Source organism: Agelaius tricolor, unplaced genomic scaffold (assembly GCF_023055355.1).
Source record: "Agelaius tricolor isolate 1412-34295 unplaced genomic scaffold, bAgeTri1.0.p SCAF_54, whole genome shotgun sequence".
Taxonomy (NCBI): Eukaryota; Metazoa; Chordata; class Aves; order Passeriformes; family Icteridae; genus Agelaius; species Agelaius tricolor.
In genome coordinates, this window is record NW_027269314.1 from 2,054,329 (window position 1) to 2,193,478 (window position 139,150).

Sequence of the window (139,150 nt, forward strand, 5' to 3'; positions counted from 1 at the left end):
TGGCTCAGCTCCAGTGCAGCAGAAAGGACCCAAAGGCAGAAAGGCAGGGACTTCTCCTTGCCAGGCAATTCAGGCATTCCAGGTCCTTCCAGACCTGGGCTTTGTTCTGCTATAGAAAAGCCCAAATTTGGGTCACAGGGAGCTTCAAAAACCCCAGCAGGGTGGATGACAAACAGCTCAGCTGAGGGAAGGCACAGAGACCTGCTGACAGAGGTGCTGAAAGGTGCCACACACCCACAGCACCCGGGCCAGCAGAGCTGATTGCCACAGGCACATCCTGGGGGATCCCATGGCCAAAAATGGCAAAGGCACCTGGGGGGACAGAGCTCCTGCAGTTCCTGCTGTGCCTGAGCCCAGCAGTGACGTGGTGCTGGAGCTGTGCCGAGCCAGAGCCGTGACTCAGAGCTGGCCCTGCAGTCTCTGCCAGGGATCTCAGGTGGGGCTGGCACATCCTGGGCACCTCGGGGAATGGGAACCCACAGGGAAAGGGCAACGGGGGCAAGGAGGGCTGAGAAGGACATGGGGGTGGAAGGGCAGCTCCTCACATCAAGCATGGTCTGGGAGAGGGGAGGGTGTCAGCCCAGGCGGGTGGGGATGGGCAGGGGAGCGAGCAGGGGCAGTGCTGGGGACACCAGGGGGGTCTGAGGTCCTGCAGAGCTGCAGCTCTCATTGGCTCCCCTGGCACCTCCCAGGGCTCTCAGGAACAGACTCCACAAAAATCTTCCCATGCTTGGGACATTCACAACATTTGGGTTGTAAAATTAGAGAAATTATATTATATTATATTATATTATATTATATTATATTATATTATATTATATTATATTATATTATATTGGGTTATAAAATTATAGAAAATCCTCAGCTGGGAGGGACCCACAGGGATCATCCAGTGCCACCCCTGCCCTGCCCAGACACCCCAACAATCCCACCCTGGGCATCCCTGGAGCCTGTCCCAATGCTCCTGGAGCTCTGGCAGCCTCGGGGCTGTGCCCATTCCCTGGGCAGTGCCAGCACCCTCTGGGGATGAACCTTTCCCGAGATCCAACCTAAACCTGCCCTGGAACAGCTCCAGCATTCCCTGTCCCCACTGAGGTGTCCTCAGCCATCCCTCACAGGGGCTCCTTCTGGACTCCTACTCATCCTCATGGCCCCGTGGCTGAAGCTGCCCAAGGCTCCCAGGAATTTATTCCTGTCAGATGTGGAGTGTGAGCAGCTGAGGGATGGATGTGCAGCCACCTGAGCCTGGCTGCCCAGGGAGCTGAGCTCAGGGACCCTGAGACAGCCCAGGGGATGGGGATGGATGGATGATGGACGGATGGGGGATGGATGGATGATGGAGGGATGGATGGATGGATGATGGATGGATGGATGGATGATGGATGGATGATGGATGGATGGAGGATGGATGGATGGATGATGGATGGATGGATGGATGGATGATGGATGACAGATGGATGGATGGATGGATGGATGGATGGACCCTGAGGCAGCCCAGATGAGGATGGATGATGTCTGACACCTGCCAGGTGTTGTTCACACCCCCACACTCAGAAGGACCTCCCAGACACAAGTGCCCACCTCAGGTTGCTGCTGACAGCTCTGCCAGGGTGTGGGAAGTGCCAGCCTGGGACAGAAACAGGCAGGAGGGCAATGAAATGCACTTTTGGAACCAATCCCCATTTTAGATTGGTTTCTGTATCAAAGGGAGAGCACAGAAAGGTTGGGGCAGCACAGCCAAGGTGACTCAGCAGGGAATGGGCTGAGGTGGGGATGGACAGAGATGGGACCTGGGCCTGGCTTTGGGGGTGCAAATCTGGGCCCGGCTTTGGGGGTGCAAATCTGGGCCCGGCTTTGGGGGTGAAGATCTTGGCCTGGCTTTAGGGGTGTAGATCTGGGCCTGGCTTTGGGGCTGCAGATCTGGGCCTGGCTTTGGGGATGCAGATCTGAGCCTGGGTTAAGGGGTGTAGATCTGGGCCTGGCTTTAGGGCTGCAGATCTGAGCCTGGCTTTAGGGGTGCAAACCAGGAGCTGCCCTGTGCATCACTGTGTGACCCCTCCCAGCTGGGGCTGCATTTTGTCTTTGCAGCTGGACCTGGAAAAGGACCTGGAAGGACTCCCTGAGGGCATTTGGCTCAGCAGCAGCACCTGCAGAGGACAATGAAAATTCGATTTTAAATCAGAAGATGAAGTTCTGTGCTGATGCACATGGGCTCTGTCTGTGTCCCACATGAGCCTGATTTGCTCAGGTGGGGTAAAAGGAGCCCAGCAAAGGGAAGCACCCAGTATAGCCAGTCCAGAGCCCAGTGACCATCCCAGCAGGGACCACAGCTGTGCCCGGGGTACCCAGGGCCAAGGATCACCCCAGGACTGCTGGATCTGATTCCTGCAGGGGGATCCCAAACCCTCCCTCCTGCTGGATCTGATTCCTGAATCCCAAACACTCTCTCCTGCTGGATCTGATTCCTGCAGGGGGATCCCAAACCCTCCCTCCTGCTGGATCTGATTCCTGGATCCCAAACCCTCTCTCCTGCTGGATCTGATTCCTGGATCCCAAACCCTTTCTCCTGCTGGATCTGATTCCTGCAGGAGAATCCCAAACCCTCTCTCCTGCTGGATCTGATTCCTGGATCCCAAACCCTCTCTCCTGCTGGATCTGATTCCTGGATCCCAAACCCTCTCTCCTGCTGGATCTGATTCCTGCAGGAGAATCCCAAACCCTCTCTCCTGCTGGATCTGATTCCTGCAGGGGGATCCCAAACCCTCCCTCCTGCTGGATCTGATTCCTGGATCCCAAACCCTCCCTCCTGCTGGACCTCATTCCTGGATCCCAAACCCCTCTCCAGGTCCCTGCCAGGGGGCCAGGGGCTGCCCTGCTCACAACAATCTGCATTTCACCTGCAGCCAGCCCTGGCAGCCTCCCTGCCTGTGCAGTGCAGTGGTGGTGGCAGGGAGAGGGGATGTGAATTCCCACCTGCCTCACACGGCTGCTTTGGGCTCTAATTGATACAAACCACTCCAAAAGCACACACAGGAGCTGTTGTGTAAGCAGGAGTTGTTATTGTTAAAAAAAACATTACGAGTGAGTTATTGGTCTGACAGATGGAATTATCAGGGAATTATATTTTTATCAATCATCTCACATTTCCTTTCCTCTCATCTTTCTTTTCTCACCCTCGAGCTTGAGGCTGGCAGCCCAGCACGGAGTGCCAGGAGTGTTCATCACCCCTCAGTGGCACAGGTGAGTAACTGAGCTCTTCCACAGAGCCTGGGGTGGAGAACTCTGGGATCATCCGGGGTGTGAGATGGGCAGGAATGGCTCAGAACACGATGGCTGGGCCTGGCATGGACAGGAACGGTCCAGAACATGATGGCTGAGCCTGGCATGGACAGGAACGGTCCAGAACACGATGGCTGAGCCTGGCATGGACAGGAACGGTCCAGAACACGATGGAGGGTTCAGAACACGATGGCTGAGCCTGGCATGGACAGGAATTGCTCAGAACACGATGGCTGAGCCTGGCATGGGCAGGAACGGTTCAGAACACGATGGCTGAGCCTGGCATGGACAGGAATTGCTCAGAACACGATGGCTGAGCCTGGCATGGGCAGGAGGGGCTCAGAACATGATGGCTGAGCCTGGCATGGGCAGGAAGGGCAGGAAGGGTTCAGAACACGATGGCTGAGCCTGGCATGGGCAGGAAGGGCTCAGAACATGATGGCTGAGCCTGGCATGGGCAGGAATGGTCCAGAACACGATGGCTGAGCCTGGCATGGGCAGGAGGGGCTCAGAACACGATGGCTGAGCCTGGCATGGGCAGGAGGGGCTCAGAACACGATGGCTGAGCCTGGAGATCGCTGCCCCCTGCCCTGCTGGCTCTGGGCTGGGCAGAGCTCCAGGGAGCTGGGGCTGTGAGGAGGAACCTGCCATGGGAGCATTCCCCATTAGGAATTCCATCATTACAGCAGGGAACTGCTGTGCTGGAGGAGGATGAGGATGGTTTCTATCTATCTTCTGGAGATGTTGGGGGGTCACTGGAGCTGCTGAGGGGTGCTGCTGGGTGCTGCCCTGGGGGCAGGAGCAGCACAGCTCAGGCTCCCTGCTCTGGGCTCTGAGCTCCAGGAGAGCCCTGCAGTGCCCAGGGGGCTCTGCAAGGAGAGCTGGGGTGGGATTTGTGAGGGTGAACTGCCAGAGGGCAGGGATATGGGATATTGGGAATTGGGAATTGTTCCCTGGCAGGGTGCAAGGCCCTGGCACAGGTGCCCAGAGCAGCTGGGGCTGTCCCTGGATCCCTGGCAGTGCCCAAGGCCAGGCTGGACACTGGGGCTGGAGCACCTGGGACAGTGGGAGGTGTCCCTGCCATGGCAGGGGTGGCACTGGGGGGCTCTGAGGTCCCTCCCAGCCAGGCCATTCCCTGATGCAATGAGCAGGGAGAGCTCCCAGTGGCTCCCACAGTGGAACTGCAGAGGAAGCTGCTCCCTGAGGGCTGGTTGGTGGTGAAGCCAAGCTCCCCAGGACTCTTGAAGAGCCAAAGCCCCTGCAGAGGTGGCTGTCCCCATGCCAGAACTGCTCCCTGTCCCAGGCTTTGGTGGATAACTGGATAACAAACCCTCCTCCTCCCCTTGGACAGTGCTCAGCACTCTGCTGCTGGCTGGGACTTTTACAGCCACAAGACATAAATATTGATTTTATTATTATTTTTATTATTTTATTATCCAAATTTATTGGATTTCTCTGGAGTTAATCTGTATCCAAAATGTGAAACATTTCTGGAATACCTATCCCATAAATATGGAATCCTGGAATGGTTTGGGCTGGGAAGGACCTCAGAGCTCCCCCAGTGCCACCCCTGCCATGGCAGGGACACCTTGCACTGTCCCAGGTGCTCCCAGTGTCCAGCCTGGCCCTGGGCACTGCCAGGGATGCAGGGGCAGCCCCAGCTGCTCTGGGCACCTGTGCCAGGGCTTTGCACCCTCACAGGAGGAATTCCTTCCCAATATCCCATCTAAACCTTACCTCTTTCAGTTTAAAGTCATTACCCCTTCAATAAGGAATAAAATAAATAGTCCATGTAGAAAACATCTCCCAGTTCTAACCTCTGTGCAAGGAAATGCCATTTCCTTCCTTCCTGCACTGGGAATGACCAAATGGGACAAGTGGTTCCTCTGAATCCCTTCTGGAACTCTGCTGCTCTCCCAGCATTGCCCCCTGCCCAGGCACCCAGCTGTGGAACCCTTCACACATTTGTTATTGGCTCCACGTTTGCTTTAATTGCTCTGTTAATTGATGATGCAGTCACAGACTGAAATAGATAACCTGCTTGGCAGCCTGGGCTCCTAAAATAAGCAACTTCATTAATATGATTAGGAGCAAAATCTTTTACTGCTTCAGGTACTCAGTACTAAATTGAAGAATGAGCATTGAATAGTTCCTCAGGCAGGTCTCATTTTTACAAAGTATAAAAATTCAGTTAATTTTAAAGGTTTCTGTCCCAAAATAGTCCTGTACTGTACTTTAATAGTAAAGCAATAAAAAGCCTTTCCTTGAAGAAAGAAAGAAAGAAACACAATGTAAAATATTACAAGTTCCCAGATACCCAGGGCATGACTAATACTGGGATGAGGATTTTCTGACTGGTCAGAAAGCAAGGAATGATGAGAGGATGCTCATGCAATTAACACAGGGCGATGGTTTGTGATTTGTGGGATTTTAGTTACCAGGCTAAATTTAAACCCTTAATTTACCTAAATTGAAATTGCTCAGTCTGGTTACAGCCTTTTCTCAGCCAAGTCTGAAAATGAGCTCCAGTTGCATGTTATTGCTCTTACTTTGGAGGTTTATAATTATAACTTCAGCAGTTTCAGCATGATCAGATGCTTAAAGCTGAGGCAGTCACTCGTTACCCTGGGGAGGATTTGGGGAGCTCAGGTCCTGGACTAATTCAGGGCTTCTCTTTTCTCATGCAGGCCCCCAGTGGTGCGGATTCTATGAAAGGAACTCTTATTTCTGTAGCAATGCTATAAAATAAAGGTTTATTTCCTGGATTTCCTCATGAAGGTGCCTGTTAGCTCCTGGCCAGGCCAGGCTGCAGCTCTGCCTGCTCAGAGCCAGAACCAAAAGCAGAGTTTGTGTCTGAGAGAGGTCTGAGGAGCAGAGCAAAAAGCACAGTTTGTGTCTGAGGTCCAGGAGCAGAACCAAAAGCACAGTTTGTGTCTGAGGTCCAGGAGCAGAACCAAAAGCACAGTTTGTGTCTGAGAGAGGTCCAGGAGCAGAACCAAAAGCACAGTTTGTGTCTGAGAGAGGTCCAGGAGCAGAGCAGATGGGGCTGGACAGATGGAGCAGGAGGGGCCAGCGAGGGCAGCAGCTCTGCTCCCCAGGGCTCCTGCAGGAATGGCAGCACAGCAGGGACAGGGGAGGGCAGGAGGGGCTGGAGCAGCTCCGAGGAATGGGGGGAGCAGAGCTGAGCTGGGGCAGCGGGGAAGGGCTGGTGGCAGGGACCCCAGGGACCCTTGCAGCGCTCTGCCAGCCTGCCACCATGCCAGGCTGCTCCAGCTCAGTGTCCAACCCGGCCCTGGGCACTGCCAGGGATCCAGGGCAGCCCCAGCAAATCTGGGAATTCCAGCCCAGGCAGGAATTCCTTGCCAAGATCCCAGCCCAATCTCCCCTTTCCCAGTGGGAGCCATTCCCTGGCTCCTGTCCCTGCAGGCCTTGTCCCCAGCCCCTCTGCAGCTCTCCTGGAGCCCCTGCAGGCCCTGCCAGGGGCTCTGAGCTCTGCCTGGAGCCTTCCCTTCTCCAGGGCAACATTCCCAGCTCTGCCAGCCTGGCTCCAGAGCAGAGGGGCTCCAGCCCTGCAGCAGCTCCGGGGACTCCTCTGGGCTCTCTCCAGCAGCTCCACGTCCTCCTGCTGTTGGCCCCAGGGCTGGGGCAGCTCTGCAGGTGGGCTCTCACCTCAGCGAGGGGCACAGGGACACAATTCCCACCTTGCCTTTGGGACCTGCCCAGGCCTGAGCAGGGGCTCTGGGTCCCAGCACACACAGCCAGGGCAGGTCCAGTTCTCTTCCAGCTCATGGAGGGGAGAGGAAATCCTCCAAACCCACACTGAAGGCGTCTGCCCTAAGGAGGCACTTGAGAAAAAGGAAGATTCCAGAGAAGGACAAGGCTTCAAGGTCAGTGTGACCCCTGGAATTGACCCAGGGAAGGTGAGGACGAAGCACTGGTTTTGGGATTTAACTTTTTAACCTTTTATCCATTTAACTTTCACGAGGGACTCTGGAATGAGCATCCCTTATCTCTTGGAAGGGATGGGCACTGGAAGAATCCTGCACAGGCTTGGCCTGTCCATCCTTGGAGGTATTGAGACCTTCATGGACACAGTCCTGAGCAGCCTGGTGCAGGTGGATCTGCTAAGGCCTGGCACTCCTCAGTGTGGGGCAGCAATGGTTCTGTGTGCTCAGGGCCCCTGGAGGGGATGGGGCAGGAATGAGGGGGTCAGGTGGGGGTCAGGGTGGAGGGCTTTGGTCGTGAGGGAACCCAAGTGTGACTGTGAGGAGAAATTCTCAGTCCTGGATGGGGTGTGGGGCAGGGCAGGGAAGGGCAGGGGCGAAAGGGAGAGCCAAGGAGACAGTGTGAGTGCCTGAGGGAAGGGTGGGAGCACCAGGAAACTGCATCAGGAGGAGAGGAGGGGAGCCAGGGGAGCTCCAGAGGCAGGGAAGGGTCACCACACACACTGTCCACACATCCTTGGGAGCTGTAGGCAAGATCCTGGCCTTGGCAGGAAGCAGAGCAAAGAAAGGGACCCCAAGGAGTGAGCAGTGCCTCAGGCAGGTAGCAGAGCTTGGAAGTGAGTGGATCCCTCAAAAGAATGCATGGATGATGGATGAAGTCACCCTTCCCCTTCATTGAGATCCATCTGCCCAAAGATAGACTTGCCTTGCACAGACACCTCCATTCCAGCAAGTCACGTTGGGCTCCCTTTGAAGTCAACAGAGAAGAACAGCAAATTTGAGGACATGCTTCATCTCCTCCCAAAATAGAGACTAAAACAGATTAGCTGACTCATGCCCTAAAAGACTCTGATTTTCCCCCACAGATTACAGAGAGAGCTCACACAGCTGGGCTCAGATTAGTCTGTGCTGAGGGAGCTGAACTTTCCACAACTCTGTGCTCCAGCCCAGCCATGGTCTCTGCATGGGACATGGAGCAGAATTCCAGGGGTGGGCTGGGACACTGGACAAGGACAGGGAGTCACAGGGAGAGGGGACATGGCTGAGCACAGAGCCACGCTGGCCATGGGGCCCTCATGGACAGGGAGGACAGGGAGCAGCCTGGGATCTGCCAGGGGTCTCAGGGCACAGCCCAAGGTGTGCTCTGCAGCTCTGGCCCCTGAGTGCCACCAGGGCAGGGCACAGGTGGGACAGGCAGCCTGCCAGGCTGTGAGTGAGGAAAATGAACACTTGGCAGTGTTTCAGGCACTAAACAATAAATGAGATAGAAAACAGGTATAAAAGAGCTAGAAAACAGGTACAAACCAGATGTAAAAGAGATATAAAATAGGCATAGAAGAGCTATAAAAGAGATAGAAAACAGGTGCCATGGCTTGCCCAGGCCCAGCCCAGAGCCCTGATGCTGCTGCAGGCTGGATCAGGGAGGTCAGAGTGAGGACCTGGGCAGTCCTGGCACATCTGAATTTGAAGTGCCTAACATGCTCCAGTACAGTCAAAGAATCATGGAATGATTTGGGTTGGAAGAGACTTCAAACACCATCCAGAGCCACCCCTGCCATGGCAGGGACACCTCCCAGGCTGCTGCAAGCTCCGTCCAGCCTGGCCTTGGGCACTGCCAGGATGCAGGGGCAGCCCCAGCTGCTCTGGGCACCTGTGCCAGGGCCTCACACCCTGCCAGGGGCTGTGGCTGTGGCAGCTGGGGCAGCACAGGGAGCAGGGGCTGATGGAGCACAAATGATTCCACTGCTGGAGCAGCAGCAGCTGATGGGGTGGCACAGACAGAAAATGTTCTGCAGGAGCTGCACTGCACCTGAGGGTGAGCGCAAATCTCCAGTTCCCAGCACTGCCATTTTTCATCTCCATGAAATTCAGTTATTTTCTTGTTTAAACTTAGCACAGAACTCAGGGAACGCAGCGTTTCAGCTTGACAAGTGGTTTATTCAGGAGCTGATTTACCAATTCAAAGGCTACTCCCTACAGACTCCTACCAGGAATGTTCACTCGTAAACCTCTGATTTAATTAAAGACTTAGACCTTCAAACATTATCGCAGCTGGAAAATCCATAATTAGCTGTACATTTTTTGAAGGAACTTTCCCCTGATTTGCCTGAAAACCTGGGGAAGGGCTCCATATATCCATCATAATTCCCACCACTTCCAGCTCAGGCATTAGAGACGCTGTGTGGGCAGATTTAATGGGTTCCTTCTCACTTCCTGGGGAGGAGAGGGGTTGCATAAGATGTGAGTCAAGACATCCATCCTGAAGCTGTGCCCGTGGCACTGGCAGGGCTGGATATCAGGCCAGGACAGTTCAGAGCAGCTCCCAGCCCACGCTGGCTCACTGGAGGAGCTCCAGTGCTCCTCTTTAGTCTGGAACTGGGGCTCAGCAGTACCCAGGAAGGCTCTGGAGCTCCTTCTCCCATCCCAGCTGACACTTCCACAGCCCAGACTGCACCTGGAGCCTGCTGGCCCTCAGGGTGAAGCTTCACTGGGGATGTGAAGCTGTTCCTGCTCCCTCTCTTAGGCTCTGCTTATCCCCAGCCTCTCAGAGTGAAGCTTCATTTGGGATGTGCCCTCCTGCCCCCTCTCTCAGGCTCCTGTTTATCCCCAGCTGCCTCAGGGTGAAGATTCATTGGGGATGTGCCCTCCTGCCCCCTCTCTCAGGCTCCTGTTTATCCCCAGCCTCTCAGAGTGAAGATTCATTGGGGATGTGCCCTCCTGCTCCCTCTCTTAGGCTCCTGTTTATCCCCAGTCCCCTCAGGGTGAAGATTCACTGGGGATGTGCCCTCCTGCTCCCTCTCTTAGGCTCTGCTCATCCCAGCCTCTCCTGGAGGGTGTTTTCCCCCCAGGTCCAGCCCCATCACTGCACAAGGAATGAAATTTTAAACAATTCAGGCACCATTCACAGGAAGGAATCCCGAGTTTTCTCTAGATCCAGGTTCCCAAGAGCTGGGTGTAGTTACCCTCATTTTGGGCATCTCACCAGGGTATCTAAAGCAGGTGGGGGATTTTCCTGGGCACCCTCTGGGCTCACTGGAAGGAGCTGTGTCCCCTCACAGGCTGCACCTTCCTGTGTCACTTTCCCCATGGCACAGGGTGCCCAGAGCAGCTGTGGCTGCCCTGGATCCCTGGCAGTGCCCAAGGCCAGGCTAGAGAGGGCTTGGAGCAGCCTGGGACAGTCGGGAGGTGTCCCTGCCACGGCAGGGGTGGCACTGGGTGGTTTTTAAGGAGTTTTCCACCCCAAACCTTTCCATGATCCTATCCCCTGCTATGGACACAGCTGCCATTGCCCCTTCAATACCCCAGTGTGAGCCTTGCTGGAGGGCTGCTGAGCCCAGGCCCCTCAGATCAGTCTATCCCATTAATCTGTTTTCTTGGTTTAATCCTGATTTGCTCTTTTCAGCTCAGAAACCTCAGCTAAGCCCAGATCCCATTTATCCCTCAATCTGATTGAGCTGGAATCTGCCAATAAACCCTGCAGCCTCTGGATTGCAGTGATCAGGGCACTTTGCTGGTGCTGATGCAGGCAGCCAGGAGCAGGATCAGCTCCCAGCCTGGCTGGAATGCTCTCCCAGCCGGGGATGCCCTGTGCTGCAGTGTCCCACTGCTCCCAGCATGGAGCACAGCCCCCATTCCTGTGTCCTCCCCATTCCTGTGTGCCCCCATTCCTGTGTCCCCCATTCCTGTGTCCCCCATTCCTGTGTCCCCCATTCCTGTGTCCCACTGCTCCCAGCATGGAGCACAACCCCCATTCCTGTGTCCCCCCATTCCTGTGTCCTCCCCATTCTTGTGTCCCCCCATTCCTGTGTCACACTGCTCCCAGCACGGGGCACAGCCCCCATTCCTGTGTCCCCCATTCCCAGCACAAAGCACAGCTCCCCATTCCTGTGTGCTCCCATTCCTGTGTCCCACTGCTCCCAGCACAGAGCACAGCCCCCATTCCTGTGTGCCCCCATTCCTGTGTGCCCCCATTCCTGTGTCCTCCCCATTCCTGTGTGCCCCCATTCCTGTGTGCCCCCATTCCTGTGTGCCCCCATTCCTGTGTCCTCCCCATTCCTGTGTCCCCCATTCCTGTGTGCCCCCATTCCTGTGTGCCCCCATTCCTGTGTCCTCCCCATTCCTGTCTCCCCCATTCCTGTGTGCCCCCATTCCTGTGTGCCCCCATTCCTGTGTCCTCCCCATTCCTGTGTCCTCCCCATTCCTGTGTCCCCCATTCCTGTGTGCCCCCATTCCTGTGTCACACTGCTCCCAGCATGGAGCACAACCCCCACTCCTGTGTCCCCCATTCCTGTGTGCCCCCATTCCTGTGTCCTCCCCATTCCTGTGTCCTCCCCATTCCTGTGTGCCCCCATTCCTGTGTGCCCCCATTCCTGTGTCCTCCCCATTCCTGTGTCCCCCATTCCTGTGTGCCCCCATTCCTGTGTCACACTGCTCCCAGCACGGGGCACAATCCCCATTCCTGTGTCCCCCATTCCCAGCACAAAGCACAGCTCCCCATTCCTGTGTGCTCCCATTCCTGTGTCCCACTGCTCCCAGCACAGAGCACAGCCCCCATTCCTGTGTCCCCCCATTCCTGTGTCCCACCATTCCCAGCACAGCCCCCCATTCCTGTGTTCCCCATTCCCAGCACAGCTCTCCATTCACGTTTCCCACTATTCCCAGCACAGAGCACAGCCCCCATTCCTGTGTCCCCCATTCCTGTGTCCCCCATTCCCAGCACAGCTCTCCATTCATGTTTCCCACCATTCCCAGCACAGAGCACAGCCCCCATTCATGCTTCCATTCCCTTTTTCTCCCTGTTTCTCCCCGAGCCTGCGCTGTGCTCAGGAGCTCAGCCTGTCATCAGCCTCCTCTCTGATTCCTGGTTTCGTGTCCTGCAGCCCCAGCCTGAGCTGCTTCCCTGGCACAGATCACAGCCAGCCCAGCTCCTCCTGCTGCTGGGAACTCCCCTGGCCTTGCTGACTGAATCACCTGCCCATCACTCTGCCATGCCAGCTGGCTCCTGCTGCCCACCCTTCTGACACACCTGATCTTCCCTCCCTTGCCTCCTCCTCTCCATTTTTAACGGGAGCTGATGTAGAGATCACCTGGACCTCTGCCATGGAACCATCTCCATTTTTGCAATCACAAAGCAGGGAAAGGGCTCAGTCAGGTGTCAGTGTTCCTAAGGTACCTGATACTGAAGTACACAGGCACTAAAGCAGCTGAGATTTGTTTTCCAGAGCAGCTGAGGAATCCTGTTGATCAGATCCCAGTAATGATGAGCTTCCAACCACCTTGGAGCACAGAAATCCTCACGTTGAAAACTTGGCAATTAACGTGTCACTGGCACCAGCCAGAGCCTGATGTTCAAACATTCCTCTTCTCCAAGGTATCTGAAGTCACGATTGTATTTTATATTCTCCCCTGCAATTAGCACATTAATCAATCCCTGTATTTTAATATATTACATGTCACCTTTAAAACCCCTGAGGCTGACAGAGTTTTGAGGGAAGGCAGGTTCTTCTCTCTCCAAGAATCTCCCCCAGCAATGGCCTTTCTAAAAATTCCTCTGCCATTTTCATTTCAAGTGACATTTCACTGGAAAGGATTGGAGCAGATTCCATCTGAGCCTGAGTAAGTCTCTGGATATTGTTAGTCAATTAATAAAAATGTGAATAGCTTCCTGTGTGATGTGCGAGCGATAACCACTCAGCCAAGCCTTCCTCCTCCCCTCCCTGCCTGTGAATCGCTCTGCTAAAAATAAAGGCAGTGACAGAATTTGGGGCTGGCGTGACGAGAGGAGCCCTCCAGAAGCGGCAGGTTCCTCGCAGGTGCCTCTCGGAGCTGTTCTCAGCACCACAGCGCGCTCGGCTGCCGGCCCTGGCCGCGCTGCAGCGAGGGGGAGCCGGCCCTGGAGCCGAGCCGGGCTCCTCGGGCTGCCAGGGGGATGAAGGGAGGAATCGCTGCCCCTTCCAGCGGGGTTTGCTGCGTGGCTGCTGCCTCTGCTCCCCCAGGTAGGCAGCCCACGGCTGCTGTTCCCTGCTCCGAGGGGATGGTTTAGGGATGTGCACAAACGAGCACTGGGACGGGCTGAGCCCAGCACGTTTAACTGCGTTTGCAGCAGGAGATGGCTCTGAATGTCAGGCTGCATTTTCTTGTCAGCATCTTAATTCTTTTAAGGAATGTTTGCCTAGCTGCATTTGAGCATTCACATTTATCTGGTGCTGAAAAACAACCTCCCAAGTCACTGCAGAGCCAGTGCAGACGCTGCCTTTTGGGAGATGTTCTGCTGGAGACCGGGCAGAGAGCTGCTCCCAGCAGAATAAAGAACTCAGGAGAAGGAAATGCTCTGGGAGCATCTCAGTCTTCCAGTCCTGCAGCTTCCCTGCTCGTGGAGGGTGCAGTTATTTATTGGCTGGGCACAGAGCTGTGCACAGCTGGCTCCACTGCTGATACCTTTAACTGCTGGGATGGGGACACAGGGACTGAGGGGCTGCCACTGACACCTGCACGGCCCGGGGCTCCTGTCCCTGCTCTGCAGCTCCAGGGGAGCCAAAAGCCATGGGAAATAACTCCTGCTTTTAATGGGAAATTCCTCCTGCACCCTTGCTGGCCCCAGCTGAAACACGGAGTGTTAACCAGTGCCCGGATGCCTCAGGGAGAGCTTATCACAGAGTCAGGGAGTCATGGCATGGGCAGGGATGGAAGGGATGGAAAACCAGCCAGCCTCAACCCCCTTGTCATGGGCTGGGATGGAAGGGACCCTAAAAACCATCCAGCCCCAACACCCTTGTCATGGGCTGGGATGGAAGGGACCCTAAAAACCATCCAGCCCCAACACCCTTGTCATGGGCTGGGATGGAAGGGACCCTAAAAACCATCCAGCCCCAACCTTCTTGTCATGGGCAGGGATGGAAAGGATGGAAAACCAGCCAGCCCCAACCCCCTTGTCATGGGCAGGGATGGAAGGGACCCTAAAAACCATCCAGCCCCAACCTTCTTGTCATGGGCAGGGATGGAAAGGATGGAAAACCAGCCAGCCCCAACCCCCTTGTCATGGGCAGGGATGGAAGGGACCCTAAAAACCATCCAGCCCCAACCCCCTTGTCATGGACAGGGACATCTCCCACTGGATCAGGGGGTGGCTGTGTCAGGGGAAGGCAGAGCTCCTCCCTCTCTCCCGCAGGGCACCTGGAGGGAAGCCATGCAGGATGGCAGGGAATGGGAAGTATGGAGGATTTGATGGATCAGGAAGCCATGGAGGATGACAGGGAATGCAAGCCATGCAGGATGGCAGGGAATGGGAAGCTATGGAGGATTTAATGGATCAGGAAGTGATACAGGATTTCAGGGATCAGGAAACCATGGAGGATTTCAGGGATTAGGAAGTATGGAGGATTTCAGGGATCAGGGAGCCATGAAGGATGGCAGTGATCAGGGAGCCAAGGAGGATTTCATGGATGAGGGAGCCATGGAGGATTTCATGGATGAGGGAGCCATGGAGGATTTCATGGATCAGGGAGCCATGAAGGATGGCAGTGATCAGGGAGCCATGGAGGATTTCATGGATGAGGGAGCCATGGAGGACTGACACGCAGATCTAAAGGTGTCCATGGACAGGTCCATCTCATGTTCTCACCCTGCCCAGACTTTGAGTCTGTCCTTTCAACCCAGCTGGGGAATGGTTCCTGACAGACCACCAGAGACCCCCAGTCCTGCTGGAGAGCTTGGGAGCGAGTTGAATGGAATTCCCATGTAGGACAATCCTGCTCACACAGGACTGCCTCAGAATGCCTGATTTCAGTGGGATCCACCACCGAGGGGCTCCGGGAGAGCTGGAGAGGGACTGGGACAAGGGACAGGACACAGGGAATGGCTTCCATTGCCAGAGGGCAGAGTTCGGACAAGGGGACAAACACCAGGAAGGTTTTATTCACAGGAGAGGTGACCGGACATTGGCAGGGCTGCCGGGGGAAGCCTGAAGGTGTCCCGGGAAGGGCTGGAGGTGGCACTCGGAGCTCTGGGTTGGAGACAAGGGGACATCGGGCACAGCTGGGACTGGATGGTCTGGGAGCGATGCTGTGATCCTGTTGGACCGGACATTACGGGGGAGCTTTCCTGGTACACGTTACCGGCGGCGGCTACCCCCGGATCCCTGGCAGTGACCCGGCCGGGCTGGGCGGAGCTCCCCGGGCAGCGGAAGGTGTCGGTTCCGCTGGCAGCTCGGTCCTGTCCGGCCCGGCCCAGCCCAGCCCGCTCCGGCCTCACGGTCCCTCACGGTCCCTCACGGTCCCCTACGGTCCCCCACGGTCCCTCACTGCCAGCCCCGGCCCCGCCCCCGCCTCTATCCGGGCACTTCCGCTGCCCGCCAAAACCCCCGCGCGCGCGCGCTCCCGCAGCCCCGCCCCGCCGCTGCCCGCGCACCAATCACCGCGCGGGAAGCGGAGCTCGCGGCCCGGCCCCGCCCCCGTCGCTGACCAATGGCGGCGCGGGGAGGGGGCGGTCCCGGCGCGTGCGCTCGCGGGGCGGGTGCGAGTCCCTGACGACCGGGCGGGACACGGGGACAGCCGGACACACGGACACGGCCCGCCGCCATGGAGCACGGGCAGCAGCAGCAGGAGGAGGAGGAGGAGGAGCAGGAGGAGGAGCAGCAGCAGCAGCAGGTGAGCACGGGGTCGGGCGGGCGGGAGCAGCCGCTCACCGACCGGAGCGGTTGTGTGCGAGTCTGTGTGTCCCTATGTGTGTCCGTGTGTCCCCGTGTCTGTGTGTGTCCCTGTATCCGTGTGTGTGTATGTGTGTCCGTGTGTCCCCGTGTCCGTGCGCCACGCTGGCTCCTCACGCTGCTGGGGCTGGGGCAGCCGGCCGGTGTCACCTCTTGCCCCGTGAAAGGGCTCTTAAGGGGTCACCCCGCCGGAAAGGGGGACCCGGCTGGCCCGAGCCCCTTCCCGGCTCCCAGCAGGGCCCGAGCCCGGCCTGGTCCCCCGGTGTCCCTCGGTGCCCCGGTGCCCCCGGTCCCTCTCTGCCCCTCGGTGTCCCCGGTCCTTCGATGTCCCCGGTCCCCCGGTGTCCCTCTCTGCCCCTCGGTGCCCCTGGTCCCTCTCTGCCCCTCGGTGCCCTGCTCTCTCCCGGGATAAGGGTCCCACCGGCTCCGGAGCGCCCTGCTCTCCCAGGAGAAGGCTGTGTGCTCTGTCATTGTGCTGATTACAGGCTGATAAAGGTGCGTTGTTCCCCTCGGGGCTGGTTCTGCCCCGGGGACAGGTGAGTGCGGCTGCCGAGCCGTTACCTGCAGGGCACTCAGGGACAGGGGCTGAGCCCAGCAATCACAGCATGGTTTGGGTGGAAGGGACCTTCAAACCCACCCAGTGCCACCCTGCCATGGCACGGACACCTCCCCCTGCCCCAGGCTGCTCCAGGTCCCCTCTGACCTGGCCTGGGGCACTGCCAGGGGTGCAGGGGCAGCCACAGCTGTGCCAGGGCCTCCCCACCTGATGGGGAAGGATTTAGTCCCAAAATCTCATCTAAATGCCTCAGCTTTTAATTTAAAGCACTTCCCTCTTGTCCTTCCAGTATCTGCCAGTATAAAAAGTTGTTCCTCTTTTTTAAAAGCCACCTTTAGGTACTGGGAGGTGCTGGAGGACTCCCTGGAGCCTCCTTTTCTCCATGGAGGGCTCACACAGCTCTGTGCACTCAGCTGTGCTCACATCCCTGCTGCAGGCTGGGAAGGGATCCCTGCGAGTGCTGTCCCATCAGGGCCATGCAGGAACCAGTGTCCTGCTGAGCTGGCACTCTGTAAGAGCGTGGGGCAGGAACTTGTGTGGTTCTGGCACTTGGTGGTGACTGCCCCCTGTTCTCAGAGGGAAAATTCCAAGGTGTGACAGCTCCAGAGCCAGGAAGGGGCTCAGAGAGAGGTGCAGCAGCCACGTGGAAACCTGAGGCAGATGCCTTGGCAACTTCTGGAAACATTCCCTGGAGGAAGGACAGGCTGGTGCAGGTTCAGTCTCACCAGGAGAAATAACAAAGGTGGAGCAAAGGATGGGAACAGCCATGGCAGTCACTGGGACATGCTGAAGGCCAGGAGAAATAACAAAGGTGGAACAAAGGATGGGAACAGCCATGGGAGTCACTGGGACATCCTAAAGGCCAGGAGAAATAACAGAAGCTGTAGCAAAGGATGGGAACAGCCATGGGAGTCACTGGGACACCCTAAAGGCCAGGAGAAATAACAAAGCTGGCACAAAGGATGGGAACAGCCATGGGAGTCACTGGGACATCCTAAAGGCCAGGAGAAATAACAGAAGCTGTAGCAAAGGATGGGAACAGCCATGGGAGTCACTGGGACATGCTAAAGGCAAGGCTGACTGATGGGCATGGCACTCAGTGGAGGTTTAATGCAGTTTCCATCAGCCCTGCAGCAGCAGCAGGAGCTTCCCTGGGTGCTCTCAGGAGGGACAGCAGGGCTGGGTGCTGCACTTTGTTCTCCTGTGCATGTAAACAGCAATGCCATTCCTGGGAGTGCAGTTCAGGCAGTTCCCAGCCAGCTGGGTTCCAGGCTGTGCTGTTGGGGAGCAGTGAATTCCCCTCCTTTTCTGGTGTCAGCTGGTTCTGCTGAGCCCAGGGCAGTGTGTCTGCTGCATTTTGGGTGCTGCTGTTCCCTGGTGGCCATTGCTCCCTGTGTGTTTGTGTTGCCCTGGTGTGAGTGCTGCTCTGACAACCCCAGTGAGCCCTGGCAGTCCCAGCTGGAGCTGAGCCCTGCTGCCCTGACACCTCTGCTGTGTCCTTCTGCTCCCTCTGGGGTGATTTCAGCTCACTGCAGAGAATCACCTCTGGGATTTGGGAGCTTCAGGCTGCAGTTTCCCAGGGGTATTCACCTGTGCTGCTGTGCCCTGCTCACCTGTCCTGGCCTCTGGGCCACTGTGTCACACCTTGTGGCAGAATCCAGCACAGATCTGCAGTGGACTGGGGTTCAAACTGGCTTTAAAAACTTCTGCTCAACACTTCTTGAAGTTTCTGCTCACTGGGGAGAGGCTGGGAGTGATGTCCCAGTTTGTGGCAATTTAAAGGCGTTCTGGGCTTTAGAGTGTAACAGGGGGAGGAATTCTGTAACCCACAGAATGAGGCTTCCTACTGTTTGGAGTTCCTCAGGGAACCATTCCCTCCTTGGCCTCACCTGGACCCTCTCCTGTTTGGGGTTCTTAGAGAACCATTCCCTCCTTGGCCTTACCTGGACCCTCTCCTATTTGGGGCTCTGAGGGAACCATTCCCTGCTTGGCCCCAGCTGAGGGAACCATTCCCTCCTTGGCCTCACCTGGATCCTCTCCTGTTTGGGTCTCTCTGGAGGGAACCATTCCCTGCTTGGCCCTGGATGCCCTCCTGTTGGGGCTGCCAGCACAAGGGACAGGCCAGCAGGGTGGCCTGAGCCTGGGGAGCCCTGGGGCAGGCAGGGCTGGGCACACAGGGCAGGAGGCTGGGCTGGGAGGAGGAGGAGACAGTCAGTGGTGCTTCCCTGCCACAGCAGGGCTTGGAGAAGGCAGAGGAGGGGTCCTGGAGGTGCTCAGGGGTGGGACCTGCAGACTGAAGGTCTGTAATCCCAAGGGGCAGAGCAGCTGGATCCATCCCTGGTGCTCCCAGCTGGATCCATCCCTGGTGCTCCCAGCTGGATCCATCTCTGGTGCTCCAGCTGGATCCATCTCTGGTGTTCCCAGCTGGATCCATCCCTGGTGCTCCAGGCAGATCCCTGATTCCCAGCTGGATCCCTGGTGTTCCAGGTGGATCAGTCCCTGGTTCCCTGTTGGATCCCTGGTATTTCCAGGTGGATCCCTGGTTCCCAGGTGGATCAATCCCTGGTGTTCCAGCTGGATTCCTGCTTTCCCAGGTGGATCCATCCCTGGTGTTCCAGCTAGATCCCTTGTTCTCCAGCTGGATCTCTGGTTCCCAGGTGGCTCTCTGGTGTTCCAGGCAGATCCCTGGTTCTGCAGACAGATCCCTGGTGTTCCCAGGTGGATCAGTCCCTGGTTCTGCAGACGGATCCCTGGTGTTCCCAGGTGGATCAGTCCCTGGTGTTCCCAGGTGGGTCAGTCCCTGGTGTTCCCAGGTGGATCAATCCCTGGTTCCCAGGTGGATCAGTCTCTGGTGTTTCCAGATGAGTCAGTCCCTGGTTCCCAGGTGGATCAGTCCCTGGTGTTCCCAGGTGGATCAGTCCCTGGTTCCCAGGTGGATCAGTCCCTGGTTCCCAGGTGGATCAGTCCCTGGTGTTCTCAGGTGGATCAGTCCCTGGTGTTCTCAGGTGGATCAGTCCCTGTTTCTGCAGACAGATCCCTGGTGTTCCCAGGTGGATCAGTCCCTGGTTCCCAGGTGGATCAGTCCCTGGTGTTCCCAGGTGGATCAGTCCCTGGTGTTCCCAGGTGGATCAGTCCCTGGTTCCCAGGTGGATCAGTCCCTGGTGCTCCAGGTGAGTTCCTGTTTGTCCCTGTCCCTGCCCTGCAGCGGTGGCTGCTGACTCCCAGTGGCCCTGAGCTCTCACTGCACTGGGGGCCGGGGCAGAGCCAGGCCAGGCAGGGAAGCTCCATTCAGCCCTGATCTGTGCATTATTAACTCTGCCCCTCAAACTGCTGGACCTGTGCCTCGTTCTCAGCCAGGACTGGGGTGCCAGCAGTGCCTCCAGACCCAAGCCCTCCATCCCTCCTGCCACCCAGGCACCTCCACCAGGGATGGGTGAATTCTGATCTGCTTTTTGTTGTGCAGCCATCCTTGGGCTTCCCGAGGCCTACAGGAGAGCCCCAGCCCTGCAGCTTGCCCAGAGTAAATTGCTGCCATGTTCAGCCTGAGCATGAGCAATGCAGAGTGCAGAGCAGAGTGCTGGGGTGTCCCTCCTGTGTCCCTCCCGTGTGACAGTCACCAGGGCAGGAGGGAGCAGCCTCAGGGAGCTGTGGGCTGGGTGTTGGGGAGGATCCCTGCCCAGAAAGGGTGCTGGGGCTGGGCTCAGTCCCTGCAGTGTTGCAGGCTCGTGTGGGGCTGGCAGGGCTGGGCTGGGGCTGCTCTCAGGTGTTGGCAGAAACCAGGGTGTGTTTGTGATGGCCTGGCAGATCAGCTGGCTGCCATCAGCTGTCTGGGGAGATCTCTTTCCCTTTCTCCCTGGGTTTTTACTGCATCAGGTATCTGGGGAGATCTCTTTCCCTTCTCTCCCTGGGTTTTTACTTCTCCCATATTCTGTTGTGGGATATTCTCAGTGGTCTGTGGGGCAGAATAACACAAGGAGAGCTAACCTGGATGTTGAAGGTACTTCAAAACCCAGTAATGTTCATATTTCTGCCCATGAACTGCAGCATGGGTTCAGAGCTGCTTCTCCAACTCTCCAATTCATGGTGCTGTGTGCTGTGGGGGTGGCTGTAATTCAGCTTTATTTCTGTCTTCACCCCTCTTTATGTATTTAGCAGCAATGTATTGAATTTCAGGAAGAAAAACGTTGTTAAATTTCCTTCATTTGATTTAAATGATGTGGGAGCCCTCAGAGATGATTACACCCATTTAGTAAATCCTTCCTCCTGCCTGCAGCTGCCTGGTTCTGTGCCCTGGTACAGCCAGTGCTAATGTGGGGCAATGTCTCACCCGGGTGATCTCCTCAGGGGTGCTCTCTGGAGCAGGGATTAAACTGGAATAGTGCAGCAGAGTGTGCTGCTGCCCCTGCATTGCTGCCCCTGCATTGCTGCCCCTGCATTGCTGCCCCTGCATTGCTCCCCTGCATTGCTGCCCTGCTCAGGAGGGGCCATTCCTGGGGGGTTTATCCAGGGAGCTGCCCCTGGGCCTTGGGGAGGCACAGCTCAGCCTGGAGAACCCCCGGGTGAGAGGTGGCCAGGAGGGGATGGGCTTTGCTGGAGGGTCTGCTGGAGTCCCCATCCCTGGAGGTGCCCAGGGAAGGGCTGGAGGTGGCACCCAGAGCTCTGGGCTGGGGACAAGGGGGATTGGGCACAGGAGAGCTTCTCCAGCCTCAGGGACCCCGGGGTGCCATGGTGCTCTGACTCAGTGGCTGGGTGCTGATCCAGAGCACTCCCTGGATTCACATGGGTGGGAAAGGGAGGGCTGGTGCCCAGGAGGGACTGGCTGCTGTGCAGGTGCTGATCCAGAGCACTCCCTGGATTCACATGGGCTGGAAAGGGAGGGCTGGTGCCCAGGAGGGACTGGCTGCTGTGCAGGTGCTGATCCAGAGCACTCCCTGGATTCACATGGGCTGGAAAGGGAGGGCTGGTGCCCAGGAGGGACTGGCTGCTGTGCAGGTGCTGATCCAGAGCACTCCCTGGATTCACATGGGCTGGAAAGGGAGGGCTGGTGCCCAGGAGGGACTGGCTGCTGTGCACACAGTGGTGATGCTGCTCAGGGTTTGGGGGCCGAGGTGGGCAAGGAGCCTGCCTGCTCCAGGGCACTCTGGCACTCTGCATGGGCTGTAGGAACACCCCAAGCATGAGGGGCTGCAGCCCAACCTCTGCTGCTGGGGACGGCCTGAGCACTTTGTGTGTTTCATATATTTCATGTATTTGATAGATTTCATATATTATTTCTTGTATTTCATTGCCCATGAGGCAACTGAGCACACACTGCAGTGCAAAGCAATAATCTGTGTTTTTATCCCTTTTAGCCAATTGCCAGCACTTCCCCTGCCCTGCTTGGAGGGAGGAGCTGCAGCAGCAGAACCCCGGAGTGCTGGAGCACTGGGGTGTCCCTGGGAGCACTGGGGTGTCCCTGGGAGCACTGGGGTGTCCCTGGACCAGCCATCCCTGGGATCAGCCATCCCTGGGGTGTCCCTGGGGTGTCCCTGGACCAGCCATCCCTCAGGAAAGGGGTGCTGCTCAGAGTGTATGCTGAGCTGCTCTGGCCTGGGCTGAGGGTTAATTAGGTGATTGCAATTAACAGGAGGTGCTGTGTGTGTGGAGTGCAGCCCTTGCACTGTGCTGCAGTGCCAGGGGATGTGCTGGATGTGCTGCCAAGTGTGGGATTGCTCTGAGAATTCCCTCAGCTCTCAGTGTCCAAAGGCTGAGCCTTACCAGCCTGGTCTGAATCAAAATCTGGATTTCCAGCTCGTGCAAAAGCTCTGGCTCACACAGCAGGGCTGTGGGAAGGAGCTGTAAGCCCTGAGGGTGTCCCCAGAGGCAGAGCAGCTCCTCAGGGCAGTGCTGGGAGACTCCCAGGACTCCCCTGGTCCTGCCACAACCCAGGCTGAGGGTTTATGTAGGAGCCCTTCAGAATCAGTGCTGGCTTCTCTCAGTTCTCACAGGGAGGATGATGATGATGATGATGATGATGATGATGAGGAGCAGTGTTTCTCCCCCCAGGAGCCCTGGTTCTGGCTGGCAGCAGAGCTGGGCAGCAGCTGCTCCTGGGACACCAAGCTGGGCCAGAGCTGTGCCAGGAGGGACCTGTTGGAGCTGCCCACGCTGGAGGAAGGGCTGCTGCCCTCAGCAGAAGCTTCTGGAGCTGCAGGCCCTGCCTCACCCCTGGGTATGTCCAAAGGGATTGCTGCACAATGGGTATTTTACTGCTCACTCAGTCCCAGCCTGCATTTGACCTTACCTCAGTGGGAAGTGAGGTTTACAAAGTGTGTTTGGGGGGATTTTGTTGCCAAAGCCCCCCTGAAGATGAGGTGCAGGGTTTGTGTGCCTTCCCTGGATCTCCTAACATGAACAGGTTCCTTTTGTGCCAGGTAAAGCTTTGCTGTGCTTCCCTGTGGAATTCAGGGTGAGCCTGAGTGCAGCTGCCACCCCTGGCAGTGTCCAGGGCCAGTGCAAGGTGGCCATGGCAGGGACAGGAATGGAATATCTGTGACATAGCTGTAAAATCCCCTCCACCCAAGCCAGTCCATGGTCCCAGTCCTCATTGCTGCCCTCGGGTTTGGGTGCAGTTCCTGTTGCTGCTGCTGAGATTGGCAGTGCTGCACTCCACTCCAGCCAAGGTCTCTGCTCCTTCTCATCCCTGCAGGTCAGTCACAGATGGCCTGAGAAACTCCAGCATTTAATATTTCACCTTTGTGCTTCCCTGCTTCCATTCATTTCCAGAGTACCCTGGTCAAACCCAGCCTCCAGTGCAGTTTCTCAGCCCAGGGGCTCATTTTGCAGGATCCCTCTGCAGAGCAGGAGTCCCCTGGCCATGAGGACGTTCCCTTTGTGACTGCCCTTGCCAAGGGGTGCCTGAGTTGGTGAATGGAGGTGCCTGTCCCTGCACCAGTGGTGCTTCTTCACCAACAAACACAATTACTGAGAGGCAGAAAACAGAATTGTGGTATTTTAAAATAACCCTTCTGTGCTTACAGTTGAGTGCACGTTGAGCTGTGCAGTTTGAGCTGTGCAGGTTGAGTTGTGCAGGTTGAGCTGTTTGAGTTCTGCAGTTTGAGCTGTTGAGTTGTGCAGTTTGAGCTGTGCAGGTTGAGCTGTTTGAGCTGTTTGAGTTGTGCAGTTTGAGCTGTGCAGTTTGAGCTGTTGAGCTGTGCAGTTTGAGTTCTGCAGTTTGAGCTGTTTGAGCTGTTGAGCTGTGCAGTTTGCCATTCCCTGTGCCAGCCTGCCTTGCCTGTGTGCAGCTGCTTTTTGGGGTTTGTTTGGGAGTTAAACACCACTCAGGGCATGGAGTTAAAACTGCCTTGGGGACTTCCTCGCAGCAGCTCTTGAGGGGTTGATGAGTTTGACTTTTATTCTTTAATGCAAAGCTCTTGGTGGTTTCCATGAGTTTTTGAGATGATTTTGCTCCATCCTTGGTGAAGGAGCCTGCAGGAGGAGCAGGAACATCTTGGGTGGATTCTGGTTCATCCCAAACCCTCTGAGGCCCAGTCCCTGCCACCGTGGCTGTCACCCTGGGTGTCACTGTGGGTGTCACCCTGGTGGGTGTCACCCTGGTGGCTGTCCCTGTCCCTGCCCCATGAGGGTTTTTCTCCTCATGGAATGAAAGCCATCCTGGGCTGCCTCAAGCTGAGTCTGCAGGCAGTGTGGTGGTTACAAGCTGTGTGTGCATCACTGGGAGTTGGTGCAGAGGGAATCAATCCCATTTTGGTAGCAAAGTGAGGTTCAGGACAGAGCTCAAAGTGGGAGGACGTGGAGGGCTGGCCATGCCTTGTCCCTGCCCACGCTCTGGGCAGGATTCCTGTGGTTCAGGTGTTTTACAGCCCTTTTCCTCATGTTGTTATTTGCAGAACTGGAAGCCATTTAATCAAGGAGAACTTCTTGATATTTGTCCAGCTCTGTGTTTGCAGTGCAGCTGGAATTAAGGAGCAGGCAGAAGGCCCTGCAATGTGCTGAAAGCTGTGAGGAGCCTCTGTGTGCTGTTTGATCTGCTGCTCCCTGGAGATGGGCTGCAGGCTTTGGGTGTGCTCTGCATTCCCAGGTACAGGGCAGAGCTGAGAGGCAAGGGAGCTGCAATCCTCACTGATTCCTTCTTCTCCTCCTCACAAAGTGCTTGGCTTCCGTGTCAGGAGGGGAGGAGTGACAGTGACAGTTGTACTGAAGTGCTCCTGCTGCTCTGGGGAACAGCTTGACAGAGCCCAGGCTTTGTTTTTGTTTTGCCTTCCCTTTTTATCCCCCAAATGGCAGCTTGACTGTGGCATTCAGGCTTGTCAGCAGGCTGGGAGAGTGAGTCCAGGCCCGGCTCTGCCTGCTGGCTGAGCTGCACTCAGGAGCCTTTTGGCCTTCAGAGTGGCAGCAGGAGAAATCCCAGATTGACAGCAGGAGCTGAGGGAGAGCAGCACGGACGTCACTGCCTGCTCCCAGCCCAGGCTGCTGCTCCAGGCCTGGCCCTGCCTGAGCACAGCCCCAGGAGCTGTCCTGGGCATCCCAAATGTGCCCCAGGACCTGTCCTGGGCATCCCAAATGTGCCCCAGGAGCTGTCCTGGGCATCCCAAATGTGCCCCTGGGATCCCCCTGAGCATCCCAAATGTGCCCCAGGATCCCTCCTGGGCATCCCAAATGTGCCCCAGGAGCTGTCCTGAGCATCCCAAATGTGCCTCAGGATCCCTGAGCATCCCAAATGTGCCCCAGGAACTGTCCTGGGCATCCCAAATGTGCCTGCCCCAGGAGCTGTCCTGAGCATCCCAAATGTGTCTGCCCCAGGAGCTGTCCTGGGCATCCCAAATGGGCCCCTGGGATCCCCCTGAGCATCCCAAATGTGCCCCAGGAGCTGTCCTGGGCATCCCAAATGGGCCCCTGGGATCCCCCTGAGCATCCCAAATGTGCCCCAGGATCCCTGAGTATCCCAAACGTGCCCCAGGAGCTGTCCTGGGCATCCCAAATGTGCCCCAGATCTATCCTGAGCATCCCAAATGTGCCCCAGGAACTGTTCTGGGCATCCCAAATGTGCCCCAGGAACTGTCCTGGGCATCCCAAATGTGCCCCAGGATCCCTGAGCATCCCAAATGTGCCCCAGATCTATCCTGAGCATCCCAAATGTGCCCCAGATCTATCCTGAGCATCCCAAATGTACCACAAGATCCCTGAACATCCCAAATGTGCCCCAGGATCCATCCTGAACATCCCAAAGGTGCCCCAGATCTATCCTGAGCATCCCAAACCTCCCCTCCCTCCCCTGCCTCTGCTGAAGGTCTGTGCCCTGAGGTTTTTGTTGCTTGGCAAACGCTGCCTGGTCCTTGAGCTTCTCTGGAGGGATTTGGGGTTTCTGGAGTTCCCTGGGAATGTTCAGTCACTTTCTCAGCTCTTGGAGCTTCTCAAAACAAATGTGGAGTGGCACTTAGGTGTTTGTTGGTATAATAGAGCCTGAAAGCACTCATTTATCAGCCAAATGTTGTGATTTATGGGGTGTGTGTATGTGTCTGTATATGCACATTTACTTTATTAATCTGTGTACACAAAAGATTAGCAACATCTGCTTTTGACAGCTTTGTTTCCCAATTATTTTCTGCTCCCTCCCTTAGTCCTCTTTGTTTCTTCATTTCCAAAGCACATCCAGATTTATTTTTTTTTGTGTGTGGAAAAACGTTTTCTTTAATCACTCCTGCTTTTGAATTTAGCTTGAGAATACATTTTCATTCAAAGTGGAGAAGTTCAGCTGAAATCAGAAAAGCTTGTTTTCCTCCTCACTTGCATGACTAAAAATAAGGTGCCAGTTCTGCCACATGAAGTGTGTCATGATGGGAGCTGACAAGTCTGATTTGGTAACTGCAATTAATATTATTTGTTCACTAATGCCTTGTTAAACAGAAAACAAGATTTGGGAGGGGGAAAAGTCCATCTAACAGAGCTGAGAGAGTTCAGATTCCAACTTGCTTAATGTTTCTTAAAAAACCCTGGTTTGCATGCTGAATGCAATTCTGTATGCAAATTAATCTGCTCAGTATTCCCAAGTGCCACAGTGAAATATTCCTGAAGTGAGCTGTGCTGAGTGGGCCAAACGCCCTGGAAATGCTGTGTGCTCCCAGTTCATTGCTGGAGTTGGGAATGTGAATCAGGCTGGGTCAGTGCCAGCCCTGAACACACCCTCTGTTCTCTGGCTGTTTGGGGCAATGTCAGGGACATCCCAGGGGATCAGCTCAGTCCCCTGTTCCTGGTCTTAAATCAGGATTCAGAGTGATTGAATCCTGTCACTGTCTCAACCCCATCAGTGCGCCAATCTCTTGATCCTGCCACTGTCCCAATCCCCCAGTCCCCTCACTGCCCCAGTCCCATCCCTGCCTCAATCCCAATGCCATCCCTGCCACAATGCCATCCCTGCCACAATCCCAGTCCCCTCACTGCCCCAATCCCATCCCTGCCTCAATCCCAATGCCATCCCTGCCACAATGCCATCCCTGCCCCAATCCCATCCCTGCCTCAATCCCAATGCCATCCCTGCCCCAATCCCATCCCTGCCTCAATCCCAATGCCATCCCTGCCACAATGCCATCCCTGCCCCAATCCTAATCCCCTCACTGCCCCAGTCCCATCCCTGCCTCAATCCCAATCCCCTCACTGCCTCAATCCCAATCCCATCCCAGCCCCAATCCCATCCCTGCCTCAATCCAATCCCCTCACTGCCTCAATCCCAATCCCATCCCAGCCCCAATCCCATCCCTGCCCCAATCCCCCAATCCCAGTCCCTCCCTGCCCCAATCCTAATCCCCTCACTGCCCCAATCCCATCCCTGCCTCAATCCCAATCCCCTCACTGCCTCAATCCCAATCCCATCCCAGCCCCAATCCCATCCCTGCCTCAATCCAATCCCCTCACTGCCCCAATCCTATCCCTGCCCCAATCCCCCAATCCCAGTCCCATCCCTGCCCCAGTCCCATCCCTGCCCCAGTCCCATCCCTGCCCCAGTCCCATCCCTGCCCCAATCCCAACCCAGCCCCAATCCCATCCCAGCCCCTCCCTGCCCCAGTCCCAGTCCCATCCCAGTCCCAGTCCCATCCCTGCCCCAGTCCCAGTCCCATCCCAGTCCCAGTCCCATCCCTGCCCCAGTCCCATCCCTGCCCCAGTCCCATCCCTGCCCCAGTCCCATCCCTGCCCCAATCCCTCCCTGCCCCAATCCCTCCCTGCCCCAATCCCTCCCTGCCCCAATCCCATCCCAGCCCCAATCCCATCCCAGCCCCTCCCTGCCCCAGTCCCAGTCCCATCCCAGTCCCATCCCTGCCCCAGTCCCATCCCTGCCCCAGTCCCATCCCTGCCCCAGTCCCTCCCTGCCCCAGTCCCACTGTTCCCCCCAGGGGCTGCCCCATCTACCCTGCTTTGGGGTGAGCTGTTGGTGGAGCAGAGCCCTGAGGAGCTGCTGTGTTCCAAACGAGCTTTGAGGAACATTTGGAGGAGCTGGGGCTGTTCATCCTGGAGCAGTGGAGGCTCAGGGGTGCCCTTATTGCTCTCTACACCTTCCTGGAGGGAGGCTGCAGACAGGTGGGGTTGGTCTCTGGCAGAGCCAGAGGACACAGCCTCAAGCTGTGTCAGGGAAGGTGTAGGTTGGATATTAGGAACAAATTTTTCACCAAAAGAACAACAAAGTACTGGGATGCTCTTCCCAGGGAGGTGGTGGAATCACCATCTCTGGATGTGTTTAAAAAAGGCTGGCCATGGCATTTGGTGCTGTAGTCTGGTTGAGGTGTTAGGGCATGCATTGGACTCCATGATCTTAGAGGTCTCTTCAGCCTCATCATTCTGTGATTCTGTGGTTCCTTGGTCCTGCATTCCCTCCTTGGCTCTGCTCCCTCTGTGCTGCCCTTTGCTCCTGTCCTTGTTCACACCTGCACGTGTGTCAGAATTCATTTTGCCATCCAGCTCTGAACTGGGCCCTCTGGAGCTCCTCCTGCTGTCACACTGCTCAGGAATAGCTGCTTACACCTGGATTTTTAAGCTACATCTCATTGCCTTTCTCCAAGCTTCCAAAAAAGCATTTTAATCATATTTGGTATTGCAAATTCAGTTATTCTAGCTGGGTAATTATCCTCTCACTACCTAGAGTTCTAAAGTAATTTAAAAAAAGTTAATTGGAAGCAGTAAATTAAAAATTAATGAGCAAGGCTGCCTTGTGGTTGGCTGCCCCTGGTCAGGTGATGCAGTGTGGGTGGAGATGCCTCAGGCTGGAGCTGGTGGAATGAAACCTGGAGTTTTTGGTGTGTAATGATCATTTTTCTGATTTGATTGTGCTCCTCTAAGTGCTGCAGACTGTGGCTTGTCTGAGTGGTTGGAAACTAATGAGCCTAAATTAAATAAATGGCATTTCTGGGTTAGGAAGTCACTCCCTTGACCACAAATAGCTCTTTCCCTTTCAAAATAAAACCCTGTTTAGAATACTGGGAGCATTGTTTTGCACCCCTCAGACGTGTCTGTAGTTATTTACACTTCTCAGACACCAACTCAGAGTTAAGAAAAGGAGAACCCCCCCAAACATACAGTTACATCTAAACCCCACAGATAATTTCATATATATTAGAGTTGTTTTATTCTCGTGCTATGAACAATTTCCATTTGTTTTTGTAAGGGAGGGGGCTCCAGGGGTCTGGATGGGATCTTTGGGGATGTGAGGCTGAGATATTTGGGATTGTGCAGCTGGGATCTTTGGGGATGGGGGGCTGGGGATGGGGGGCTGGGGTCCTTGAGGATGTGAGGCTGAGATATTTGGGAATGTGCAGCTGGGATCTTTGGGGATGTGGGGCTGGGATCTTTGGGGATATGGGGCTGGGATCTTTGGGGATGTGCAGCTGGGACCTTTGGGATTGTGGGGCTGGGGTCCTTGGGGATATGGGGCTGGGATCTTTGGGGATGTGCAGCTGGGATCACTGAGGATGGGGGGCTGGGGTCCTTGAGGATGTGAGGCTGAGATATTTGGGAATGTGCAGCTGGGATCTTTGGGGATGTGGGGCTGGGATCTTTGGGTATCTTTGGGAATGTGCAGCTGGGATCTTTGGGGATGTGAGGCTGGGATCTTTGGGTATCTTTGGGATTGTGAGGCTGGGATCTTTGGGTATCTTTGGGTATGTGAGGCTGGGATCTTTGGGATTGTGAGACTGGGATCTTTGGGTATCTTTGGGACTGTGAGGCTGGGATCTTTGGGATTGTGAGACTGGGATCTTTGGGTATCTTTGGGATGGTGAGGCTGGGATCTTTGGGTATCTTTGGGACTGTGAGGCTGGGATCTTTGGGGATGTGAGGCAGGGATCTTTGGGTATCTTTGGGAATGTGCAGCTGGGATCTTTAGGGATCTTTGGGTATCTTTGGGGATGTGAGGCTGGGATCTTTGGGTATCTTTGGGTATCTTTGGGACTGTGAGGCTGGGATCTTTGGGTATCTTTGGGTATCTTTGGGACTGTGAGGCTGGGATCTTTAGGGATCTTTGGGTATCTTTGGGACTGTGAAGCTGATATCTTTAGGGATCTTTGGGTATCTTTGGGAATGTGCAGCTGGGATCTTTAGGGATCTTTGGGTATCTTTGGGGATGTGAGGCTGGGATCTTTGGGTATCTTTGGGTATCTTTGGGACTGTGAGGCTGGGATCTTTGGGTATCTTTGGGTATCTTTGGGACTGTGAGGCTGGGATCTTTAGGGATCTTTGGGTATCTTTGGGACTGTGAGGCTGGGATCTTTGGGTATCTTTGGGACTGTGAAGTTGATATCTTTAGGGATCTTTGGGTATCTTTGGGACTGTGAGGCCTGCTGCCAGCTCTCAGTGCCCCGTTGGTGTTTTCTCTCCCCCAGATGTCCAGGAGAGCAGATTCTCCCCCTGCCTGCCTCTGCTGCTGAGCCCAGCCCGGGCTGAGACGTTCCTGCAGGGATCCCAGATGGATTTCCTGCCCCTCAGGTGGGATGGGGCTCCTGGGGCTGGTTCTGCACTGGGTAATGGGCAATGGCAGGTTCTGGGCTCAGAAATGAGGGTTTGGGGCTGTGTGGGGAGGAGGCACCTCTGGGTTCTGCCTTCAGGAGCGTTTGAGCAAGGGAGAAGCAGGATCAGGCTCCTGAGCTTGGCATGCTGAGGTACCTGGGGGAAATGGGAAAATGAGGAACTCCACCCTCTTCAACATCTCTGGAGCCTTCTTAGCCTCTGGAATAAACTTCATGAAATTTTGGAACCTAAAGATCAGGTTTCTGTGTTTATAGGAGTAAAACATACATGGACAGTGTTGTGTTTCATAAATGCTGGAGCCAAATGCGTAATTTACAGTACAAATTTGGGGTTAAATGCATAAAGGAAGAGCTGTTTCAGTAAAAGGCTTTGTCACCTTCATTCTGAGGTGCTCTGCTTCATGGAATAATATTTATTAGGCTCTGATGGTATGTTTAATATAAAGGAACTATTAATTAAGCAATCCCCAATATAAGTATTAGAACTTTATAGGAATTTTTTGCTTATCTGAGACCTGGCTGCTTCTATGTTCTTTAAAAAAATAATTGATATCATGAACTGAAGTAGGTGATTTATATTAAAAAATCACAGGCAAGCTGAGATGTAAGTACATGTTGCATATTTTACTTAGCTAATTTTATTTATTTATGTAACTAATAATAGCCTGTCAGTAAGAAATGTTTCAGTCCTAAACAGGTGGAACAATATTGCCATACTAAGTAAAAATTGATGTTATTATTGTATTACTTTTGAGCCTTTGTTTTATAGATTTTTGATATTTCTTTGCATTCCTTTGGGTTTTGCCCCTTTAGGGGTTGCATTTATGGGTATTTGTGTGAATATTGCTAACCTCCAGTTGTCACTGAAGTTCTTTTGCCTCTGATTTAAACCAGAAAAGTCGAAATAAAAGAAATGCTCAGGAGTTCCCTTTCCTTGCAGAGGAGTCCCGGATGTTTCTGGAGCATCCCTGGAGCGTTCAGAGCCTGCCCCCGTCCATGGCAGTGCATCCCTGAGGGGCCCAGCCCTGCCCAGTCCACCCCAGCGCCCCCAGCCCGTGGCACAGGAGGATCCTGGAGCTGCTCCCCAGCCTGGGGAGCCCCTGGGCAGCCAGGGGGACAGTGGGGACAGTGGCAGTGAGCAGGAGGCACCAGCCCCAGCGTGGGGCAGGGGGCATCCAGCACAGCCAGCTCCAGAGCAGGGGCTGGGACAGGGGCTGGGGCAGCCCTGGGGCACAGCTGCGAGGGATGGACACCCCTGTGCTCACTCCTGTGGTCACTCCTCCCAGGACAGTGATGGCCCAGCTGCTGGCTCTGAGCTCTCAGAGGGGAACAAGGAGTCCCCAGGGCAGGAGGAATCCTCCTCCTCCTCAGGAAACTCCTCCTACACAACTGCACTGACCAAATTCTCCGAGAAAAGTGAGAGGGGTGTGCAGCAGGCAAAGGTGAAAGTGGCTGGGAGTGGAGCAGGAGCCCTGGAGAAGCTGGAGAAGGGAAGGAAGGCGCCTGGGCTTGCTTTGTCACATAACTCCTGTGATGGCCTGAGACAAGGCGGTGCCAGGAACTCGTCTGCTGAAGATGCTCTTTGTGCAGCAGCTGCTGGGGCAGGCAGAGGGAGGCTGCAGGAGCCTGGGGTGCAGCCCAGGGGCTCCCAGGGGCTGGGGCCCGTGGCTGCTCCTGAGGAGCTGCAGGCAGCTCTCCTGGGCCAGCAGCAGCCAGCAGGGAGGCTGGGGACAGAGGGGCTGCTCCCTGCTGGGACACCCAGCCTGCTCCAGCCCCAGGATGCTGCCCCCTGCCCTGGGCATTCCCCAGAGCCTGCAGGCAGCAGGGATGAGCTCACTGCCTCTGACTGCTCCATACAGAGGGGACACAAAGCCACTGAGATCTCCCCTTCCTTCAGCCTGGGCGGGGAGGGCTCCTTCTCCCTGCTCCTGCCTCATCCCAACTTCCAGTCCACTCCAGGGCTGTTCCTCAAGACAGCTGGGAAGGCAGAAGGGCCTGGTGGAGGCCTGGTGATGCTCTCAGAGCTTCAGGCCTCTCCTTGCTGTCCCAGTGAAGAAGCCCCAGGGATGTCCCCTGTCCCTGGGGAGCAGCCCCCTCCCCAGAGTGCTGTGGCAGAGCCCTGTGGGCGTTGGGAGTCCCTGCAGCTGGAATCTTCCTGCCCTGGCAGGATCCAGTCCTTCCCCTCGCTGGGGTTTCTGGAGAAGGTGGGAGCCTGGCACCTGCAGGGTCCTGCTGCCAGCAGCTCCCGTGTGCCAGGTGCATCTCCCCCTGCAGGGAAAGGCTCCAGTGCACCTCCCAGGCCTTCAGGCTGTGCTTCAGCAGCGCAGAAAAGCCTGAGGGACCCCGAGGGCAGTGCTGCTCGTGCCTGCAGGGGCACAGGCTCTCTGGGAAGTGTGCATTGCCCCCCCTGTGACCTGCTGCCTGCCCTCCCTCTGAGCAGGTCCCAGTCTGACAGCACCATGAACCTCTCCAGCAGGAGCCCAGCAGCAAAGGGGCAGCAGAGGCCTGCTCTGGGGGGCTCTGACAGCCCCAGCCCACGCAAGGTGCTGCCTGGATCCCCTGCTGGAGATGTGCAGAGCAGCACCAGGCGAAGCTCAGCCCCAGATGTGTTTGTGTCCAGTGCTGCTCAGCTCCTTCCGAAGGATGGGAGCTCCCCAGCTGAGGAGTGCCAGGACTGTGAGGAGAAGGGAAATCAGTCCCTCAGCCTCAGTATTCTCAGTGGTCACAGCATCATGGACAGCTTTGGAGCCATCCCCTTGGAGAGTCTGAATTTTCCTGTCGGTCCTGAGGAGCCTCGGGGGGCCCTGGTGGAGCCCAGGCCCTGCCCCAGTGCAGGAGGGAACAGCCCCACTCCCCCTGGAGCAGCCCTGGAGACTCCCAAGAAAGAAGAGTTGAATATTGAAGAAAGGATCCCGGTAAGTTTGGTCCTAATTCAAACTCTGCTTCCAGTTTTCCATTTTTTCCCTAGGTTAACCATTTCTTTTCCCAGAGTTATCATTTTTTTCAGTTATATGTTTTTTTTCAGAGCTTTCCGTTTGTTTTTCACTTTTCCATTCCCCTCACTGCTGTTTTAGGAGAGGATCTAATCACTACCATGATTTTACATGGTTTTGCACAGGGCTGTGCCACAGTAAATTTCATCCATGATATTGGTTCAGCTTGTCTTAAATAGAGGTGGAAAATAACTTTTAGTAATATTTAACATAGACAAAGACAGGGTTGGATATGGGAAAGGCCTCTTGTCTTTCTCGGGGTAGGTGAGTGTCAGGGTGTGGGAAATGGATTTGTAGAGAATTCTCAAAGTGTGCAAACCTTGAGACAAGAAATGCTGTTTTAGAAATGCCATGTAATGGACAGACATTGCTGAGAGAGAAATGGAACCAGAAACAAATTTTAAAGGATGGCTTTGCAAATAAGCCTGGACACTTTGGAGAAACAGAACTGTGAAAGGTGCATTGTAGTGGGACCCACGAGGGGTAATTTTGAATGATTGTCTTTAAGACATGTACAGCATGGTGTGCCTAAAGCTGATAGACCAAGAAACACTTAAAGTGCATGGTAATTATGAAATAGTTAACTTCTAATTGTGATGGCGTGAATTATAACATCTGTATTGTCTCACCCTTCTGGTGAGACTGAAACTGGAATAAAAGTTTTTAAAGCACCTCCCAGTTACCCCATCACTGGTCAGAAAAGGCTTAATCCCACACCAGGGGAGCAGGAGGAGAGACAAGGGGAGTTGGTGGCTCTCTCAAAGATCAGGCTCTCCTTGTCCAAATGGGAGCTTCAGGCTCAGGTGCTCAGTGAGGAGAGCTGCAGGAGCAGCAAACCCAACCTGACTCCTTGGAAATGAAATTTCCTTTTTCCTGTGATTTTCTCCCTCTGTTTTTTCACTGTGTTCCAGTTTCTGAGGCCTCAGTTCTGAATTCTTGATGTGTTCCTCACCTTCAGAGCCTCTTCATGCCTTCCCTCCTTTCTGTCCTGGGTGGCTGATCCAGGTTTTTCCTGATGGGGCTGGAACCAGGGGAGAGCCCTGTGCAGCACCTTCAGGGCACTAATAGCTGGGAGTGGTGGAGCAAATGAGATGCAGATTTATGGTAATGACAAACATGTAATTATCCTCTGAGTAAGAGGCTGCTCCTCTCACAAGATGACTCCATAATCACCAGGTCTTTGGGAATGTGCTCTGGAAGCTCTTCTCACTCTGTTGTCTCTGCAAACCCGTGGTGAAACAAATATAAATATTGGAGGGAGGGTGTTTGAAATGAAATTCATGAGACAGAGAGATGACTTCTGTTCCTGGCTATAATTACACACTCTCCAGCCTGGTTCTGGGGAATGCTGCTCCCATAAATCCCTGGAAGGTAAAGGAGATCAGGTCACTTATCTGGCTGTTCATGTAGAAGTTTATGATAAATTCATAGGAAATGGAGCTGGCTGTGATGTGTAAGGTAATTTATTTCATTTTCCTGGCTAGTTAAGGACATAGTGTGGATGAGTTGAAATTAATTTGCCCTACAGGTGATGAAGCCAAGGAAAGTTTTGGCTGGTTTTTTTCCTGCATATAACATCTGTGTGTGAACCAGCTCTGACAAAAGTGCTCCCAACTATTTGCCTGGAAGGTTTGACCAAACTTGTCCTAAAAAATGAGAGCTTCCCTGCTGCTGCCTGGAATTCCTGAGCCTGCCAGTGTTTCCTGAGCAGCAGCTGAGTGGGGAGGGAGAAGGCTTTGAACCCAAACCTTTGTGTTTTTAGCTCAAACCTTTGTGTTTGTGTGGAGATGGAGTTTCCAGCAGCGAGACGGGAGCTCAGGCTGCCCTGGGCAATGCAGTGCCCACTCCTGCAGTGCCCAGTTTGCCAGGAGAGCTCAGGATCCATCCCTGTCCTGGGTGCTGATTGTTCCTGATCCCCCCTGTCCTGAGTGCTGATTGTTCCTGATCCCTCAGTGCTGATTGTTCCTGATCCACCCTGTTCTGAGTGCTGATTGTTCCTGATCCCTCAGTGCTGATTGTTCCTGATCCATCCCTGCCCTCAGTGCTGATTGTTCCTGATCCCTCAGTGCTGATTGTTCCTGATCCCTCAGTGCTGATTGTTCCTGATCCACCCTGTTCTGAGTGCTGATTGTTCCTGATCCCTCAGTGCTGATTGTTCCTGATCCATCCCTGCCCTCAGTGCTGATTGTTCCTGATCCCTCAGTGCTGATTGTTCCTGATCCATCCCTGCCCTCAGTGCTGATTGTTCCTGATCCCTCAGTGCTGATTGTTCCTGATCCACCCTGTTCTGAGTGCTGATTGTTCCTGATCCATCCCTGTCCTGAGTGCTGATTGTTCCTGATCCATCCCTGCCCTCAGTGCTGATTGTTCCTGATCCCTCAGTGCTGATTGTTCCTGATCCCTCCTGCCCCGAGTGCTGATTGTTCCTGATCCCTCAGTGCTGATCATTCCTGATCCCTCCTGCCCCGAGTGCTGATTGTTCCTGATCCCTCAGTGCTGATTGTTCCTGATCCATCCCTGCCCTCAGTGCTGATTGTTCCTGATCCATCCCTGCCCTCAGTGCTGATTGTTCCTGATCCCTCAGTGCTGATCATTCCTGATCCCTCAGTGCTGATGGTCCCTGTTTCCCTCCCAGGTGTACCTGCGGAACCTGGGCATCGAGCAGTCCCCTGGCACCATCCTGGCCCCGTTCGTGCCCCGCGGGCCCCTCCGGGAGCTGGAGTTCTCCCCCTGGGGGCTCAGGAGCCTGCAGCCCCCCCTGGACATGGCCCCCCTGGACAGGGTCCCCCCACAGGCTCAGGGTATGGGGGCTCTGGGGGATGGGAGGGTTTGGGGTTTCTTTGCTTGGGGTAGGTTATTATTAATAACTAATTATAATTATTCGATATATTATATTATATTATATTATATTATATTATATTATATTATATTATATTAATTATATGTTGTATATTATTATTATATAACTAGAATTGTTATATATATTATAACTAATTCTAATTAGTTAATAACTAATAATTATTGGGTTAGGTTATTATTAATAACAAATTATAATTTTTATTTGTTATTTAATAATATATTTAATAATATTTTATTTATTCGTTATATAATATTATTATTATCAATATATGTTATATTAAATTATATTATTATTGTATTATATTATTATAGAATTAATATTATTAATAATATGAATTTTTATTATATGACTATATTTTATTATATAACTATAAGTGTTATGTATTGTATAACAAATTATAATTTTAGTTAGTTAATAACTATTTGTTAGTTATTATTGGTTAGGTATTATTAATAACTAATTGTTTTTGTTTTGTAACCTGGACTTTTAAATTTAATTACATAATATTACTTAAACTTATGAAGAAGGTGAAGAAGGATTAGTTACTGTTTTACATATATAAAACTTTTGTTTTATATATGACTAAATGCTATATAATACTGTATACTAAATACTGAATAATACTATAATTACTATAAATTACTAAAACTTTCCTATCTATTTTTATATTTTACACAAAACTTTAAATTCTAAGTTTTCTACTTTGTGACGATACATACATTTATTTAAGCTATACCCTCATGATCTGAGTTTTATCATGCAATTTTGGAAGCTTTCTCTATGGTCTCAGGCCAAGTGTAGTGTTTTCCTGAGCATCAGTGCTTTCTAGACCCGAAAAGTGTGAAACCCTCAGTACCCAGGGTTCCAGCAGGAGGCACAGACCCCATTCCCCTGGTGTTCAGGGGGTTCCTGGCACTCCATCTTTTGCCATGCCAGCAGATTTGGGCACTGGGGAGTGTTCAAACCTCTGCAAAGCTGGCCCCTGTTCAGAAGTGTGGCTGTGGGGCAGCTGCCAGGCACACAGGGCCTTTATTCCCTTTATTTCTCTTTTTCCAAGAGTCCTGCAGAAGGAAATGGTTTGTATCTTGAGACTGAAGGACTGGGAGCAGACCTTTCCTTCTTGGGAGAGGAATAATTACTGGTTTCTTTTGCATTTTGGCATTTCTTGGTGTGTTCAGTGTGGTGAAATGCTGTCAGTGTTTTTGTAACTGACCAGATCTGTTCCTAAATCCATCCACCCATTATCATTATCATCATTCTCCAAATTAGTGTGGTTTTGTAACACCCAGCCCTGCCAGAGCTCCAGGAGGGTTTGGACACTGCTCCCAGGTGCACAGGGTGGGATTGTGCAGGGCCAGGGGCAGGATGGGTGATCCTATCCAACTCTAGAGATTCTATAATTCTCTGATAAGTTTATATTTTGTTTGATATTTATCTGAAGTACTCCTGAGATTTTTTTCAGGAGACAATTCTCATGTAAATCTTGATTCAAGTCTCATCCTAAGGACAGCACCTGAAATATTTTCCAGTATTTGAGTTCTTCCCTTGCTTTGTGTGCCCTGTAGCACAGGAAGGGATGTTTGCTGTGTCCTGGAGCCTCCAGACCCTCATTTGTGCCCTGTTCCTTTGCAGGTGCATTGCTGCCAGCCTTCGAGGCCAGCTTTGGCTCGGATGTGTCCCCTCTGAGCGTGTCCCTCTCCGTGGGCTCGGAGCAGGAGCAGGAGCTGCTGTCCCCCCGGGAGCTCGGTGCCAGCTCCCCCGCGCTCTCTGGGGGCTCCCCAGCCAGCCAGGGCACTGTGCCAGGCCCCCAGCTGCAGGGGGGTGCCCCGGGTGGCACAGAGGGCTCCCCTGGACGTGCTGGGGCACAGCAGGACCTGCCCAGCTGCTCCTCGGGCCGGGGTCCCCAGGCTGGGGGGAGAAGGGCTCAGAGTGCCCTTGCTGACCCCGAGTCCAGGAGCTCAGCCAGCAGCCAGCAGGGATGGGCTCTGGGGGCTTTGTCTGGGCTTGGGAATGACATGGAATTGGACAGGGCATCCTCGAGCTCCGGGGTGGGAAGTGAGAGCAGCCAGGGCCAGGAAAGGGAATCCCTGATGGGCCCTGGGGCCCTGCAGGAGCTCCGGGAGCTGCTGGCACAGGCAGAGGGTCTCACTGCCAGCTGGAGCCGTGCTGCTGGCCCCACAGCCTCCTGCAGGCAGCCTGGGGAGGCTCCCCCGGGGCTGGGTGGGAGGGACAGGGGTCCCAAGGGTGCCAGGTTAGGCCAGGACTGGATCCCAAAGCTGCAGGAGACACTGTCGTGGGATAAGGCCGTGCCCCCGAGGGGTGTGCGGGCACAGGAGCTGGGCATGCACCCTCTGGATTCTGCCAGCTGCCAGCTGGCATGGGGACACCCTCTGGCTGTCAGCTCCCAGCACAGGGAAGGGCTGAGGGCAATGGCCCAGGAGCCAAGGGCAGGGAAATCCACGGGGAGGTGGGAGCCAGAAGGGAGCAGCAGTGTGGGCAGGAGCCAGGCTGCCCATGTGGGGCTGGCACGGAGCACTGCCAGCAGCCTCCTGGGCACTGGCACAGCCCCACAGCCGGGCCATGCTCCCTCCCTGGAGCCCCTGGCAGTGCCCCTGCAGGCTGCCCGTGTGGGGCTGGCACAGAGCACTGGCACAGCCCCACAGCCGGGCCATGCTCCCTCCCTGGAGCCCCTGGGCAGTGCCCCCGCTGGCCTGGGCGGCTCCCTGGGCTCCTGGGGCCAGGCTGGCAGGGCAGCAGGGACACAGGGCAGCCAGGACAGCAGCAGTGGGGATTCCCTCAGTGCCCGGGTCAGGAGCCTCCTGGGCAGGGCTGGGCAGTCCCGGCAGCGGGGCAGTGCCCCGGGGGCGGTGCAGGGCGGCCTGCCCGGGGCTGGAGCTGCCCGGAGCCTTCCCGAGGCCGCCCTGAGCCCGGCGGGCAGCAGCAGCAGCAGCAGCGGTGACTCGCTGGCCGCCCGTGTCCGCAGCCTCCTGGGCAGCGCCGCCCCCGGGATCTCGGCCAGCCGCGTCCTGAGGAGCGCCGAGGAGCACGAGAGGAGGATCCGAGGTGAGCACACCTCGGGGGGTTTGGTGTGTCAGGGGTGGGTTTGTGTCAGGGGCTGTGGCAGTGACTGAGGAGCACGAGAGGAGGATCCCAGGTGAGGAAGGCTCTCGGTGGCTTTGGCTGTGTCAGGGCTGTGGCAGTGATGGGGTGAGGCTGCTCCTGCATGAAGGGTGTGGCATTCACGAGCCCTCTGAACAGAGAGAAGCTGTGAGACAAGCAGAGAAGAAGGAAAACACAGTTCTTATCTCGCTTGCTGTGCCTGTGTTCATAAAGCAGAATGCAATGTGGAGATGGTTTACCCAAAGTGAGGATGTTTTGCTCCCTTGGCCTGTCAGGGCCAGGTGTGTGTGGGACTGGCACAGGACAGTCACAGGAGAATCAGAGATGAGTGCAGGGTGAGCAGTTGTGAGCAACAGTGAGTGCAGGGCAGACTCAGTTTAGATACAATGTACATAGGATAGTATTATAAAGTAATTAATTAGCCCTCTGATGATGGAGTCAGATGCATCATTCTCTCACCTTTGATTTACAATAGAAGGAGATTATTGTGCAGTGCACTGAGACCCTTTAACGGGACAGGGTTCAGTGGGGACATTTCCCAGTGATCTCCTGACTGCAGCAGGGTCTGGTGCAGTGCCTGTGGGGCAGCTTGGGGGATGTTCCTTGGGGAGATGTTCTTTGGCAATGTTCAGGCTCTGCCTCTCCCTTCCAGAGGTGACAGCTCCAGGAATTCAGGTGCCACTGGATTTTCTTGGTATTTTCTTGTTTGCCACGGGAAGTGTGTGAAGTCTGTGGGCAGGGAAAGGAGCAGGACACTGGGGAATCTTCTGTGCTGTGATAAAACTGGGTAGAATTGGGCTTTTCCAGTTTGAAAACCTTCTTTTCCTGCCACCACTGTAAGGAATTATTTTGTCCACACAGGTATTAAGTCAGGAATGTCAGAAAGGATTGTGTGAGTGAGCTCTGACTTGTGTCTGAGACTGTGAGGATGACAGAACCAGGGGAGAGTCTTGGATGCATCTCCCCAAATAAATGATCCAAGGAGCCATTTGCCATTGTGTTCCTGGTCACTCCAGGAGTTCTGGAGTTTGATGTGGTCTTTGTTCTCTCAGCTGGGCTAATCAGAAATGCACAGCTTTGACTTGAAGTTAAAAACTGTTCTCATACACGAAGCAGGAAAGGAAAGCTCTCCTGCTTTGTGTTTTTGGCAGCCTGGGTGAAGATGAAGCTGGCCAGCCAGTCCCAGGAGGGTGGGCCAGACTGGGATGAAGAGCCCCAGCTCAGGATGGAGGCAATCAAGGCAGAGCTGCTCCCAAGGACCAGGGAACCTGCACCAGCCAAGGTACAAACCAGCTCAGCTCGGGGGAAACGCTGCTGCGCCTGCTCTTGGGGGATTTTAGGGCTTTTTTATGGTTTTCCCAGGCAGTTTGGGGTGGTTTGGCCATGGGGGTGACACTCAGCTGCAGATGTCCCTGATGAGGTAGGTGTAAAAAACAGAGGTGTGGGGGGACAGTTGGTGTTGCTGTGGGACAGTGCCCAAATTCCTGGGTTGGCTGGAGGAATTCTTAGCACAGAATGTTTGTGGAGGTGCTGATGGTGCCTGGGAAACTCCTCCTGGTGTGCAGGGAGCACCCTCAGCACTGGGAGAGTCTGGGAAGGGAAAGGGAAAAGGGAAAAGGGAAGGGGAAAGGGAAAGGGGAGAGGGGAAAGGGAAAGGGAAAGGGAAAGGAAAGGGAAAGGGAAAGGAAAGGGAAAGGGAAAGGGAAGGGCTGCTCCAGGCTCCTGCAGGTGAGGATGCCAGGGGAAGCCAGGGAGTGCTGGTCACAGGATGCTCTCCAGAGAGCTGGGAAGTGTCTGTGGGAGCCTGGGGGTGTCTCTGCTGTGTCAGGGGGGCTGGGGAGGTTCAGGCTCTGCAGCTCTGTTTGTCTGGGAGAACGAGCCCTGGAGCTGCCATGGTTGGTGCATCTCCTGTGGAGTGTTTCTAGTTCATTATAAAATGCATGTCTGGGCTGGAATTGGTCTGAGCAAGAGTGTGTTACCTCTGTTTTCACTCTAAATGCCGTTTCTGGCACTGCTCTGGTCTCCAGGGTGATTAGGGCAAGGTTTCTAGGGACTGGTGTTTCAGACAAGGGCCCTGAGCTTTAGGAAGATCTTCCTCTTTATTTTTCCCTTGATTTTCCCCTGTTTTCTCCTGCAGCCTGCCTGCCTCCCAGGAAAAGCAGCAGGGGTTGGTTTGTTTGTTTTAATTAAAAGCCCTGCATTAGCAGGAGTGACAGTCAGTGCTTTAGGAGTACTCTGTGTTCAGAGCTTCTCTGGATCAGCAGTGCTGGGAGGAGACACAGCAGCTCCCAAAAGCCACCAGGCCAAACTTCCCAGGCATTCCCAGACTGGTGGAATCTCTGGGCAGCTGGGGGAAAAGAAAGTGACTATTTTATTAATAATTATTATATAAATAAATTATAAATATACAATAATATCTTTTAAATAATATGTAAAATTTATATATTATATAAAAATATATAATATATTTATATAATATTATATATAATAGTATTATAAATATAATTTAATATTTTAGAAATTCAAATTTCTTAAAATTCAGATTTTTAAAAAAACAGAAATAAACCACAAATACAAAACCAGAGGCATCAAAGCTTTTTCCCCCCAGCTTTTAGATTTTAGTTGGTCACAGCTTTGTTCCTGGAAGGAGCTCTGTGCAGTGTGGAGCCAAGGATTTCACCTTTCTGTGACTCAGTGTCAGCTGGGGCTTGTTTTCTCCCCATTTAGAGTAAGAAGAAATTCACCATAATTTTGCAAACCAAGCTCCAAGAAATTGCTTTAGTTCAACCACAGCACCTCGTGCTTTGATCTCAAATACTTTGGCACTGCAGTGTTTTTAATTTGAGATAAAAAAGGTTTGAATTTGCAGAGTGAAGGTCACAGGGTTTTTTTATTGTACTTAAGATAAATGTACTTTTCCCTCCAAGACAAACACTGTCACTGAAAAATACAGATTGTTCAAAACTATTGCACTGAAAAAAGCCACAACCAGGCAAAATATTTTCCTGTAAATTTAATGGGAACAGTTGTGTACAGTAGGGGGGGAAGTTTTAGAGCCAAAGTGCCTTGCGTGGACTTAAAAAGAATGGAACAAAGATTAGGAAAAGACATTTTTCCTTCTCCTAAACCTTTAAGGCTGAGAAACACAAACTGTTCCTACAGCTCGAGCAAACAAACTCCTACAGCAGGGTCTGGAGCAGTGCCTGTGGGGCAGGCTGGGGGATGTTCCTTGGGGATGTTCCTTGGGGATGTTCCTTGGGGGGGGGGTGTTGTTCTTTGGGGGGGGATGTTCCTTGGGGATGTTCTTTGGGGGGAGATGTTCTTTGGGGGGAGATGTTCTTTGGGGGGATGTTCTTTGGGGGGGATGTTCTTTGGGGGGAGATGTTCTTTGGGGGGATGTTCTTTGGGGGGGATGTTCTTTGGGGGGAGATGTTCTTTGGGGGGAGATGTTCTTTGGGGGGATGTTCCTTGGGGATGTTCTTGGGGGGGGGGAATGTTCTTTGGGGGGAGATGTTCTTTGGGGGGATGTTCTTTGGGGATGTTCTTTGGGGGGAAATGTTCTTTGGGGGGAGATGTTCTTTGGGGGGATGTTCTTTGGGGATGTTCTTTGGGGGGAAATGTTCTTTGGGGGGAGATGTTCTTTGGGGGGATGTTCCTTGGGGATGTTCTTTGGGGGGGGGATGTTCTTTGGGGGGAAATGTTCTTTGGGGGGAAATGTTCTTTGGGGATGTTCTTTGGGGGGAAATGTTCTTTGGGGGGAGATGTTCTTTGGGGGGATGTTCTTTGGGGGGGATGTTCTTTGGGGGGAGATGTTCTTTGGGGGGAGATGTTCTTTGGGGGGATGTTCTTTGGGGATGTTCTTTGGGGGGAAATGTTCTTTGGGGGGAGATGTTCTTTGGGGGGATGTTCCTTGGGGATGTTCTTTGGGGGGGGGATGTTCTTTGGGGGGAAATGTTCTTTGGGGATGTTCTTTGGGGGGAAATGTTCTTTGGGGGGAGATGTTCTTTGGGGGGATGTTCTTTGGGGATGTTCTTTGGGGGGATGTTCTTTGGGGGATGTTCTTTGGGGGGATGGTTTTGGGGGGATGTTCTTTGGGGGGATGTTCTTTGGGGGATGTTCCTTGGGGGATGTGCCTCGGGGGGGGATGTTCCTGGGGGATGTTCTGGTGTGTGTGTGTGTGTGTGTGTGTTTTCCTTGGGGGGGATGTTCTTTGGGGGGATGTTCTTTGGGGATGTTCTTTGGGGGGATGTTCTTTGGGGGATGTTCTTTGGGGGATGTTCTTTGGGGGGATGGTTTTGGGGGGATGTTCTTTGGGGGGATGTTCTTTGGGGGATGTTCTTTGGGGGATGTTCTTTGGGGGGATGTTCTTTGGGGGATGTTCTTTGGGGGATGTTCCTGGGGGATGTTCCGGGGTGTGTGTGTGTGTGTGTGTTTTCCTTGGGGGGGATGTTCTTTGGGGGGATGTTCTTTGGGGGGATGTTCTTTGGGGGGGATGTTCTTTGGGGGATGTTCTTTGGGAATGTTCAGGCTCTGCCTCTCGCTTGCAGAGGCCACAGCTCCAGGAATTCAGGTGCCACTGGATTTTCTTGTCCTTTTCTTGTTTGCCATGGGAAGTGTGTTAAGTCTGTGGGCAGAGGAAGGAGCAGGACACTGGGGAAGTTCTCTGGGATGTTTTACTTGGGAAGATTTTCCATCTTTCCTGTGGGTTTCCCACGTCTGCCTGAGCAGAGGGTACAGGAGGGGCCTGGGCTGGGCACAGCAAGGGACTGCAAACCCAGCTCGAGTGCTCTGGAGGGCTCAAACCCCCTGGAATATTCAACATGGATAGGCTGGCAGAGCTGGGAATGTTGCCCTGGAGAAGGGAAGGCTCCAGGCAGAGCTCAGAGCCCCTGGCAGGGCCTGCAGGGGCTCCAGGAGAGCTGCAGAGGGGCTGGGGACAAGGCCTGCAGGGACAGGAGCCAGGGAATGGCTCCCACTGGGAAAGGGGAGATTGGGCTGGGATCTTGGCAAGCAATTCCTGCCTGGGCTGGAATTCCCAGAGCAGCTGGGGCTGCCCCTGGATCCCTGGCAGTGCCCAAGGCCAGGTTGGACACTGGGGCTGGAGCACCTGGGACAGTGGGAGGTGTCCTGCCCGTGGCAGGTTTGGAGCTGCTGTTGGATGTAAACACAATTCCAGCACCTCCAGCCTCAGGATTTTCCTCCTAATTTGAGGAGCTGACCCCCCCTGTATTTCAGGGTGCCAGTGCCCCCTGTTCCCTGCCCTGTGAGTTCCTTCCCCCTTGGTGCAGTGTTTTCCTCCACTCCCTGCTGTACTTTTCCACTCCTTGAGCTTTCTCACTTCTCCAGGAAGTTCACGGAGTTGTAGCTCTAAATTTGCTCTGCAGGCTCCTGTGGATCATATGGCACAGGGAGCTTTTTTGGAAGGATGACACATAACAGGCACAATAAAACATGTGAAAGGCTTGGGAAGATGAGTTTATCACAACTTCTGTGCCTGCTCTCGCGGGTGGGAGTTGCTCTGGATTACCTCAGGCCGTTGAACTGGCACGTGGTGCAGGGAGGAGAAGGTTTGGGATCATCCCTGTGCTGGCTCAGCTCTGCTCCCTGTCCCTGGGCCCTTCCACAGGCCCTCCTGGCTGCAGGAAAGGCCAAATAATCCCATTTGTTGCCTTAAAACCCATAAAGGAATAGAAAAGTGGGATGGTGATCCAGGCCCTGCTGGAGTAGTTGCTGCTGTCAGGACAGCTGGGATGGAGAAAGGCTGGGAAAGCTCTTGTGAAATACTTGTTTATATGTTTGGTTTACACCAAAAATGTTTCCCACTGCTTTTTGTTGCCAAATTCCCAGTGGTTGATGGGGATATAATCACCCAGGGACCCGTGGTTGCTTCATGACTGGAATACATTCTGCTGCTTCCACAGTTGGCCCAATCAGTAGGAAAAAGTAAATATAACCTAGATTTTTGTGTCTTTTTTCTCTAATTCAGCTTATCTGGCCCATCTCCATGGCAGCACATTTATCTCAGATTTACTCTCTTCAGTGGAAGTGTTGGAATTTTGGGTTACACTTGAATGAATAAATTTATGTTGGTGGTTGGAATCATGGAATCATTCAGGCTGGAAAAAACCTCCAGGATCATTGAGTCCAACCAGCAACCAGCACCACCATGCTCAGCACCAGAGTGTCCTCACGTGCCTCATCCTCACATTTCTGTGCAATTCCAGGGGTGGTGACACCACCAGGTCCCTGTTCCAATGCCTGCTAACCCTTTCCAGGCAGAGATTTTTCCTTTCTAAACGTCCTCTGGTGCAGCCTGAGGCTGCTTCAGGGGTTCTGTGCACAGGAGGGTGGTGGCCTGGACCCCACACCCACGGGATCCCCATGGAACTGTGTCTGTGCCCTGTCCCTTGCCAGCATTCCCCAGCCCTGACCCTGCCCCAAACTGGGACAAGAACTGAAGGGCAGAATGGATTCATCACATTTTTGAAAAGAACCACATCATCACAGCTTTTAATTAACTAATATTAATTTTATACATTTAGTTCTATGATGCTGCTGATAAAGGAATGTCTTCAAAACAAATTACTCTTTCATAAATCTGTTAAATTTGTTTTTAAATGGTAGAGGCCATTGGTTGTGTGTGGTATGAGCCAGTAACAGTGCTGATATTTAAACCATTAACTTAGACTTTCCAAAATTGATGGAAGAATAATTGAGACCCTTTAGGAACCCTTTAAGGAAGAGCTGTACTCCCTACAAATTCTAATGGGGCAAACACATCAGAAATTAATTTTGCCATTAATGGAATGGTGACTTGGCACTGAGAAAGGGTAAAGTTTAATTAGTTCCTTGCCAGCTGGGCTCCCTGCTTTCCTGGTGACAAACTCTTGGCTGGTCACAGCTCTCATTTTTGGCTTTTCCCACCCAGGTTTGGCCAGGTGGGGTGTTTTCCACATGACCTCTGAACTGTGCTCTGGTTTTCAGGATCCCTGGCTCTGCGGTTTGGAAGCAGCTTCCGAGTACCTGAGGAAGCAGGGGCAGGACCTGCAGGGTGTGCAGGCTCCCAGGTGTCCCAGGGACAGGCTTGGACAGCTCTCCAGGACTCGGGGGCTCCTCCAGCCCAGCTCCCCAGCAGCAGCAGCACCATTCCCTGGAGCTGATCCTTGGGATTCCTCCCTGCTGAAGCGCATGCACCTGAAACCTTGGGCTGCTGCTGAGCCACAGGATGTGCAGCTGAAACCCTGGAACACTGCTGAGCTGCAGGAGATGCACCTGAAGCCCTGCAATGCTGCTGAGCTGCAGGATGTGCAGCTGAAACCCTGGAACACTGCTGAGCCACAGGATGTGCAGCTGAAGCCCTGGAACACTGCTGAGCCACAGGAGATGCAGCTGAAACCTTTGGGTGCTGCTGAGCTGCAGGATGTGCACCTGAAGCAGTGCAGTGCTGCTGATCTGCGGGACATGCAGCTGAAGCCCTGCAGTACTGCTGAGCCACAGGATGTGCAGCTGAAACCTTTGGGTGCTGCTGAGCCACAGGAGATGCAGCTGAAGCCCTGGAACACTGCTGAGCCACAGGAGATGCAGCTGAAGCCCTGGAACACTGCTGAGGCACAGGATGTGCAGCTGAAGCCCTGCAATGCTGCTGAGCCACAGGATGTGCAGCTGAAACCTTTGGGTGCTGCTGACCTGCAGGATGTGCAGCGGAAGCCCTGCAATGCTGCACAGGAGATGCCCCTGAAGCCCTGCAGTGCTGCTGAACCACAGGATGTGCAGCTGAAACCCTGGAACACTGCTGAGCCACAGGAGATGCCCCTAAAGCCCTGCAATGCTGCTGAGGCACAGGAGATGCCCCTGAAGCCCTGCAGTGCTGCTGAACTGCAGGAGATGCCCCTGAAGCCCTGCAATGCTGCTGAGCCACAGGAGATGCCCCTGAAGCTGTGGAACACTGCTGAACTACAGGAGATGCCCCTGAAGCCCTGCAGTGCTGCTGAACCACAGGAGATGCCCCTGAAGCCCTGCAGTGCTGCTGAACTGCAGGAGATGCCCCTGAAGCCCTGCAGTGCTGCTGAGCCACAGGAGATGCCCCTGAAGCTATGGAACACTGCTGAACTACAGGAGATGCCCCTGAAGCCCTGCAGGGCTGCTGAGCCACAAGTGCACACCCAGCAGGCAGCCATGGTGCACCCCAGTGCCAGGGCAGAGCCCCGTGCCCCTCTGGCACAGGACCCCCGTGCAGGGAGCCCTGCAGCTGCCCCCCCTGCCCCTGGAGAGCTGTCCCTGCCAGCCCTGGAGCTGGGCAGGCCGAGCTCCTCCCTCAGCCTGTGCTCCCAGAGCCTGGCACACAGCCCCAGCCTGGCCAGCAGGGAGCAGGGGCTGGGCACAGAGCCCTGGCACAGAGCTGGCGGGCAGGGCTGTGCCCCCTGCCCCGCGCTGGCTGGCACTGGGGGTGCTGCCCCTGCTGCCAGGGCTGCAGCTCTGCAGGAAGCAGCCCAGCAGCCCGGCAGCATCCAGGCTGGGAAGGGACAGAGCCTGAGTGCCAGACAGCCCCAGCTCCTGCCTGCAGCTGTGGGGCACAGACACGGAGCCAGGGAGCTCAGCCAGGAAAGGAAGGCGTCCATTGAACCCTCCCCTCTGAGCCCGTCCCAGCAGGAGGAGATCCCACCTGGCCACACCCAGCTCCGGGAGAGCCCGGGAGCAGCTGCACAAAGGGCTTTGCTGAAGGGCCCCAGTGAGGTGTTGGCACAGGGGAGGAAAAGCCCCGATGAACCACCTGTCCTTCCAGAAGAGGCTGTGAGGGAGCAGATGGGTCCTGCTCACCCTTCTCCTTCAGATGAGGCTTTGTCCACCATTCCAGAAGAGGCAGTGAGGGAGCAGATGGGTCCTGCTCACCCTTCACCTGCAGATGAGGCTTTGTCCACCATGCCAGAAGAGGCTGTGAGGGAGCAGATGGGTCCTGCTCACCCTTCTCCTGCAGATGAGGCTTTGTCCACCATTCCAGAAGAGGCTGTGAGGGAGCAGATGGGTCCTGCTCACCCTTCACCTGCAGATGAGGCTTTGTCCCCCACGCCTGAGGCTCCCTCATCACCGGTGAGGAGATTCCTGAGCTGTGTGCACATCACCCTCTCCTCCAGGGTCAGTCACCCCAGTGCCAGCAGTGCTGGGAGCGGGATCAAGGTGTGGGACAAACCTCCAGAGAAGGCTCAGACTTTTCAAGCAGCTCCAGCAGCTTCAGTGGGAGGTGTTCCTAAATCCCCTCCTGCTGAGGGCATTCCCAGCTCAGCTGAGCCTGTGGCCCCAGCAGATCCCAGCCGGGTGCCCTCCCCCAGGCAGGAGCTGCAGGGCAGGGCCAGAGCCCAGCTCACACGGGGCATCCCCAGCTCTGCCCCTCCTGCAGCACCTGGCAGGAGGACTTGTGATGCTGCCACCCAGATCACCACGGAAAGTCCTAGCAAAGCCACGCTCTCAGCAGAAATCTGTGTTGATCCCCAGGAGGGGGCAAGTGCTGCCCTGCAGCCGCCGCTCCCCAGCGCCCCTGGAGCTCCTGGGACTGCAGCTCCACCCCACAAGGAGATTCCCCCCTTCCCAAGGCAGCCTGGTGAGCAAATCCCTGTCTTACAGGTGTCTGTGCCCTCGAGTCTGCACAAGGTCAGGCTACTGATCGATGTGAAAGCCCAAAACCAAACACAGCTCTTCTGTGGAAATGACATCCCTGAGATAATTGGGATATTTGAAGTTGCTCATATGGGGGGGAAACCCAACCCTTAAACTTGGGTTTTTCAGCCCCGTCAGGAGGGGTTTGTGTGGAAACAGTTGGGATTCAGTTCAGGTTTCTCTAGAACTGAATCCTTAGTGTCCAGCTGTGGTTGGAGAATATTTTCTGGTGTTTGTGTGTAGATGGTTTGATTTGGTTCACTTGGAGTTCAGTGAGAGCTGGATCTGATTACTGATTTACTCTCTATTTAAGATAGCACCAAAAAAAATCAGAGGGGAATGTGCACATTGCTGCTTTTAATAGAATAAAACAGCAAAGTGCAGGGTTTGGGGTATCTGTCAGCAGGGGCATGTGGATGTTCACAGGGTTCCCCACCCCAGTGGTGTTTGGTACTGGGGCTCTGTTGTTGCTTTTATTGACTTGAGGGACACATCCCTGCTCCTTTAAAGTGATTCCCTCAAGCTGGGATCAGCTGGGAGCTCTGTGGGTACAGGAGGTGTTTCTGTAAGTCACCGTTTGCCACCCTGATCACAATTTTAATATTGAATAGGAGAAACTGGTTTTCCAGGTAAGGGATGGGAACCTTCTACCTGTGGGTGGGGATTAAAAAAATCCAATTAATTTAATGTAGCTAATGAAGTAGCAATCCCTGTTGCTGAAGAACAGGGTGTTCCTCAGGCTTTAGCAGCAGGAGCACCCTGAGCAGCCTGCCCAGGCCCTGCCCTGCTGCATGAGGGGTTTCCAGCCTGGCTCCTGCTCACTGTTTGCCTTGTCCCCCCAGCCCAGCCCCTGCTGCTGCCCTACAAGCCCTCAGGAAGCTCTGGCATGTATTATGTGCCTTTCCAGAAAGCAGGAGCCAGCGTGGAGCCCGAGGCCAGCACAGCCAGCTGCCACTCAGGTACTGCACCCCTGCCCAGGCTGGGTGGGTGTTCTGGGCTGAATTACTGTGAGCCACGTGGGCAGCTCCTGCCCAGGCTCTGCTCTCCTTTCTGGGCTGGGAGGGGGCTCTTGCTCCACTCTGGCAGTGAAAAGGAGCAGGACTCAGTGTTTGCAGCCTGAGCATCCCTTGCTTTCCTCTGGGAATCACTGCTCGCTTGGGATCTTTGCAGGTCTCTGCCACTTCTCCTGCAAAGAATGGACCACTGGGTTTATTACAGGTTATCACAGGTTTTTATTACAGGTTATCACAGGTTTTATTTGCAGGTTGGTTTCACTCAGAGCTTTTTAACATCCAGAGTTTGGTCTGTAGACAAGACCCACGTTAGAGATGTCCAGTTCCTGAATTCCAGCTGTTGGACCAGGCTGATCCAACACTGCCAGAAGTGCCCGGATCAGTCACTGCAGCCACAAATTGTGTTGGCCATGGTTTAGGTGTCCCTGCTCTTGACCTTTTTCAAGTTTATCTGGGGAATCATGTCCAAAATGAGAGAAACAAATGTGATGCAAATCTGTTGTTTTGCACAAATGATGATGCCATATATAAAAATTCACTATGCAAATGAAGCAGCACAAGGTTCTAGGAAAATGTACAGCAGGATGGAAAAATACATTTTGTTTTTCCCAGTCCCTGCTGCACCCAGGGCTCAGCTCAGGGGGAGCAGCTGAGGGAACTGAGTGCAGGAAATCCATGGGCTGTAACCAGGTGGGGTTGGCAGGGATGAGAAATTGGTGGGGACAGTTCTAGGCTTCTAACCCTGAGACAGGGGTAGGATCAGGGAGTCATGGAATGGTTGGGTTGGAAGGACTCTAAAGATCATCCCATTCCTCCCTGCCATGGCAGGGACACCTCCCACCGTGCCAGGCTGCTCCAAACCCCATCCAGCCTGGCCTGGGGCACTGCCAGGGCTCCTGCTTGCTGGTTCATTGTGGCATTTGTGTCTGCTGCCCCTGGCTGCTGTTGCACTCACGCTGCTCTCCCTGCAGGCTCCGAGGATGCTCCTGCCCCAGGGATCCTGGCCCGAGTGCTGGCTCTGGGGGCTGAGCCCCCTGCAGCCAGGGCAGCTGCCCAGCACACAGGGACAGCCCATGGTCACTGGCCTAAGCTGGCCTGGGCTGAGGAGCTCAGCACACCGCTGGGACAGTCTTCAGGTAATTAGAATGTGGGTTGAATTTTGTAATTGCTTCTGTGTGTTCATACATGTGGAGGAAGTCAGAGCAAAAGATTTGACATTTCGGGGTCCTGGTGACACTGCTGGGTCTGCCAGAAAATGCTGGATTTGACTCTGTTTCCTCTTCCTGTCTTTCTGCTTCTCCCTGACTGATAAAATCCAGGTTTCCCTGGCAGGCTCTGAACTCTGCATCCCTGGAGTGTCCCAGGCCAGTCTGCACAGGGCTGGGAGCACCCTGGGACAGTGGGAGGTGTCCCTGCCGTGGCAAGGGTGGCACTGGGGGGCATTTCAGATCCCTCCACAGGAAGGGACACACTCCATTCCAGGATTCCATGGGAAACTTGGCCATCAGTATTTTTGGTATTCCTGTGTCTCCAGGGATTGTCAGGAATTCCCTGTGGCTGCAGCCAGCTGGGATTCCCTGAGCAGGGAGCTCCTTCTGCCCCTGCACTGGGCACACCTCGAGTGCTGTGCCCAGCCCTGGCCCCTCAGGTTGGGAAGGATTTTGGGATGTTTGAGCCCATCCAGAGGGGGCTGGAGAGGGGCTGGGAACACAAACCCTGAGAGGAACCCCTGAGGGAGCTGGGGGTGCTCAGCCTGCAGAAAAGGAGACTCAGGGGTGCCCCCATCACTCTGCAGCTCCTGAAAGGTGCCTGTGCTCAGCTGGGGCTGGGCTCTGTCTGCAGGAACTGACACAACCAGAGGGCACAGCCTCGAGCTGTGCCAAGGGAAATCCAGGTTGGATAGCAGGAAAAGGTTTTTACAGAAATGGTGAGAAAGTTCTGGAATGGCTGCCCAGGGAGGTGGTGGAGTCCCCATCCCTGGGTGTGTTTGACAGCCCTGGATGTGGCACTGGGGGCCAGGGTTTGGCTGAGGGGTTGGGGCTGGGTTGGACTCCGTGGTCTTGAAGGTCTCTCCCAACCTGGTGATTCTGTGAGTTCTGTGAGCTGGGCTGGGGCTGTCCCTGCCCAGGGACACTCTGCTGTCCTGTGATGTCACACCAGGTTCCTCTGTGCCCTGCGTGTCCTGGAGCTGCAGCTCAGTGTGCTGCTGTCCCTGTCCTTGTCCTGTCCCTGCCCTGTCCCTGTCCCTGTCCTGTCCCATCCCTGCCCTATCCCTGTCCCTGCCCTGTCCCTGTCCCTGCCTGCCTGGAGCTGCCCCAGAGGAAGCTCAGGTTTGCCCTGTCCCTGTCCCTGTCCCTGTCCCTGGCTGGAGCTGCCCCAGAGGAAGCTCAGGTTTGCCCTGTCGCTGTCCCTGTCCCTGGCTGGGCTGCCCCAGAGGAGGCTCAGGGTTTGCCCTGTCCCTGGCTGGAGGGGCTGCCCCAGAGGAAGCTCAGGTCTGCCCTCCAGGCTCTGTTTGCTGAGGATGCTGCCCCAGGCGGGTCAGGCTGAGCCCAGCCCTGGGTGCCTGGCTGGCTCTGGTGGCAGCAGCTGAGATGATCCTCGTGGACACTTTGCACAGCACAAACTCTGCCTGTGAGTGCCTCATGCTGGGTTTTGCACACAGGTGGCTGCAGCCAGGCCACTCCTGGGTGGCTGCATCTCTGCTGTCCTGATGGTTCCTGTCCTGATGTGTTGATAGGGTTTCCATCTGATTACTTTCATTTTTCGCTTGAGGTTGGGTTCTATTCTTTGAAGCTTTTCCTCTCAGAATGGAGAGATTTTGATGTTTCCAGAAGACAATTTTGATTTGCACAGGAAAATTTCAATGATTATGTAAGGCTGCCACATCAATAACCTGGATAAAAATGAGAGGGGAACAAAAGTGTTAATATAAAATTATCTCCTAACATTTTTTATTGCTATAATGGTCTAAAGGCCCAGGTAAGAAAAGAACTGTAAGGAGAAAGAATATTTTGTGAAGGCAGCCAGTGCAGCTGGAACTTTAAAGAATCTTTCAGAAGAAAGGCTTGCATGTCTTAAATCTTCCCTGACTTCTTCAACCATATTTTTAGATGATCTAATAAAAGATTACCTCTACCCACAGAGCTTGTCTAGAGCTTAAAATTATGCAAGTTATGTATTTTTTTTTTAAAAAAAGTTTCTATACAAACTTATTTTTATTTTTTGCCTGTTTACATTCCTTCCATTTCTTGGTAACTTTCTAAAAAGCCAGGAATAGCAAAGTTCTGCCTGGCATTCCCAAGCCTGATCTCATTTGTCAGGAGGATGTGGAGGAAGCCTCTTACACAAGTTTATAAACATTGCCCTTGTATGGGAAGAAAAATTCCTGCACTTCCAGAGTTAGTGAGGCTGGGCCTGGCTGCAGCATCTGTGATCTCTGTGTTCCACCACAGCCCCTGTGCTGGGAAGGGAGGAGATCCAAGCACCCAGTCCTTTCTACAAAAAACACAAGGCACATTTTAAACCTGGACAGGTTTTACATTATATTAAAAATCACTTTGAAGCTGTTTTTGAGAGCGGTCCTGGCTCGTGCTGTGTGTGTTTCATGGATGGCCAGGGCGTCCCCATCCCTGGCAGGGGCCAGGCTGGGTGGGAATGGGGGCACCCTGGGGTGGTGGGAGCTGTCCTTGCCCGTTGCACTGGATGGGCCTTGGGGTCCCTTCCATGACCAATAAAGGCTCAGTTCAGGGTTGGTCAGGTAGAACTAGATTCCCCCCACAGATCCACTTGGATATAAGATTCTCTTGGATTCCATGTTGCAAAAGATAGAAAACATTTGTTTGTGTGATTTTAATAATGCTCAAACCTGATCTCCAAGTTCGCCGCGTTTGGGAACGAGCTTGGTCATCCTGCTTTTAATCCTTTGTGGTGTTTTGGGAGTTTTAGGATAAAAATCCTCCACTTTGGGCAGAGCAGTGAACCATTCATGTGTTTTGTGTCTTGCAGAGCTGCCAGGCGGTTCTCAGCGCGCAGAACCCTCCCGTGGTGTCCCTGAGCCCTGTGCCATGCCCACCGGGCAGAGCTGCAGCCAGCATCCCCGGGAGCCCTGCAGGGCCAGGGCTGGGGCTGGACACGCCGCCCAGGGCACAGCAGGGCAGTTCTTTGCCCTCCCTGCAGAGCCTGATGACAGCAGGAGCGAGGAGCTGAGTGCCAGGGCATCCTTGGGGCGCGGGGCAGCTGGCACGGGGCCGCACCAGGGAGCTGCTGGCACCCGGCCTGCCCCACGGGGCCGGGCCGCTCACCTGCAGGACAGCGTGGGGAAGGCACCACGGCACAGGGGCCCTGCCCTGGGGCAGAGGGGCGGCCTGGACGAGCTGTGGCTGAGCTTCCTGGAGCGCCAGGGCAGGCAGCAGCAGCAGCTCAGCAGGGACGGAGAGCTGAGCCTCGTGCAGCGCCTGGATCGGCTGGCCAGGCTCCTGCAGAACCCCATCAGGCACACCCTGGCTCCCACAGCTGCTGGGGACAAGGTTCCTGAGCAGGAAATGCGGGGAGGGGAACAGCCACAAGCTGGGCTGGCAGGAAAAGCCAGGTCTGGGAGCAGCACGGAGCCAAAGGGAGCACGAGTGGGACAGAGGCCACGTGTGAGCCATGGCAGCAGCAGCAGCCCAGGGGAGCTCAGGCCGGGGCAGAAGGTGATCCAGCACCTGGGCAGGATCCTGGAGGAGCAGCAGCACCTGGGCAGGATCCTGGAGGAGCAGCAGCACCTGGGCATCCCCAGTGACAGCTCCTCAGAGAGCAGGCTGAGCAGAGAGCCCAGCAGCTGCAGCACCTGCAGCACCTCGGCGTGGGACACGGGCACAGGCCTGGACACCTCCCCTGCCTCTGGGGACAGCAGCTCCCTGTCCCTGTCCACCATCGACACGGCCAGGCTGCTCCGCGCCTTTGGGCAGCACAGGCTGGCCCCAAGCACCAACACTCCGAGCCCAGCCCCAGAGCTGTCCCCAGAGCTGTCCCCAGAGCTGTCCCCGAGGCTGGCCCGGCTCTACCGTGCCATCAGCCAGCAGAAGAGGCGCTCTGAGAAGTGGCAGGAGCAGAGTGGAGGAGCTGGGGCTGCAGGATGTCCCCAGGGAGCTGCTCAGAGCCTCGGGAAGGGACAGCAGAGCCAGGTAAGAGCTCCCTGAGCCCAGCCCTGCCCCATCCCTATGGGAACCCCCACTGCTGCCAGCTCTGTGAGCTGGGAACCTCTGGGAATCTCTGAGAGTCACTGGGAACCTCTGGGAATCACTGAGAACCTCTGGGAATCACTGAGAGTCACTGGGAATCTCTGAGAGTCACTGGGAATCTCTGGGAATCACTGGGGATCTCTGAGAATCACTGAGAACCTCTGGGAATCACTGAGAACCTCTGGGAATCACTGAGAGTCACTGGGAATCTCTGAGAGTCACTGGGAACCTCTGGGAATATCTGAGAATCACTGGGAACCACTGAGAATCTCTGGGAATCACTGGGTATCTCTGAGAATCACTGAGAACCTCTGGGAATCACTGAGAGTTACTGGGAATCACTGGGGATCTCTGAGAGTCTCTGAGAGTCACTGGGAATCTCTGAGAATCACTGGGAGTCTCTGGGAATCATTGAGAATCACTGAGAGTCACTGGGAATCTCTGAGAATCATTGGGAATCACTGGGAATCAATCACTGGGAATCAGTCACTGGGAATCACTGGTTTGCAGGGGAAGCTTCTGCCTTCCACGGGGGCAGACCCATCCGAGGTCTGCAGGAGCCAGGGCAGCAGCTCAGGCTGGCACCCAGCACCTGGCTGTGCCCTCCTTGTGTCCATTCCCTTGGGAATGGATCCATGCAGAGCCAGGGCAGCAGCTCAGGCTGGCACCCAGCACCTGGCTGTGCCCTCCTTGTGTCCATTCCCTTGGGAATGGATCCATGCAGAGCCAGGGCAGCAGCTCAGGCTGGCACCCAGCACCTGGCTGTGCCCTCCTTGTGTCCATTCCCTTGGGAATGGATCCATGCAGAGCCAGGGCAGCAGCTCAGGCTGGCACCCAGCACCTGGCTGTGCCCTCCTTGTGTCCATTCCCTTGGGAGCAGACCCTGCTGTCCCAGTCCTTGGGTACCTGCAGGCTCAGTGAGGTTGTAAATCTGATGGAAATTCCAGCCAGGACATCCCTGGGCAAGGATCCATACAATTATTGGAGTTTCCCTGCTGATGGGCTTGTAAAAATGTGTAAATTGTTTTGTCTGGCTGGTTGTGAGGTTTTTTCTTTAAAGAGCTGAGAATTCCAGGTGAGAGCTCTGCAGTGCAGCTGTTTGAAAGGGGAGGGAATAATTCCTTCAGGTGAATTTGGCTGTTGCCCTTGGCAGGAGAAATGGAAATGTTCTTAACTGGGACTCAGCCTGGATTTGGTGATTTTAGTAAGGAATTACAGAGTTCAGGGGTTCTGTAATCCACAGGAATGCTGAAAAGTACAGAACGAATGAGGAATATTGAATTACTTCTTTCATTTTTTTGTATTTCCAGATGAAAGTGGAACTGGTGTCATTACTACCAGATTTAATTTAAATTACTATTTTATTTTATAGAAACAACTCCAAGTCTGGTTGTAAAATAAGCCAGTGAATTATGAAATAATGAAAAATAATGCCAATAACGAAATTAATCTGGGGAAGAAACAATATTTTTGAAGGTGAAGAATGGTTTAAAAATATTTTAGTTAATATTTTTATTAATAATATTTATTATTTATTTATTTATTTATTTAATAAATATATTAAAAATTATTTAATATTTTTATTCATAACATTTATTTGAAGGTAAAATAAAACTGTTCTGAACTATGCAATGTTAGGACTATAAGCAGAACACCAGCATTAGGATCCAACATTTCTGGCACAGTTGTAGAATTCAGAAGATGATTTTATTCCATGTTCCATTCACAAGATGACTTTTTCAGGGTCCATTGAACCTTAAACCCAAATCTGATTTTTTAACCTGTTAAATCACCTGTGAGATGACAAATGGAATTAATGCTATGGGGAATAAACCCTTTAAAGGCTCATTGAATGCCCATGGCTTTAGAAACTCACATTTTTTATCTGCTGATGAAATATTCTTTTTAAAAAATCCATCTGAAGACACACATGTCCCCCCTCAAATAAGGAGTGAGAGAAGATGGATGGCAAAACAGCAAATTTAATTTAAAATTCCAATTTTGGTCACTTCTGGGCTGTTTAGCTGACAAGAAGTCAAGATTTATTTGTATTTTTAGTGCAAATGTCTGGTTCTGAGCAGGAGCCCAGCTCCCAGAGAGATCCCTGCCCCAGTCCCTGGGGGAATGCTGCATCTGGAGCTCAGCTTTGGGAGCCCACTGTCAGCCCTGCTCCACAAAAGCTGCCTCCAGCCTTCTGCATGTGCAGCTCCAGAGCATATTCCCATGATATGCATATTCCCAGGATATCCCCATGCCAGCAGGAGTGTTCTGGCACTGCCCAGGCTGGGGGGCTGCTGCTGGGCAGGGCAAGGGCAGATTTGGGGTTTTTCTCCCTGCTTTGACACGTTTTTGCCAAGCACATAATTCAGAGTCACACGTTCACAATTCAAATGTTCACATGCTCTGTTATCTGAAAGGGAATCCATATCCATGCATGTGTGCACTGCCTCTCCTGGAGCTGGGATAGTTACAGGAAATTAAAGAAAAGCAGGTTTATGAGAGCCAAAATGGCCTCCTTCTAGCACTGAGGTTTTGTTTGGGGTGATAGAGCTCCAGTAAAAGGGAATAAAGGGGCCTCTGCATTTCCATGGCCTCCTTCTAGCATTGAGGTTTTGTTTGGGGTGATAGAGCTCCAGTGAAAGGGAATAAAGAGGCCTCTGCCTTTCCATGACCTCCTCCTAGTATTGAGGTTTTGTTTGGGGTGATAGAGCTCCAGTGAAAGGGAGTAAGGGGGCTGCTCTTGGGGGTTGCTCACAGGACACTCACAGTTAATTTCCAGGTTCCTGACTGCAGTTCTGTAATTAGAGCTGGAGCTCAGGGAAGCTGTGAGCACTGTCAGGGTGTGCTGGGAGCCTGGAGGTGCTGTCAGGTCATTCACTGGTGATAACAAAACCCCCAGAGCCAAGGCTTGGGACAGCCTTCCTGCTTTGAATGGCTTTATTAACTGAAATCCATGTGTGATGTGCCAGCTGTGTCCAGCCCTGCAGCTTTCACACCTGGCTTGGTGTCAATGAAGGTGTGACACTGCCCTCAGCCCTCAGCCCTGCTCCTTCCATGTCCCTCCTGTTTCTTGCATTTGTGGAGTTGAATTTCTCCCACCTGCAGGACTCTGTGCTGAGGGTCACAGGGTGAGGGAGCTTCCCCTGCTTTAAGAGGGTTTTGCCTGCCCACCCTGGCAGGGAACAATTCCCAGTTCCCAGGATCCCATCCATGCCTGCCCTCTGGCGCTGGGAGCCATTCCCTGGGTGCTGTCCCTCCCTCCTTGTCCCCAGCCCCTCTGAGCTCTCCCTTCAGCTGAACAGCCCCAGGTGGGTTGGAGGATGCCCAGTGCTGTCCTGACTGATGCCAGCAAGCTCTTGCCACAGAAATAATGTGCTTTTGTAATGTAGCTAATGTGCTTTTCAATAATGTACCAAACTGGGCTGCTGGAAGTGCATGGGGTGGGGCCAGGGCTGGGTTTTGTGAGGGCAGGGGGACGGATCAGCCTGGGCTCAGCATTAACAGCAACAGAACCCAGGTACACTGAGGGAAAAGCAATGGCTCCTTTCTGTTTAAATCCTGTTTGCTGGCTCTGGTTGGAATTTCAGGAATTCCTGTTCCCTTGCCTGTTTTTGCAGAGCACCATGCCCTTCTCAGACTCCACCTGTGCCAGCAGCAGCTCCTGGGGACCCAGCTGTGCCCTGAGCCACAAGAGACGGGCACGGATGCTGAACAAAGGGATCCAGGCAGGTGAGGCCCTGAATCCCACCCCTCCCTGGGCTCCTCCTGCCTCTCCTGCTTTGGAACCTGTCCTCCACAGTCTGGGGGTTCTGGGCATGGGTCTGTGCAGGCAGCACCCTCCAAATTCACTCCAGCTGCTGTCAGGGAAGGGTGATGTGTTCAGTGAACGTGAGCTGTTTAATTGCCATTTTTGGGCTGCTTTAAAAACCAGTTTTCTCACTTGTAAGTTTCTTAACCTCACCTTCTGCTCCGTTTCAATGGCAAAGGTGAGCTGCCTTTTTTATCTATTGTTTTTTCCCCAAGACATCTGTTCCTCCCAGAATGGGTTTTGTAGGCTTATGCTATTTCAGAAGGCAACTGCAGTGTTCCGTGTTCTTCCTGGGAATATTTTGGGTGTTAGATTCTATTTCAGTCCCGAGCTGCTCCTGGCCTGGTGCAGTTCTGCAGTTGGGTTTTTTCTGGTGGCAATTAGCAGTTTCTTCATTGCTTTCATTTCCACGCCAACTCCCCATCATCACATTGAGTAATGGCCCTCGTTTATTCATCAGATACAGCAATTATTTATTTATTCCTGCTTGTGTGCAAGCAGATTGAATCAGGGAAGGATTTTCATAGGGCAGAGTTAATTCCAGTTGAATTCCCACCCCCAGATAAATGTATATTTCGCTTGGGGTATTTGGTTTTAGTTTCCCTCAGATTATCATGCAGTAACAATCCTGAGCCACTGGAAACTCTCCTTGGTTTGGGGAAGTGTAAAATAGAAATGTGAAAGGTTTGGACTGTTGGAGGTGGGTGAAGGATGTGGTGATTCTTCACTCCTGGCTGGAGTGGGGTCATTCCCTGCCCTGGCACACGGGTCTGAGGTGTCCCTGCTTGGTTTCCATTCCAGGGGACCTGGAGATCGTCAGCAGCGCCACCAAGAGGAACACCCGGGACGTTGGGGTGACCTTCCCCACGCCCAGGAGCAGCCAGCAGCTGTGGGAGCCCCCGGGGCAGGGCCAGGGCCCAGCCTGGCAGCAGCAGCCGGGCAGGATCCTGACAGACACACGGAGCAGGAGGAGCAGGCTGCGCCTCCAGCAAGGTCAGCACCTGGGGCAGGGCTGGGGACAGCTGGGGCAGGGCTGGGGACACCTGGGACAGGGCCAGATACACCTGGGACAGGGCTGGGGACAGCCAGGGCAGGGCCAGGGCACAGCCAGGCAGGATCCTGACAGACACACGGAGCAGGAGGAGCAGGCTGCGCCTCCAGCAAGGTCAGCACCTGGGACAGGGCTGGGGACAGCTGGGGCAGGGCTGGGGACACCTGGGACAGGGCCAGATACACCTGGGACAGGGCTGGGGACAGCCAGGGCAGGGCCAGGGCACAGCCAGGCAGGATCCTGACAGACACACGGAGCAGGAGGAGCAGGCTGCGCCTCCAGCAAGGTCAGCACCTGGGACAGGGCTGGGGACAGCTGGGACAGGGCTGGGGACAGCTGGGACAGGGCTGGGGACAGCCGGGGCAGGGCTGGGGACAGCCTGGGCAGGGCTGGGGACACCTGGGACAGGGCCAGATACACCTGGGACAGGGCTGGGGACAGCTGGGACAGGACTGGGGACAGCTGGGACAGGGCTGGGGACAGCCGGGGCAGGGCTGGGGACAGCCTGGGCAGGGCTGGGGACACCTGGGACAGGGCCAGATACACCTGGGACAGGGCTGGGGACAGCTGGGACAGGGCTGGGGACACCTGGGACAGGGCCAGATACACCTGGGACAGGGCTGGGGACACCTGGGACAGGGCTGGGGACACCTGGGACAGGGCCAGATACACCTGGGACAGGGCTGGGGACACCTGGGGCAGGGCTGGGGACAGCCTGGGCAGGGCTGGGACAGGGCTGGGCACAGCCTGGGCAGGGCCAGGGCACAGCCAGGCAGGATCCTGACAGACACACGGAGCAGGAGGAGCAGGCTGCGCCTCCAGCAAGGTCAGCACCTGGGACAGGGCTGGGGACAGCTGGGACAGGGCTGGGGACACCTGGGACAGGGCCAGATACACCTGGGACAGGGCTGGGGACACCGAGGACCAGGCTGGGGACACCTGGACAAGCCTGGGGACAGCCAGGGCAGGGCTGGGGACAGCCAGGGCAGGGCTGGGGACAGCCAGGGCTGTGTCACAGCCTGTGGTGGTGGTGGTGGTGCACACACCCTGCCCCTGAGCATCCTGTGCCAAGGGGCAGGAGCCACAAGAGCACAGCACCCACACTGATCCATGGACAGACAGCTCTTCAACTAATTACAGTGGAAAAGTGCTGTGTTTATTACAGCACTGGTACAAGCTGAATCATTTCTAAAGGTTTGTGTGCTCTTGAGAGTCTAAACTTCCTTTTTGTCCCTTGACCTGTTGCTATGCATTAAGTTTTGCAATAGGTTTGTGCATATTTATTTATCACAATTAGTTCTGATCAGTAGAGAGCTCTCTGGTTGTCCATCCATCTCCTGCAGCTTTAGTTTTGGTTTGCATCTTATTTTAAGGTCTAAGAGGCCCCTCTTATTTTCTTCTAGCTTGGAAGTTCACATTCTTTTCACCTTGTTTGAGGCAGCTTTGTGAGCTGCAGGCTGTTGCAAGCACAGGTTTTTTACAAGCACAGCAAATGGATAAACTCTACAGACTAAGCAGTTCAAAGCAGCACACTTCACCTGAATCTGGAATGGGTTTCTAACCTCAGTTCATTCCTAACCTCACATCTCAACACACACACAGCAGCTCGGGGGTGAAGGCACAGGGGGGTCCAGCATGGAGTTCCAATGTGCTTCATTTCAGACAATGCTGAAGGCAGCCAGGGGCCAGAGACAAACACAAAGGAGGCTCCAGTGTATAAATACAGGAGGAGGGAATCGGGGATCCAGAGGTCTGAGGGCTCAGGGGTGGCACACGGGGAAGGGACTGACAGTGCTGCAGCATGGCAGGGTGGTAGAAATGCTGCAGCCTTCCTCCAGGTGTCTCCTTCAGAAGCTGCTCAGAGTAAGGCCACCAGAACAGCATTTCAGGGCCATGCACACACACATACACACAGCACAGATGGCTCAGCAGAGGAAGCACAGGAAGGGTCTTTGCATGATGCATTCCAGTGAGGGTTTATTCCAAAGCACACCAAAGGATCAGGGACAGAGACCAAACCATGGAGTGTGCACAGGTTCAAGGATGGGGTCAGTGACCTGAGGGCACAGGGGTGGGCAGAGGGCAGCAGCCTGCAGGGGCAGTGAGGGATGAGTAGTTGGGGTGAGCAGGGTCAGCTGGCCCATGGGGGAGGCAGTCTGATGTGGGTTGGCAGTAGCACTCAGAGCACCATGGGCTCAGTCCTCTCCAGCAGCCAGGTGGGGAAACTCTATGGCAGATCCTTCCAAGGCAAAACAATCCCTGGGGATTTCCCTGGGGGGAGGATTCAGAGGGTTCCACTCAACAGGGGATGCCAGGGTGGATGGGCAGGGTTACATAAACCAAGGGGGTAACAGGGAAGGGAGAATTCTCTAGAACATGAACGTACAGGGTGAAAGGGGTAGGGAAGGCCAACAGGCATTGGGCAGGACAGAACTGGAATAAATTAGCACAGTGCTGCAGAGCACCCTGAGCTGTGAGGAGTGCCCAGAGCCTGAGGTGCATCTCCCCAGGGCATTCCCACTGCCCTCTCCCTGGCAGGTCAGGGGCCCCCACAGACAGAACTGACCCTGCCACTGCCTCCTCCTGCTGGGATTTCATGGGACTTCAGCCAAACCCTGCCAGGGCATTGCAGTGCTGGCTTCTGATGGCAGTTTCAGCCATGAAACAGCTGTTACAGCAGGAAATGCACTCATGGGGAGGAATAAACAAGGTGAAGACCTGGCAATCCTGTAGGTGCTTAACATGAACTTCTGAGACACAAAGGTTCTGTTGAACTCTCAGTGCTGGTCACCAACTTGTCCTTAATGTCTCATGCCCTGAGGCTTCCCAGAAGTTTTTTCCAGAGCACTTGGGTGAAAATTGGGAAGAGCTCGACTGGTTTTGAGAGTTGCATTTTTAGGCTGCTGGTGGAGTCTCCTGATGTTTTTATTTTTTTTTTTTTTTTTGTCTCTTAAATTCCTGCCACTCTTCATAACGTCACAATTAAATGTTTAAAAATATTTCCCTTACTCATCACTGTTGTTGTTGTGGGGACTGATCATTCTCTCTCATAAGGGTTTAATTTAGAGAATTCAGAATATCTGCTCAGAATCCCAGCTGATGTATTCACATCATTGTGTGTGTAAACTGTGAGTAACTGAATTCCTGGAGACACGTTGAGCATTTGGGAGATGGAAAGCATATGATCTTTTGAGCATTTGGGAGATGAAAAGCATTTGATCTTCCAAAACATGGATAAAGAGCCACAGGGCTTAGGCCAGCAGAAAGATTCCTTAAAAATGTGTGATTGCTGGTAAATAACTGTTCTTTCCATGGAGGCAAACAGGGAAAATGAACAGTTGTGGGCTTTTCAGAAGTGGTGGTTAATAAAGGCTTGCTGGGGAAGGAATTCTCTTGAACCTGCCCAAGGTGTTTCCTACAGAAATTGAGCTGCAGTGCGGGGTTGCTGCAGTGCTGGCCCTGGCTGGGTTTAGCTGCAAACCTGGGCACTGCTGTGGTTGAAGCCCTGGTCCTTCCCTTCTGAGGGATGTGGGACAGGATGGGAGGGTGAGAGTGGGGAAGCCACTGGATTGGGACAGAGACAGGATAACAGGGCAAGGGAAAGCCACACGAGCACAGCCAGACAAGGAACTCATTCTGCACTTGGAGAATCCTGGAATGGGTTAGGGGGGAAGGGACCTTAAAGCCCACCCCGTGCCACCCCTGCCATGGCAGGGACACCTCCCACTGTCCCAGGCTGCTCCCAGTGTCCAGCCTGGCCTGGGGCACTGCCAGGGATCCAGGGGCAGCCCCAGCTGGGAATGCTCTGGGAATTCCTGTGCCAGTCTCTCCCCACCCTCCCAGGGAACAATTCCTTCCCCATATCTGGTGTAAACCTGCCCTCCTTCAGCTTCAGACTCTTTTCCTTTGTCCTAGTCCCTCTGCAGCCTCCTTGGAACCCCCTGTAGGCACTGGAGGGATCCTGGAGGGCCCCTGCCCACATTCCCAACCATGGAGAGCTCCATTGTGCCTGATGTGACTTGGGAGGTCAAAGCACCATCATTCCAAGTGCTCCCCTTCCTCTTCCCTCAGCTCTGTCTCCTGACTGTGATCTGGGATGCCCCTTGGCTCAGCTGGCATCACCTCTCCTGGCTGTGTCCCCTCATTCCTGCAGGAATAAAGGACCATGGATTGGGATGGACAACAGGCACAAATTGCCTCAAATCTTCTTTCTCTCCCGTGCTCTTTTAACAGGGACTGCGTGGCTCGTCCCAGCAGAGGACTTGGAATGTGAATCAAGGAAAGAAAACCAGTGCAGTGCCACTCTTGGCCCTGGGCCAGCCTGGTTTGAGCCCTGGAGCAGCACAAAGCCCTGGAGAGAGCCCTTGAGGGAGAAGAACCGGGAGGAGCAGCCCAGGCTGGGCCAGGGAGCAGTGACACCCCCGGGGGCTGGCAGGGGGCTGGGGCAGCCCCTGGGCAAACTCACCCTGCAGGTGAGGCACCTGAGCCAGGCACTGCTGGGGCACATCCTGGCTTGCTCTGGCACTCTGGCTTTCCCCAGGATGCTGCCCCAAGTTACTGCCCCAGTACTTGACTTGGTCTGGTATTACAGCAATTGAACCCCTTGGCTTCAGGAGCCAGGGGGATGTAGCTGACAGAACATCCCATCACACTTGTTTCCATGCAGAAACAGCACTGAGGTGTACATAGTATGAGATCAAAATTAGTTTTTATTATTCTTTATTATTATTTTGGGGTTTTTTCCTTCTGGCCAGTTTATTTCCACGTTGTTAAAGCAGAGGCTCAGAGGCTGCTGGCGTTAAGGACAGGAGTTTTATCTTACACCCAATATTGTGAGGGGATTTTTTCCATGCTCTGGGGTTGGTGGTGGGTGTTGTGGGTCTCCCCTGCAGCTGCCAGCCCCAGCTTGGGGTGTTTGTGTCCCCTCAGGAGGCGCTGGCCCTGCACCGCCCCGATTTCATCTCGCGCTCGGGGCAGCGCCTGCGGCACCTGCGGCTGCTCCGCGAGGAGAGGAGGCTGCACAAATCCCAGAGGGAAGCACTGCTGCCAGCCCAGAGGGAAACACTGCTGCCAGCCCAGAGGGACCAGCTGCTGCCAGCCCAGAGGGACCAGCTGCTGCCAGCCCAGAGGGACCAGCTGCTGCCACCCCAGCAGCTGGTGCAGCCTGCCAGGAGGAGAAGAGACTGCAGGACTGCAAATCACCTGGTGTCCAACCGAGGTACTCCAGGGCTCTGCTTTGAATTCTTTGGTTTCGTGAACCCCCCATTATGCTTCAGGGTGTATTTATTTACTATGTATTTCTCCTAAAGCCATTACAGTTATTTAAGCCTGTTGTCTGTAAGATCTTGTAAAGAGTTTTTTTCGAAGAACTTCTATAAAATTTACAAAGGACTCACATTGTTGCAGTAACAAACTCGTTCATCGTTCCCTTATCTCAAAATTTTCCATTCAGGTTTCCTGATGAGAGAAAAAAGAAGAGCAATTCCCAAGCATGAAATGTTTCAAAGATCTAGAAGGTAAAGTTCAGGGAATTTTATTTCAGGTGGATCAGTGCCCTGGGTAGGGAAGAGCTCTGAATCCTGTCTGCAGTCGTAGAACTGGGTGTGCAAATAATTTAGCTTTTTCAGTGAAAAATGCAGGTGCCTTATCAGAGGGAGAAATGTTCTACTTAGAAGTTCCAAGAAACAAAATAATTTTGGAAATTATTTCTGTAGCTAAACCTAGGATTCTGCTGCAGTGTCAGCCATCCACAGCAGACTGGGTCCCACTGGGAGAGGGAGTGAGCTGGGGCACACGAGCATCTGAGGAAGCTCACAAACTATTTACCAAAGTGGGTAACTGGGGCAGCAGGGAGGCAGCATTCCCCCAAAGGAAGAGGCTTTCTATAGAAATAATCACCCCAAGGGAATGCAGAGACTTTTACCCTTGGAAAAGCCACCTCAGGGTGGGGTTTGTGTTATTTCTGACTGCAGTAATTCATCTCTGCGGTGCCCAGCACACTCCCATGGATTTACCCTTGGAGCAGCTGTGCTGCACAGGGGCCATGGGAAGGGATAGTGAAAAATGGGAGTTCACTGCAGCTGAATTTTGCTGTGAATGGGATGGGAAGTGCTGGGCCAGGACCAGCAGAGGTGGCAGAGCCTGAAATAATCCCAGGTTGGTGGGATGAGGCCTGAGCAGCCTGGTCCACCTTGGAATTAACCCTGCTTTGAGCAGCAGCTTGGGGGCTCCAGAGGTTTCTGCCAGCCTTGGTTTCTCTGTGATTCCACCAAGCACCTGCTGCAATACACAATGTATAAAATAAACCCCTTGGTGATTTTTAATGACTTCAGTGATTTTGCATGATACATTTTAATGACTCTTAGCATTTAAGAGTATTCTTAGAGTGTCTGGGGAAGGTGTCCCTGCCCATAGCAGGGGTGCCACTGGATGGGCTTGGAGGTCCTTCCAACCCAAACCATTCCAGGATTGAAGGAAAACTTGGGGAAGCATCAGCACAGGAGAAGACAAAGCAGGGCAACACTACTGAAAGCACTGGAATTTTGGGAATGCCTGAAAAGCTTCAGTGCGGTGATTGCTGTGCTGAACCCCTGCCATGGCTGGAGGGACACAGGACTGTCCTTGGCTGGGGACATGGGGGACACTGAGCTCCAGCTGGGGCACCACGGCAGGGCAGAGCTACAGGTGCTGCTCTGGGGAGGTGCTGGGGCAGGAGAGGGGCAGTTCCTGGGACTGGAGAGGGGTTCCAGGGACAGGAGAGGGGTTCCAGGGGCAGGAGAGGGGTTCCAGGGGCAGGAGAGGGGTTCTAGGGACAGGAGAGGGGCAGTTCCAGGGACAGGAGATGTTCCAGGGGCAGGAGAGGTTCCAGGGGCAGGAGAGGGGTTCCAGGGGCAGGAGAAGAGCGGTTCCAGGGGTAGCAGAGGCATTGCAGGGACAGGAGAGGGGTTCCAGGGACAGGAGAGGGGTTCCAGGGGCAGGAGAGGAGTTCCAGGGGTAGCAGAGCCATTGCAGGGGCAGGAATTCCCAGCTCAGTGCTGCTGTGGATTCCACAGTGGGACAGCAGCAAACTGCAAACACATTGGTCAGGGATGTGCTTGGCCAGCAGCCCTTAGGGATGTGGGGATAAAGCACAGGGTGTGTGTTGCAATAAAGCAGACAGGACTCAGTTTCTTCATGCAGGCAGAATAAAGCTCATATTAAAATAAATAAATAAATAAATAAATAAGTAAAGAAAATATATAAATATAAAAATAATATAAATCTAGAAATAAATATACATCAATAAAGCTTACATTTATACAGTTTTAAAGACAATGTATTTGACTCTAATTGGTTAGTAAACTTCTTAACACTCAATAATTGGTTAGAAGGTGCTTGTGTGTGTGTGTATGTGTTAATGCTTTTTTTCTTCAGGTGTTTACATTTTTCTTTGTAAATTCTCATAGGACAGATCTTTTGTTATTGCTCTTTTCTTTACAAGAGTAAATTGTTATGCAAACTTGATTCTCAATCTAATTTTTTCACATAAGAACTTGCAAGCTAGCTACTAGTATAGCTAAAGTAGCAGGGCCTAAACCATATTTTATAGGGCTTTTCTTTTCTAATATTTCTCCTTGTGTAGAGCAGCTGTGGTGTTTAGTGTCAGGCAGTTTCAAATCTCTGTTTTTGCCTTTCCTCTCCCATTAGGATGTACGAGCAGCTCCCCGAGGTGAGGAGGAAGAGGGAGGAGGAGCAGAGGAGGCAGGAGTACAGCTCCTACCGCCTGAGGGCTCAGCTCTACAAAACTGTGAGTGTCCCCTGGCACAGTGGAGATGGACAAAGACACCTGTTCTGTTCTTCATGCAGAATAGCCAAATCTCTGTTCACATAGCTCATATTCTATTATATTAATATATAATTAATTTTATTTATTTATTTTATATATATATACATATAATATTATACAATATATATTATATAATATATTATATAAAATTAATTATATTCTATTAATATATAATTATATATACTAGATATATTTTTATAATAAAAATATACATATTAGATATTTATATAACAGATATTATATTTTATATATTGCAAATATATATTGATATAAAATATATATTTCAATATATTTATATAAATATATAATATAAATATAATAGAAAAAGTATATGTTATATTTCTATTATATATTTATATTTATATAATTGAATACATTATTTAATATAATAATACAATATATATTATGTATTCTATTATATAAATATATATTTTATTTCATTTGTATGGTTATCAGAAGGCACCATGCCTGGAGCTAACTGGTCAGCAGTTCAGTGAAACTCAGCTCAGTGGCTGGCAATGCCTGGTGTAGGTGTCCATCAAACCTTTCTCTTTCCAGCTGTGTTCACATTCTTGTCTCCTGGGGAGTGAATGTTTCACAGGGGTAGAACTTTCCTCCCCCCAGGTGTGAACTGTCTTCTCACAAGAACAGATTGTTTTGCTAATTGATTCTCACTATTGTCATTCTTATCTCACAGTAATGAGGCCTGATTTTATAAGGGTTTTTTTAATAAGATTTACCTGTATGTGACAATCCTCCCCTCTGGAGAGCCACGTTCCCTCAGGGAGTCCCAGACACAGGGATCTGCTGAGGGGTGTCTGTTTGAAAAGCCAGGTGTCTGCTGAGGAAGGCAGGAGCCTGCCTGAAATGGAACATGCAAACCCCCTCCCTCTGAATTATTGTAATTTTGAAATTAAGGGGCTCTCAGGCAAAGATGTGGCAATAGGAATAACAGTTCATTGCTAGGAAAATTAAAAATACAAATGCAGTAGTACAAACAAAAAGAAACCAAACCCCTGCCAGGGTCAGAGCAGTCCCTGTCCCCTGTGTGTCAGGGGGTGGCACAGCCCCATCCCATGGGGGCTCAGCCCTCCTGCAGTGCCAGCTGTGGCTCTGCTGGAGCAGGGATCCTGCACAAGGGGGGAGTTTTCCTCTGCAGCTCCAGGGCTGCTGCAGATGGGCCTGGGCTCCCTCTGGCAATGCAGGGCAGCAGAAGCTGCTCCTCTGGCAATGCACTGGGCAAAGGCTGCTGGGCTGTCCCAAAGCTCAGATTGGATCCAGGTAGGAATGCTTGGCTCCTCCCCTGGGCACAGCATCTCCCCATGGGATGATGGAATTGGATCAGCCATGCAGGGACACTCACTGGCCCATTTACAGAAGATAACTAATAATTAATGGCCCATGAACAGCAGATAATTAATAATGAATGGTCCATTAACAGCAGAGATCTCCTGGAGGGAGGATTGGCACTGGAGGAGATAAAGAAAACTGCCCCATGAGCAGCAGATACCTGCCCCAGCTCTGACAGGAGGAATGCACACCCCCAGCCACACCTCACAACCCAGGGCACTGCAGTCCAGGTGCTGGGGGTGCCCAGGTGTGTTCCATTCATCAGCCAAGCTCTGCTACACCTTTCCTTTCCTGCAATCCTCCCATTCCATGGAAAAATGGCTCAGAAGGTGGTGCTGGTGCAATGATACAAACGAGGGCTTGTGCAGGGCCTGGGGTGGAACAGAGGGGTCTTGGAGCACATCCCAGGAAGGACGAGTGTCCTTCCAGAGCTGGGTTTGCTCTCCTGTGCCCTGGCTGTGGGTTTGGCTCAGGGAATCCCCAGCCATGCCTAACAAAGCCTGGAGTCAGCCTTAGTTTATGCAGGCTGCAGCTTGCAGTCCTGGTGGAGGGTTCCCTCTGAGGCTTCCAGCAGTTTCTGTTTGCCCAGCACTGGCCCTGCTCAGCCAGGACCCCTGGCTGGGAAGGGATAAACCAGTGTCCCTGAGCATGGACAGGCACTGAAACCAAAACTGCCCTTTTCTTTAAACTCTGGGCCTTAAACTTGCACTCCAGTTTTAGTGTTAAACTCCTGGAGTATTCCAGAGCTGGAGTAATAGGCTTGGCTGTTTGTTGGGAACAGCAGTCATTGGATTTTCAAAGTCAGCACTTGTAATGTGTTCTGTAAAACATCTTCCTACTCTAATTTGGGGAATTTACCACTAGAAAGACTTTAATTTGTTGCTATCCTTGGGCAGGGTATTTTCAGGACATTTTTTTGCTCTGGTCTGAGAATTCCAGATGCTGGTACAGTAAAGTTTGAGGAATTAATGAGTTCTGGCAGTCTCTGACTTGGAGTGGCAGAGTGGGCTGGAAGCAGGGAGGAAATAGGATCAGAACTTTAGCACATAAATATGGGTTTGATTGGAAGGGAGGTGGTGATTCATGGCAGTAAATAATTGCAGTGCTTTAGTTCTCCCTGCTGGTGCAGAAGAGCTGCTGTAAATCAGGGAATGGTTTGGTGAGGATGGGCTGAGAGCACCAGCTTCTGAGTGAGGCTCATTGTGCCTAAAAACCAACCACAGATTCTGTGGAATGGCTCCAAAAACTAGAGCTGGTCTCAAGGCATTTCTGGGACAGTTTGGGGCAGCTCACTGAGGGGAAAAGAGAATAATGTGAAGTTTTCTTGGCACTGAGTGAGGGGGAAACAACCTGGGCCCACCTGGAACTGGAGCCATAAAAATCCCTGGGCTGGAGTGCACAGACATTCTTAACCTGTGAAATTGTTCAATACTTCTCTTTGTTAGGATAGCAAAGTTATTTTTATCACAGGGTGCACGTGGATCTGGGCTGATGCTCTGTCCCAGCAGCCCTTTGCTTTTGTGCTTTTAATTTCAAATAGAGCAGAAAATCATCCCAGGCAGATCAGGGGACAGGGAGTGCCCTGGAATTTTGCACTCTGTAGTGGGGACAGACCCTGATCTGATGGCAGCAGCAATCAGAACTCCCAGCCCCACTGAAGCAGAAATGAATGCTCTGAGTTTATCAGAGGCAGATTTGTTCCAATGCCGAGGCTCCTCCACGAGGGGGAGCGAGTTTGTGATCCCAGTGAATGGGAGAGAGCTCCTGGAAGGAGCAGCAGCTCATGGGTATTCCCCCTGTGGGATTCCAGAGCAATCTGTGCAGGGAACCTGTGCTCAGCATTTTTAATTCTCAAGGCACTGAACTCACCCGTGTCCCTGTGTTTTTCCCTCAGAGCACAGAGAACCTGTGCTCAGCATTTTTAATTCTCAAGGCACTGAACTCACCCGTGTCCCTGTGTTTTTCCCTCAGAAGATCACCAGCCATGTCCTGGGGAAGAAGGTGTCCTGGAGCTGACCTCAGCCAGCCTGAGCTGAGCACACACAGCACTGGCACAGGGAGAAGGCACTAAATGCTTCTGCAGCCCCACTTTGTGCTCTTGGCTCCCTTCTGTGCTCACTGGTCCTGCCCTGCGTAAGAATCAGGGATTTGGGGGGAGTGTCAGGGTTTTAAATAAATAGCTGGGGTTTTATAGTGGTGTTAGGCACTTCCAGAGGAAACAGAGTCTGGAAAAACTTGGTTCGTAATATATTTATAACTCCCTGATTGGAATAGCAGTTTTATGTATTTATTTTCAATGGGTTTTAACGAGGATTTTTAGATTTTTTTAAATTCCTGTCTCAGTGTAGAAAATTCACTTGTTATGTTTTGTACTTCAATAAAACAGCTGAGTTGTAATAACTGCTGCAGCTGTGTTTGTGCAGGGACCAGGAGGGGCAGAGCAGAGACACTTCTGGTGCTGGTGGGAGCTTTCAGGGCTTTCCTGGGAGAATCCCTTTTTTATTTGATGGTTTGTCCTGCCAGGGTCCCTGGCTGTGCCCTGCGCCAGCACCACTGAAAAGATGCAGGACAGAGAGGAGGTTTGTGAAGAGCTCAAGTCTCAGTTCATAGGATGGATAAACAGGAAAAGACATCTGAGGAAAACAGAGTGGGTGTGAGCTGTGGCTTCCTATGCTCTCTCTGCCTCAGATGTTTGTGGCAATTGAGCTCAAAACAGCTGGGAGGGAACACCCAAAACTGCTGGGAGGGCTGGGTGCCCCTGGAGGTGGAAGGTTCTGGAGAGACCCTGCAGGGCCTGCAGGGGCTCCAGGAGAGCTGCAGAGGGGCTGGGGACAAGGCCTGCAGGGACAGGAGCCAGGGAATGGCTCCCACTGGGAAAGGGGAGATTGGGCTGGGATCTTGGCAAGGAATTCCTGGCTGGGCTGGAATTCCCAGAGCAGCTGGGGCTGCCCCTGGATCCCTGGCAGTGCCCAAGGCCAGGCTGGACACTGGGGCTGGAGCAGCCTGGGGCAGTGGGAGGTGTCCCTGCCATGGCAGGGGTGGCTCTGGGTGGGATTTAGGGTCCCTTCCAACCCAACCCATTCCAGATTCCCTGATCTGGTCTGGTCTCAGAAATGGAACTTGAAGTGCAGATTACAGACAGCACCATCCCATGGGTGGGATAAATCAGCTCAGACTGTGGCTCCTCTTCTCAGACCTTCCCACCTCCCAGAATGCAGTTTTACCTGTTTACCACAGCATCAGCCTGCTTTGGGATGAAGGAATCCAGTGCCACCCCTGCCCTGTCCCACCTGGCCTGGAGCTGCAATTTGCTCATTCCACTTCCTTGGGATCAGGAGGGATGGAATTGCTGCCTTGCCTCTGGAATTCTGTACTGTGGCTGGAAATGAGCTTTGTGTGAAGCAAGGGTGCTGAGTGTGCTGGGGCTGAGCTCTCTGATGGATCCTGAGACACACAGGACAGATTTGTTCCCTGGGAGAGGAGACTGGGGGTGCTGGAGCCCCAACGAGCTCCTGCCTCACCTGGAGCTTGTTCAAGGCCACTCAGCTCCTTATTTGTGCCTTTAGGCTTTCAGTGAGGAGATGAAAGGAGCCAGAGGGCCTTGTGCTCCAAAACCCCTCTGAGATCCAGCCCAGTGCTCCCCCAGCACTGCCAGGGCCACGCCTGAGCCGTGTCCCCAGGTGCCACAAACAAACACAGGGCACTGAAATCCCTCCAAGGATGGGGACTGCACGGCTGCACAAACCTTTGGGGGATGGAATCTCTGCTGCTGGGGGTGTTCCCATCCATCCTGCCCTGATGTGTCCCTGGGGATGCTCCTGAGCTGCTCCAGGGCTCTCCCTGCCCTCAGCTGGGTGCAGCTCCTGTGCATGCAGAGCTCCCTTGCGGTGTTTGCAGCTCTGGGAAGGAGCTGTTGACATTTGCAGCACACCAAACTTCCAGCACACCAAACTGTTCTCCAAACACTCAGGAAATTGTGCTTGTCTTGTGCTGTTCCAGAGTGGAGTCATCCCCTCCAAATCCACTGCACACAGACTTCTGGGTGAATCCTGCAGGGCTCTGCAAGGGGAATTGGGGCAGGACTGGTTTTTGTCAACACTGCTGGAGCAGATTTGTGTTTTCAGTTACTCAGAACTGCTCTTTGATCAGCAGCACCCCCAGGGATTGCTGTGTAGGACAGATGTGTGTCCACGGCCTGACCTGCAGCTGGGAAACCTCCTGGATGAGATGGAAAAGGAGAAAATGGAAAAGAGGTGCAAAAATCCACTTTCTGCTTTGAAATGTGCTTTATTTCAAAATGAGAGGCTTCTTTCCCTTCTGGAGCACCTCCCATTTCTTCCTTTGTGACCATTTCCACTCCTTCTTCCTTTGTGCTGTAAATTCCATCCCGAGGGAATCAGTCCTGATCCTCCTCTGTGGGGGCAGCCCTGTGGGGGCTTTTGGGGTCCTTCCCATGGAGAACCCCTCTCCAGCAGGTTTGGGTGTTTCTGGAACCCCTCTCCAGCAGGTTTGGGTGTTTTGGAATCTCTCCCATGGAGAACCCCTCTCCAGCAGGTTTGGGTGTTTCTGGAACCCCTCTCCAGCAGGTTTGGGTGTTTCTGGAACCCCTCCCATGGAGACCCCCTGTCCCATCAGGGGCTGAGGGGCTTGGGGGGGTGTCTGGGACACGCTCTGGCATTGCTGGGATCTGGAAGGGTTTCCATGGAAATGCCTTGCAGTGCTGATGTGAAACACAGCTCAAGTGCCCCATTTCCTTGGAAAAGGAAGTTCCCACATCTGCAGTCGCTGTTGCTGTCCCTCTGCCAGGACATGGCCTGTCCAGCCTGGGTGCCTGCTGGGGACTCCTCCCAGGGTTTCTCTTGGCCCATTTGTTTTGTCACTGAGAGCACCACAGGAAGGCTTTGGAGAGGAGAAGATGAAGGATTTGTGCTAAAGCAGGTGAGGAAATCTCTTCCAGAATTCCAGGATGGTTTGGATTGCCAGGGACCTTAAAGACCATGCAGGCCCACCCCTGCACTGGCACCTGTAATTAAATGGATTATGAATTATTATGGGCTTTATATCAGCCCTCCCCAAAGTCCATCTCATTTTTTCCATGAGTGCATCCTGGCTTATAATTCACTTTTCTTGAAATCTTGAAACAATTCCCTGAGGAAGACACGACTTCCTGAGTGGCTGCTCATTAGTGCAGATCCCACTTTATTCCAGTGGAGCAGATTTTAAAATATTGTTTCCTTTGTGCTGCCTCTCTGAGCCCCTGGCTGCTCCTGGGGCCAGCTGCAGTCAGCCTGGGCCGGGGCAGGAATTCAGCCTGGGGCAGGAATCTGGCTGGAAATGGGAAAGGCCCGGCTCTCACACGAGCAAGGTTTGAAAGTCAAGCTTTTAGTAATGTTTTTCTCCCTACATCAGCAGATAAAGTGAGTTCTGCTGCCAAATGGGACCCTGCGGGAGGGTGAGCGACCTCGGCGTGACAAATGGGAGCCACGCTGATTAATGCTGCTGGAAGGAGCTCAGATTCCAGGGGGATGAGGCACTGGGGAGAGCCTGCCTTCCTGGGGAGAAGGGGCTTTGCAAACCCAGCCTGATTTTGTTCCTGTGCCCACGTGCTGCTGTCCTGTTGCTTCCCAAGAGGCTCCATCCAACTTCCCAATGCTGGAGAGATGCCAAGGTGTTCCCCCCAGGCTGTGCTGCTCCCCAGTCTGAGATGGGTTCAGAACATCCCATGAATTGTCCTGGCTGGCTCCTGCCAGCCCTCCTGACTCATCCACTGAGCAGCCAGCCCTGACCTCCTCTGGCCAAGGAAGAGCCCCTGGGACTGACCGAGGAGAGGACACAGCTGAGGAGTTGTGTGACATCACTGTGAGCTGTCCCTGCGATGGCACTGGGGGCACATCTGCTCTGGGGAGACTCCATCACTCTGCCAGGTTTGTGTGAGCAGCACAGAGGTGTTTGACTGGAGAAGGGAACATGGCCAGGGCAGGAACAGAGCTGGGAAAGGGGCTGCAGAATCCCTGAGGAGCTGGGCAGGGGCTGCAGAATCCCTGAGGGAGCTGGGCAGGGGCTCAGCCTGGAGCAAAGGAGGCTCAGGGGGCCCTTGTGGCTCTGCACAGCTCCTGCCAGGAGGGCACAGCCGGGGGGATTTGGGATCTTCTCCCAGGGAACAGGGACAGGAGCAGAGGGAATGGCCTCAGGCCGGGCCAGGGGAGGTTGGTTGGATATTGGGGAAATTTCCTCATGGCAAAGGTGCTTGGCAGGGGCTGCCCAGGGGAGTCCCCATCTCGGGAGGAGTCCGGGTAAGGTGTGGAGGTGGCACTCAGAGCTCTGGGCTGGGGACACGCGGTGGTCGGGCACAGCTGGGACTCGGTGATCCTGGAGATCTTTCCCACCCCAACAATCCCCTGGTTCTGGGACTGTCACACCTGAGGGTGTCCCTTGCAGAGGGACCTGGGCCAGGCCAGGAGTGATGGAGTTTGAGCTGAGGAAGCCTCAGGCTGTGGCTGCCCAGGGTCACCCTCCTGTGCCCATGTCCATGGCTGGGGACAGGAGATGCCTGGGAGGGGCAGCAGCCTGCAGCCACAGCCCCAGGGTCTCTCCTGTCTGTGTCCCCAGCTCTGGGTGACCCCAGGCTCTGAGTGTCCCCATCTCTGGGTGTCCCCAACTCTGGGTGTCCCCATCTCTGGGTGTCCCCATCTCTGGCTGACCCCATCTCTGGGTGTCCCCGTCTCTGGGTGTCCCCGTCTCTGGGTGTCCCCATCTCTGGGTGTCCCCATCTCTGGCTGTCCCCGTCTCTGGGTGTCCCCATCTCTGGCTGACCCCATCCCTGGGTGTCCCCATCCCTGGGTGTCCCCATCCCTGGGTGTCCCCATCCCTGGGTGTCCCCAGCTCTGGGTGTCCCCAACTCTGGGTGTCCCCATCTCTGGGTGTCCCCATCTCTGGGTGTCCCCATCTCTGGGTGTCCCTATCTCTGGGTGTCCCCAGCTCTGGGTGTCCCCAGCACTCCCTGCGTGCTGCCCTGGCCTCACTGCAGCCCCGGGCTGGGTGCAGCTGCTGCCTGTGCTGGTGGCAGGGGATGGGGCCGGCGCCTGCTCCTGCCCACAAAAGGCATTTATAACTCTGCAGCAGCCCCAGCTGCTGCTGCCAGCCCGGGCAGGGCTGTCCCACAGCCTGGCACATTCCTGGGGGAACAGAGGCACTGCTGCCCTGCTGAGGGGAGAGCAGTGAGGAGAAATGTCCCACTCTAGGGAGGAGCAGCGAGGCCACGCTCTGCTGGGGACACCGCTCCCATTTGTGCCCTGGGATCTGTCCCTGTTTGTCCCTGGCTGTGCCCTGGGATCTGTCCCTATTTCTGTCCTGTCTGTGCTGTCTGTGCCCTGGGATCTGTCCCTGTCTGTGCCCTGTTTGTGTCCCTGTTTGTCCCTGTCTGTGCCCTGGGATCTGTCTTGTTTGTGCCCTGGGATCTGTCCCTGTTTGTCCCTGGCTGTGCCCTGGGATCTGTCCCTGTCTGTGCCCTGGGATCTGTCCCTGTTTCTGTCCTGTCTGTCCTGTCTGTGCCCTGGGATCTGTCCCTGTCTGTCCCTGGCTGTGCCCTGGGATGTGTCCCTGGCTGTGCCCTGTTTGTGTCCCTGGCTGTCCCTGGCTGTGCCAGGCTGCTGATCCCCAGCCATGCCCTCGTGTTCCCACCACGCTCCCACAGTCCCTCTTGGCAGGGCTGGGTTTTGGAGCATTTCTCCTCTCATGTGTCCTCTCCCAGGACCTGCAGGGTGGGGTGAAGCTTCAGGGGGGCCTGGGGCTGTGCAGAGAGGCCCAGGAAAGGCAGAACTCCATGGAATCCCCTCCAGTGCCACCCCTGCCATGGCAGGGACACCTCCCACTGTCCCAGGCTGCTCCAGCCCCATGTCCAGCCTGGCCTTGGGCACTGGATCAGCCCCAGCTGCTCTGGGCACTTGTGGCAAGCCCTCAGCCTGTCCCAGGGAGGAATTTCTCCCTGAGGTGCCTGGGGAGGGCTCGTGGTGGCAGGAGGGGCAGCTCAGTGCCGCTGACCGTCCTGGGGAGGGCTGGAGGCTGATGGGGAAGCCCTCGCCTCCATGCAGATGTTTGCAGCTGCAGGGTGCACCCCAGGGCCCCTCCCAGCACCCGCTGTGTTTGGTGCCAGCAGGGCTCTGACTCTGCTGCCACAGCTCTGCTCTGTCTGTTTGTCCTTTGTGCCAGGAAACCCCAGGGAGGGCCCCTGTGCCTTCCTGTCCCCAGATGTCCCCCTGGGCCACAGGTCCCTGGAGCACTCTGGGTAGGGGGGCTGGCAGCTGTCCCCGTTTTCAGGGTAAAATCATTTGCAAAGCTTTAATTACTACAGCTAATCAACATTGCTATTGGGATTTTAATACCTGTTGATGAATCCTGGCCCCGAATGCGGCAGGGAGAGCTGGCTGGCCCCAGGGAGGCACCCCAAGGGCTGGGAGTGTGTGCATCCCCTCATCCCCACACTCCCTGCTCCTGCTCTGGTGCGTCTGGGTGGATGCTGTCAATAAAATCCATCCCTGGAAGTGTGCAAGGCCAGGCTGGAGAGCCTGGGACAGTGGGAGGTGTCCCTGCCATGGCAGGGGTGGCACTGGGTGGGCTTTGAGGTCCCTTCCACTCAAAACCACTCTGTGATTCTACAATTAATAGCATTTTTATTAATAGCATTAAAATGTTTATTAATAGCATTTATATTAATTAATATAAAGTACTGATGTTAATAATCAATATAATTAATATTAACAATAACAACAACTGCGGAGCAGATTGAGGGTCAGAGAGCTGTCTCTGGGGTGGGATATGGATGGATGGATGGATGGATGGATGGATGGATGATGGATGATGGATGGATGGATGGATGGATGGATGATGGATGGATGATGGATGATGGATGGATGGATGGATGGATGGATGGATGGATGGATGATGGATGGATGATGGATGGATGGATGGATGATGGATGGATGGATGATGGATGGATGATGGATGGATGGATGGATGGATGATGGATGGATGGATGATGGATGGATGGATGGATGATGGATGGATGGATGGATGATGGATGGATGGATGGATGGATGATGGATGGATGGATGGATGGATGGATGGATGGATGATGGATGGATGATGGATGGATGATGGATGGATGATGGATGGATGGATGGATGGATGGATGGATGGATGGATGGATGGATGATGGATGGATGATGGATGGATGGATGGATGGATGATGGATGGATGATGGATGGATGGATGATGGATGGATGATGGATGGATGGATGATGGATGGATGGATGGATGGATGATGGATGGATGGATGGATGGATGATGGATGGATGGATGATGGATGGATGATGGATGGATGGATGGATGGATGATGGATGGATGGATGGATGGATGATGGATGGATGGATGGATGATGGATGATGGATGGATGGATGATGGATGGATGGATGGATGGATGGATGGATGATGGATGGATGGATGATGGATGGATGATGGATGGATGGATGGATGATGGATGGATGGATGGATGATGGATGGATGGATGATGGATGGATGATGGATGGATGGATGATGGATGGATGATGGATGGATGGATGGATGGATGGATGATGGATGGATGGATGATGGATGGATGGATGGATGGATTGATGGATGGATGATGGATGGATGGATGATGGATGGATGGATGATGGATGGATGGATGGATGATGGATGGATGGATGGATGGATGGATGGATGGATGATGGATGGATGGATGATGGATGGATGGATGGATTGATGGATGGATGATGGATGATGGATGGATGATGGATGGATGATGGATGGATGATGGATGGATGGATGATGGATGGATGGATGGATGGATGGATGGATGGATGATGGATGGATGATGGATGGATGGATGGATGATGGATGGATGGATGGATGGATGGATGATGGATGGATGGATGGATGGATGATGGATGGATGGATGGATGATGGATGGATGGATGATGGATGGATGGATGGAGGGATGAATGGATGGATGGATGATGGATGGATGGATGGATGGATGGATGGATGGATGATGGATGGATGATGGATGGATGGATGGATGGATGGATGGATGGATGGATGGAGGGATGAATGGATGGATGGATGATGGATGGATGATGGATGGATGGATGGATGATGGATGGATGGATGGATGGATGGATGGATGAATGGATGGATGGATGGACGGACGGACGGACGGATGGATGGATGGATGGATGGATGGACATACTGATGGATGGATGATGGATGAACCGATGGCTCACGGCTGATGGCTGATGAATGATGAATGATGGATGGAGCCGCGGCGGGCGGGGGAAGCCTGGGAGCCGCCGAGCCGCGGGTCTGGTTCTCATTAAGCGGCCGGGCCGGGCCAAGAAACACAGCAATAAATAAGGGCGAACAAAGCCGCCCCCTCCCCGCCGCCCCCCGGCCGGGCCGGCCGCGCTCGGGGCTCCGCGGCGGGGGAGGGACCGGCGGCATAAAGAGGAGAAGGAGGTCGGGCCGCAGGCTCGAGTCGGGGCGGTGACAGCCCGGGAGCGGCGGCATGGCCGGGCCGGGCCCCCCCGGGCCCCGCCGCGGCTCGGCCGCGGGCTGGGGGCTGCGCCTCGCCCTCCTGGGGGTCCTGCTGGGGCTCCCCCCGCGGGGCCGGGCGGGGCCGGCAGGTAACGGGGGCTGGGGGCCGGGGGGAACCGGGTGGGATCGGGATGGGATCGGGATGGGATAGGGGTGAGGATGGGATTGGGATAGGGGTGGGATAGGGCTGGGGATGGGATTGGGATTGGGATAGGATGGGATGGGGTGGGGTGGGGGCTCCGGGCCGCGCTCGCTGCCCCCGGCGAGCCCCCCGAGCCTGCGCTGCGGCTCCGCTCCAGTCCCGGCGCTCCCGGCCCGGCCCCGCGGGTCCCGCTGGCCGCGGAGGGACCGGGCTGGCACCGGGCACGGGCACGGGGCCGCTCTCAGCCCCGGCGCTGCGGTGATCTCAGAGCCCCCGTCCCCAGCCAGCCCCGCTCTCAGCAGGAGCTCGGGGTCTGCGCTGCCCTGCGGGTCCTGCCGTGAAACGTGGCTCGTTCGGTCCGTGAGGAAATCCAGACTTTGCCCGAGGCTCCCATCGCTTTTTAAACGGGAGCCGCAGGAGGAGAGGGGCTGCCCGTTTCCCTTCGGCCCCCTGTAGCCTCTTCCCCATCCCTCTTTCCTTCCCCAGCCGTTCCAAGAAGTCAGGGCTGATGTTCCTCTACCCAGAGCACATTTTTTCTTACTGCATTTTTCACTTCCGAGCTTTGCCGGGCTCTCGGCTGCTGCTGCTGCTGAGAAGTTTTCCAGCAACTGCAAGAGAGCAGCTGGGAGGGGAGCGGGAGGGCGGTGGGGCCAGAGCTGTGTTTGGATGGAGAGCAGAAGGGAAAGGAAGGGAAAGCTGCCTGCTCCGCTGGGATCGGGCTCTGCGGGGCTCCCCCGGGGCTCCCCCAGCCCCGCAGCTCGCGGTGCCAGCATCCCAAACCCCACAGCGGCGCCGTTCCCCACAACGCTCCCTAAAAGGGCTGGGAGCGAGTGTTTTCCAGGAAATCCAGAGAAGGGGGGTGTGGGAAACCCTTTCTGTGCTGCCTTTGGGTTTATTTGAGTTGGGTTTCGGAGGCCCCGTCTCGTGCTCCGAGTCTCTCAGATTCCCAGCAAAAGCTACAAACAAAACAGTTGGAAATTTAAAATATCGTAACTTAAATCTCATCCTTTAAATCTCCCAGCCGAGGGATTTTTGGGACGTGGCCGAGGCCCGGCCCAGCCCCTCGTGTCCCATCCTCTCCCCAGCCGTGGGAGAGAGCTGGGGCCGGGCAGGCACAGCTCCCTGCCCTGCTCCCGGTGGGAATTGAAATTAGAGGGGTTTATTGCTTGCCTCTGAAACGGGAGGCACCAGCCCCGCCGGGGCTGCTCCCGTGCCTCAGTTTCCCCACGGACAATGGGCTCGTGCGAGGCCGGGGTGGAGGGGCCCGGCTCCCGCCTCGGGAGGAGGTGAGGAGAAGGAAGCTGGGACGGTGCCACCCCTTATCTGCAGTTATTCCTGGAATCTGATTCCAGGCTATATTTAATGGCACTGATTAAATGCCTCGGGCGATAGCGCCGGGCGCTCCCGGGGGACAGAGGTGGCCGGGCGGGGTGACCCGATCCCATCCAGCTCCGGCAGCAATTCCCAGCCCACAGCTCCGCCTTTGTTTTTCCTTTGTCTTTCCAATAACTTCATCTTCCCTCGAGCCAAAGCCCCGGAGCTCCGCACGAGGAACCAAAACAAGCCATAAAACCAGAGAGCCCTCAGCCCTGCTATTTCACTCTCCGAGTAAATAACTTCGCTGGGCGAGATGATTCCACCCAAGCTCTCCCTCACAACGTTTGGCTTGGCAAGGTGGCCCAACCCTTGACATTTTTGTTCAGCCTCGTCCCCTCTCTGCAGGAGCTTCAGATTTTCGTTTTTTGTTCTGTTGTCATCCGGGCTTAAGTCATCAGTGGCTGCTCCCTGCGCTGCAGTCAAATCCAGCCACATTGTTTAGGAAAAAAATAATCTTAGAAAGTCTGTCTGCCTTGGATGGAGCCAAGGAATGGCTTGTGCTGCCTGCCCGGGGGGGCTGGGATGGCTCAGACCAACCCTGACAGCCACGGCCCTCCCAGCTCCTGCTGCAGCCCAGCCCCGGGCACAGCGTGCACTGGGGGTGACAGAACCACAGTGCCCACCAGCCACAGAGCCATGTGGCACTTTGGGTGGGGAGGGACCTCAGAGCCCCTCCGGTGCCACCCCTGCCATGCAGGGACACCTCCCACCGCCCCAGGCTGCTCCCAGTGTCCAGCCTGGCCTGGGGCTCTCCAGGGATGCAGGGGCAGCCCCAGCTCCCACCTGCCAGCTGCTTCTCCAGGGGGCAGATCTGGGGGATTTGGGCCCCTCTTCTGGGGTGTGGGTGGGAGCAAAGCTCCTGGGAGCTTCCAGGACTATGGCTGGGCCAGCTCTGAGGGGCTGGGCTGGGAGGGGGTGACACTGGGGGTGACACTGGGGGAGGCACTGGGGGTGGCACTGGGGGTGGCACTGGGGGTGGCACTGGGGGTGACACTGGGGGTGACACTGGGGGTGACACTGGCCTGGGGCTGGGCTGGTGAGGGGGTGACACTGGGGGAGGCACTGGGGGTGACACTGGGGGTGGCACTGGGGGTGGCACTGGCCTGGGGCTGGGTCCATCCCCTGAAACACCCGTGAGGAGGCTCTGGTGGGTGCTCAGCTCTGTCCCTGTGCTGGGGCTGTGCAGAGCTGCAGCTCCCCCAGGCTCTGCTCAGCAGCTCTTGTCCTCTCTCCTGTCCTGTCCCCAGGGCCACTGTCCCACGGAGAGCGGGTCACCCCCCACTGGCTGCTGGGGGGCCGTGCCCGCAGAGCCGTCAGCCTGCAGGAGCAGGTAAGGGCGCTCCCAAACCCCTCCTGCCTCCTCCCTCCTCTGCCCACAGCCTTCCCGGTGGGACACCATGGAGCCCTTGGGCTGCAGCATCCATGGGCAGGGTGTGGAATTCAGCATCCATGGGCAGGGTGTGGAGCTGCAGGATCCATGGGCAGGGTGTGGATTTCAGGATCCATGGGCAGGGTGTGGAGCTGCAGGATCCATGGGCAGGTTGGGGAATTTCAGGATCCGTGAGAAGCTTGGTGAGTGTCAGGATCCATCACCAGCCTCGGGTGATGAACAAGGAAAGCAGGGGATGCAGCAGTGAGTTAATTAAACAGGAGGAGGATGGCCAGAAGCTGCAGGGTGAGTGGAAGGGAGCTGGAGAGCTCGGAGGGAGGAGCTGGAGGTGACCTGGCAGCTCCTGGTTTGGGACGGGAGGAGCTGGAGGTGATCTGTCCTGGTTTGGGCCAGGAGGAGCTCAGGTGATCCATCAGCTCCTGGTTTGGGATGGGAGGAGCTCAGGTGATCCATCAGCTCCTGGTTTGGGCCAGGAGGAGCCCAGGTGATCCATCAGCTCCTGGTTTGGGACAGGAGGAGCTCAGGTGATCCATCAGCTCCTGGTTTGGGATGGAAGGAGCTCAGGTGATCCATCAGCTCCTGGTTTGGGCCAGGAGGAGCCCAGGTGATCCATCAGCTCCTGGTTTGGGACAGGAGGAGCTCAGGTGATCCATCAGCTCCTGGTTTGGGATGGAAGGAGCTCAGGTGATCCATCAGCTCCTGGTTTGGCTGGGATGGGAGGGCAGCCAAGGGGAAGTGCTGCAGGTTTGGGAGCAGTGCCCTGCAGGGAGCAGAGGGCATCTCCTGCCAGGGCTGTCACCCCCTCCCTGCCGCCCCCGCTGTCCCCACATCCCTGCATGAGGCGTCTGTGGCCACCCTGGCCAGGACGCGGCCCCTTGCCCTGGGCTGCAGCAGCCGGGAGGGGCCTCCGGGGCCACCTCACCTGAGATGCTCCGAGCGAGCCCTCCGTGCCAAAGGTGGAGCCAGCGGGGCTCGGCAGGGGCTTCGGGCTGCCCTGGCCCTTCCAGGGGAACCCGGGCTGGCTGCTCCTGCCGAGGCTGCGAGAGCCCCTGTGGGTGCTGTGCTCGGCCTGCAGAGATGTCCCTGGCCTGCAGAGATGTCCCTGGCCTGGAGAGATGTCCCCGGCCTGGAGAGATGTCCCCGGCCTGGAGAGATGTCCCCGGCCTGCAGAAATGTCCCTGGCCTGGAGAGATGTCCCTGGCCTGGAGAGATGTCCCCAGCCTGCAGAAATGTCCCTGGCCTGGAGAGATGTCCCTGGCCTGGAGAGATGTCCCCAGCCTGCAGAAATGTCCCTGGCCTGGAGAGATGTCCCTGGCCTGCAGAGATGTCCCCTCCCTGCAGAAATGTCCCCTTCCCGTGGCAGCCCCAGCCCCGTCTATATTTAAGTTGAAGCCACTTGAGCCGGGGATCGCGTGGCAGGGCACGATTATTTCTGCTCCTCTATTTATGGGTGCCCCGGTGGTGCCGGGGGTGCAAAGGGCACCCGGGGGGTTTTTGGGGTTTCAGGGGATTTTAGGGGCTCTGGGGCTCGGGGCTGCGGTGTCTCCTGCCACCCGGCCGGGCTGGACAAGGAGCTGAACAAGGAGCTCCCGTTCCCGGCCAGGCAGGGAGGGAGCGGGGCCCGGGCGGGGCTGGAGGGGGCGGCTTTGGGCAGGGATGGGGACGGGCACAGCCCCCGCTGCTGCCGGCGCTCATCTGTAGGATCAGTTCAGTCCGTTCAGTCCCCGCCCCGTCCCCTGCTGCCCTCCAGCAGAGATCTGGAAATAACCGGGGATGCGCCCATGGGGCGCTGCATTCCAGCCCGGGCACCCCCGAATCCTCCATCCCCGCCCGGGGGCTGCTCCTCCTGCCCTGCCCGGGATGGGGGCAAGGGCTGCCCGGGCTGCCAGGGGCTTTTCCAGCCCTCCAGAGATGGAACTGGGGCCGGACACGGAGATGGAAATGGGGCTGGACCCAGGGATGGAAATGGGGCTGGACACAGAGATGGAAATGGGGCTGGACCCAGGGATGGAAATGGGGCTGGACACAGAGATGGAAATGGGGCTGGACCCAGGGATGGAAATGGGGCTGGACACAGAGATGGAAATGGGGCTGGATCCAGGGATGGAAATGGGGCTGGACACGGAGATGGAAATGGGGCTGGACCCAGGGATGGAAATGGGGATTGTATCCAGCAATGGAAATGGGGCTGGACCCAGCAATGGAAATGGGGCTGTACCCAGAGATGGGAACGGGGCTGTACCCAGCACTCTTCCCTGGGAGAAGGAGGGGAGGGGAGGATTGGGCTGCCCGCAGTGGTTCAGGGTGCTGAGGGTACTTCCCTGCCCTGCTCCCTGCAGGGAAGCCCTTTACCCCTTCTTTCCCCCTTCTTTCCCCCTTCTTTCCCCCTTCATTTCCCCTTCATTTCCCCTTCATTTCCCCTTCATTTCCCCTTCTTTCCCCCTTCTCCCTGTGTGAGGTGTGGTTGCACTGAGCAAACCCTGCCAGTTCTGTTCTGAACCAGCCCAAACTCTGCCCTGGCCCCTGGGCCTGGCTGCCCTGCTTCCTGATTCCCAGCAGAGTTCCTGGCTGGATGTTCCTGGCTCCCAGGGATGCTCCTGACTCCCAGGGATGCTCCTGGCTCCCAGGGGTGTTCCTGGCTCCCAGGGGGTGTTCCTGGCTCCTAGGGATGCTCCTGGCTCCCAGGGGTGTTCCTGGCTCCCAGGGGGTGTTCCTGGCTCCTAGGGATGCTCCTGGCTCCCAGGGATGCTCCTGGCTCCCAGAGATGTTCCTGGCTCCCAGGGATGCTTTTCCAGAGAGCAGTGGGTGTAAGAGGTTCCTCTCTGGATCCTGCTGGGGTTGGCCAAGTGATGCAATCCCTTGGGAGCTGTGTTCCTCAAGCCTCTGCTGGCACCTCCTCAAGCCTCAGAGCTGGCACCGGCTGCCTGGGGAGGCCCTGGTGCAGCCCAGCTGCTCCAGCAGCTGCAGATCCCATCAGCAAATCCTCCTGGAGCATCCCTGGTAGGCCCCATCCCTGTTCCCCCGTCACATCCGGGCTCTGGGAGCTTCCCTGGGAGCTCAGGGCCTGGGGGAGCAGCCTGAGCAGATGGCTGGGCTGGGAGCTGAGCTCTGGGACCTGGCCTGGGAGATTTCCAGGGAACTCGGTGCTCCCTGAGTCCCAGCAGGGATGGAGGCAGGGGAGGATGCGTGGGGAGGATGGTCAGGATGGGAGCTGGGGGGAAATGGGGAAGAGCAGCTCGACACCCTCAGCCCTCTGCAAAGAGCCCTGGGGTTTGTCTCATCAATGGAGTGGAAAGTGAAACCAGACTCCATCTGGGCCTGCAGGGTCCCTGGGCTGGTCACAGGCTGGGGCCTGGCCAGGCAGAGTCATCCCAGCTGCAATTCCATCATTGCAGCCCCTCCCAGCCCCTGGGGGACTGCCTGGGCTGGATGGCCTGCAAAGAGGCCACCCCTGCACCTGCAGCCAGGGCTGAGAGGGGATGCTCCCTGCAGCCCTGTGGGGACTGGGGCACTCTGTTCATGGGGGCTGGAGAAGGAGATCAGGGAGCAGGAGGGGCCCTGGATGGTGCTGGAGCCTGTGAGGATGCTGAGACCTGTGAGGATGCTGAGACCTGTGAGGATGCTGGGACCTGTGAGGATGCTGGGACCCAGGATGATGCTGGAGCCTGTGAGGATGCTGGAGCCTGTGAGGATGCTGAGACCTGTGAGGATGCTGGGACCTGTGAGGATGCTGGGGCCTGTGAGGATGCTGGGACCTGTGAGGATGCTGGGACCTGTGAGGATGCTGGGGCCTGTGAGGATGCTGGGACCTGTGAGGATGTTTGGACCTGTGAGGATGCTGGGGCCTGTGAGGATGCTGGGACCTGTGAGGATGCTGGAGCCTGTGAGGATGCTGGAGCCTGTGAGGATGCTGGGAACCAGGAGGATGCTGGAGCCTGTGAGGATGCTGGGACCTGTGAGGATGCTGGAGCCTGTGAGGATGCTGGGACCTGTGAGGATGCTGGGAACCAGGAGGATGCTGGAGCCTGTGAGGATGCTGGGACCTGTGAGGATGCTGGGGCCTGTGAGGATGCTGGAGCCTGGGGTCACGGGAGCCCAGGATGATGTTGGAACTGGGGATGTGCTGGAGCCTGGGGAGATGCTGGAGCTTGGAATGTGCTGGAGCCTCAAATGGTGCTGGATCTTGGAATGTGCTGGAGCCTGGAGAGATGCTGGAGCCTGGGGTGATGCTGAAACATGGATTATATTGGAGCCTGGGATGATGCTGGAGCCCAGGACAGTGCTGGAACACAGGATTATGCTGGAGTTTGGGATGATGCTGGAGCCTGAGACAATGGCAGAGCCCAGGATGATGCTGGAGCCTGGGACGGTTTTGGAACCTGGGATGATGCTGGAATGTTCTGGAATCCAGGATGATGCTGGACCTTGGGATGATGCTGAAGCCTGATAAGTTGCTGCAGCCCAGGCTGACACTGGAATCAGGAATGGGGAATGGGAATGGGATGATGCTGGAGCCCTGGAGGATGCTGGGTCTTGGAATGATGCTGGAATCCAGGATGATGCTGGAGCCTGGAGGAAGCTGCTCCTGGCTCATTTCCAGCGCGCAGGTCCTGGCAGGAGCCCGGGGCAGCTCCCTGCCAGCCCGGGGCACAGGGGCAGGGTTCAATCAGTGCCATCACCCTGCCTGCCCTCGGAGCTGCTGCTGGGCTCCAGTGCTGCCCACATTCCCCGTTCCCACTGCGCTGATCCCTCCAGGAGCTGAGCTGGGCCCGTCCCAGCTGGAACCAGGATCCCTCCCTGCTCCCCACTGCCCCTCCAGGAGCTCCCAGAGGAAACTGAGGCACGGGAGGAGGAGAGCTGGTGGTGCATGCCCTGCCGGGGAGGGGACACCCGTTTGTTCTCCAGCCCCTGGGAGATGGGATGGGAGCTGCCGGGGCCGGGATAACCCGGACACGCACGTTCCCTTTAAGACGGCAGCTGGGAAAGAACATTTTGGTAGTAACGGCTCTGGAGGAGAGGCAGGGAGTAATTGCTGGGGAATTCTAAACCGGGAATGAGCCGGCCGGGACCTGGGGGGAGGAGGAGGAGGAGGAGGAGGAGGAGAGGGCTGCAGGGAGCGGCTGCTGGGGAGATCAGAGACGGGGAGAGAAAAAGGGAGGGCAAGAGGCGGGGGAAAGGAGGGAAACGGCGAGAAAAATGTACAGACCATGTTTGGCCAGAGAGCGATGTTTGTACAAGATCGAGTTCCAAAAATACTGCCCGTTCCCAGCGCCGCCGAGCGGGGATGGAGCCGCTGCCCGGCGGGGCGCGCTCGGTTCGGGCACCGGGGCCGGGCCGGGCCGGGGGAGCCGCCGGGAGGTGCCGGGGCCGGGCCTCGCCTCCCTGCGCTGTGGGCCCGTGTTCCGACAGCGCCGGGGCTGCTCGCCCTGCTTGGAGCTGGGCACACGGAGCCGGAGAGGGGCTCAGCCAGCCCGGCTGCAGCTCCCGCCCCACTCCCGGCTCCAGCACCGCTCCCGGCTCCAGCCCTGCATCCTGGCTGCATCCCCGCTCCCGGCTCCATCCCCGTTCCCGGCTCCATTCCAGCTCCATCCCCATTCCCATCTCCATCCTGGCTCCATCCCCGTTCCCGGCTCCATTGCCGCATCCCTGCTCCATCCCCATTCCCGGCTCCAGCCCTGCATCCTGTCTCCATCCCAGCTCTATTGCCCCATCCCGGCTCCATCCCCGTTCCCAGCTCCATCCCTGTTCCCGGCTCAATCCCTGCTCCCAGCTCTATTCCCGCATCTCTGTTCCATCCCCGCATCCCGGCTCCATCCCCATTCCCAGCTCCATCCCAGCTCCATCCTGGCTCCATTCCCGTTCCTGGCTCCATCCCGGCTCCCTCCCGGCTCCATCCCCTTATCCCGCCCGGCAGGAGCGGCCCCTCGCTGCCCTCTGAGCCTGCCCCGGGGGCTCCTCGGAGCCGCAGCCCCCCGCGGGCAGCCTGAGCGCTGTCTGGGCTGCCCTCGGGGTGGGTGTGCAGGAGCTGCCCCCCGGCAGTAAAACCCCAGCCCGGGGGCGGCATGCCTGCACCCCGCTGCTCTGCACCCCACATGCTCTGTCCCTCTGTCCCTCTGTCCCTCTGTCCCGAGCTCAGGGCAGGCTCCCCAGGTGTCCCCCGTAGCCAGGGCAGGGGGCTGGGCTGCAGGAGCAGCGGCACAGCCAACTCCACAGGAACTGGGGAACGGGATTTAACCTCTGCTTCATCCCGGGCCGTGAATCACCCAGCTCTGCCCCTCCCTGCTGCGATCCTTGAGTTCCACTGCAGAGATGGGATGCCAAGGGCAGCCAGGGCTGGGGCCTTGTGGGGACGGCTCCTTCCTCTGTCCCCTTTCCCTGCAGACCCAGGGACGGCTCCTTCCTCTGTCCCCTTTCCCTGCAGACCCAGGGACGGCTCCTTCCTCTGTCCCCTTTCCCTGCAGACCCAGGGACGGCTCCTTCCTCTGTCCCCTTTCCCTGCAGAGCCAGGAAGAGCTGGCCAGGCCCACAGCCATGGCAGGTGATGGGTCCCGAGGGCTGGCAGCCCGCTGGGCTCCCTGTGTGCCCCATGGATGGGGACAGACTGAGGGGCACCTCAGAGCTCAGGGACCGTCCAGGCCATGGACAGCAGGCAGGGCCATGCTTTCAGTGTCCCCAGAGAGGAGACACAGGGAAGGGCAGCACTGTGGGGCTCTGGCCATCCTGTCACACACAGCTGGGCTGGCTCCAGAGCCAGATTCCTGTTTAACGCCCTCCAAAGAGAGGGAATGAGTAAAGAATGAGTAAAGCCGCCGGCATCCTGGGGAAGCTGAGTCACTGTTTCCTTTCTCTGCCCGCTGGTCTGAGGTATTTTTAACGGCCCTCATCCAGAGCCCAGGTGGGCCTTGGTGGTGATTTCCATCCCCCCAGGGCACCGACCCTCCCAGGGCTGAGGGTCCTTCCCTGGATCAGCCTCTGCAGTGGGGCAGGGCCGTGCTGGGATGGAGCACTCAGAGACCCTGCTCAGGGTGCTCCTGGTGCTGCTCCTCATCCCAGGGGCCATCCTGTTCTGCCTTTCCCTGGGGGAGCTGCCAGCAGAGCTGGATATGCTGCCTCACCCCTGAATTTCCCGTGAATCCTCTGTTATCCTCCTGGGAATCCCCTGTTATCCCTACTGTGAATCCCCCATTACCCCCTGTGAATCCCCTGTTATCCTCCTGTGACTCCCCCATTATCCTCCTGTGACTCCCCTGTTATCCCTGCTCTGAATCCCCCGTTACCCTCCTGTGACTCCCCCATTACCCCCTGTGACTCCCCGTTATCCTCCCGTGACTCCCCTCTTATCCCTGCTCTGAATCCCCCATTTTCCTCCCGTGACTCCCCCATTATCCCTGCTGGCTGGGGGTGCAGGGACATCACCTTCCCTGTGGCAGGGCGGAGCACACCCCGGGAGGAGAGGCTGGGATGCACCTGGAGCTGGGAGCAGAGGAAGGTTCTGGGCAGAGGGACCAATGCTGAGCCCATCCCTCCTTTCCTTGCAGGTGGTGGCACCTGCCCGGGCAGAGGTGGCTGTGACAGCTGAGGGCAAAGAGCTCGTGCTGGTGCTGGAGAGGAACCAGTGAGTGTGGGGCTGGGGAGGGGACACGGGGCACCCTGCCAGGACCCACCTGGGCTGGCAGGGTTGTGGCCAGCAGGGGAGGGGACAGCCCCGCGTGGCTCCATTTGGGCTGGAATGCTCCTTTTGCCACCTTGCTCACCTCCTTCTGGGCTCCTGCTCTGGGTCAGTTTGGCTCCATTTGGGCTGGAATGCTCCTTTTGCCACCTTGCTCACCTCCTTCTGGGCTCCTGCTCCGGGTCAGTTTGGATGCAGGTGGCAGCAGCTCCTGTCCCCTGTGCCCTGTGCCACTCACCCAGCCTGGGACAAGGACACTACCCTCCCCTGGGACACGGACAGGACTTGTGTCCGTCTGTCCTGCCCTGCCCTCCTTGTCCCTCTGCCTGAGACCTCGTGGCATTTTACAGAGCCCCAGAACCCCAGAGTGGTTTGGGCTGGAAGGGACCTTGAAGATGCAGTGCCACCCCTGCCACGGCAGGGACACCTGCCACCAGCCCAGGCTGCTCCAGGCCCTGTTCAGGGCTGGGGACGCTGCCAGGGGTGGGACAGCCCCAGTTCTCTGTGCCCTGGTGGGTTTGTGTCCCGTGCTGAGCAGGGCAGAGCTGCCCCCTTCCCTGCCTCTCCCCAGCAGCCGTGAGTGGCTGCTCCTGCAGAATCCCCTTCCTGCTGCTGCTGGGGTGCAAACCCAGCCCCTTCCCTGGCCATGGCAGGAGGATCTGCCATTCCCGTGCCCTCAGCCCAGCTGTCCCGTCCCTGTCCCCGTGTCCCTGTGTCCCCAGGCTGGCCAGGCCTTGCCTTGGCAGCCACCCAGTGTCCCTGGCAGGAGCCAGGCTGAGCTGTGGCTGCTGTCTGGGCTGTGGCTGCAGTCCCTGGTGCCAGGCACCCATGGACAGGATGTGGGAAGCCACAGCCGTGCCCATGGTGACACTTCTGGGGCCAGGCTGGCTGAAGGCAGAAAGGGAGAGGCGGGAGGGCTATTCTGGGAGTGCTGCTTTCTTTTCTCTGCAGAATTTAACCTTTGGGACAGGGCCAAACCCCCAGACTGAGTCTAAACTGAGAGCAGGGGAAAACCTGGCCCCATTTGTCCTTCTCTGGGTGGCTGAGCCCCTGCAGGGGTGACCTGCCATCCCTAGGGGTGACCTGCCACCCCCAGGGGACTGCAGGCTTCCAGCAGATCGCCATCACCCTGGCATCTGGGCACACAGATCTGGGCAATGCAGGAAAACCTGTATTTTTTCTTTTTCTTTTTCTTTTTCTTTTTCTTTTTCTTTTTTCCTTTTCTTTTTCATTTTTCCTTTTCTTCATCTTCTTTGTCTTCGTCTTCTTCCTCTTCTTCTTCTTCTTCTTCTTCTTCTTCTTCTTCTTCTTCGTCTTCATCTTCTTCTTAATCTTTTTTGTCTTCATCTTTTTCATCTTCATTGTCTTTGTCATCTCCTTCTTCACCTCCTTCTCTTCTCTCTCCTGTCACCCCTGGGGTGACTCCAGCCCACCCTGGTGTTCCCCCAGCTCCCACCCCACGTGCTCTCCAGCTGTGAGCTCAGCTCTGGCTCTTTCCTGTAGCTGGAAGGGATGGGGTGGGATAATGAGATGGGATGGGATGGGATAATGGGATGGGATGGGATGGGATGGGATGGGATGGGATGGGATGGGATGGGATGGGGTGGGATGGGATAATGGCATGTGTCATGCCTGGATCAGGGCAGTTTGGGCACTTTTTGGGCAGCCCTGTCCCTGCTGAGACACAGAGGGACACTGGACTGTACCTGCTGCCATCCCTGTCCCTGCTGGCCATGGGCAGCCTCTGCTTGGGGTCACAGCGGTGACAGGGGCTCAGGGGATGTGGGGGTGGCTCAGGGGGCTCGGGGGATGTGTGGATGGTTCAGGGGGCTCAGGGGATGTGTGGATGGCTCAGGGGGTTCAGGGGGCTCAGGGGATGTGTGGATGGTTCAGTGGGGCTCAGGGGACTCAGGGGATGTGTGGATGGCCCAGGTGGGCCCAGGCTCAGGGGCTCGGTGCGTTGCTGTGCCGGCAGCCCTGGAGCCGCTGCCCACTGCCCCACTGTGTCCCCACTGTGTCCCCACTGTGTCCCTGCTGTGTCCCCGCTGTGTCCCCGCTGTGTCCCCGCTGTGTCCCCGCAGGCTGCTGGCTCCGGGCTACACGGAGACGCACTACAGCGAGCAGGGCCAGCCCGTGACGGTGACCCCCAACCACACGGTGGGTGTGGAGCTCGGGGTGCTCCCCTCTGCACTTCGGGGCTCGGACGGAGCCAGAGCCCAGCGCTGCGGGCAGGGCAGGGGGAATGCGGCAGCGCTGGGCTCCGGGCCCCGGGACACAAACACAGCAATGCCAGGCCCTCCCCATGGCCCCACCGCCCTCTGTCATCCTTCCAGCGCCGGGCGCCGGGCTCTGTCCCGGGCTGTGTCCCAGGCTGTGTCCCTGGCTCTGTCCCGGGCTGTGTCCTGGGCTGTGTCCCAGGCTGTGTCCCTGGCTGTGTCCCTGGCTGTGTCCCGGGCTGTGTCCCGGGCTGTGTCCCGGGCTCTGTCCCGGGCTCTGTCCCGGGCTGTGTCCCAGGCTCTGTCCCGGGCTGTGTTCAGGGCTGTGTCCCAGGTTCTGTCCTGGGCTCTGTCCCGGGCTCTGTGCCAGACTGTGTCCCAGGCTGTGTCCCGGCTGTGTCCTGGGCTATGTCCCGGGCTGTGTCCCGGGCTATGTCCCGGGCTGTGTCCCAGGCTGTGTCCCTGGCTCTGTCCCGGGCTGTGTCCTGGGCTGACCCTGCTCCCATTCCCGTTCCCGTTCCCGGTGCAGGAGACAGAGCTCGCCTGGCTGGGAAACAAGAAGGGAAATGGAAATGGGGACATGGAAAAGGGGAGATGGAAATGGGGAAATGGAAAAGGGGAGATGGAAAAGGGGAGATGGAAAAGGGGAGCTTTTCTGAGAGCTGCCCGTGGGCTGCTGCTCCCAGCCCCTGAGGAAGGTCCCCCTGTCTCTCTGCAGGAGCACTGCCACTACCACGGGCACGTCCGCGGCCACCGTGGATCCTGGGTCGTGCTCAGCACCTGCTCGGGAATACGGTATGGGGGAATGGGAATGGGAACAGGAATGGGAATGGGGAATACAGTATGGGGGAATGGGAATGGGGAATGGGAATGGGGAATGAGGAATGGGAATGGGAATGGGGAATGGGAATGGGGAATGGGGAATACGGTATGGGGGAATGGGAATGGGAATGGGAATGGGGAATATGGTATGGGGGAATGGGAATGGGAATGGGAATGGGGAATGGGAATGGGGAATACGGTATGGGGGAATGGGAATGGGACTAGGAATGGGGAATGGGAATCGGGGAATGGGAATAGGAATGGGGAATGGGAATGGGGAATACGGTATGGGGAATATGGTATGGGGGAATGGGAATGGGAATGGGGAATGGGAATGGGAATGGGGAATACAGTATGGGGAATGGGAATGGGAATGGGGAATGGGAATGGGAAATGGGAATGGGAATGGGGAATACAGTATGGGGGAATGAGGAATGAGGAATGGGGAATGGGGGAACAGGGAGTGGGGGAATAGGGAATGGGGGAATGAACGGGGAATGGGGGAATGGGAATGGGAAGTAGGGGAATGGGGAATGAGGGAATGGGGAATAGGGGAAGGGGAATGGGGGAATGGAAAGTGGAGAATGGGAAACGAGGAATGGGGAATGGGGAATATGGTATGGGGGAATATGGAATGGGGGAATGAATGGGGAATGGGCGAACAGGGAATGGGGGAAGGAACAAGGAATGGAGGAAGGAACAGGGAATGGGGGAAGGAGAAGGGTATGGGGGAATCAGGATGGAAAGAGCACAGGGTCGGTGGGCTGTGGAGCTGACAAAGGTGGGATGGATCCACTGCTCCCTCTCTCTGCAGAGATCCCCTTTGGGACCACCCAAGCAGCTCCAATGCTCCTGCAAGCCCAGCACCAAATGCTTCATGGGCTGATTTTCCCATGGCTCCCATCTTGTCCTTCCTCCTTCTCTCACCCTTCTCCCACCCTTCTCCCAGCCCCAGGACTGGGCAGGCTGGGCAGGGACCACATTTCTGGCAGCACGAGCTTATTCCCAGGAATTTTATCCCTGGAGGGGCAGGTCCCTGCTCCCCAGAGCAGCTGTCCCAGACTGAGCTTTGCTCTGTGCTCTGTAGGGGGGAGGTTTTGGTGCCCAGGTTTTATTTGTCCTGGGGCTGTTTGGGCAGAGATCCCCAATTCTTGTCCCTGCTCCCAGCTTGGGTGCAGGCCAGGCTGATGTGCCACGAGTTTGTGGGGCCTCAGGGGCTGGGGGGGCGCAGGGGGGGAAGCACCACAGGAGCCATCGGGGCTGTTCCCATCTCCAGGGGCCTCATAGTGCTGAGCAGCAACACCAGCTACTACCTGAGCCCCCTGGGGCCCCCCGAGCCCGGCCTCCACCTCCTGCAGCGAGCAGAGCACCTGCCCGTGCCAGGGGGCACCTGCGGGCACGGCCAGCACCTGGGCAGCACCGCGGCTGGCATGGCCCGGCTCTTCCAGCCACGGCACCCACGGGTAAATCCTCAGGGCTGAGGCCGCTTGGGTGAATCCTCATGGATGAATCCAGCCGGGTAAAGCCACACGGGATCTGCCTGGGCACTGGCACAGGGCTGGAGGGGCTCTCAGCACTGCTGACAGCTCCCATGCCCCCAGCAGCTGGGCAGCTGTGCAGGCAGGGGGGGTGACAGGGTCTCTGTGGGTGGCTTGTGTGGCTTGAATTTAGGCAGGAGACCCCAGAGGATGCTTGGGTTGGGTCTCAGTGCTGCATCCTACCATGTGGGATGTGACGTGAGGTCGTTTGGAGCCACCCAAACGTTCTGTGTCACCTTGTGCCTCAGTTTCCCCTCTCAGCTGTCCCTCCTGAGCAGCTCTGTGGTGTCTGGAGGGTGCCCAGAGCCAAGGGCTGCCCTCTTTGCTGAGCCCTGTGTCTGCCTGCAGGCCAGGAGGGATGCCTGGAGGACCATGAAGTACATGGAGCTCTTCATCGTTGCTGATCACACCCTGGTGAGCGCTGGGGGCAGAAAGCCAGGGTCCCTCTCTGTCTCCACCCTGGCCTGAGCCTGTGACCCCTCCCCGTCCTCACCTCTCTCCAGTACAGGAACCAGAACCGCAACCTGGGCCACACCAAGCAGCGCATCGTGGAGATCGCAAACTACGTGGACAAGGTGAGGGACCTGCCAGGTGGCCCCAGGGACTGTCCCTCTGTCACCAGGGCAAGGAATCACAGCATTATGCAACTGTTAAGGTCAGAAAGGGTCTTTAGGTCCTTTGAGTCCAGTCATTCCCCAGCACTGCCAAGGCCAGCACTGACCATGTCCCCAAGTGCCACATGCACATAACTGTAAATCCCTTCAGGGATGGGGACTCCACCCCTCTCCTGGGCAGCCCTGCCAGGGCTTGGCCACCCATGGAGGAGTTCAGGAGCTCTCTGAGCACATGGTGGGAAGGGCTTTGTCCCCCGTGGGCTGAGCTCAGCAGGGAAGTGCTCGCTGCCCTCTGCCTGGGATTGGTGCTGGCATCTTTGGCAAAGAAGGGACACGCTGAGGCGTTGTCACTGAATGTTATGGTGCCACCTGGCTGGCTCCTGTGCCTGTGGAGCCCATGCTTGCAGGCGGGTGTGGGACAGGTGTGTTCTGGGGTCACACAGCCACGGGAAACACGAGGAGCTGCTCGCAGTAATGCCACAGCAGGGAGGGAGGGTGCAGGGAAGTGCAGCCCCCACGCCCTCCACCCGTGCCTGCTGCAGTTTTACAGGCTGCTGAACATCAAGGTGGCCCTGATCGGGCTGGAGGTGTGGACGGAGCGGGACCAGTGCGCGGTGAGCAGCGACGCCAACGCCACGCTCTGGGCCTTCCTGCAGTGGAAGAAATCCCTGAGGGCGCGCAGGAGGCACGACAACGCCCAGCTGCTGACGTGGGTGCCTGCCTGGGGGCGCTGGGGGGCTCCCGGCTGGCGCTGGGCACTCCTGGCCCCCAGCACTGAGCTGGCCCCGTTCTCCTGCCCGGCAGAGGGAAGACCTTCGGGGGCACCACCATCGGGATGGCCCCGCTGGAGGGCATGTGCAGCGCCGACAACTCCGGAGGGGTCAGCGTGGTAAGGGGGGCTGGGGGTCCCTGCGCCACCCCAGCCCGGGGGAGATCCCCCTGGGGCTGGAGGAGCAGCTCCTGAGGCTGGGCCAGCACCCCTGAGGCTGGGTGTGGAGCTGGGGGGCAATATGAAGGTGAGAGGTGATGCTGTAACTCCTAACCTGGGGGGCTGTATGAAGGTGAGGGGTGATGCTCTGACTTGGGTGCAGTGTGAAGGTGAGGGGTGATGCTGTAACTCCTAACCTGGGGGGCAGTATGAAGGTGAGGGGTGATGCTCTGACCTGGGTGCAGTATGAAGGTGAGGGGTGATGCTGTAGCTCCTGAACTGGGGGGCAGTATGAAGGTGAGGGGTGATGCTGTAGCTCCTAACCTGGGGGGCAGTATGAAGGCGAGGGGTGATGCTCTGACCTGGGGGGCAGTATGAAGGTGAGGGGTGATGCTCTGACCTGGGGTGCAGCCTGAAGATGAGGGGTGATGCTCTGACTTGGGGGGCAGCCTGAAGGTGAGGGGTGATGCTGTAGCTCCTGACCCCTCAGGGGCTGGCCAGGGGCACAGGGGGTGAGAAGGGGCTGCTAAAGGTCTCCCATCCCCAGCTCCCAGCTGGCAGCAGCGCTGGCATCTCCTGTGCTGCTCCTGTCCCCTGTGCTGGAGGGCCCCTGCTCGTCCCTGCTTCTGCTCTCTGGGTTTCTCCTACCACCTCTGCCCAGATCACTTCTGCTCCTCCTGGTGGTGGCCCTGGGCATGATGGGGTGGTCACGGTGGCCTTGGTGACCTGTGATCCTTGGGCAGGGTGGTGGGGGCACCCAGGTTTCTGGGTTTTGGGTTCTGCCCTGGGTTTTGAGCAGCTGGCTCCAGCCAAGAGCTTCCCACCAGTCCCAGAGGGGAAAATCAGGAGCCCAAACCCCACTTGTGCCATGAACCCTCCTCCAACCGCTCCTCTGTGAACCTTCCTCCAACCCCTCCTCCTGTGGGGCTGAGTGGTCCCTCCTGTGCCCAGCCCCACTCCCGGCTGTGGGTGACCCTGTCCCTCGGTGCTGGCCCTGGTGACACGTCCCCTCCCGGCTGTGGGTGACCCTGTCCCTCCCTGCTGGCCCTGGTGACACGTCCCCTCCGTGCTGTGGGTGGCCCTGTCCCTCACTGCTGCTGGCCCTGGTGACACGTCCCCTCCATGCTGTGGGTGGCCCTGTCCCTCACTGCTGCTGGCCCTGGTGACACGTCCCCTCCATGCTGTGGGTGGCCCTGTCCCTCGGTGCTGCTGGCCCTGGTGACACGTCCCCTCCGTGCTGTGGGTGGCCCTGTCCCTCCCTGCTGGCCCTGGTGACACGTCCCCTCCATGCTGTGGGTGGCCCTGTCCCTCGGTGCTGGCCCTGGTGACACGTCCCCTCCCGGCAGGACCATGCAGAGCAGCCCATCGGCGCCGCCGCCACCATGGCCCACGAGATCGGCCACAACTTCGGCCTGGTGCACGACACTCAGGGCTGCTGCACCGAGGCCACCCCCGAGCAGGGCGGCTGCGTCATGGCCGCGGCCACCGGGTGAGTGCTGCTGGCCCTGGGACCTGGCCCCACAGCCCTGGGTGTGTCCTAGATGTGTCCCCAATGCCCTGGGATGTGTCCCCAGTGCCCTGGATGTGTCCCCAGAGCCCTGGATGTGTCCCAGAGCCCTGGATGTGTCCCAGAGCCCTGGATGTGTCCCCAGAGCCCCAGCAGGCCGTGGTGCTGTGTGTGGGCAGGGAATGCTGTCACCTCTGCTCTGGAGCCAGGCTGGCAGAGCTGGGAATGTTGCCCTGGAGAAGGGAAGGCTCCAGGCAGAGCTCAGAGCCCCTGGCAGGGCCTGCAGGGGCTCCAGGAGAGCTGCAGAGGGGCTGGGGACAAGGCCTGCAGGGACAGGAGCCAGGGAATGGCTCCCACTGGGAAAGGGGAGATTGGGCTGGGATCTTGGCAAGGAATTCCTGCCTGGGCTGGAATTCCCAGATTTGCTGGGGCTGCCCCTGGATCCCTGGCAGTGCCCAAGGCCAGGATGGACACTGGGAGCAGCCTGGGGCAGTGGGAGGTGTCCCTGCCATGGCAGGGTGGCACTGGTGGGATTCACAATCCATGTGGTTGGTGCCAGTTTCCTTTCCAGCCCTTCTCCCTCTGGATTTTCCCCCTCCTGAGGATGTGTCATCCCTGATGTCCCTGCCCTGAGCAAAAGCAGGGTTTATTCAGTGTTCATTCCCTGGGTTTGAACCCACCTGCTCTTCCAATGAGGAAGGAACAGTGGGACCCCACTTGTGGTTTCAGGGCTGCCAGATGCTGGTGTTGATCCCACAGGATTTAACCTCAGCCTGGGCAGATTGTGGTGGGGAAAAGCACAGTTCTGGCTGTGTTTGCACAGCCATGGATATGAATATACATAAAAATACATGTAGAGTACATTGGCTTGCTCAGCCTCCATAACCTGCAGGCTCTTGCAGGTTTCCCTCCAGCTCAAGAGATTTCAAAACCACTTTTAAAAAATGTCCTCTGAGTCATCTTGAGGATGAGACGTCCTGCTATGAAAATATTTTTCAGCTTTAAGGGGAAATGAAACTGTTTCAAAGAAGAAGGAGATGCTTCCTTCTTCATAAATCACTGAAACCCCCACAAACGGTGAAATTAGAGAAGACTCTTGCTCAGAGGTTCTGTAGAAAATTAATGTTTGTCCTGTTCCTTACTTCCTTACACACTGTAGGTTCTGACTATTTTATTTTTTGCTGCTCTCTGGGTCCTTTTTGGTATTTTTTCCCGTATTTCTTTAATTTTAAGTGATGTTCACCCATCTCAGCTGTATTTCAGTGGCCCAGGTGGGTGTTTGCTGTGTGCTTCAATGAGCACAGGAAGGGGTTTGCTGTGGCTCAGGGGTGTCTGTGGTGTCCCAGGGCAGAGGTGACAATGTTTTGTGGAGATAATCAAAGCTCCACACCTTTTGTGACAGTTGTAAAGCCTGTATGTTTATTACAGCCCTGGACACATGTGGGAATCGTTCCCCTAAAATGACATGTGTATCTCGGGGAACTCCAGGTCTCTTTTTATCCCCCTCTCAAATACATATGCACACAATTTCACAATAGGTTCATACATACTCATTTTTATGAATTTCACATGACATTTTCCCGCTAGTTCTTCTTTATCAGAAAGAACTCCTAGGTCAGGTTGCCCTGCTCTCACAGCAGTCTCTCTGTCTCTCTCTATCACCTTCTGTCTCCCCCACCCCTTATCTCTATCCTTCTCTGAAGTAGTTTCTCTGAGCCTAGGCTTTGCAGTCAGGCTAAATGGCTATGGTTTCTAACCACAGACTCAACTCAAAAATGCACATTTCACCTAAACCGAAATAGATTTCTACCCTGGAAAATTTCTGTTTTGCCTCAACACCTGCAGCAGTGCTGGGCTGGCATCAGTGAGCACAGGAAGGGGTTTGCTGTGCCTCAGGGGTGTCTGTGCTGTCCCAGGGCAGAGGTGACACTGCAGCAGTGCTGGGCTGGCATCAGTGAGCACAGGAAGGGGTTTGCTGTGCCTCAGGGGTGTCTGTGCTGTCCCAGGGCAGAGGTGACACTGCAGCAGTGCTGGGCTGGCATCAGTGAGCACAGGAAGGGGTTTGCTGTGCCTCAGGGGTGTCTGTGCTGTCCCAGGGCAGAGGTGACACCTGCAGCAGTGAGCACAGGAAGGGCTGGCATCAGTGAGCACAGGAGGGGGTTTGCTGTGCCTCAGGGGTGTCTGTGCTGTCCCAGGGCAGAGGTGACACTGCAGCAGTGCTGGGCTGGGGCTCACACCGGGGTGCAGGGGGGGTTGATGTCCCAGGGGTGATGCACAGAGGCTCTGCCTGCCCCCCATCCCCTTCCTGAGCACTTGGGGTTCAGAACTGTCCCCTGGCTGCTGGTCTGGCTGGGGTGGGAGGTGTTCCTGGCTCACTGAGCAATGGGGAATCTGCTCTGGGGAGGGTCTGTGCCAGTTTGTGCGTTCGTCCATGTGCTGAATTCCCAGTTCTCACCATTCCCCCCTCCTCTGGCCCTGCTCCCCTGTGTCCCCCCCAGGCACCCCTTCCCCCGGGTGTTCAGCTCTTGCAGCAGGAGGCAGCTGGAGAGCTACTTCCAGAAGGGAGGGGGAATGTGCCTCTTCAACCTGCCCGACACCAAGGACCTGGTGGTGGCACGGAAATGTGGCAATGGCTTCCGCGAGGAGGGGGAGGACTGTGACTGCGGGGAGGTGGAGGTACAGGGGGCCTCGTGGGACATGGGGGACAGGGGGTCCTACTGGGACATGGGGGACAGGGGGTCCTACTGGGACATGGGGGCACAGGGGGTCCTACTGGGACATGGGGGCACAGGGGGTCCTACTGGGACATGGAGGTACGGGGGGCCCTCGTGGGACATGGGGGACAGGGGGTCCTACTGGGACATGGGGGGACAAGGGGTCCTCATGGGATACAGAGGGACAGGGGGTCCCTCATGGGACATGGGGGGACAGGGGGTCCCTCATGGGACATGGGGGGACAGGGGGTCCTACTGGGACATGGGGAGACAGAGTGACCCTCATGGGACGTGGAGGGACAGGGGGTCCTACTGGGATACAGAGGGACAGGGGGTCCTTGTGGGCCATGGGGGGACAGGGGGTCCCTCGTGGGACATGGAGGGACAGGAGGTCCTCCTCAGCTGAGGGAATTCCTGCACAGGGCATTTCCAAGGGAGGGGTTTGCTGTCACCACAGGGCCTCCATCCCAAGGACTTTTCGCAGCCCCACCTTCCTGAACCCATCTATCCCAGTCCCAGCTTTCCCCCCCAGTGCCCAGCTCTCCCTGCTGCCCTCTGTGCCTCAGTTTCCCCGTTGCAGGATGAGCAGGGCAGTGCTGGGATGGGTGTGGCAGGGGCTGGGGGCAGTGCTGGGGAAGGGATGGAGCCCCAGCCCATGGAGCTGTGCTCCCCACAGGAATGCACCAACCCCTGCTGCAACGCTCACAACTGCACGCTCAAGGAGGGGGCCCAGTGTGCCCACGGCGACTGCTGCCACAGCTGCAAGGTGAGACCCAGCCTGCCCGCCCCCTGCCCGCCCCCTGCCACCCTGTGCCATCCCCTGCCCACCCCGTGCCCATGGGATGAGGTGCAGACCCAGCCCTGCCGTTCCCTGGGGACTCCTGAGCTGTTTGTCCACAGGGACACGCTCCCTGTGCCCCATGGGCAGGGTTCATGTGGCACCTTGTGTCTTCAGGGGAATCCTGGCATGGGCTGGGCTGGGAGGGACCTCAGAGCCCCCCAGTGCCACCCCTGCCATGGCAGGGACACCTCCCACTGTCCCAGGGCAGCCACAGCCCCAGTGTCCAGCCTGGCCTTGGGCACTGCCAGGGATCCAGGGGCAGCCACAGCTGCTCTGGGCACCTGTGCCAGGGCCTGCCCACCCTGCCAGGGAACAATTCCCAATTCCCAAGATCCCATCCAGCCCTGCCCTCTGGCAGTGGGAGCCATTCCCTGGCTCCTGTCCCTGCAGGCCCTTTCCCAGCTCCCTCTCCAGCAGAATCCCTCTGGCAGCTCTGTGGCTGAGGTGCAGCTGAGGAAGTGTCCCCGTGCCCTGACAGCCCCAGCAGCCCCACAGGGCACCTGTCACGTGTTAGAGCTGCCAGCTGTGCCAGCTGTGCCAGGAGGCACCGTCACTGCCCCCTGTCCCCAGCCTGTCCCCCTGTCACTGCCCCCTGTCCCCAGCCTGTCCCCCTGTCACTGCCCCCTGTCCCCAGTCTGTCCCCCTGTCACTGCCCCCTGTCCCCTGTGTGTGTCCCTATGTCACTGCCTCCTGTCCCCTGTGTGTGTCCCCCTGTCACTGCCCCCTGTCCCCTGTGTGTGTCCCTATGTCACTGCCCCCTGTCCCCAGCCTGTCCCCCTGTCACTGCCCCCTGTCCCCTGTGTGTGTCCCCCTGTCACTGCCCCCTGTCCCCAGCCTGTCCCCCTGTCACTGCCCCGTGTCTCCAGCCTGTCCCTGTGTCACTGCCCCCTGTCCCCTGTGTGTGTCCCTATGTCACTGCCCCCTGTCCCCTGTGTGTGTCCCCATGTCACTGCCCCCTGTCCCCAGCCTGTCCCCCTGTCACTGCCCCCTGTCCCCTGTGTGTGTCCCCCTGTCACTGCCCCCTGTCCCCAGCCTGTCCCTGTGTCACTGCCCCCTGTCCCCTGTGTGTGTCCCTGTGTCACTGCCCCCTGTCCCCAGCCTGTCCCCCTGTCACTGCCCCCTGTCCCCTGTGTGTGTCCCCCTGTCACTGCCCCCTGTCCCCAGCCTGTCCCCCTGTCACTGCCCCCTGTCCCCAGCCTGTCCCTGTGTCCCCAGCTGAAGGTGGCTGGCACGCCGTGCCGGGAGGCCGCTGGCTCCTGTGACCTGCCCGAGTTCTGCACGGGAGTGTCCCCGTACTGCCCTCCCAACGTGTACCTGCTGGACGGCTCCTCGTGTGCCCAGGGCCAGGCCTACTGCAGCAACGGCATGTGCATGACCCACCAGCAGCAGTGTGTGCAGCTCTGGGGGCCAGGTCAGTCCCATCTCTCATGTGCATGACCCACCAGCAGCAGTGTGTGCAGCTCTGGGGGCCAGGTCAGTCCCTCCCTGCAGCAATGGTGTGTGCATGACCCACCAGCAGCAGTGTGTGCAGCTCTGGGGGCCAGGTCAGTCCCTCCCTGCAGCAATGGTGTGTGCATGACCCACCAGCAGCAGTGTGTACAGCTCTGGGGGCCAGGTCAGTCCCTCCTCTCATGTCCATGACCCACCAGCAGCAGTGTGTGCAGCTCTGGGGGCCAGGTCAGTCCCATCCCTCACTGCAGCAGAGCCTGGGGGTGCCCGGGGGGCTGCGGGGGCTGCATGGGGGCCCTGGCACAGCCACAACCACACCAACAGCCAGGGGACAATTCTGAACCCCAAATCCTTGGGAATGGGATGGGGGGTGCCCAGAGCAGCCGTGGCTGCCCCTGGATCCCTGGAATGTGCAAAGCCAAGTTGGACATGGAGGCTTGGGGCACCTGGGACAGTGGGAGGTGTCCCTGCCCTGGGTGGAACTGGGTGGGTTTAAGGTCTCTTCCAACCCAAACCATCCTACGACCAAAATCCTCCTCAAGACTCCAGCTAATGGGGAAGTTCATCCCTCCTGCCCCAGGTCTGGCAGCACAGCAGCAGCTCTGGGAGAGCTTTCCCCAGCGTGTTCTCCCTGAGCACCACGTGCTGCTCCTGCTGCGGGTCCCTGCCCGTGCCTGGCTTCCCAGAGCTCTCCTCCCCGTGTGCAGGAGCGTGGCCAGCCCCCGATGCCTGCTTCCAGGACGTGAACATGGCAGGGAACACCTACGGCAACTGCGGCAAGGACAGCCAGGGCCGCTACGTCAAGTGTGACAAGAGGTGGGCACAGCGCTGGCACTGGCTGCCCCGTGTCCCTCCTGTACCCCTGGCATTCCTGCCACCCCTGCCATCCCTGCCGCCCCTGCCATGCCACTGGGAGGGCCCTACCTCAGCCCTGCCACAGGCAGCAGCCATTGGGACAGCGTTGGCACCGGCTGCCCAATGTCCCCTCCCGTGCCCACATTTGTCCCTGCCACCCCTGCCACCCCTGCCAAGCCACTGGGAGGGCCCTGCCTCAGCCCTACCCCCGGGAATCAGCCCTTGGGACAGCCCTGTTTTGTACCCCAGGAAGCCACCAGGTCCTCCTGGGCTCTGTCCCCATCGCTGCTGGGAGCTGGCACTTGGAGATCTGGAGCTCTTTTCCAGCCCACATCCTGTGATTCTGCTGCCCCACCACGAGCAGCTCCCAGCCCAGCCTGCTGGGAAATCAAAGCCAGTGCCACATTTAGGGAGTTGTGCACTCTGTGTTCTCAGTGCCACATTTAGGGAGTTGTGCACTCTGTGTTCCCAGTGCCACATTTAGGGAGTTGTGTTCCCAGTGACTCCAGGGATGTCAGAGCCTCCCCTCCCCTGCCCTGGCTGTTTCCTTCCATCATTTCTGTGCTGCCCATGATTTAACCCGCTGGCCCTCTGCAGCATGGCCACAAACCCATGGGCATGAGCCCCAGGTGTGGGATGGTGGGGCTGGGGGGCTGCTGCCCGCCTGTGCCAGCTCCCCCGGCCGTGCCCGCTGCAGGGATGCCATGTGTGGGAAGATCCAGTGCCAGAGCTCTGCCAAGAAGCCGCAGGGCACCAACACGGTGTCCATCGACACCACCATCCGCCTCAAGGGCCGCGAGGTCAAGTGCAGGGGCACCTTCGTCTACAGCGCCAAGGACGACCAGGAGGACCTGTCCGACCCAGGGCTGGTCCTGACGGGCACCAAGTGCGGGGATGGCATGGTGAGTGCCCCTCCTGCCCTGGCACTGCTGAGGGGCCCCTGCTCTGGGCTCTGACCCAGCTCCAGGGCTCTGACCCAGCTCCAGGCCCCTGCTCTGGGCTCTGACCCAGCTCCAGGCCCCTGCTCTGGGCTCTGACCCAGCTCCAGGCTGCACATGGCCCTTCCCTGGGTCACAGCCAGGCCCTGCAGTGGTTCCTTCCACACCTGTAGGTGTTGTCTCAGTGTCACCTCAACTGCTGCCACCAGGTGTTTGTGGGCCACCAGGTTCTTCTCACCCGGGGCATTTGTGGGCATCAGCAGATGCTCAGTTTTGTTTTGTCCATCAAATTGTTCTCTGTGCCCTCCAAGCTTCTTCACCAAATCGGTTCAGAGTGGAGCAACCCCAGCGGGATTTGCCCCCAGATTTGATTGAGGATTCCTCCTATGAAGAGATGGTTTCCCAGAGGAAACAGGAAACCTCTGCCAGGAATCAACCTGACAAATCCAGTGCTAACTGGGCACTGCTGTCTGCAGCCCCTGCATTTGCAAGGGCTTTGGAGGGGGCCAGTTGAGCTGAGAGAGGGCAGAGGCTGCTGGAGGACAGGGCAGGAGGGATGTGTTCCAGAGAGGGCTGGCTGTGGACACACAGCCTTCCCTGCTTGGCATTGTAACAGTGAAATCTTCATCGGGAAGGCCAAAGCAGTGACATTTCCATGAGGAAATATGGCCAGTTTTGAAATGCAGCATTGTTTATTTTGGCCAGTGCCTGGGTTTGGGGGCCAAATGGGAAATGGTTTCTCTTGGTTTGGGGCCCAAATGGAAATGGTTTCTCTTGGTTTGGGGCCCAAATGGAAATGGTTTCTCCAGGAGCTGGCAGGGTCTGTGTGTGGAGGGGGTAGGAGTGCTGCTGGCTGGGCTCTGGATAGGGAATGGGATCCCTTGGCTGGAACCATGTGATTTCACCACCTGCATTTTCCAGCCCTCCAACCCTCTGGAGACCCCCCAGCTGTCCCCTGTCCAGGTCCCTGTGTGACCCCAGCCCCTCTCGTGTGTCCCCCCAGGTGTGCAAGGACCGGCGGTGCCAGAACGCGTCCCTGTTCGAGCTGGAGAAGTGTGTGTCCCGCTGCCATGGCCACGGGGTGAGCTCTGCTGGGAGCCCCTGGCATCAGGGGAGGGCAGGGAGCCAGCCCCAGGGTGTGCCATGGAGATGGGACCTGCAGGGAGCCCCTGGCATCAGGGGAGGGCAGGGAGCCAGCCCCAGGGTCTGCCACAGGGATGTGACCTGCAGAGAGCCAGCCCCAGGGTCTGCCATGGAGATGGGACCTGCAGGGAGCCAGCCCCAGGGTGTGCCATGGAGATGGGACCTGCAGGGAGCCAGCCCCAGGCTCTGCCACAGGCGTGGGCGCTGGGACCCAGTGGATTTGTGCCTCTCAGACCCGTCCAGTGGGGCTGGGACCTTTGCTCAGCCGTGTCCCAGCGAGAGGAACAGGACTGTTTGTGGTGTCAGGGCCATCTGCAAAGCTTGGCTCAGGGTCTGGTTTGAGCTGGAGAGTGTTTGGAGCTCGGAGCAGGAGTGGGGTCCCCCTGAGAGCAGGAGAAGAGCTGGAAGGAGAAGTGGGACAGCAGAAAGGCAGGGCACTGGCTCAGGGAGTGCAGGAAAGCTGCTCTCCAGAGCTGAAAGGTTACACAGGTCTGAGCTCTGTGCGTGCAGGGCTCTGTCAGATGAGGCAACAGGCACTGCTGGCTTCTGGGTGTGACAGATCAAACACCTGACTGACCCTTTTGTGGCAGCTGAGACATCCACACCTACCCCTTGTTCTGCCCAGCAGGGCTCAGGCTCCAGAGCTGGAGTTAGTCAGCCTGGAGATGAGCAGGTTCTGGGGGGACCTTCTGGCACCTTCCAGCACTAAAAGGGGCTTGTAAAGAAGAGGGAAGTGACTTTTGACATGGGCAGATAGGGACAGGAGCAGGGGGAATGGCTTCAAACTGAAAGAAGAGATGGAGATGGGATATGGGGCAGGAATTGTTCCCTGGCAGGGTGGGCAGGGGCTGGGCTGGAATTCCCAGAGCAGCTGTGGCTGCCCCTGGATCCCTGGCAGTGCCCAAGGCCAGGCTGGACATCGGGGCTGGAGCAGCCTGGGACAGTGGGAGATGTCCCTGCCATGGCAGAAGGTGGCACTGGGTGGGATTTAAGTTCCTTCCCTGATCCCAACCCATTCCAGGATTCTGTGATGTCCAAGGGGAAGCACTGTCAGGGGTGAAGCTTCTTCAGCCCAGACTTATGTCACCATCTGTTCATTCCTGCCCTGTGGACCCCCATTGCACACATGCCAGCCCTGTCCTGTGTCCCCAGGTGTGCAACAGCAACAAGAACTGTCACTGTGAGCCCGGCTGGGCCCCCCCGTTCTGCGAGAAGCCGGGGCTGGGGGGCAGCGTGGATAGCGGCCCCGTGCAGAGCCACGGTGAGTGAGGCACAATTGTCCTGTGCAGAGAGGTCAGTCACAGTCACACTGTCCCTGTGCCCTGAGGTCAGTCACAGTCACAGTGTCCCTATGCAGAGAGGTCAGTCACAGTCACACTGTCCCTGTGCCCTGAGGTCAGTCACAGTCACACTGTCCCCATGCAGAGCCAGGGTCAGTCACAGTCACACTGTCCCGGTGCCCTGAGGTCAGTCACAGTCACACTGTCCCCATGCAGAGCCAGGGTCAGTCACAGTCACATTGTCCCCATGCCCTGAGGGCTCTGGGGCTGCAGTGGGGCCAGGGAGGGCTGGGGGCTCCCAGAGGGGCCTGTGCAGGTGTGACTGTGTTCATAGGGGTTCTTGGATGGGGGAACAGACGAGGATCTGACTCCATGTTTCACAAGGCTGATTTATTATTTTATGATATATATTACATTAAAACTGTACTAAAAGAAGAAAAGGTTCTCATCAGAAGACTAGCTAAGAATAGAATAGCCAAGAATGATAACAAAGGTTTGTGGCTGGGACAGAGAGCCCAAGCCAGCTGACTGTGATTGGCCATTAATTACAAACAACCACATGAGCCCAATCCCAGATGCACCTGTTGCATTCCACAGCAGCAGATAACCATTGATTACATTTTGTTCCTGAGGCCTCTCAGCTTCTCAGGAGGAAGAATCCCAAGGAAAGGCTTTTCCATAGAAGTTGTCTGTGACATGCAGGCAGCCCCACGGCGTGTGCCCAGCTCTGGCTGGCTGGTGGCACCCGCTGCCACCAGAGGCCATCGAGGGGCCGTTCCCTTCCCGGGGTGGCAGCAGCAGGGATGTGCCAGCTCTGCTGACCAGGAATGGGCAATGGGCCGTGGGCTGCTGCTGTCCCAGCCCCTGACTGGCCCCTGTGCTCCCCTGGCAGCCCACGAGTCCATCCTGATCACCCTGGTGGTCATCTCGCTGTTCCTGCTGCCCGCCCTGACGCTCAGCATCTGCTACTGGTACCGCCAGGAGAACTCCCTGCTGGCCAGGTGGATCCAGGAGAGCAGGCTCAGGGCCCACGGCGCCTGCAGGTGGGTGGGCACACAACCCTTCCCTCCCTGCACCCAGGGCAGCCTGGGCTGGTTCCACCCTGCCTGGCAGGCGCTGGGGGAGCTGGGGGTGCACAGCCCCTGCTGCGGTGAGAGACCTGCTCTGGGGGCTGCACAGACTGTGCTGGGAAACCCAGAGCCCTGCAGGTGAGAGACCTGCTCTGGGGGCTGCACAGACTGTGCTGGGAAACCCAGAGCCCTGCAGGTGAGAGACCTGCTCTGGGGGCTGCACAGACTGACCTGGGAAACCCAGAGCCCTGCAGCGTGAGAGCTGCTCTGGGGGCTGCACAGACTGTGCTGGGAAACCCAGAGCCCTGCAGGTGTGAGAGCTGCTCTGGGGGCTGCACAGACTGACCTGGGAAACCCAGAGCCCTGCAGCGTGAGAGCTGCTCTGGGGGCTGCACAGACTGACCTGGGAAACCCAGAGCCCTGCAGTGTGAGAGACCTGCTCTGGGGGCTGCACAGACTGACCTGGGAAACCCAGAGCCCTGCAGTGTGAGAGCTGCTCTGGGGGCTGCACAGACTGTGCTGGGAAACCCAGAGCCCTGCAGTGTGAGAGCTGCTCTGGGGGCTGCACAGACTGACCTGGGAAACCCAGAGCCCTGCAGCGTGAGAGCTGCTCTGGGGGCTGCACAGACTGACCTGGGAAACCCAGAGCCCTGCAGTGTGAGAGACCTGCTCTGGGGGCTGCACAGACTGACCTGGGAAACCCAGAGCCCTGCAGGTGTGAGAGCTGCTCTGGGGGCTGCACAGACTGTGCTGGGAAACCCAGAGCCCTGCAGTGTGAGAGCTGCTCTGACCTGCACAGACTGACCTGGGAAACCCAGAGCCCTGCAGTGTGAGAGCTGCTCTGGGGGCTGCACAGACTGTGCTGGGAAACCCAGAGCCCTGCAGGTGTGAGAGCTGCTCTGGGGGCTGCACAGACTGACCTGGGAAACCCAGAGCCCTGCAGTGTCAGACCTGCTCTGGGGGCTGCACAGACTGTGCTGGGAAACCCAGGGCTCTCAGCAATTCCCTGAGCCCAGGACAGGAACAGGGAGGGGTGTCCTGTCCTCGGGGCAGGGCAGTCCCAGGGAGGGGTGGGGGTGGCCTGGAATCAAGGAGAATTCTCATTCCTTGTCGGCTGCCCATCACACACTGAGCATCCCTGCTCCAAACACTGACCATCCCTGTCACACACTGAGCATCCCTGCTCCAAACACTGACCTTCCCTGCTGCCCATCCCAGTCTGACCATCCTTATCACACACTGACCATCCCTGCTGCCCATCACTGCCCATCACTGCCCTGCTGCCCAGTCTGACCATCCCTGTCACACACTGACCATCCCTGTTCCCCAGCAGTGAGGGCTGGCTGTTAACGAGGAGTTACCTGAGACAGGGCAGTGTTTTTGGGGCAGCTGGTGCTCCCCTGGTTGCTTTATTTTGCCATGTCCCAAATTCCCAGCAGGAACAAGTCTGTGGGTCGGAAGTCGAGCAGTGCCCATGCCAAAGCTGCTTTCACCCTGAGGAACATTTCAGCCTCCAGCCACCCCTCTAAGGTCAGTAATAACTCAGTAGGGTCAGGGATAACTCACCAGGGTCAGGGATAACTCAGCTGCCAGGTTTGATTCCCTGCTGGGATGTGAAGCCTGTGGATGTCACATCTGCTCCCAGGAGCTGGGCAAGCCCTGGTGCCGTGTGCTGGTCCTGCCCCATGTCTGCACTGAGCCCATGGCCAGGTGTGCCCATCCCTCCTAAAACTGAATTTGTTGAGCTCAAACTCCCCTGGTGATCACCAGGAACCTCCACTGGGAAACTTCCCATATGGAAAAGGGATAGATGGGAGTGAGGGATGATCACAGCCTGTGGTGGGGGCAGGGGGGTATTTTCTGATGTTAATCAGCCCAAAATTCAAACAAAGCTGGTCTTTGGCTTTGCAGTTTGATTTATGGTGTCCTGTTCTTCCTTTTTGGGTCACTGCTCTTGGCTCCTGCAGGTTTGGTTATTCCTTCATTTGGCTATTCCCTCATGTTCCAGAAGTTCTTTTATTTATCCTGTGCTACACTTCAGTGAATTTTTAGCTTTGAACCTGCATTGGTGCTTTTTGGGCAGCAGGGCTGAATTTAGGAAGAATTCAAGTTTTTTGGATGTCTCCCCCCTGTTGGAAATCTGGATTCAGCAGAGCTGACCCTGCTCTGGGTCTCCATCACTTTCTCATCCCTGAGTGTTCCCATGGGGTTGGTGAGGAGCAAACCCAGAATCACAGACTCAGGAAGGCTGGAAATGCCCTCCAATGTCCATCTCCAAGCCCATCAAACCCATCCATCAGCTGCCAGGTTCAGCACTGACCACGCTCAGCTTTTGGCTGGGCTGGCCCCAGGAGGTGCCCCAGAGCTCCTCCTGCAGCTCCCTGGGCCCAGGCCTCAGTGTTAATTGTTAATTGCTGCCCCCAGATGTGCAGGGTGTCTCTGCTCCGGCCCCTGTGGCTGCAGAACGAGTCTGAACTCTTCACTTTTCGCTCCTGAGGTTGTTTATTAATTCTGATCTATAAAATTTTCTTTCTGCCCAGTCCAGATCTGCTCAGCAGGGCAGCCACAGGCACTGTGACCGCCCCCGGGGCGGTGCTGTCCTTTTATACTACAAACTACATAGAACATATTGACACTGAATTCCAATACCCATCACCTGTGTTAGACAGTGCACTGCTACTCTAAACCAATCCCAAAGTGCCAGCACCACTGCAGAAAATGGAGAACAAGAAGAGGAGGAAAGGCTGGACATGCCCAAGTTCCTCCATCTTGTCCCCATAACCCCCACACCAAAAATCCTAAAATCTACATTTTCACCCTGTGATCATTTTGTTCTTACACCATTCAAACCCGTGTGACTTTCATGTCCTCATACAGAGCTGGTCACTTGCTCCAGGGGTCACAATCAAAGCCCCAGGTGCTCTGGGCTGTGCCAGGGTCTCTGAGCCCCCGGCGGGGTCCTGGCAGCTCTGGGCACCTGGAGGGATGTGCTCAGTTCTGACACGGGGGCACAGCTGCAGTTGAGCACCTGGAGCAGGTGCCCCAAGGATGCTCCCCCAGCTGTGTTTCTCTGTGCTTTTCTCCTCCTCTCCCTCTCGCAGGGCCCTTGGAGCGCATTCCTGCCCCGGCCCGGCGCGGCCCAGCCCGGCTCCCAGCCCATCAACGTGGTGCACCCCCTGCGCCCGGCCCCCCTGAGCATCCCCCCCCGGCCCAGGGACCCCAGGCCCGCCCGGCCCCCGCCCCCGGCCTCCAAATCCCCCCCGGGCCCCGCCAAGGCCGGCGCCCCCCAGGCCAAGCTCCCGCCGCCCAGGAAACCCCTGCCCTGCAGCCCCGTCAGGAGCCCACAGGTGAGATCCCACTGGGGACCCCACAGGTGAGCTCTGGTCAGGGGGACACAGGTGAGACCCCACTGGGGACCCCACAGGTGAGATCCCACTGGGGACCCCACAGGTGAGATCCCACTGGGGACCCCACAGGTGAGATCCCACTGGGGACCCCACAGGTGAGCTCTGATGGGGGACACAGGTGAGCTCTGCCCTGCAGCCCTGTTAGGAGCCCACAGGCAAGTTCTGATGGGTGAGATATAGGTGACCTGTGCTGGGTGACCCCACAGGTGATCCCTGCTGGGGGGGACACAGAGCTGTGCTGGGGGATCCTACAGGTGAGCCCTGCTCAGTGACCCCACAGGTGAGCTGTGTTGGGGGAGACACAGGTGAGCTCCCATTGGGGACCCCACAGGTGAGCTCTGCTCAGGGAGACACAGGTGAGCTCTGCTGGGTGACCCCACTGGTGAGCTCTGCTGGGTGACCCCACAGGTGAGCTGTGTCCCCCCCCAGGCCCAGGTGAGCTCCTGGCCCTGTCTGGGTCGGGCTGGGCTCTGTTTAGGATCTGTTTCAGCCCCCTGAGGCTGCACCTGTGCTGCCATTGCAGGAGACCCATCACACCTGAGGGTGCTTTAGGGTTTTTTGGGCATTGTTCTGTGCTTTGAAGGATCTCAGCTCTACAGGGGGAGGGAGCTCTGTGGGGCTCCCTGGATGCCCCTCTAAGGGCTCTATTACTGCTCTGATGCCAGGTGGCCCCCAAGCTCTGCAGGGAGCTCTGTGGGGCTCCCTGGATGCCTGTCTAAGGGCTGTGTCCCTGCTGTGCCCTCTGATGCCAGGTGGCCCCAAAGCTCTGCAGGGAGGGAGGTTTGTGGGGCTCTGCAGGGGGAGGGAGGTCAGTGGGCTCCTTGGCTGCTCCCCTAAGGGCTCTGTCTGTGCCCTCTGCCATGCCAGGTGGTCCCCAAGCTCTCTGGGGCTCCCTGGCTGCCCCCTAAGGGCTCTGTCTGTGCTCTGATGCCAGGTGGTCCCCAAGCTCTGCAGGCCCCCCTGGCTGCCCCCTAAGGGCTCTGTCTCTGCTCTGATGCCAGGTGGCCCCCAAGCTCTCTGGGGCTCTCTGGCTGCCCCCTAAGGGCTCTGTCTGTGCCCTGTGCCATGCCAGGTGGTCCCCAAGCTCTCTGGGGCTCCCTGGCTGCCCCCTAAGGGCTCTGTCTGTGCTCTGATGCCAGGTGGTCCCCAAGCACGGAGCCCCGCGCCGGCCGCTGCCGGGCAGCCCCGTCCTGGCCAAGGAGCTGCCCCCTGCCCCCGGACAGACCCTGCTGGTCATGGTCCCCCCCACCAGCCCCAGGCCGCCGGGCACCAGCGCCTCCAGCCCCACCACGAGGCCGCCAAAGTGAGTGCGGGGAGCTGGGGGTCCCCCAGAGCTGGGCTCTGGCTGTGGGGCACGGGGGTCCCCTGGGAGGGACACCCCAAAGGGCTGCGCCCACTGCTCCATGGGGCGGCCAAGGGGTGACCAGGGTGGGGCTGGAAGGTGCCAGGGAGGGAGGGAGGGAATGCCACCCCTTGGGAGTGCCCAGACCTGGGGGGAGCTGTGGGACTGCTGGGGATGAGGGAGTGCAGGGGATGAAGGGGTGCAAGGATGGATGCTGGGGATGAGGGAGTGCAGGGATGGATGCTGGGGAGGAGGACTGTTGGGGATGAGGGAGTGCAGGGATGGACGCTGGGGATGAGGGAGTGCAGGGATGGATGCTGGGGATGAAGGGGTGCAGAGATAAGGGAAAGCAGGGGATGAGGGAGTGCAGGGATGAAGGGGTGCAGGGATGGATGCTGGGGATGATGGAGTGCAGGGATGAGGCAGTGCAGGGATGGATGCTGGGGATGAGGACTGTTGGGGATAAGGGAGTGCTGGGATGGATGCTGGGGATGAGGGAGTGCAGGGATGGATGCTGGGGATGAGGAAAAGCAGGGATGAAGGGGTGCAGGGATGGATGCTCGGGATGAGGGGAAGCAGGGATGGATGCTGGGGATGAAGGGGTGCAGAGATAAGGGAAAGCAGGGGATGAGGGAGTGCAGGGATGAGGGAGTGCAGGGATGGATGCTGGGGATGAGGGAGTGCAGGGATGAGGGAGTGCAGGGATGAGGGAGTGCAGGAATGAGGGAGTGCAGGGATGGATGCTGGGGATGAGGACTGTTGGGGATAAGGGAGTGCAGGGATGGATGCTGGGGATGAGGGAGTGCAGGGATGGATGCTGGGGATGAGGAAAAGCAGGGATGAAGGGGTGCAGGGATGGATGCTCGGGATGAGGGGAAGCAGGGATGGATGCTGGGGATGAAGGGGTGCAGAGATAAGGGAAAGCAGGGGATGAGGGAGTGCAGGGATGAGGGAGTGCAGGGATGGATGCTGGGGATGAGGGAGTGCAGGGATGAGGGAGTGCAGGGATGAGGGAGTGCAGGAATGAGGGAGTGCAGGGATGGATGCTGGGATTGAGGACTGTTGGGGATGAGGGAGTGCTGGGATGAAGGGGTGCTGGGATGGATGCTGGGCATGAGGACTGTTGGGGATAAGGGAGTGCAGTGACGGACGCTGATGCTCTCTCATCTTTCCCCCTGCAGACCGATGCCACCTCAAAGGTGAGTAAAGGACATTTACAGACCCCTGTGCTGGGCTGGGAAATGGGGACTACTCCACCTTCCCAGGGGCTCCTGGATGAGCAGGACATGGTCCCTCTGGGCACTCCAACAGGGCACCTGTGTCCCAGGGAATGAGGATGTATGTGGGGTTTGTTTGGAGCTGGGGGACAAAGTCCAAGTCCTTGACAGTGGCACTGGTGCTCCCAGCTCTCCTGCACTGCTCCCTCCCCTGGGTGTGGGGCAGGGGACCTCAGGGGACCCGCTCCTGACAGCCAGCCTCAGGGCCAGTGTCCCTGGAGGAATTCCTGAGCTGGGGAAGGGCTGCTGGGGCTGGGGGTGTCTGGTGCCTGCACTCAAACCTGTTGTCTCCTTCCTCTTTCCTCTTGCTCCAGGCCAGTCCCAGCCATCAAAGTCCAATCCACCTCCTTCTCCTCAAAGAAGTGACAGTCCCAGGACATCTGGGACACCTGGGACAATCCCTGACCCCCCTTCCTGAGCTGGCTCTCCTGATTTGCACTGCTGTGGCCACAGGGCTCTCCCGTTCCTCTTGTTTTAGTCACCCTTTTGATACCAGAGGACTATTTTTGTAAGACAGAATTTGTATTCAGCACACAAACTGTAGTGGTGGGGTGGAGAGGGGACATTGGTACCACGGCTGGACCAGGGCTGGTTGAGGTGGGGTGTCCATGATGGAGATCCCACCACAGCTCTTGGCACTGCTTCCTGGCCAATCTCCCTCCCAGCTTTACTTCTCTGGACATTGCACAAGGGCTGGGAGGGGGTGGCTGGGGCAGTGACCATCCCCACCGATGGAAGATGCTGGTGACAGCGTGATGTCCTTGCAGCTACCTCCTCCTCCTCCTCCTCCTCCTCCTCCTCCTCCTCCTCCTCCTCCTCCAGGCCTGCAGCCCCCAGCCTGCAGCTCCACACTGGGCATCTCTCGGGGGCACGTTTGCCATGACAGAATCCTGGTGCCCAGTTTGGGCTGGGCCACGCAGTGCTGGGACATTTCCATGAAGGATCCAAGTTCTCAGGCTCCCCTGACCTCCTGTCCCATTGCACAAGGAAGGCAGGTCCAGGTGACGATCCCGGCTCACCTGCAGGGAGGAACTGTCTGGGAGCGTCTGAACGCCCCGAGTACCGTGGCAGCTGCTGCCCAGGGTGCTCCTGAGGGGCTCAGGATCCCTCACCACGCTGTTCCTGCCAGGCCCAGCAGAGGCTCCAGGAGCTGCTCACTCTCCGAGGGGAAGGAGCCACGGGCAGGAACCAGAGCAGGGAACTCCTGCCCGTGCCGGGGCCTTGTCCCTGCCCTGGCCAAGCCACTGCCTCTCTCTGTGCCTCAGTGCCCCTCTGGGGTGTTTCCTACCTCACAGGGCTGTTGTGAGGTGTGACAAAGGTGTTCTGGAGGGCTCCCACCCCTCCATCCAAGGTGCTGTTGACCTGCACAGTTGGTGCCACTTTCCTGTGACTTGACCTGCGGCTCGATCAGGGTCTGAGATGACAACAAAGACTTGGAAAAGTCCCCTGGCTCCTCTGGCTCTTTTCTTGCTCCCTGTCCCCTGGGCCTTCAGGCACCAGGGGCATCTCCAGGGCTCTGCCCACACCAGGGCAGGCAGATCCCAGGGTCCTGTGACCTGGGATCCAGCTGGGTGTGACCTCTCAGATCCCATCTGACCTGGGCAAAATCCTTTTGGGATGTGTCCAGCCATGATGTAGGTTCAGGGAGAGCCCTCAGGCAGCTGCTCTGGGCCTTCCTTGCCCCCAGTGTCCCCATTGTCCCCAGCTTGTGGGTGAGGCTGCCTTAACCCAAGCTGTCCTTACCCTTGGGCTCTGTTCTGGAGTTGCTGGTCTCACACCTGGGTCTTCCCTGAAACATCCTCAGGAGGAATTTCCCCATGGAAAGGGTGCTCAGGCCTTGGCAGGGGCTGCCCAGGGAGGTTTGGAGTGCCCATCCCTGGAGGTGTCCAAGGAAGGCCTGGACAGGGCACTCAGAGCTCCGGGCTGGGGACAAGGGGGGATTGGGCACAGCTTGGGCTGGGTGACCCTGGAGGGATTTTCCAGCCTCAGTGATCCTGGGGCTCTGTGATCCCTGGTACCCCCATATCTTTGGTGGTTCATGGATATGTGGCTGGGATCAAGGATCCAACACCTCTTAGTCTGATAACAAAATCAGGAAACCAGTGTCACTGAGGATGGAAGGGACGGGGGCTGGAAGGGAAGGGGTTGGTTGGGGCTGCTCTCGAGATCAGTGTCCCTGGGCTTGGACTCTGGCCCACCAGTGCCACCCTCCTGGCCATCACAGGCCCTTCCTCTAGCCCTGGGCAGGGCCCCCTCCATACTGCATGTGCTGTCACACTGGGTCACACTGGGTCACACGGGGTCACACTGGGTCACACAGGGTCACACAGGGTCACACTGGATCACGCTGGGTCACACAGGGTCACTCTATCACACAGGGTCACACTGGGTCACACTGGGTCACACAGGGTCACACTCTGTCACACTGGGTCACACAGGGTCACACTGTCACACAGGGTCACACTGGGTCACACTGTGTCACACTGGGTCAGGGGGCTCAGACTGAGCCCTTGAGGCTGGGGAGGGGTTGGCAGAGCCCCTTTGTGCCTCAGGGCTGCTGCCCAGTGGGGCTGACCCAGGGCCCATCCCATCCCATTATCCCATCCCATCCCATTATCCCATCCCACTATCCCATCCCATCCCATCCCATCCTCAGGCAGGGATGTGGGATCCATTCAAGGCTGTGGCTCGATGCTCCCTGCCGGCCCAGGTGTGCCCAGCTGTGCCCAGCTGTGCAGCTGGGTGTGTCCACCCTGCCACACCCGCTGTGGGACGCGGTCCGAGGGCCTGGCAGGGCTCGGGTTTGGGGTCCGAGAGGGTTTGGATGCCCGGCGGCGCTAGATGGCAGCAGATGGCAGCGGATGGCAGCAGATGGCAGGGGATGGCAGAGGATGGCAGGGGATGGCAGAGGATGGCAGGGGACGGCCGGGGATAGCAGGGGATGGCCAGGGATGGCCACGAACCCTCTGCTCAGCCTCCTCTCATTGCCAGGATCACGTCCCCCGGTGCAGCTTCTCTCCTTCATCTTCCTCCCCTGCCCCGTCATTTATAAACCCATCAAAATCATCAGCTGGGCAGGAACCTGCTGAGCGCTCCTGATGAGCTTCAGCTTCTCCCTGCAGACCTCTCCTTTCATCAGTGGAATGGGTGAAGGGCTGGGAATGTTGCCCTGGAGAAGGGAAGGCTCCAGGCAGAGCTCAGAGCCCCTGGCAGGGCCTGCAGGGGCTCCAGGAGAGCTGCAGAGGGGCTGGGGACAAGGCCTGCAGGGACAGGAGCCAGGGAATGGCTCCCACTGGGAAAGGGGAGATTGGGCTGGGATCTTGGCAAGGAATTCCTGCCTGGGCTGGAATTCCCAGAGCAGCTGGGGCTGCCCCTGGATCCCTGGCAGTGCCCAAGGCCAGGTTGGACATTGGGGCTTGGATCCACCTGGGACAGTGGGAGGTGTCCCTGCCCATGGATGGGGTGGCACTGGGTGGGATTTAGGATCCCTTTGACCCAACCCATTCCATGACTGTGCCTGCACCTCCCTGGCCATTCAGGGCTCTCTGTCACCCACTCCTGAAGCTGCTCAGGATCTCCTGACCTCAGGCAGGTGTTGTCTCTGTCTCCCTGCCTTGGTTCCCCTCTCCAGACCTTGGCTCCCCTTTTCCAGGCCCTGGCTCCCCTCAGATGCCAAATGGAGTCTCCAGTCCTGTCCCAGCTGTGCTGGCCCCCACCAGGGAGCTGTGACAGCTTTGGGCCCCTCAGGGTGTGCCCGGGGTGAGGAGGGACAGGAGCAGGGACAGGTGATGGAGGGGACACACAGGGGGTCCTGGGGGCTCCCAGGGCTGCAGCAGCTGGAGCCTGTGGTATTTTTGGGGTCCCCTGTCATGGGGAGGAAAGGTGAATCTGACTCCATGTCCTTAGAAGGCTTTTATTTATTATATTATGCTATACTAAAACTATACTAAAGAATAGAGAAAGGATACAGACAGAAGACTTAACAAGATACTAATGAAGAACTCGTGATTCTCTCCAGAACCTCAACACAGCTGTCTGTGATTGGTCATTAAGTTAAAACAATTCACGTGAGACCAATGAAACAATGACCAGTTGGTCAACAATGTCCAGACCACATCCCAAAGCAGCAAACACAGGAGCAGCAATCAGATCATTGCTGTTTGCATCCCCCTCTGAGGCTGCTCAGCTTCCCAGGGGCAGAAATCCTGGCGAGGGGATTTTTCAGAGAGTGTGGCAGTGCCAGGAGCCCTTCCTGGGGCACTCTGGGGGAGCCATCTCAGGACACGTTCCCTCCTCGGCTCCGAGGGGCCCCAGGCTGCCCCCTCTGCTGTGGTGTCCTGGCCTGGGCAGGCTCTGTCCCCGGGGTGCAGGACAAGGTGACAGTGCTGATGTAACCTGTGAACCACAGAATGTCCTGAGCTGGGTCCACCAGGATCATCCAGCCCTGCACAGGACACTCCAACAGGCACTCCACCCTGTGCCTGAGCGTGCTGCCCAATGATTTTTAAACAATTCCTTTTATTTTCTCATCTCTTTTTTTTTTTCTTCTTTTTACGTTTCTCTTCCCTTTTATTTTTCTCCCTTCCTGCAGCATCCTGGGCTGGAGGAGAGGAGATGAGGGGGGTGGACACCTGGAGCAGGAGCAGCAGCCCCAGGCAGGCAGAACAGCACATCCTGGGCACAGGGAGCTGCAGGCAGCCAGACATGCTCAGAGCCAAAGGGAAAATCAAAGAGGGAAGGGAAAAGGCAGTGGAGCAGTTAATGAAGAGGCTCCTGCAGCGGGAACTCGGCCATTCATCATCCTGCAGCCCTGCTCTCTGCTGAGCTTCCTTTGGCAGGAGGGATTGCTCTGTCCAGCCATCCCTGCCATCCAGGGCTGGCACCTCCCTCCTCAGAGCCGGACGGGCCTGTCAGAAATGGGATTATAGAGCACAAACAGGGAATTACAGGGACTGAGTTCTCTGCATCGGCTCCTCTGTGTGCAGGGGGAGCAGGAGAACAATGCCACTCCCAGCAGGGCAGAGGGGACACTGCAGGACAGGACCTGTGGCAGTGGCAATGAGGGTTTCCAGGGCAGAGGGGACAGTGCAGGACAGTGCAGAGGTGGCAGTGCAGGACAGGACAGAGGTGGCAGTGCAGGACAGGACATGTGGCAGTGCCAGTGAGAGTCTCCAGGGCAGAAGTTGCAGTGCAGGACAGGGCAGAGGTGGCAGTGCCAGGGAGGGTCTCCAGGGCAGGGGGGACAGGGCTGAGGTGACAGTGCAGGACAGAGGTGGCAGTGGCAGTGGCAGTGAGGGTCTCCAGGGCAGAGGTGACAGTGCAGGACAGGACCTGTGGCAGGGCCAGGGAGGGTCTCCAGGGCAGAGGGGACAGGGCTGAGGTGGCAGTGCAGGACAGAGGTGGCAGTGGCAGTGGCAGTGAGGGTCTCCAGGGCAGAGGGGACAGGGCTGAGGTGACAGTGCAGGACAGAGGTGGCAGTGGCAGTGGCAGTGAGGGTCTCCAGGGCTGAGGTGACAGTGCAGGACAGGACCTGTGGCAGGGCCAGGGAGGTCCCCAGGGCTGGGGCTCCCTCAGGGCCTGTGCTGAGAAGGTTTCCTGGGATGGTCAGGGCTGAGTGAATCCAGCAGCTCCCACTCACAGGACAGGGTCCAGGTGTCACCCAGGGACGTGTGACAGCAGGGACCTGCTCTCCAGTGACCTGAGGTGACCAAAGGCCACTCTGCTGGCTTGGCTTGGTGAGTCCAGAGCCAGCCATGGGTGAGCAGCCTCAGTTTCTGCCTGTCACACAAATCCAGGTGGGTTTTTTCTGCTGTTTTCTCCTCTGTCCTGCTGGGTTTGTGCCCCTGGCTGCCCTTTGCAGGAAGGAGAGCTGTGGCTGTGAGACAAAGCTTGGGCATTCTTTGGGATCCAAACCACTCCTGGCAGGGCTTCCCAGGCTCCTCAGCAGAGCCTTTCCCAGGAGGGTTCAGCACATGTGGAGCCTTTGTGTTGCAAACATCCCAGGCCTGAGTCAGGCCCTCTGCAGGGCTCTGTTCCCAGCCCTCCATTATCATCAGTGCTGCAGTTTGTCTGTGCATGTTTTCCTTTTCTACAGCAGCGCAAAAACAGCTCAGCTCCTTTGATGTTCCCTTGGCTGGAGCTCTTTGGGGTTTTGTTTTGTGGTGTGCTTTTCTTCCCTTCCCTTTCTGAGCAGGAGCAAAAGAAAATCAATTTGAACAAGGAGCAGAAAGGCTCCAAAGGCAGTGCTGATCGTCCCGAGGCTCTGCTCGGAGCCAGCCCAGCCTGGCAGGGAGGGTAAAAACAAACAGAGCTGGGACAGGCCTGGCAGGGAGGGACAGGCAAAGGGCTCAGGGACAGCCCCACCATGGCTGCAGAAATTCCTGCCCTGAGCCTCAAGCCCCACGGAGCTGTCTGGGATGGGAAATGTCCCTGCCTGGGTCAGAAATGGGCCCTGGAGTGGGGATGGATGGAGGGATGAAAGGATGGATGGATGATGGATGGATGGATGATGGATGGATGGATGGATGATGGATGGATGGATGATGGATGGATGGATGATTGATGGATGATGGATGGATGGAAGGATGATGGATGATGGATGGATGATGGATGGATGGATGATGGATGATGGATGGATGGATGGAGGATGGATGGATGGATGGATGATGGATGGATGATGGATGGATGATGGATGGATGGATGGATGGATGGATGGATGGATGATGGATGGATGGATGGATGGATGGATGGATGGAGGATGGATGGATGGATGGATGGATGATGGATGGATGATGGATGGATGGATGGATGGATGGATGATGGATGGATGGATGATGGATGGATGATGGATGGATGGATGGATGGATGGATGGATGGATGATGGATGATGGATGGATGATGGATGGATGGATGGATGGATGATGGATGGATGATGGATGATGGATGATGGATGGATGGATGGATGATGGATGGATGGATGGATGATGGATGGATGGATGATGGATGGATGATGGATGGATGATGGATGATGGATGATGGATGGATGGATGGATGATGGATGGATGGATGGATGATGGATGGATGGATGATGGATGGATGATGGATGGATGATGGATGATGGATGGATGGATGGATGATGGATGATGGATGGATGGATGGATGATGGATGGATGGATGGATGGATGGATGGATGGATGGATGATGGATGGATGATGGATGGATGATGGATGGATGATGGATGGATGGATGGATGGATGGATGGATGATGGATGGATGGATGGATGGATGGATGATGGATGGATGATGGATGGATGGATGGATGGATGATGGATGGATGATGGATGGATGGATGATGGATGGATGGATGGATGATGGATGGATGGATGGATGGATGATGGATGGATGGATGGATGGATGGATGATGGATGGATGATGGATGGATGGATGGATGGATGGATGGATGATGGATGATGGATGATGGATGGATGGATGATGGATGATGGATGGATGGATGGATGATGGATGGATGGGGGATGGATGATGGATGGATGGATGGATGATGGATGGATGGATGGATGATGGATGGATGATGGATGGATGGATGATGGATGGATGATGGATGGATGATGGATGGATGGATGGATGGATGGATGGATGGATGGATGATGGATGGATGATGGATGGATGGATGGATGGATGGATGGATGATGGATGGATGGATGATGGATGGATGGATGGATGATGGATGGATGGATGGATGGGGGATGGATGATGGATGGATGGATGATGGATGGATGGATGGATGGATGGATGGATGGATGGATGGATGGATGATGGATGATGGATGGATGGATGGGGGATGGATGATGGATGGAGCTCTGGTGTTCCCAGCTGGGATCTGCTGCAGGACCTGCACAGCTGAGCCTGGGCAGTCCCAAACATCCAGCTGCTCCTGCCCCTTCCATGGGATCATGGAATGGTTTGGGATCAGGGAAGGGACCCTAAATCCCACCCAGTGCCACCCCTGCCATGGCAGGGACACCTCCCACTGTCTCCCACTCCAGCCCCAGTGTCCAACCTGGCCTTGGGCACTGCCAGGGATCCAGGGGCAGCCCCAGCAAATCTGGGAATTCCAGCCCAGGCAGGAATTCCTTGCCAAGATCCCAGCCCAATCTCCCCTTTCCCAGTGGGAGCCATTCCCTGGCTCCTGTCCCTGCAGGCCTTGTCCCCAGCCCCTCTGCAGCTCTCCTGGAGCCCCTGCAGGCCCTGGCAGGTGGAGCACAGCTGCTGCCCAGAGCAGTTTGTCACCTGGAGGAGTCCTGCTCACCTTTGGGATGACACGAAACCCCTGGTCCAGGTGACTGAGCTGAGCCCTGGCTGTGCCTGGCTGTGACAGGAGCAGTGACACTCTGACTCTGGAATTCCTGTGCTCCTGCCCCAGGGATCCAGTGTGGCTGGGAACAGAGAGGGTCTGGCAGGGCAGTGCCTCCATTATTGTGCTTATCCAGCCTTGAAAAAATAACTTCTGCACTGCTGGGCACCTCTGGGGCCAGAGGCACTGCTGGGACAGCTCAGGAGGTGACAGCAGCTCTGTCACCTGGGCTGGGCACAGGGGACACCTGGGGGCAGCCAGGGGCAGCAGGAGAACCCAGAGCTGGCCTCTGCCCTGTCCAGGGGATCCATTGCCCAGGAGATCCATTGCCCAGGAGATCCATTGCCCAGGGGATCCATTGTCCAGGAGACCCATTGTCCAGGGGATCCACTGTCCTGTCCAGGGGGATCCATTGCCCAGGAGATTTATTGTCCTGACCAGGGGGATCCATTCCCAAGGGCATCAATTTTCCAAGGGGATCCATTGCCCTGTCAGGGGGATCCATTGCTCAGGGGGATCCATTGCTCAAGACAGAGGATCCATTGCCCAGGGGATCCACTGTCCTGTGCAGGGGGATCCATTGTCCAGGGGGATCCATTTTCCAGGGGGATCCATTGCCCAGGGCAGAGGATCCATTGCCCAGGGGATCCATTGCCCAGAGGATCCACTGTCCTGTGCAGGGGGATCCATTTTCCAGAGGGATCCATTTTCCAGGGGATCCCTTGCCCAGGGCAGCTCAGGGCAGCTCCTCACAGCACAGGGTGTGCTCTCCCTGCAGAGCTGCCCCAGTGCCCGTGGAGCTGAGCCCAGCCCCGGTGCCTCTCTCCTGCAGGCTGTGATCCCTGGCTCTGTCCCAGCAGTGCCTCTCTCCTGTTTCCCCCTGTGCCCCAGCAGTGCCTCTCTCCTGTTTCCCCCTGTGCCCCATCCTGCAGCAGGAATTACCCCATGGCTGGTTCCAGGCTGTTCTTCTCCAGCTGCTCCTCCTCGCCGCCCTGTGCTGCTGGGGCCTTTGCTTCTGCTTTGTCTTCACCTTCCAGACTCCTCCTGAGCCTCCAAGGGGAAGATTCCCCCTTCTGTCCTTATCTGCAAGGTGAAAGGAGGGAGAAATTGTCTCCTGCCTCGGGGAAGATAAGTCACGTTGGCTTCTCCTTCTTTAGAAAACTCTCTAATGCCATTTATCAATTAATTACTGGGTTGCATTTCTGTCCATTAATTCCCCCTGCTGTCTCTCCGTTTTGGAAAGGTCTGTGATGTTCAGGCTCTAATTGTCCTGTTCTCAACCTGCTTTCTTTCTCATTTTCAAGTTAAGTGGATACCAGAGCCTTCTGTATCGGCTCCTTTCTCTCCCCTGCAGATTTCCCTGCCCCCCTTCTCCTCCTCCCCCGCCGTGTTCCAAAAGGATTTCACTGGGTTTGGGGGGAGTGGATTAAACTGTGTGGCCCAGGCTGTAACTCCTAATTCTGCTCAGGAATCAATTGTTGTGTTCCAAGGAAAACATTTTCACTTGGAACTTTTGCACTGGCAGATCCACTTTCAGGTCACCTGCAACATGCTGTGGTTTTATATCAATCTCAGTCCCTTGTTTGGGTTGAAATAACCAAGCCAGACAATTTTGAAAGAGAAAAGCTTCAATTTACCTTTTCCCCCCAAGAAAAACCATTTGATGTCTCTGTTTGAAACAATATTTCCCTTGTTTCACTTCAGCTTAAAACACAAAAGTATTTATTTGAAATGGGAAGAAGTACCCACGTAAACAAAATGTGTTTATTTTGTTCCAGTGATCTGCCAGTGACAAATGGAAAAGTACAGCTTTGGGATGGGTCCAGAGGAAGGTTTTCCCTCAGTTCAATCACTTAATCACAGAGCCTTGCTCACCCTCCCCTGGCCCAGGATGCCCATCCCTGCTGCCATGGCAGGGGCAGAAATGAACCCGTGAGCCCTGCTGGGATTGCCTGGTGCTGGGATTGATCCCTGAGCCAGGTGTGCACACCTGGGCAGGCTCAGGGCCCTGCTGGGATTGATCCCCGAGCCAGGTGTGCACACCTGGGCAGGCTCAGGGCCCTGCTGGGATTGATCCCTGAGCCAGGTGTGCACACCTGGGCAGGCTCAGGGCCCTGCAGAAGGTGCTCAGGGTGGAGCCCAGGCAGAGCTCAGCACCAGGTCCCTTTCCCAGGCTGCTGCAGGGTTCTGGAGGCCATCCCAGAGCCAGCCAGGAGAGAATGCTTTACAAACCCCCAGCTTTGGTCAGAAGGGAAAGGAGAATTTCCTGCTGCATCCAGAGCCCCCTGGCTCCACTGAGCCGTGCTTGGGGCTCAGGGTGGGGCTCTTGGGGTGGCCTGGGCAGCAGCTGGGCTGATGGTCCCGTGTGTTCCCTGCAGCTCAGGATTTGCCATGTTCTCCTGATCCAGAGAGGAGCAGCTGTGTCTGCCCCCCATTGCTGGGGGTTAGAGCTGTGGGAGCTCTCCAGGCCCCATTAACCCCCAGAGGTTCACCCCAGCCCAGCCCACACCTGCCACAGCTGTTTGCTCCTCCTCAAAGCCATGGATTTCCCATCCCCATCCCCATCCCCTCCTCTCCAGGCTGCTCTTCTCCTTCTCCACGGGAGGGTTCCTGTGCTCCCATCCCACCCAGGGCACCCAGCAGCTCCCTCTGCACCCCAGGCCCCTTCCTGGCTGCTGCTGGCTCCTCTCCTGCTGGGAATGTTTTCCTGCATGGATGGAGACCCTCAGAGCACCCACAGCACCCCATAAATGCCACCCTACTCTTGTTTATTATGAGGAAGAAGCTGCTGTGGTGTGACCGTGCTCACAGGGGTCCCAGGATGAGGGAAGAGATGAGGATCTGACTCCATGTTTCAGAAGGCTGATTTATTATTTTATGATATATATTACATTAAAACTATACTAAAAGAATAGAAGAAAGGGTTTCATCAGAAGGCTGGCTAAGAATAGAATAGAAAGGAAAGAATGATAACAAAGGTTTGTGTCTTGGACTCTCTCTGAGCCAGCTGACTGTGATTGGCCATTAATTAGAAACAACCACATGAGCCCAATCCCAGATGCCCCTGTTGCATCCCACAGCAGCAGATAACCATTGGTTACAGTTTGTTCCTGAGGCCTCTCAGCTTCTCAGGAGGAAAAATCCCAAGGAAAGGATTTTCCATAGAAGATGTCTGAGACAGTGTGATGTGGAACTGAAGCTGGTCCTTGCTCTGGGTCTCCCCACTGGTTGCATTCCAGTTTTTCTGCTGCCTTTGTGGAAAACAGATCCATTTGCTCAGCTCGGCGGGGCTGAGCTGGGAGAGTTTCTCTGTTCCAGCAGGAGAAACAAACCCCCGGTGTCTGTTCCTGCTTTCCCTGCAGCCAGGGAGGTGTGAGAAAAGGGCGTTAATTGGTGACAGCTCGGATCCTCGGGCTGCAGAGTGAGAACTGAAGTCACCCTGGCAGGATGGGGCTGCAAAGGAGCCACGAAGAGCCCTGAAATCTCCTTGGCTTCTCCTGAGAGGGTGGAACAGAGTGGACACAGCAGAGAAATCCAGGTCTCACCCCCGGAAAATTGATTTCCTTCTGGTGATGCAGGATGATGGAAAAATGGCAGCTCAGACAGGATCAAACTGAGGAGGAAAAATGGGGAATATGCCTGGATTTCCTTTCATTTCCCACCTCCCTGGGGTGCCATGGTGGCAGAAGAGGGGACAGAGGGAGGGGGGAAGGGGAACCTGTCTGACAAGGGGGTGCAGCTGGACCACAGGATGGATTTAGGAAAAGGTGGCCTTTAAAAATCAGATGCACAGAAAAGCACCAGTCCCAGGAACTGACAGTGCAGCTGTGTCTGGTGAGGAACCTCTGGAGGACACCTAGAGAGGCCCAGAGAGAAACTTGTGGGGCAGATTGTGGAAGGAGAAGAGTAAAGAGAAACATGGAATTGGTTTGGTTGGGAAATCCCTCTGAGCCAAACATCAAATCCAGTGTTTCCCCAGCACTGCCCCTGGCCCCAGGTGCCACATCCCCAGGGTTCTGAAATCCCTCAGGGATGGGGACTCCACCATTGCCCTGGGCACTCCCAATTCTTGACCCCCGTTCCCATGGGGAAATTCCACCCTGAGCTCCCCTGAGCCGTTCCCTCTGCTCCTGTCCCTGTTCCCTGGGAGAAGATCCCAAATCCCCCCGGCTGTGCCCTCCTGGCAGGAGCTGTGCAGAGCCACAAGGGCCCCTGAGCCTCCTTTGCTCCAGGCTGAGCCCCTGCCCAGCTCCCTCAGGGATTCTGCAGCCCCTGCCCGGCTCCCTCAGGGATTCTGCAGCCCCTGCCCGGCTCCCTCAGGGATTCTGCAGCCCCTGCCCGGCTCCCTCAGGGATTCTGCAGCCCCTGCCCAGCTCCCTCAGGGATTCTGCAGCCCCTGCCCGGCTCCCTCAGGGATTCTGCAGCCCCTGCCCAGCTCCCTCAGGGATTCTGCAGCCCCTGCCCAGCTCCCTCAGGGATTCTGCAGCCCCTGCCCAGCTCCCTCAGGGATTCTGCAGCCCCTGCCCGGCTCCCTCAGGGATTCTGCAGCCCCTGTCCAGCTCTGTCCCTGCCCTGGACTCGCTCCAGCCCCTCAGGGCCTTTCCCAAACCCAATCCCTGGCCAAACCCAGTCCCTGGCTGTCCTTGTACATCCCAAGGGATGGGATCCTAGGGATGATCTCTGAGCAGATGAGGTGAGGAGAAGCAGCAGCTGTTCCATGCACCAAAGGCTCAGCAAAGGCCCTTTTTGAGTGGGGGGCAGGAGCTCAATGCCATCACCTGGGGAGGCTGGGGCTCTGCTCTGCCTTGCTGGGAGCAGGGGATTCCCGGGGTGTGGGCAGGGCAGTGCTGTCTGTACAGCAGGAAATCTCCCTCCACAGAGGCTGGGGCTGCAGGAAGAGGGACAGGCTCTCTGGGGAAGGAACCAGCAGAGAGATGGAGGAACAGGCAGGTGAGGGGGCCCTGCCCCAGGAGAGCTCAGCCCTGCACCCTCAGGTGGGGTGAGGAGCCACCATCCCAGCTTGCCCAGGGCATCATGGAATCAAAGTTTGGCTTGGAAGGGACCTCAGAGCCCACCCAGTGCCACCCCCTGCCATGGCAGGGACACCTCCCGCTGTCCCAGGTTTGTCCCAGCCCCGTCCAGCCTGGCCTGGGGCACTGCCAGGGATGGGGAGCCCTGTGTGCAGGTGGGATGGTGTCACCTGAGGAACCCCCACCTGCCTGGGCACTAATTCCCAGCCTGGAGGGGTGAGGAAGGTGATGGACACAGCACAGATTTCCAGCCAGGGTGGAAAACAGAGCCCTGAGCCCCAAACCCTGAGTGCATCCAGCCCTGTATCCCCCCAGCTCCAGGCTGTGTGGGGATCCCAGCCTCTCCCCCAGCACCCCAAACAGCATTTCAGGAGGGCACCCCCAAACAAACAGCATTTCAGGAGGGCAGAGATATTTGTTTTCCTCAGGAAGCTCAGCACGACCAGGTGCCACCTTTGCCAGGCTGCTGCAGGCTGCCCTCACCACCTGGACGTTAATTTTCTTTTCCAGCCCCTCAGCCAATGCTCCTTCCTCCCTCCACATGGGAAGCAAGGCCAGAGAGCTCAGCCCATCCTTCCTGCTGGCTCCTTTCCATCCCTATTTCCAGCAGCAGCTGTTGCCCACTTTAGTGCACGAAGCTTTGCTCGCTTCTCCCTTCTTCCCCTTCTTCCCCACTTCCTGAGCCTTCCTCCTCCTCCTCCTCCTCCTCCTCCTCCTCCTCCTCCTCCTCCTCCCCTGGCCCCTTGCTGATTCCAGCCCAGACTCCAGACGGCCCAAGGGCACTGAAAGAGTGTCCCTGGCCAGGGCACTGCTCAGTCTGGGCTGGCTGAGCACAGGCACAGCAAGGAAGGGGGCAAGAAGGGAGGGAAGGAGGATTTGGGATTTGGATTTGTGATTTGGGATTTGTGATTTGTGATTTGGGATTTGTGATTTGGGATTTGTGATTTGTGTTTTGGGATTTGTGACTTGGGATTTGGGATTTGTGATTTGTGATTTGTGTTTTGGGATTTGGAATTTGTGATCTGGGATTTGGGATTTGTGATTTGGGATTTGTGATTTGTGTTTTGGGATTTGTGATTTGGAATTTGTGATTTGTGTTTTGGGATTTGGAATTTGTGATCTGGGATTTGGGATTTGGGATTTGTGTTTTGGGATTTGTGTTTTGGGATTTGTGATTTGTGTTTTGGGATTTGTGACTTGGGATTTGGGATTTGTGATTTGTGATTTGTGTTTTGGGATTTGGAATTTGTGATCTGGGATTTGGGATTTGTGACTTGTGACTTGTGGTTTGGGATTTGTGATTTGTGATTTGGGATGTGGGACTTGTGATTTGTGGTTTGGGACTTGTGATTTGTGGTTTGGGATTTGTGATTTGGGATTTGTGATTTGTGATTTGGGATTTGTGATTTGTGATTTATGGTTTGTGAAGCTCCTGGCAGGCTTAGGGAGGGAATGTGCTGGGTTTGCTCCTCCAGGGCTGGAGGGCCGGGATGTGGTGCTGGATGCTCCCCCTGGTGATGCAGGGTGTTTAAAAATGGCAGCTCAGACAGGATCAAACTGAGGAGGAAAAATGGGGAATATGCCTGGATTTCCTTTCATTTCCCACCTCCCTGGGGTGCCACGGTGGCAGAAGAGGGGACAGAGGCCCAGCTGGTACCTGAGGGAGGAAGGGAAGGGAATCTGTCTGACAAGGGGGTGCAGCTGGGCCATGGGATGGATTTAGGAAAAGGTGGCCTTTAAAAATCAGATCCACAGAAAAGCACCAGTCCCAGGAATTGACAGTGCAGCTGTGTCTGGTGAGGAACCTCTGGAGGACACCTAGAGAGGCCCAGAGAGAAACTTGTGGGGCAGATTGTGGAAGGAGAAGAGTGACACCAGCCTGGGGTGTGTGACACCAGCCTGGGGAGGGGGCCCAGGGAATGGGGACGAGCCCTCGTGGGACAGGAGAACTTCCATCAGCTCCACCTGTGAGAAATGGCACTCACCTTCAGAACATTTAGGAGTTTTATTAAAACCTTATAAAAATACAACAGAAGACTGAATAAAGAAAATAATGCAGCACCAGGAGCAAAGGCTTCAGTCACCATGAGAAGATCAAAATGGATGTTCTGCCTTTTACACCTCGAGTCCCTCCCAAAGCTGTATCAGTGAAGCCCTTCCCTGTGCAGCGATGGAGATCAGCTCCCTGCAGCCTCGCTGAGGGCAGGAGCTGCCATGGGGACAATCCCGCCCTCCCAAATGTCCCTGCTACCCAACGGGAATGGGGAACAGACGGGAATGGGAACGGGAATGGGGAACGGGAATGGGAACGGGAATGGGAACAGGAACGGGAACGGGAATGGGAACGGGAACGGGAGTGGGAACGGGAATGGGAACAGGAAATGGGAACAGGGAATGGGAACGGGAATGGGAATGGGAACGGGAACGGGAATGGGAACAGGAATGGGAACGGGAATGGGAACGGGAATGAGGAACGGGAATGGGAACAGGAAATGGGAACAGGGAATGGGAACGGGAACGGGAATGGGAATGGGAATGGGAATGGGAATGGGAACAGGAACGGGAATGGGAATGGGAACGGTAATGAGAACAGGAATGGGAATGGGAACAGGAATGGGAATGGGAACGGGAACGGGAATGGGAACAGGAATGGGAACGGGAATGGGAACAGGAATGGGAACGGGAATGGGAACGAGAATGAGGAACAGGAATGGGAACAGGAAAGGGAACGGGAATGGGAATGGGAACAGGAATGGGAATGGGAATGGGACATTGAATGGGAATGAGAATGGGAATGGGAATGAGGAACTGAACATGAATGAGAGTGAGGAACGGAACGGGAATGGGAGTGAGGAGCTGAACGGGAATGGGAATGAGGAACTGAATGGGAATGAGAGTGAGGAGCTGAACAGGAATGGGAGTGAGGAACGGAATGGGAATGGGAGTGAGGAACTGAACATGAATGAGAGTGAGGAGCTGAACAGGAATGGGAGTGAGGAACGGAACGGGAATGAGAGTGAGGAACTGAACATGAATGAGAGTGAGGAGCTGAACAGGAATGGGAGTGAGGAACGGAACAGGAATGAGAGTGAGGAGCTGAACAGGAATGAGAGTGAGGAGCTGAACAGGAATGGGAGTGAGGAACGGAACAGGAATGGGAGTGAGGAGCTGAACAAGAATGAGAGTGAGGAGCTGAACAGGAATGAGAGTGAGGAGCTGAACAGGAATGAGAGTGAGGAGCTGAACAGGAATGAGAGTGAGGAGCTGAACAGGAATGGGAGTGAGGAACGGAACAGGAATGGGAGTGAGGAACGGAACAGGAATGAGAGTGAGGAGCTGAACAGGAATGGGAGTGAGGAGTGGCGTCCCTGCACCCCAGGCTCCAGGAGATGCTCCCCCAGAGGCAGAGGGGAGGATGCAGGAGCTGGCTCTGGCTCCTGGCAGGGGATTCTCATTCAGCTCCTTCCCCAGAAGAACTCGTTACCCGTGACAAGAGCACGAACTGCTCATCACCGGGGATGCTGAGAGCTTTAATTGCTGCTGGGAGGAGACAGTGACAGCCATTTGTCCCCAAAAAAGAATCCATTGCTCCTGAATGAAATGTTTAGCTGAGAAGTGAATGGCAGCTCTGAGAGAGGAGCAGGAGAAAAGTCAGCTAAGGAGGTAAAACAAAGGATGGCAACCAGTGAATACCTGGCACAGGCGAGAGGTTCAGGCTCTGATCTCCAGCGTGGGAGGGTTGTCTCTCTCATGGGAGGATGCTCTGGTTCTGCAGGAGGAATTCTTTCCCAGACCCATGGGCTCACAGGCACAAGTGGGGTTTCCACTGTTCCCACAGAACAATACCAGCAAAAAATAGAATTAAGCTTCAAATGGAAAGCTTTGTGTTTTGCCAAGATTCACAGACAATAAGATGTGTTTTCAGTTGGGCCTGAGTTGAATTCCCTCATTTTTAAATGGTGAAAAGGTTTCTTTGAGGGAGAAAGTGAAAGGCATAGGACTCATATTTGACTTGCAAGAGCTGTCCTGGACACTTCAATAATTCCAAGGACAAGAACAAGAAAAGATGAAATAGGAGAGCTCTCCCAAGCAAACAAAATCACACCAAGAAGTTTCTTTTCAAACACCAGTGTGTTTGCATCTGAAATTCTGTTTGGCTCCACCAGACTGACAGATCCTTCCTCTGCTCCTTACCCACTGCTTCAGCTCATGTTTCCCTCTTGCCCTTTTGATGGAGGAACTCTGTCATAAATATTTCACTCAGTTGTGTCCCAGCCCAATGGGTTTCCAGAGAACTCTTTGATTTGTTTGGTTTATTTTCCTTCAGCTCTGCGGGAGCTAAAGGTTGTTCCATGGCCTGTGCCTGCACTGCTGAGAGCTGGGAAAAGGGCTTGGAAATGTGAAGGAAAAACCAATGCAGGTGCCCAGATGTACCCTCAGGATAGATTTAGGCTCCTTAGGTCATTTCTGTGCCCAGGCCTGCTAAAAACCCTCTGTCATTTGCTGCCTCCCCCTGTAAATCCCAGCTGGCCCTCTGCAGCAGCTGGTCCTGTGCTGTGTCCAGTTCTGTGTGTCCAGCACTGTGCCCATCCCTGTGTGCATCCCTGTGTCCATCTCTGTGTCCAATCCCTGTGTCCATCCCTGTGTGTCCATCCCTGTGTGTCCATCTCTGTGTCCATCCCCATGTCCATCCCTGTGTGTCCAATCCCTGTGTCCATCTCTGTGTCCATCCCTGTGTGTCCAATCCCTGTGTCCAGCCCTGTGTCCATCCCTGTGTCCATCCCTGTGTGTCCATCCCTGTGTGTCCATCTCTGTGTCCATCCCTGTGTCCATCTCTGTGTCCAATCCCTGTGTCCATCCCTGTGTCCATCTCTGTGTGTCCATCCCTGTGTGTCCATCTCTGTGTCCATCTCTGTGTCCAATCCCTGTGTCCATCTCTGTGTCCATCCCTGTGTGTCCATCTCTGTGTCCATCTCTGTGTCCAATCCCTGTGTCCATCTCTGTGTCCATCCCTGTGTCCATCTGTGTCCAATCCCTGTGTCCAATCCCTGTGTCCAATCCCTGTGTCCATCCCTGTGTCCATCTCTGTGTGTCCATCTCTGTGTGTCCATCTCTGTGTGTCCATCTCTGTGTCCATCCCTGTGTCCATCCCTGTGTCCATCTCTGTGTCCAGTTCTGTGTCCAATCCCTGTGTCCATCCCTGTGTCCATCCCTGTGTCCATGCCTGTGTCCATGCCTGTGTCCATCTCTGTGTGTCCAATCCCTGTGTCCATCCCTGTGTCCAATCCCTGTGTCCAATCCCTGTGTCCATCCCTGTGTCCATCCCTGTGTCCATCTCTGTGTCCATCTCTGTGTCCAATCCCTGTGTCCAATCCCTGTGTCCAATCCCTGTGTCCATCTCTGTGTCCATCTCTGTGTCCATCCCTGTGTCCATCTCTGTATCCATCCCTGTGTCCAATCCCTGTGTCCATCTCTGTGTGTCCAGCCCTGTGTCCATCTCTGTGTCCATCTCTGTGTCCATCCCTGTGTCCATCCCTGTGTCCATCTCTGTGTCCATCTCTGTGTCCATCCCTGTGTCCATCTCTGTATCCATCCCTGTGTCCAATCCCTGTGTCCATCTCTGTGTGTCCAGCCCTGTGTCCATCTCTGTGTCCATCCCTGTGTCCATCTCTGTGTCCATCCCTGTGTCCATTTCTGTGTCCATCCCTGTGTCCAATCCCTCTGTCCAGCTCCTTGTCCCCATCCCTGGGGGATTTCACAGCCCTGTGGCTGTGGCACCTGGGGACAGGGTCAGAGGTGCCTGGGCAGTGCTGGGGCTGGTTGGACTCGCTGATCTCAGAGGGGCTTTTCCAACCTGACCAATCCTGATTCCAAACCTGCAGTGGGATCAGCCCCTTGGATGACCCTGGGGATGCCCACTAGGGGTTAACCCCCCTAGTGAGCTGTGCTCAGCCCCTCTTACCCTGCCAGGGCATTCCCTTTGCTGGACATTCCCTTTTGGGGCAGGAAGGGAAGGAGCATCCCCTGTGCCCCATGTCCCTTGCGGGCAGGCCAGGCTCAGCCTGGGGCTGGGATCCCTGGGGCAGCAGGGGCAGAGCAGGATCCTGCAGCAGCCTCAGGCACAGCTGGGCTGACGTGGGGAGCAGCACCCAGAGCTGCCTCAGCTGGCACAGGTGTGCTTGGAATTCAGAACCCTGGAGTGGCTGGGCTGGAAACGTCCTGAGATCCCTCCCAGTGCCACCCCTGCCATGGCAGGGACACCTCCCCAGCTCCAGCCCCAGTGTCCAGCCTGGCCCTGGGCACTGCCAGGGATGCAGGGGCAGCCCCAGCTGCTCTGGGAATGCCAGCCCAGCCCCTGCCCACCCTCCCAGCCAGGAATCCCTAATTCCCAACAAGTCAAATGCACACTTGCCTTCCTCAGAGCATTATCAGACTGCAATGCTTCCCTGGCACTGCAGTTCCTCTGCCACCCACCCTCGTCACCCTCTGGGTGTTCCCCAGCTGTTCCCTCTGTGACACACCTGTGCCAGCAGTGCCAGCAGCAGTGCCAGCAGTGCCAGCAGTGCCAGCTGTGCCAGCAGCAGTGCCAGCAGTGCCAGATGTGCCAGCAGCAGTGCCAGCAGCAGTGCCAGCAGCAGTGCCCGCAGTGCCCGCAGCAGTGCCAGCAGTGCCAGCAGTGCCAGCTGTGCCAGCAGCAGTGCCAGCAGCAGTGCCAGCAGCAGTGCCAGCAGTGCCCGCAGTGCCCGCAGTGCCAGCAGCAGTGCCAGCAGTGCCCGCAGTGCCAGCAGCAGTGCCAGCAGTGCCCGCAGTGCCCGCAGTGCCATCAGTGCCCGCAGTGCCCACAGCAGTGCCCGCAGCAGTGCCCGCAGTGCCCGCAGTGCCCGCAGCAGTGCCAGATGTGCCAGCAGCAGTGCCAGCAGTGCCAGCAGTGCCAGCAGTGCCCGCAGTGCCAGCAGTGCCAGCAGTGCCTGCAGCAGTGCCAGCAGCTGTGCCAGCAGTGCCAGCAGTGCCAGCAGTGCCAGCAGTGCCCGCAGCAGTGCCAGCAGTGCCAGCAGTGCCAGCAGTGCCTGCAGCAGTGCCAGCAGCTGTGCCAGCAGTGCCAGCAGTGCCAGCAGTGCCAGCAGTGCCAGCAGTGCCCGCAGTGCCAGCAGCAGTGCCCGCAGTGCCCGCAGTGCCCGCAGCAGTGCCAGCAGCAGTGCCCGCAGTGCCAGCAGTGCCCACAGTGCCTGCAGCAGTGCCAGCAGCTGTGCCAGCAGTGCCCGCAGTGCCAGCAGCAGTGCCAGCAGCAGTGCCAGCAGCAGTGCCAGCAGTGCCAGCTGTGCCAGCAGTGCCAGCTGTGCCAGCAGCAGTGCCCGCAGTGCCATCAGTGCCATCAGTGCCAGCTGTGCCCGCCATGCCCCGCTGTCCTGCCGAGCCCCTGGGTCCCGCTTCCTGCAGGAGAAGCTCTCCCCGAGCCTGCCTGTGCAGGAGCGTTCCTGCTGCTCATTGCCAAAGCCTCCTGCAATTTGCTGCTCATTATTTCTGTTTGCTCCCCTAATTAACGATGGTTTGAGCTCTCTCTGCTGCTTCCCTGGCTCTCAGGCTCTTCCCCAGCTCAGCCTCTTTGCTGCTTCCCCATCTTTGCCTCCTCTCTCAGCACTGTGTGTTTGCCCTCCTGGGGGGTTCCTTTCCAGCTAAACGCTGCCATTTCCAGCACACACATTTTTTTTTCCCACATCTACATCTCTTTTCTTTTTTTTTTGTTGTTGTTGTTGTCCTTTTGATTGCTTTCTCCCCCACTGTTTCTTAAAAACTCCTCGCGTTTCTGCTTCCTGAGCGTGCAGAAATTGCCCAATCTGCTCCGATTTGCACTTGGGTTTGCATTTACAGAAATTGCCCAGAGTTTTGGGGTGGTTTATTTGTGCAGAGACTTGCAGCTGGTGGTGTTTCAGATCAGGGATGAGGAACCTTGGACATGGAACAAGAGAGTGTTCAGAGACCCAAACGCGTGATCCTCTCCACGGTGGGGATGTGACAGCTGGATGTGGAGCCCAGGATCCAAAAGCACACGGACCACTGGGAGAGCATCCCAAAAAGTGTCACTGCAGACCCAGCTGGGACAGGGTCACTGCCCAGGGGACTCCTGGTGCCAGCAGGGATGGCACTGTCACTGTCACTGGGATGGCACTGCCACTGCTGATGGGATGGCACTGTCACTGCTGCTCACTGGCACTGTCACTGCTCCTGGGATGGCACTGCCACTGCTGATGGGATGGCACTGTCACTGCTGATGGGATGGCACTGTCACTGCTGCTGGGATGGGACTGTCACTGCCCCTGGGATGGCACTGTCACTGCTGATGGGATGGCACTGTCACTGCTGCTGGGATGGCACTGTCACTGCTGATGGGATGGCACTGTCACTGTCACTGCCCCCAGGATGGCACTGGCACTGCCGCTGGGATGGCACTGTCACTGCCCCTGGGATGGCACTGGCACTGTCACAGCTCCTGGCTGGAGCCAGCTCCACACAGCTCCAGGGCACATGTGAGGCAGGCTGGGCAAACTCAGGGGCTTTCCCAGCTTCTAGAGCTCAGCAGTGCTCAAGTGCAGCCTGGTGGGCTCAGAGCTGGCCTGGGCAGCTGGGCTGGGTGTGGGAAGTCCTTCCCTTCCCTTCCCTTCCCTTCCCTTCCCTTCCCTTCCCTTCCCTTCCCTTCCCTTCCCTTCCCTTCCCTTCCCTTCCCTTCCCTTCCCTTCCCTTCCCTTCCCTTCCCTTCCCTTCCCTTCCCTTCCCTTCCCTTCCCTTCCCTTCCCTTCCCTTCCCTTCCCTTCCCTTCCCTTCCCTTCCCTTCCCTTCCCTTCCCTTCCCTTCCCTTCCCTTCCCTTCCCTTCCCTTCCCTCCCCTCCCCTCCCCTCCCCTCCCCTCCCCTTCCCCTGCCCAGCAGGAGCCCCAGGTGGCACCGTGGGCTGTGCCAGCCTCAGCTTTCCCCTGGGCCAATGTTCAGCATTCCCATCTGCTCCTCTACAATAATGCAATTTAGCCTCATTTTGGGTGTCAAGACACTGGGTTAGGGAAATTACATTCTGTCACCGAGGTGTCAGCCTTGTCTGGGGCTTCATAAAACACTGGCACCCCTGGGAGCTGGGAAATGAGTGTGGCTGCTCCAGCCGGGCTCGGGCAGGGATCAATCCTGGAGCAGGGATCAATCCTGGAGCAGGGATCAGTCCTGGAGCAGAGATCAATCCTGGAGCTGGGATCAATCCTGGAGCAGGGATCACTCCTGGAGCAAGGATCTCCCCTGGAGCAGGGATCAATCCTGGAGCTGGGATCTGCCCTGGAGCAAGGATCTCCCCTGGAGCAGGGATCACTCCTGGAGCTGGGATCACTCCTGGAGCAGGGACCAATCCTGGAGCAGGGATCGCTCCTGGAGCAGGGATCAATCCTGGAGCAGGGATCACTCCTGGAGCAGGGATCAATCCTGGAGCAGGGATCCCTCCTGGAGCAGGGATCACTCCTGGAGCAGGGATCAATCCTGGAGCAGGGATCACTCCTGGAGCAGGGATCAATCCTGGAGCAGGGATCACTCCTGGAGCAGGGATCAATCCTGGAGCAGGGATCACTCCTGGAGCAGGGATCACTCCTGGAGCTGGGATCAATCCTGGAGCAGGGATCCCTCCTGGAGCAGGGATCAGTCCTGGAGCTGGGATCAATCCTGGAGCTGGGATCACTCCTGGAGCAGGGATCAGTCCTGGAGCAGGGACCAATCCTGGAGCAGGGACCAATCCTGGAGCTGGGATCAATCCTGGAGCAGGGATCAGTCCTGGAGCAGGGATCAATCCTGGAACAGGGATCAGTCCTGGAGCAGGGATTGCTCCTGGAGCTGGGATCAATCCTGGAGCAGGGATCAATCCTGGAGCAGGGATCAGTCCTGGAGCAGGGATCAATCCTGGAACAGGGATCAGTCCTGGAGCAGGGATTGCTCCTGGAGCTGGGATCAATCCTGGAGCAGGGATCAATCCTGGAGCAGAGATCAATCCTGGAGCAGGGATCAATCCTGGAGCAGGGATCCCTCCTGGAGCAGAGATCAATCCTGGAGCAGGGATCAATCCTGGAGCTGGGATCACTCCTGGAGCAGGGATCAATCCTGGAGCTGGGATCAATCCTGGAGCAGGGACCAATCCTGGAGCTGGGATCAATCCTGGAGCAGGGATCAATCCTGGAGCTGGGATCAATCCTGGAGCAGGGACCAATCCTGGAGCAGGGATCAATCCTGGCTCAGGGATCTCCCCTGGCTCAGAGATCTCTCTCCCCTGGCTCAGGGATCTCTCCTGGCTCAGGGATCTCCCCTGGCAGCCTGCAGGAGCACAGCATCCATCCCCTGTGACTCAGGATGCCCTGCACAGCCTGGCAGCCCTGGCACATAAACCTGCTCCAAGGCACAGGTCCCTGGAACGGGCCTTGGGAGCGAGAGCCCGGAGCTCACAGGTGATTTATGGTTAACCCTTGCAGGGAAGAGGGGAAATGAGCTGGGAGTGTATCCTGGATGGCCAGGGTGAGGCAGGGGGGACTGGGGGGAATGGAAATCCTGAAATCCTGAATGGCCAGGGTGAGGCAGGGGGGACTGGGGGGAATGGAAATCCTGAAATCCTGAATGGCCAGGGTGAGGCAGGGGGGACTGGGGGGAATGGAAATCCTGAAATCCTGGTTCTGTCACAAGGACAGAAAGAAACATGAAACCCAAGTGCAGCATTTCAGTCAGAACTGTTCTGGGGGCATCAAAAGTCTGGTTAAAAACAGGAAACCAGTCCCTGTCTGTTGTGGGGACTGTCCCAAAGCTGTGGATGGGGAGCACTTGGACGTTCCCTGGGAAGCAGAGCTCCTGCAAGGCCCTGCTCAGGCTGGGACAGTCACTGCTCTGGGAGGAGGAGAGGAATTTGCTGCACTGTCAGAGCCACCACACCTGACTCAGCCCTGGGCTGGAAACTGAAACCCAGAGAGGAGAAACGAGCCCAGAGCAGGGTGAGGAGCCCAGAGCAGGGTGAGGAGCCTGAGCAGGGTGAGGAGCCCAGAGCAGGGTGAAGAGCCTGAGCAGGGTGAGATGTTGGGATGGATGAAAGTTTGACAATGAAGTCTCACAGATGTGTGTGCTTGGCAGAAAGATTTTTAAATGTAGAGTCTGATGGAGGAATAGAAATTAAAGCAAGTTTTGATCTAGAAGAAAAGAATTGCTGAGCCAG

General features: G+C 56.3%; 2 protein-coding genes across 11 annotated transcripts; both read left to right on the plus strand.

The window, feature by feature from the left end:
- The first annotated feature begins 15,705 nt into the window (after positions 1–15,705).
- On the plus strand, positions 15,706–71,785 carry ALMS1 (ALMS1 centrosome and basal body associated protein). Of its 9 annotated transcripts, none has more exons than XM_071455850.1 (19): positions 15,706–15,868; positions 22,508–22,694; positions 30,349–30,451; positions 31,433–33,407; positions 36,121–36,286; positions 37,978–39,408; positions 40,617–40,747; positions 46,450–49,060; positions 49,959–50,075; positions 51,101–51,265; positions 54,135–55,294; positions 58,969–59,080; positions 59,961–60,152; positions 64,444–64,682; positions 65,140–65,284; positions 65,357–65,428; positions 65,663–65,726; positions 67,897–67,996; positions 71,357–71,785. In XM_071455850.1, the coding sequence occupies exons 1-19, from the start codon at positions 15,800–15,802 to the stop codon at positions 71,399–71,401; spliced, it is 9,084 nt and encodes a 3,027-aa protein (XP_071311951.1). In that variant the 5' UTR covers positions 15,706–15,799; the 3' UTR covers positions 71,402–71,785. The 9 variants fall into 9 exon arrangements, with proteins under 9 accessions (XP_071311951.1, XP_071311949.1, XP_071311950.1 ...); XM_071455848.1 differs by having other exon boundaries at positions 15,707–15,868; positions 54,135–54,832; positions 54,863–55,294; positions 65,140–65,428; XM_071455849.1 differs by having other exon boundaries at positions 15,707–15,868; positions 46,450–47,160; positions 47,194–49,060; positions 65,140–65,428.
- Positions 71,786–79,665: 7,880 nt separating this feature from the next.
- ADAM33 (ADAM metallopeptidase domain 33) lies at positions 79,666–115,977 on the plus strand. Of its 2 annotated transcripts, none has more exons than XM_071455853.1 (24): positions 79,666–80,103; positions 82,781–82,863; positions 90,462–90,538; positions 92,674–92,749; positions 93,527–93,603; positions 94,907–95,093; positions 95,517–95,582; positions 95,672–95,743; positions 96,325–96,491; positions 96,587–96,671; positions 98,057–98,199; positions 100,716–100,893; positions 101,608–101,697; positions 102,988–103,183; positions 103,929–104,037; positions 104,774–104,978; positions 106,018–106,095; positions 107,310–107,418; positions 108,330–108,480; positions 109,944–110,037; positions 111,609–111,854; positions 113,054–113,217; positions 114,438–114,455; positions 114,848–115,977. In XM_071455853.1, the coding sequence occupies exons 1-24, from the start codon at positions 79,986–79,988 to the stop codon at positions 114,897–114,899; spliced, it is 2,841 nt and encodes a 946-aa protein (XP_071311954.1). In that variant the 5' UTR covers positions 79,666–79,985; the 3' UTR covers positions 114,900–115,977. The 2 variants fall into 2 exon arrangements, with proteins under 2 accessions (XP_071311954.1, XP_071311955.1); XM_071455854.1 differs by having other exon boundaries at positions 109,947–110,037.
- The last annotated feature ends 23,173 nt before the right edge of the window (positions 115,978–139,150 follow it).

What these genes read in the sequence shown, in the direction of transcription:
- ALMS1 (XM_071455844.1), top strand. Translation starts at nt 15,800, where the DNA reads ATGGAGCACGGGCAGCAGCAGCAGGAGGAGGAGGAGGAGGAGCAGGAG. An exon ending in ATATTGAAGAAAGGATCCCG is followed by an intron (nt 33,408 to 36,120) that starts GTAAGTTTGGTC and finishes TTTCCCTCCCAG; the next exon opens with GTGTACCTGCGGAACCTGGG. An exon ending in GGGAACCTGCACCAGCCAAG is followed by an intron (nt 40,748 to 46,449) that starts GTACAAACCAGC and finishes TCTGGTTTTCAG; the next exon opens with GATCCCTGGCTCTGCGGTTT.
- ADAM33 (XM_071455853.1), top strand. Translation starts at nt 79,986, where the DNA reads ATGGCCGGGCCGGGCCCCCCCGGGCCCCGCCGCGGCTCGGCCGCGGGC. An exon ending in AGCACCTGCTCGGGAATACG is followed by an intron (nt 93,604 to 94,906) that starts GTATGGGGGAAT and finishes TCCCATCTCCAG; the next exon opens with GGGCCTCATAGTGCTGAGCA. An exon ending in TACGTCAAGTGTGACAAGAG is followed by an intron (nt 104,038 to 104,773) that starts GTGGGCACAGCG and finishes TGCCCGCTGCAG; the next exon opens with GGATGCCATGTGTGGGAAGA.